The following is a 124684-nucleotide window of genomic DNA, read 5'->3' on the forward strand; positions in this document are numbered from 1 at the left end:
AAGGATTTTTGTCCATGACACTAGACGTCTCTAGGCAATAAAGTAATTTTGGCAGATGCCGATACCTCTCATGTGATCTTGTTGGGAAGGTTCAGATCCTATCACCTGAGATTATTTACTCTTAAAGACCCTCTGCCTCCTTCCTCAGCCTTTCTGTTTGACAACATAAGATCGCTTTTATCTCCTGCAATGAACACTCCTAGACAAGTCATGTCCGGGTCTTGGTATCAGTAAATTTTTACTGCTGAATATTTTGGGAGAGGTTCACAGTTAATCCCATTGAGAAAGACCAAGTTAAAGCTTTATCAGTGAGAAACTAATTACAAAATCCTGCCTTGCAAATATTCGAGCTTTTAACAGTGCTTTACTCTTTGGTATCCACGAGGTGGAGCCTTCCCGGGAAGCAGAAAGCATCTTTTGGTGTCCTGTTTTTTGTTTTTTACCCTCGGCAACGCCACGGCCAGGACTAGTTGACACGCCGCCTCAATTGAAGTCATCCATAATTTATACGTTACGAAATTGAACTTTCAAAAGTGTTCCTAGCGTTAGGAGCAAAGAACGCCGGACAAACGCTCGGGAGGCGGCGAGCCTCGCGGTTCTTCCAACAACGCAATCTGTCAGCGCGGCTAGGTTGGTGCCCTCTCCCCCTGTATCGGGGCAGCCCGGCTTAGGGCCGCAGAACCGAGGCTGGGGAGCCCCGCAGGCTGTGGCTAAGAGTCCAGGGGAGGCACGGACTTACCTTATCTGCCCCTGGAAACCGATTTGCTCTTGGATCTTGCACGAAGAGCCCTGTGCGAAACGAAAAGGGAACTTGTGTGATGGCGGCAGATAACGAACATTAGGGTAGAAACTTAGGTTCTTAAAGGGAAGACAGCTTGAGTTCGGAAATGAAGATATATTCCTTCAGGAAGGCCTGTTAGAAACACCCGCTATTGCGAGGTTCCATGGTGTAATGGTTAGCACTCTGGACTCTGAATCCAGCGATCCGAGTTCAAATCTCGGTGGAACCTGTCCTCCTGCTTCCTCACTATTTTTTTTCTTTCTAAAATAAATTTCCCTCTTAGATATGATTGGCAGGAATCTCCAGTTCATATGAACCCAAAGTATGACGCAGGCTCTGTACGGGGCCCACTGACTCTCTGCTCTATGTTCAGAGCAGGAGACCCTCATACCTCCTTCATTTTACTACCCTCCTCACCACCACCTAACAGATATTCTAATACCCAAAATAATTCGAGTTGAGTTAAACTTTTTATTTGATTTATTGCTTTATGAAATGCAGTTAATTCACTTCAGAGGACAAAAAGGACTCAACAGATTTGAGGGAAAAGAAAGATTCTTGTGTGTATCTTTTTCCCAAGAGAATGAGGCTTTATAATGCCTTTTAGGTGCAATCACTAGAATTTATAGGTGTTTCATTTGCCACTGAGAAACAAGGATTAGTGAAAATAAATCTGTACTTTAAATAAAAATTGCTTAAACTCTCTTAGGTATTTGAACACTATTGGATCCTCACATGGTAACTTCAATCACTGTCAACACGGTAAGTAAATATCCAGATACACCTTCTAAGTGCTCTGTTGGTCATTTCTGTGACATTAACCCGCCACACAGAATTGCTGTCAATGCTGAATACGTCCCATAGAATGATAGAGCTTTAAAATTGTATCCTAGGATGCCTCTGTGATTATTTTGTCTTCATAAAACTAAATGTCTCTTGTTGCAAGTTAGTTTATTTTCTGGTAAATGTTTGGATTTGTCACAACTAAAGGAAAGACAAAGAAGTTACTGGGTCTCTGAAGAATTAAGGCCAAAGTGCTTTCCTTAGTTTGATCTTATCTATTAGTATTTATAAAATTGTGTCTTTTAATTGTGGATACAGGGTATCAGGCTATATGTTATAATCTTTTTTCATTTAATCTTATATTGCTAAAATTAATCATCTCTTTTGTTGTATGTAGCTACCATTCATTCATTGATTTCATGTTAGCTGCTGTGTAATATGAACATGCCACAGCTCATTCATTCATCTTTCCATTAATGGGAAACCTAGAGATGTTTATAATATAAATTTGATTTTGAATTATGGCAATTCTTGGGTCACAAAAATTAAAAATTATTTTACTGCAGAGGAAATTCCTGATTCTGCAACCATACATTTAATGGAGAATTTATAACTTTGAATTGTCATTTTCATTTTCCAAATGCTTCCACACATAATGATTATTCGCCCTTTTATATTGTACTACCCATTCCTTCTGATTCCTCATGCATTTTCTAGTGTTAACTGCTAGCAGCATTATGTTCCCCAGCATGGAATGCCTTTGCTAGGCCTTATGCCACCACTGCCTCTAAAAGCTTAAATATCTACCTGCATTTAGCAGATATCTATTCATTACCCTTACCAAGGCAAATGTTGCAAGAAAATAGATGCTTACCTTTAATTTAGATGGACCTAATTTGCTTCTAAACATTTCTTCATAGACCTTATTATACTTGCATAAAGATGTATCATGATAAAATACATAATTTTGGAGTTTTTCTCCCTTGTTTATATACATGTTTCTTCTGAAAGAAGAAATACATCTGATTGGCAAAACTTAGGGCACATGCGTGCCATCCTAGCTACATAGAAGCCTAAGAAATTGTTTTAGACAGTTTGGACTACTATAACTATATAATGTTTGTTGACTTATACAACAAACATTTATTTCTCACAATTCTGAAGGCTGGGAAACCCAAAATCAAGGTTCCAGCTGATTCAATGTCTGGTGAGCCCTCCCTTCTTGATTTGCAGCCTACTGTCCTCTTGCTCTATCCTCACATACTGGGGGGACAGAGAGAGAGAGAGAGAAACAGAGAGAGAGAAAGAGAGAGAGAAGGAAAGAGAGAGAGAAACAGAGAGAGAGAAAGAGAGAGAGAAGGAAAGAGAGAGAGAGGCTTCCACATATGCATTTGAGTCCATTCAGTCCATAGCAGGAATTTAGTTATCACAGAACCATTGAGGATGCACAGTTCATTGGTAGAGAATTCTCCCTAGTCATATGAAGTCTTAGGCATATTAGACCACTATGTTCATCAATATGATTATCTATAATTTCTTTTCTTCCTAAACTTTTCTTTTTCCATCAATTTTCTCTTTCATTATGATTCAGCCACAGAATCTGTTAAAATAGGCCGGGCACAGTGGTTCATGCCTGTAGTTTCCACAGTTTCAGAGGGTGAGGTGGGTGGATCACTTAAGGCCAGGAGTTGGTGACCAGCCTGAGCAAGATGGTGAGTCCCTGTCTCTACAAAACTAATATTTGTTAAATAATCTGTTAAAATATTAGTTAATAATTACTAAATTTTGAGATGTAGAAACAAAATGGAACTAAAATGATGAATAACAATAATACACAAAATGGGATGTTGTAATAAGGATCAAATTATACTGGAGTCATTTATCATAATAAAAGATAATTTTTAGAACTGTTTACTGAAGTTATAATTCATGCAAATGCTGAACGAATGACTATGAAATTAGTACTTGTCTGAGGGCATGGCCAAAGCTACGCAGTAGTGCCTCTTTGCTGTGAATAAAATGCCAGGATGTAAAAATTTAAGAATTTTATTGAAAAACTAATTATTATTAGCATTATATTTAATGTATTATATTTTATATTAATATATTACTATAAGAACTGTATTATAATCAAAACTTTACTAGTCAAAATTTCAAAGGTTGATATTATTGTGTATTGATATCATTTACTAGATTTTTCTTCAGTCACCCTACAGCACAGCTGGGCCAAAAAATAGATGCCCACTTTTAACTTAGATGGACTTCATTGCTTCTAAACATCTCCTCTTTTCTTCAAAGACTTTGTTATACTTGCATAAACAAAGATTTGTCATGATATAATACAAAATTTTGGAACGTTTCCCCCTTGTGAAAGTTTAATGTGACAAAATAGACATTTTGCTTTTAAGTTATTTTGACAAAATGAAAAAAATTGTCAAATAGAACTTTTGTTTAAAGACTCAAGGCTAATATAGAAAATAGTTTTTGAAGGTATTTTTAAATATTCTAGAAATGAAGAATTAAGATATAATTACAACTTTATTATTCTTCATTTTATTCTAATGTAAATATTTATAATATTTGTTGAGAATAAAAGTATGTGATGTTCTTCCTATACAGCAATCTAAAGAACTCTTATATTTATATTAACTTCCTTATATTAATTTCTATTTTATTAATTCTTAATATTACATAAAATATAAAGTTTTTCACAAATTATTAATTATTGAAGCATTTTATCCCTAAAATAGTAAAAATCCATTCATATTTCAATGATTGACAGTATCTTAACAAAGCTCACAAGATTTTCACTCTATGCTTAATAGCTAAAATTCTTATTCTTGTACTAAACAATAACAGTACTAAAAAATAAATAAATAAAATAAGACAACTATACTATTCAGATACTAAAAGTAAACCTGGCCTTTTCTGCCTGTGGACACTGCTGAGGAAGCACTGTTAAACGTTTTTCTTCCCACTGCCATCATATCTAAGTCAGAGTCTCCTAAAGAGCCCGAACAGCTGCTGAAGCTTTTCATTGTCATTCGAGGGTTGAGTTTTGTTTTTTTTGTTTTTGTTTTTGTTTTTTTTGAGACGAGTCTCCTTCTGTCGCCAAGCTGGAGGAGTGCAGTGGCGCAATCTGGGATCGCTGCAACCTCCGCCTCCTGAGTTCAAGTGATCCTCCTGCCTCAGCCTCCCAAGTAGCTAGGACTACAGGCGGGCACCACCACGCCTGGCTAATTGTGTGTGTGTGTGTGTGTGTGTGTGTAGTACAGACGTGGTTTCACTATGTTGGCCAGGTTGGCCTCCCAGAGTGCTAGGATTACAGGCATGAGCCACTGCACCTGGCCAGGAGGGTTGAGCTTTGAAACAACTGATGAGAGCCTGAGGAGCCATTTTGAGCAATAGGGAACGCTCACGGACTGTGTAGTAAAGAAAGATCCAAACACCAAGCACTCCAGGGGCTTTGGGTTTGTCACATATGCCGCTATGGAAAAGGTGGATGCAGCCATGAATGCAAGGCCGCACAAGGTGGATGGAAGATTTGTGGAACCAAAGACAGCTGTTTCAAGAGAAGATTGTCAAAGACCAGGTGCCCACTTAACTGTGATAAAGATGTTAAAGAAGAACTGAAGAACATAAACTAAGAGATTATATTGAACAGTATGGAAAAATTGAAGTGATTGAAATCATGACTGACCGAGGCAGTGGCAAGAACAGGGGCTTTGCCTTGTAACTTTTGATGACCATGACTCCATGGAAAGGATTGTCATTCAGAAATACCACACTGTGAATGGCCACAACTGTGACTTTAGGAGTGCCCTGTCAAAGCAAAAGATGGTTAGTGCTTCATCCAGCCAAAGAGGTCGAAGTGGTTCTGGAAACTTTGGTGGTGGCGTTGGAGGTGGTTTTGGTGAGAATGACAACTTCGGTCATGGAGGAAACTTCAGTGGTTGTGCTGGCTTTGGTGGCAGAAGTGGTGGTGGTAGATAGGGTGGCAGTGGGAATGGCTATAACGGATTTGATAATGATTGAAGCAATTTTGGAGGTGGTGGAAGCTACAGTGATTTTGGCAATTACAACGATCGGTCTTCAAATTTTGGACCCATAAGGGAGGAAACTTTGGAGGCAGAAGCTCTGGTCCCTATGGTGGTGGAAGCCAATACTTTGCCAAACCATGAAACCAAGGTGGCTATGGCAGTTCCGTAGCAGCAGTAGTTACGGCAGTGGTAGAAGATTTTAATTACTGCCAGGAAACAAAGCTTACCAGGAAAGGAGAGTCAAAGAAGTGACAGGGAAGCTGCAGATTACAACCGATTTGTGAACTCAGCCAAGCCCAGTGGTGGAAGGGCCTAACTGCTACAAAGAAGACATGTATTAGACAAATACTCATGTATATGGGCAAAAAACTTGAGGACTGTATTTATGACTAATTGTATAATAGGTTATTTTAGTTTCTGTTCTGAGGAAAGTATAAATCATTTCAACAAAGGGTTTTAATATAGTGTTGTTTTTTTTTTTTTTGCACCTAGGCTGTTGGATGCCAAATGTAATAGTCTAATCATGACTCTGAATAAATGTGTCTCTTTGAAAAATGTGCTATGTAAAGTTAGTCTACTCTGAAGCCATCTTGGTAAATTTCCCCAACATTGTGAAGGGAATTCCTTCAGGGTGATGCCACATTCTATTTGGAATTTGTATATGACCTGCTTGGGTGGAGAAGCCATTATCTTCAGTAACCTTGGTGTAGTTGAACTGATAGTTACTGTTGTGACTTGAACTTCACCATTAAAAGAGTTCACCCGGCCAGGCGCGGCGGCTCACATTTGTAATTCCAGCACTTTAGAAGGCTGAGGCAGGAGAATTGCTTGAACCCAGAAGGCAGAGGTTACAGTGAGAAGAGATCTTGTCATTGCGCTCCAGCCTGGGCGACAGAGTGAGACTCCAACTCAAAAAAAAAAAAAAAAAAAAAATTAGGCTCAAGGATTCCAGAAATAACATGGAAGTAGATATCTGGCTATTTGACTTTCATTCTGGGCTGGGGGTAGGGGGTTCTTTACAGCCTGGGGCAATGAAAGTCTCAGCTCCCTATTCTGCTTTCTTCGAGAAGTGTGTGTGTGTGTGTGTGTGTGTGTGTGTGTGTGTGTGTGTGTGTTGGAGGTAGAGGGAATGCACCTTGTTACAGCTTGATGGAAGTCTAGATTCCCCACTTTGCCTTTGCTGTTGTGTGTGAAGGTTTGGACGACAGTTTTGTTTTTTTTTTTTTTCCTCTTCCAGCTTCCCAAGAGCAGAAGTCCGTAGAAATGGAGTTTGTAACTCCACTGAACACACAAAATTAGCTAAAAAAAATAACAAGTCACAAAACAAAAATTTTAAAAATGTAAAACTTTTAGAAGTAGAGTCAGGCTTCGGCCGGGCGCGGTGGCTCACGCCTGTAATCCCAGCACTTTGGGAGGCCGAGGTGGGCGGATCACGAGGTCAGGAAATAGAGACCATCCTGGCTAACTCGGCTAACTCGGTGAAACCCCGTCTCTACTAAAAATACAAAAAATTAGCCGGGCGTGTTGGCGGGCGCCTGTAGCCCCGGCTACTCTGGAGGCTGAGGGAGTAGAATGGCGTGAGCCCGGGAGGCGGAGCTTGCAGTGAGCCAAGATCGCGCCACTGCACTCCAACCTGGGCAACAGAGCGAGACAGTGTCTTAAAAAAAAAAAAAAAAAAAAAAGTGGAGTCAGGCTTTGGTCCAAGAACTCATTAAAAGATTATTATTATTATTATTATTATTTTGAGACGGAGTTTCGCTCTTGTTGCTCAGGCTGGAGTGCAATGGCATGATCTCAGCTCACCGCAACCTCCGCCTCCTGGGTTGAAGCGATTCTCCTGCCTCAGCCTCCCGAGTAGCTGGGATTACAGGCATATGCCACCACGCCGGCCTAATTTTGTATTTTTAGTAGAGACAGGGTTTCTTCATGTTGATCAGGTTAGCCTCAAACTCCTGACCTCAGGTGATCCGCCTGCCTCGGCCTCCCAAAGTGCTGGGATTACAGGCGTGAGCCACTGCGCCCGGAAAGACTTACTCTTATTCTTATTCTTATTATTTTGAGATGGAGTCTCGCTCTGTAGCCCAGGCTGGAGTGCAGTGGCGCGATCTCGGCTCACTGCAAGCTCCGCCTCCCGGCTTCACGCCATTCTCCTGCCTCAGCCTCCCAAGTAACTGGACTACAGGCGCCCACCAACACGCTCAGCTAATTTTTTTGTGTTTTTAGTAGAGACGGGATTTCACCGTGCTAGCCAGGATGATCTCGATCTCCTGACCTCGTGATCCGCCCGTCTCGGCCTCTCAAAGTGCTGGGATTACAGGCGTGAGCCACCGCGCCCGGCCTAAAAGATTATTTTATATTAGGGAAGTGTTCTCAGCCTCCTGTTCATTTGCCCTTGCTTATTTTGATTCTGTGTATTATGCAGCACAAACATTCACTGCCTTTTCTTTTCTTTTTTTTTTAGACAGAGACTCGCTCTGTCACCCAGGCTGGAGTGCAGTGGTACGATCTCGGCTCACTGCAACCTCCCCCTCCCAGGTTCAAGTGATTCTCCTGCCTCAGCCTCCTGAGTAGCTGGGATTACAGGCGCAGGACACCACGCCCGGCTAATTTTAGTATTTTTAGTAGAGACAGGGTTTCACCATGTTGGTCAGGCTGGTCTTGAACTCCTGACCTCGTGATCCACCCGCCTCGGCCTCTCATAGTGCTAGGATTACAGGTGTGAGCCACCCTGCCTGGCCTGCCTTTTCTACCCTTAGGGACACTATGCTGTATTAACTATCTTCACAGCTCTGTAGGTTAAGCCCCCTCTGCTTACATAGCCAGATAATCATTATTGTATGGCTTGTCACCCATGTTTTCAACTTAAAAACACATGAATCATCACACAAACATTTTACAACGTCATCCGCACCATAGAGATTTTTAAAACATCTATCTCAAGAACTCATATAAAAACCAGAAATTTTTAGCAATTATATGTCACTTTGTTTCAGAGACTCCTTGAGCACTCATACCACTCAAGCTGGGGTCCTCCTTGCCAGCTTGGCAGTGAGTAATATAGTTGTCAAATCATATTTTACCATCTGCTTTCACAGACCTCTTCTGATACCAGCTGTGAAAGTTTGGGATCTCCGGAAAGCAAACACTAAGATGCATTACAAGTGCAAGAGGTTATTGACAATAATGCCCATAACAATAAACAAAGAGGAGAAGGAAAAAGATGAATGCAGGAAGAGATTTCAGACCATGATGTGGGTCTGGCATGGGCAAAATTAGAGAAGGAAGAAAGTAGGATTGGGTAGAAAAACCCTGAGGTTTTGGCACAGCTCTGAGAAAGTCTCGTCCAGCTTTGGTATAAAAATTGCTCATAGATGAGACCCCAGTCAAGCGGAAATGGCCAGGCTTTAGCGTACACCCACTCTGCTCACCAAGAAGAAAACAACCTCAGTTTGAACACTGTAGAAGACAGTAAAAGTGCTGTAGCTGAAGATGGTAAAAGTGCCTTGGAGGCTGTCAGCTGACAGCATTTCTTGCAACTGAAAACAAGTTCTTCCTTGAAGGAAGATCTGAGCAGCGCACCTCCATGGCCACAGAAATTTTACAATACACATTTAATGATATTTCAGTATAGATAAAGATTATTTAAACAAATCTATTTACCTAAATGACAAATATAGAACACTACACTCAACTAAAAAATATATATTATTTATTTATTAAAAGATATTGTATTGTGTATATTTGATGCTTACAACATGATGCTATGAAATATATGTAGATAGTAAAATGATTGTTCCAATGAGGCAAATTAACATGTATCATCTCACATAGTTACATTTTTTTTGGACAAAAGCATCTAAACTCTACTCATTTAACGAAAATCCCTAATACAGTACAATTCAATTCACTAGAGTCTTCCTGTTGTACATTAGCTCTCTAGACTTGTTCATGCTACATATCTGCTACTTTGTATCCTTTAACCTACATTACCCTATTTCTTTTCTCCTCAGCTACCCCTGGCAACCAATTTTTTATTCTCTCTGTATGTTTGACCTTTTTTTTTTTTTAAATATATATCCACATATAAGTAAGATCTCATAGTATTTTTCTTTCTATGTCTGGCTTATTTCATTGAACATAATATCTTCCAGGGTCATCCATGTTGTGGCAAATGGTAGAATCTCCTTTTTTAAGGCTGAGTAATATTATACACACACACACACACACACACACACACACAGATTCTTTATCCATTAATCTATTGACAGACATAGGTTGTTTCCATATCTTGGCTATTATGAATAGTGCTTCAGTGAATGTGGGAGTGCAGATGTCTTTTACGAGGTAGTAATTGTATCTCCTTTGGGTTTATATCCAGGAGAGGAATTGCTGGGTCATATGGTAGTTCTATGTTTAATTTCTTTAGAAACATCCATGCTGTTTTCCATAATGACTGCACAAATCTACATTCTCACCAACAGTGTACTAGGGTTCTCTTTTCTCCACACCCTTGCCAACATTTGTTGTCTCTTGTCTTTTTGATAATAGCCATCCTAACAGGTGTAAAGTAATATCTTATAGTGTTTTAATATTGCATTTTCCTGATGATTAATGTTGTTGAGCACGTTTTCATATGCATATTGGCCCTTTTATGTCTTCTTTGAAGAAATTGTTCAGATCCTTTGCACATTTTTCATGACACTGTAGTGCTGCCAGCTGTGCTCAGAAGGTAAGTCTCTTTGACCATTTTTTAATCAGGTTATTTGTTTTTCTGCTATGGAGTTATAAGTGTTCTTTATAAATTTTGAATATTAACTCCTTTTCCCCAGTCTGTAAGTTGCCTTTTTATTTTGTTGATTGTTTTCTTTGCTGTGCAGAAACTTTGTAGTTTGGTGTGGTCCCATTTATTTATTTTTGTTGTGTATCCTGGACATTTGGCGTGATATCCAAAAAAATTATTGCCAAGGCCAATGACGAAGAGCTTTCCCCCTGTTTTCTTATGGAAGTTTTGTGTTCAGGTCTTACATTTAGGTGTTTTATCCATTTTGAGTTGATTTTTGTGTATGGTATAAGAGTCTAATTTCATTATTTTGCATGTGGAAATCCAGTTTTCCAAGCATCATTTATTGGAGATTCTTCTTCTTTTTTTTTTTTTTTAATTCTCTATGTCTTTTTTTTTTTTTTTAATAGTATTTATTGATCATTCTTGGGTGTTTCTCGGAGAGGGGGATTTGGCGGGGTCATAGGACAATAGCGGAGGGAAGGTCAGCAGATAAACATGTGAACAAGGGTCTCTGGTTTTCCTAGGCAGAGGACCCTGCGGCCTTCCGCCGTGTTTGTGTCCCTGGGTACTTCAGATTAGGGAGTGGTGATGACTCTTAACGAGCATGCTGCCTTCAAGCATCTGTTTAACAAAGCACATCTTGCACCGCCCTTAATCCATTTAACCCTGAGTGGACACAGCACATGTTTCAGAGAGCACGGGGTTGGGGGTAAGGTTATAGATTAACAGCATCCCAAGGCAGAAGAATTTTTCTTAGTACAGAACAAAATGGAGTCTCCCCTGTTTACTTTTTTCCACACAGACACAGTAACAATCCGATCTCTCTTTCTTTTCCCCACATTTCCCCCTTTTCTATTCGACAAAACCGCCATCGTCATCATGGCCCGTTCTCAATGAGCTGTTGGGTACACCTCCCAGACGGGGTGGTGGCCGGGCAGAGGGGCTCCTCACTTCCCAGACGGGGCGGCCGGGCAGAGGCGCCTCCCATCTGCCAGACGGGGCGGTGGCCGGGCGGAGGCCCCCCCCACCTCCCGGACGGGGCGGTTAGCCGGGCGGGGGCTGCGCCCCACCTCCCTCCCGGACGGGGCGGCTTCAGATTATTCTTTCCCCCATTGTGTCCTGTTGATGCCCTTGTCAAAAATTAGTTGGCAGTATATGTTTGAGTTTTTTTCTGGGCTGTCTATTCTGTTGCATTGGTCTGTTTCTGTTTCTATTCAGGAATGATTATGCTGCTATCAGAACAATATGTCTTGATTATTTTAGCTTTATAATATAATTTTAAAGCAACAAGTGTGATGCCTCCAACTTTGTTTTTCTTTCTCAGTATTGCTATGGCTATTTGGTGCATGTGTGTGTGTGTGTGTGTGTGTGTGTGATTCCATATGAATTTTAGGATTATTTTTTCTACCTCTGTGAAGAATGTCCCTTTGGAATTTTGATAAGGACTGTACTGAATTTGTATATTGCTTTGGATGGCATGGACATTTTAACATTATTAATTATTCTAATTCATGAACATTGGATATCTTTCCATTTATTTATGTTGTCATTAATTTCTTTCAACATTTTATAGTTTTCAGTGTAAAAATCTTTCATCTCCTTGGTCAAATTTATTCCTAAGTATTTTATTTTTTGATGCTATCATAAGTGAGATTGTTTTCTTGATTTGTTTTTCAGTTAGGTCATTATGTTTATATAGAAATGCTACCGATTTTTTTATGTTGATTTACATATTATTTTTAAATACCCTTGGTGGGCCCTAATGCAAGTCTTTAAAAATGTACAAGGATTGAAATGACACAGAATATATTCTGTGAGCCCAGCATAATAAAAATAAAATCAATATCAGAAATAAAATGGAAAACCCCAAAATGTTACTAAATGAAAAAACACTCATCCAAAGCCATAGCTTAAAGAAATCACATTTAGTTAAAATGAATGATAAAATAAGATATATAAAAATTTGTGTAATGCAGCTAAACTGTGCCCAAAGTCTAATTTATAGTTCTACTTGCATATATTAGAATAAAGATGTTTCAATATTTGATGTTAAAGCTTTTTTCTCAATAATTTAGAGGAAAAGAGCAAATTAAAATGTTAGAAGCAAGATTACAAAAAGATAGAACACACACACAAACAAACAGAGAATATCAACAAAGCCATAAACAGGCATTTAGGGATGATTGACAAAATTATTGTTCTAAATCAAGGATTGTTCAACAAAACGAAGAGAAAACAGAAAATACTAATACCAGGAATAAATATAGGATAACATTACATTTTAGTATATGGACATCAAGAATATACTAAGAATACAGTATGAACAATGTTTTGTAAATAGATTTGACAATTTAGGACAGATTTCCTTCAAGAGATGATTTACCAAAACTGACAGAATAAGGAATTAAGACCTTGAGTTTACTCCTCATCTCTCTTTCTTCTACCTGGAAACCACACTGAGTGAGTAAATCTACTTTTTGTTTCCCAGAATCGTTAGTGAAGCTCAGATAAGCATTCAAGGGGCATTTAAATAAGTGAGAACTTAAAAAAGAAAAAAAAAGGCAGTAAAAACCTACCTTTGATTTGAGATGCAGGGGGAGTCCTTTACTGGAGGTCAAAGCGGGAGTTGTCAAGGGGAAAAGATGAAGTTTCTTAGAGGCAATACCAGGCTCTCAAACTGACAATAAGTGGATTTCTAGTGTATCCTCTTACTAAGTGTAGCCTCTTACTGGGCTACCACTGAAATACTAGTGCATTTCCTTTCAGTAAATAGAAGTGCATCTCATTCCTTTTATCAATTGCAGAATCTTCCATTATATGGATCTTCCAAAATTTATTTTAAAAGTCAAACATCGATGGCCATTTGAGGTTGTTCAAATCATTGCTATAACTCAAAATTCTGCAGCAAATGTTAGAGCTTGTCGCAATTGTTGTGGGTGTTTCCTGGAACACCATCAGAAGCGGATGGAGCAGGAAGCTTGGTCTCTGGGAATGCCTCCCGCGTAGTCTCCTTCCATCAAAACATCAGAATAAGGGGTCCTCCTAGGTCCGAGGATAAAGTGTTACTTGTCAGTTTACCACAACAGCATGATAGTCATCTAACTGATGTCAAAAAATAAGAAACATTGACAGTGAATACTGACAGCGAATACACTTTTTGGCAGAAAATTTGACCTTTCCAAGGGAGCTGAAGTTCAGTACAGTGACTTATGCTAATGGGGAAAGCGTCCTTCACGTAGTCGTGGCCGAGTGGTTAAGGCGATGGACTAGAAATCCATTGGGGTTTCCCCGCGCAGGTTCGAATCCTGCCGACTACGGTCCCTTTCTTGTTGGAAAGGGAGTCTACTGACACCTTGCCAGATTGGAAGTCTGGTGTCTTGCCAGGTTGAAAGTCTGTTATTGTCTCTCAGGAAGAAGCTTGCTTGTTCCAACCTGTAGGCTTTTCCTCTTTATGGACCCACTAATAATACTCCATGTCTCTGAAACAATGAGGAAAAGTCATACCAAAAAAAAGTACTTCTATCACAGTCGTATTATTGATGTTTTCCTTTGCCCTAAGAAGAGCTCAGGGTGATGTTTTTCTGTTTCCTGAAACAGATGCCCCATTTTGAAGACAGCTTTCCTTAGAGAAAAAAATTGCTAGGAGTGTTTGTGTCTCACAGAATTGTCCCCTTATTAGGGATCTTCTCCAGTCAAGCAAATGCCCTGGTTTAACGTAGAAAAGGAAATTCCAGGAAATCCATGATCAAATACAAGAGAAAGTGGCACACAGGCATGGTCACCAAGATGAGAATCTATATTGGGCATTTATAAGCAAACCACTACTTAATAAAAGATAATTGAGTAAAGCAATTTTTTACATAAACCAATTAAAAAAAAAATCAACCATGTCAAGTGGAGTGGCCTGTCCTGGGGTCCAGGACAGTGGTGAAGCAAGAGTGACTAAAACCGAGGTGAGGTTGCGATTATATCCTGAGCACAGAAAGAGCCCCAGCTCAGATGCAGAATCTCATTGTGATGAACAATTATGGGTTAACGCATTGACCAAAAGAATGTTGACCACAGCTGAGTACCTTCCTAGGAATTCCTAGGGGAATTCATGCATCACTGCCTTGGCAGCTTAAGTGGAGCTTGTCCTCACCACTCTTCTGCAAATCTTCAAAGAGTTGTGATTTATTTTACCTCATCCAAGAATGATTCTAATATTTTTTCATAAACAGAGTGCCGGCCCTGTTCATTGATAAAATACCAGATCCTTTCGTCTTTTATGTGTCTCTTTAGAGCACTGCATTTCAAAATTAGTGGGGCAGTGACAGTAAACTGCCACAAATCCTCTACTGAGCAGTGCAGGCAGGAGGAACAAGACTTGTCTCAGTGTACGGAGATTCAGGTTTCCAGAGGAGGAGCCTGATCAGTTCTCCTACCCTCTCCCACATCCAGCATGCAGGTTCCTTTGATTCGGAAAAACAATCTAATAGAATTCTAGAATGTGAAAGCTAATGAAATGCTAAAGCCCTTTTGAGGAAATAATTCCTAATAGTGGAGTTAAGTATTCCATCTGACATATATGATCAGAAATTGAAAATATAAATTTGTTCAAAAAGATATCTTAAATGGGTGGGCGCAGTGGCTGACGCCTGTAATCTCAGCACTTTGGGACACCGAGGCAGGCGGATCACCTGCAGTCAGGAGTTCAAGACCAGCCTGACCAACACGGAGAAACCTCGTCTCTACTAAAAACACAAAAATTAGCCGGGCATAGTGGCGTGTGCCTGTGATCTCAGCTACGTGGGAGGGTGAGGCAGGAGAATCGCTTGAACCCCAGAGATGGAGGTTGCAGTGAGCCGAGATCGCGCTGCTGCACTCCAGCCTGGGGGACAAAGCAAGACTCCGTCTTAACAATGATAACAACAGAAACATATCTTAGAGAGGAGTGTTGGTAGCATAAATAGGAGCTTCTCTCCTTCTGGATGCTTTTTTCTGGACAAGCCCATGCAGACTCAAGTTCAGGTTCTGGGGCTGGAGCAGAGATCTTGAGCAAGGATTGATCTCACAGAATTTTGCCTTGTAGAAGAACAGCATTTGATCTAGTTTCTGAATAATGCCATCGAGTTCTAGAAGGGTTTTGTTTTGTTTTGTTTCTCTTCCTACTACTAAGGAAGAGAAAAGATGTCTTATAGACAAGAACGTAACATGGAAAACGAGACACACTGATGGACAGTGTCATGAAAACCAGTGTTACAGTCAGTGCAGAAAAATAAGGAAACACAGTATGGTGCCCATAGTAAATAATACTGTAGTGTATATCTCTTTAAAAAAATTTCTTAATTGAAATAGAGATGAGGTCTCCCTGTGTTGCCCAGGCTGGTCTCAAACTTCTGGCCTCAAGTGATCCTCTCACCTTGGCCTCCCAAAATGCTGTGATTACAGGCATGAGGCACCTTGCCCAGCCACATAGTGTATATTACAAAATAAACAGACAAGAATGTTCTCACCACAAAGAAATGATAAGTGTTTGAGATGTATATGCTAAATACCATGATTTGATCATTATACAATGTATAAATGTAACAAATCATCACACTGTACTCTGTAAATATGTATAATTATTATGTGTCAATTAAAAACAAGATTAAAAAATAAAAAATAAAGTGAAACCACTGTTCCCTTCTGTGAATTCTTGGCTACTAAAAAATTGTCAATAAATCATGAACATGTAAAATTAATACAAAAATAAATAAAACAGGTGCATGTTTACCTAAAGCAAATAACTTTCAAGGCCTTGCCTGCCCCATGCTGCTAAGGGTATTGTCAAACTTATTTTTATTTTTTTCTTTCATATTTTTTATATTTTGAGAACAAACAGCACCACTTTAGGGATCTAGTTCTATAAGCTGACTTTTCATTGCTCCATCTTCAAAGCTCACAGAATAATGGAAGACACTCTCCGGTTTTATTTGTCTTCCACCTCAACTGTGGACTCCCTCACTGCTTGCTTGATTTTCACTAGAGGGGCTCATGAATCAGACCATGGCTTCATATGTCATTTCCTCAACTGCCTGGTTGTTCCTGCCTTTTTTTCTTTTCTGTTCTTTTCTTTTTTTTTTTTTTTTGAGATGGAGTGTTGCTCTGTTGCCAGGCTGGAGTGCAGTGGCGCAATCTCAGCTCACTGCAACCTCGGCCTCCCAGGTAAGCGATTCTCCTGCATCAGGCTCCCTAGTAGCTGGGACTACAGGCGCGCACCACCATGCCCAGCTAATTTTTGTATTTTTAGTAGAGACAGGGATTCACCATGTTGGCCACGATGGTCTCAATCTCTTGACCTCATGATCCTCCTGCCTTGGCCTCCCAAAGCGCTGGGATTACAGTGTTCCTGCTTTTGAGTGTGATGATGTCAAGATAAAAGGACATCACCCTTAAAGGGAAAGCATTAGAGAAAGAGCCATGGAAAACACAAGAGTTTAAAATACTATTCTCATATTTCAGGTTTTATGGAGAGTTCTTTTCTAAAATAGTTTGAAACTTACTTGGGAACAGTGTTCTGTGATCCGAACTGCTAGGCAGCTCCTACAGGGTCCTTCCAAGCTCTGCTGCTGCAAAAAAAAATATTTCCTTGGTACCAAGAAGAATAGAAGATATACCAAGAACTGATCATTATTGTACCATCAATGGCAAAGGAAAGGTAGGAGAGAGTAGCCATCCCAGACTGTTACCCTAAAGGGCAGTGGGGAGAAGCAAATGGCTTTTACTAGAGTAAAGAATCACAGGTCTCAGAATTTGACCCTACCCAGCTGGACTCCAGTGTATGCCATAGCCATGATGCAAAGACGATTTTATTGCATTGTAAATTTTCAACTGTTAAAGGAGGCATTTGCAAGTGTTCTACTGTCTGTGACTGTTTGGAAAAAAACCTATGCTGCAAAAAGAAATTTGTATTCTGTGATTCGATGGATAGTGGTCACTGGTTTAACAGAAGAAAATGTCACTGTCTTCCCTCCCCTACCCCACTTCTTGACCTTCACCCCCACACCCCAGGGAGAGTCCATACATCCCTTCAGAGCACCTTGGCCCACTTGCCCACTTGGAGGGAGACAGTAGAAAGAAGACGTTCTGGTAAGTGGGATTTTTTAAAAAGCTGATATTAAACAAAGGAGTTTAATCATTCTTACCCACAGACTCAAAGAGAAAAACATATAAAGATCAATTTTAACATTAGTTTTAGGTTACAGTGAATTTTAAATTTAATTCTGACATGCTTACAACCATCACCTTCTACACAGGATAGGCTCTGGACTCTCTGCAATCAATATATAAATAGGTTTGATCTAGCAAATCAAGGAAACATTATTCTACATAAATACAGACCAAGAATGTAGAGAAGGAAAAGAATTTCTCCAATAGAAATTTAAAAACTAGAGAAATTTAAAATTGCAACATGAGGAATACAATTTTCTCTCCTTCAGTAATTGAACTGCCTCCTCAGACCTAGTAATAGCTAGTGGCCCTGTGGGCAGCCACTTGACTGGCTTAGAGCTGTTCTAACAGAGAATATAACTTAGAAGGAGGACAAAGAATGAGATGAGTAAGAATTTGGACTAAAACAATCAGCAGATTCAAGTAAGGCAATATACTAAACTAGGTTCTTACTGTGAACTAAACATTCAATTAGGAGCTCTGAGAAGGTCATTCTTTCTATAAATAGTAGAAAACAGGCGGGACGCAGTGGCTCATGCATGTAATCCCAGCACTTTGGGAGGCCGAGATGGGTGGATCACCTGAGGTCAGAAGTTCAAGAGCAGCCTGGCCGACATGGTGAAACTCCCGTCTCTACTAAAAATATAAAAAATTAGCCAGGCGTGTTGGCGGGCGCCTGTAATCCCAGCTACTTGGGAAGCTGAGGCAGGAGAATTGCTTGAACCCAGGAGACGGAGGTTGCAGTGAGCCCAGATCGCGCTGTTGCACTCCAGTCTGGGCGACAAGGTGAAACTCTGTCACACACACACACACACACATACACACACACAGTAGAAAATATTAAATTTTTGTGGTGGGCCAGGTGTTGTGCTTAGTTCTATAGACACAAAGGTAAACAAAACACAAGCACAGTTGCTGACCTTATGGTGATTGGTGTCTATTAGGAGGAATATTCTACAAATATAAACAAGCCCACACAGGGAGAGTTTAAGGAAACTGCTTGTGGCCAGCAGCATAATGGCACAAAGAGGGTGGAATACACAAATAAAAATGAAAACTGCAATTTCCAGGTGGATGAGCATTAGAAAGTTTGATTGGGGAAAAGTGTGAGTCTACCATTTCTCGGGTACAAGATTTATGCTTGTGGGCCTTGATCATTAAAGGAGAATGATTAATTCTGGAGGGCAACAACATGAAAGAAAAGGGAAAGATTAAGTTTAGCAACGAGATTAGCAGCATGGCTCAGATAAAGCCTGGAAAGTCATGTGCTTTAGGTATGCATGTGCCTGCATTGGTCTGTGAATATCAGAAATATACTTGGACCATGGCACTGAGCACAGCAATTTCCAATAACCCTTTTCACCTTGGTATAGTAGTGAGTATAGCTTTGCCACTGGGGAAACAGATGCTTGGCCTGTCTCAGAGAATTTTGTAACAATTAGAGACATCTCTCATATATGTATTTTATGCATTTCCCAAAACAACAAAAAGCAGTTGGCAATTCTCTCTTCCACTTCATGGTCATGAAGTTATTGGGAAAGAGATTTTTAAATTCTTAAAAATTCCAAGGCACAGCCAGATAAGGTACTACATGTCTCTATAGTTCCAGCTTCTTGGGAGGCTGAGGCAAGAAGATCACTTGAGCTCAGGAGTTGGAGGCCAGCCTGGGCAAAATAGAGAGACTCCCGTCTCTTTAAAAAGAAAAATAAAAAGTCCAAGCCAAATAGAAAAAAAGGTATGAACTCTCTCACTTTACATGCCCCCTGATACAAAACAATTGGAGAAATCATTATCAAGGAGTTCGCAAAAACTGTGGAAGACCATGGATGCTGAGCAGGGAATCACCTGCCTTTTGAATTTCCTTCCATGTCAAATAATTGAATTTAACTAAAAGGTTCAAAATCACCAAACATGATCTTAAGCATGAAGCTGCTTTAAAAATACTACCTTTGAGGCTGGGTGCAGTGGTTCACCCCTATAATCCCAGCACTTTGGTTAGGCGGAGGCAGGTGGATCACATGAGGTCAGGAGTTCAAGACCAGCCTGGCCAACATGGCGAAACTCCGTCTCTACTAAAAATACAAAAATTAGCCAGGCGTGGTGGCACACATCTGTAATCCCAGCTACGTGGGAGGCTGACGCAGGAGAATCACTTGAACCCAAGAGGCTGGAGGCTGGAGGTTGCAGTGAGCAGAGATTGTGCCACTGCACTCCAGCCTGGGCGACAGAGCAAGACTCCATCTCAAAAAAAAAAAAAAAAAAATTGAATTAAAAAAATAACCTTTGAATTGTGGCCATATGATTCATTAATCTCAGCCTTGTAAATTAGGAGGCCAAAATTACACACCCAAAGCTGAGATCCTAGTCAAACCAGTTCTTTGAGTTTCTCTCTCCTTTCTGAGGGAGCTTATGAGTGCTGGTTCCTCGCATTACCCTTTGGGACATTAGAATGACACATATATAGGTCCAGCAGAAGGGAATAAAATAAAACCTGGCTGGTTAAGGGATGATTAAATTCCTTTTCAACCCTTACTGTGAGACCTCCACTCAGAGGAAGCCCTCAATTTAGGATATTTTTCCTTTCTTGTTGAGAAAAGAAGCAAGAGGGAGACAAAAGCAAAGTAATGCTCTTTTTCTTAACACTTTATGAGTATTCTGAATTCTGTGTAATTTAAGCCCAGATTTTTTCACTGAGTGTTATCTTGTTTGTTGTGCCACTTGAAGGTGATACTTGCCATTGCCGATTTATAAATATTTCATAAGCAGCATTTTATTTAGAATTTCTTGTTGCTTTGGAAAACAAAAAGATACAGGGAAAAAATAAGCTCCTAAACTGTACGAGGTAAAATTTAGGAACTCCTAAAATATATAAGGTAAAAATTAAAAAAAAAAAAAAAAAGGCCGGGTTCGGTGGCTCACGCCTGTAATCCCAACACTTTGGAAGGCCGAGGCGGGCGGATCACGAGGTCAGGAGATCGAGACCATCCTAACACGGTGGGCTAACACGGTGAAACCCCGTCTCTACTAAAAATACAAAAAATTAGCCAGGCGTGCTGGCGGGCGCCTGTAGTCCCAGCTACTCGGGAGGTTGAGGCAGGAGAATGGCCAGAACCCGGGAGGCGGAGCTTGCAGCGAGCCGAGATCGCGTCACTGCCCTCCAGCCTGGGCGACAGAGCCGGAATGTCTAAAAAAAAAAAAGAAAGAAAGAAAGAATCAGATAAAGCCGCAATCATACTTAGAAATTTTAACACAATATATATCCCTCAGAAACTAATTAAAAAGCAGAAGAGGGAAGGAAAACAGTAAAGATGTAAAAGTTTTAAACAAAACTATTCCTGAATTTTACCTAACTTACATATGAAGAACACTACACACTTCAATTTTTTTTTCTTTTTTTTAACTCTGTTGCCCGGGCTGGAGTGTAGTGGTGGGATCACTGCTCACTGCAGCCTCGACCTCCCCGGGCTCAGTGATCCTCCCACCTCAGCCTCCGGAGTAGCTGGGAACACAGGTGCCTGCCACTATACCCGGCTAATTTTTTTGTAGAGACGAGTTTTCACTATGTTGCCCAAGCTGATCTGGAACTCCTGGGCTCCAGTGATCCGCCCACTCCAGCCTCCCAAAGTGTTGGAATTATAGGGATGAGCCACCGCGCCCAGTGGCATCTCAACTTCCGAAGACAAGTTTCTTTTTGAAGTATACATGGAACTAAAAACAAAACAAAACAAAACAAAACAAAACAAAAAAAACTTTTGCCTTGCCGATTTTAAAATAAGTTTCCAAAATTCGAACAGTCTGAGAGATAAATACTAGGGTCTAGCCACAGTACATTTTGCTAGACATCAATTAGAAATCAAAAATTGTGTTATGTTTAGAAGTTAAAAAGTTTGCGTATGCCGAGGCAGACGGATCACTTGAGGTCAGGAGTTCGAGACCAGCCTGACCAACATGGAGAAACCCCGTCTCTACTAAAAATACAAAATTAGCAGGGTGTGCTGGCGCACGCCTGTAATCCTAGCTACTTGGAAGTCTGAGGCAGGAGAATCGCTTGAACTCGGAGGCAGAGGTTGCAGTGAGCCGAGATTGTGCCATTGCACTCCAGCCTGGGCAAGAAGAGCAAAAGAGCGAAACTCCGTTTCAAAAAAAACAAGAAAGAAAGAAAGAAAGAAAGAAAGAAAGAAAATGTGCGTATGGTTCCAAGAAGATATCTAAATGGTAATAAAAATTATATTCAAAAGAATGACATTGAAAATAATACTTATGAAATATGTTTCATGCAGTCCAAAATGCACTTGGATGCTTAAACTCTTAAATACATAATTAATAATAAAATAATATCTGAACATCAATAATCTGAGATCCATTGAAAGAAATTAGAAATTAGCAAATTTTATCCAAAGAAATCTTAGGGAAGGAAATGAAGAAGAAAATGGCTGATTTAATGCAATAAAATTGAAACATAAGATGGAGATAAGAAAAAAAAAAAAAGCCAAAATTTAGTTTGGAAAAAAATAACTAATAAAGTTGCAAAATGCTTGGCTAAACTGATTGAGTTTATCCAAGAAGGCACAAATAACTGATCTCTGATATAGAAAATGGAGAATGGGAGGTCTAACAAATAAAAAAGAAGATGCAGCAAGGCAAGAAGTGAGGATGAGCTCCACCAAGCTTCCAAGGCAGTGATAGAATTCCCCTAGGAATTCCTTAAAAAGCACTCAACTGTGGCTAGCATTCCTTTGCATTATTTAACCATAATTAATTATAATGCATAATTCCAATGCATTATTTAACCATAGTTGTTAATCACACAACGTGATTCTGCACCTGAGCTGATTATCTTTCCGTGCTCTGAATATAGTAACACCCTCACTTTCTTTTCAGTCCCTCTTGCCTCATCATCGTCCTGGACACCTGACAAGCCAGTCTGGCTTGACGTCGTCAGTTCCTTTTTATATGATTTCAAGGAAAATTGCCTTACTTAATATATTTAATTGCTTAGTTGTTTGCTTAATAATGCCCAAGTTATTCCCATCTTGGCGACCATATCTGAGTCTTTGCTTTCACTTGTATTTGATCCTGGATTTCCTGGAATTTCCTTTTCTGTATGAATGAGGATGTTTACTTTACTGAAGTAGATCCCTAACAAGGGAACAATTCTGTGAGACACAAACACTCCTAGCAACAATTTTTAAGGAAAGCTGCCTTCAAAACAGGGCATCGATTGCAGGAAACATGATAACATCACCTTGGCTTTTCTTGGGGGTAAAACACCAGTAAGACTCTGGTGGAATTACCTTTTTTTTTTTTTCAAATAAGTACACATTTTCCTCATTGTTTCAGGAAGGTGGTGGAGTATTTTTAGTGGGCATTTAAAGAGAAAAAGTCTGATCAGGTTGGAACAACCAGGCTTCTTCCTGGAAGACAAAGTCAGGATATCTCATCTGATAAGGTGTTACATCCCTTTTGCAAAGGGAAACGTTATCGTAGTCGGCAGGATTCAAACCTGCACGGGGAAACCCCAGTGGATTTCTAGTCCATCGCCTTAACCACTCGGCCACGACTACACAAAGAATGCTTTGCCCATTAGTATAAGTCACTGTACTGAACTTTAGCTCTCTTGGAAAGGTCAAATTTTCTGCCAGAAATTGTATTTGCTGTCAATGTTTCTTATTCTTTGGCATTAGTTAGATGATTATCATGCTGTTGTTTCAAACTGACAAGTAACACTTTATCCTCAGACCTGGGAGGACCCCTTATTCTGACGTTCTGACAGAAGGAGACTAAGCAGGATGCATTCCCAGAGATCAAGCTTCCTGCTCCTTCAGGGGATGGGGATGCAGGAGACACCCGCAACAACTGGGACACGCTCTAACATTCGCTGCAAATTTTTGAGTTATAGCGACAATTTGAACAACTTCAAATGGCCATTGATGTTTGACTTTTAAAATAAATTTTGGAAGATCCATAGAATGGAAGATTCTGCAACTGATAAAAGGAATGAGGTGCACTTCTATAATGCTTATGTGAAATGTACTCCAGGATATACTTTTAGCAAAATAATGTTAGTCACTAACATGTATATAAGACCTCACATTTTGCAAAATACCCTCATTTATATATTTGGCCTCATTTAGTCTTTACATCATAAATAAGGAAATGAGGGGCTAAGATGAGAATGCAAACCTACACAGCACCTGAGAATTCGATTTAGATCAGTAACCTACACCTCTTAGATGATGTTCACTGCTCTTTGCTCATGGACTCTATTTGTGCCTTCAGCATTATTTCTAAGTGCTCTACAGAAGCAAAATCAACAAGATTTTAAACATGTTTCTCAGGTATCCATTTATGAAACTAAACCGGTAAGCAGTGTATGCCAACAGTAAGCCTTAAAAGGGCGAGGCAATTGTCATCATCCAATATTTGTCAGTAAGCCAAACTGTCATTTCTCTATGTACCAGGATGTTACCTTTTAAGGAGGAGTACTCCACAAATATGAAATATGCAACTGGGGGAAAATTAGCTGATCCTAACCATTTTGTAGTATCTGAAGCAAGAATCAACCTTATTAATTTACCTAGATTTATCCTGACATTTATGTGTTTTCGTCTTTTTGCATTTTTCTGTGCTGGACTCTCCTTAAGATTTTTGGAAACCTGTGTTCTGAATTCCTCCCTTTCCCTGGGCTAGAGTGGCTGGAGGCTTTGGCTCTTGGGAATTGTCTCGCGTCCTTCACCAGAACTTACGGGAATCATGTTTGGCTGAAGAGTCGGAGACCTCTCCAGAGTCATCTTTTCCAGTTAGGATAGAAACGAGCCCCCCTCCTCACCTCGCAAGCCCGCGCCAGTCCAGTTTTAGCCGTTCCTTTGGAAGAGCAAGTCAGTTGAACGCCATCGAAGAGGCTCCTGATTTAGATATAAATTGTGCTTAAACGCAGATGACTCCCCACTCTCATGCCTTCCCTTATTTCCCGTTGCTTCTCCCATTGGCATTTACAGACTTGAGGTTGCTTGGACTCTCAATTCAATACTCCTTTTCTGCGGGTTCGTGAGAATTAGGTGTGAACGTGGTGTCCGCGGATATCAGTGGCTAGTGGGCAAGCTCCAGCGCCCAGGAACTTGGAGTCGCTTGTCTAGGAGTCCTGTATTGAATTGCAACACTAAGTGCAATATTCTGGTTCTTGTTGTGTTCTGAAAGAGCTCTTTCACTCATGAGGAGAGACCTGCACGAGACTGTGAAGACCAACTGCTTCTCAGCGCTCCACGCATCCATTATGAGTTCACCGCAGGATTTTACCTGCAAAAATTTTGCGTAAATTAAGTCACGCTTATTGCCTCCTACTTTTGTCAGTGAACATTATGTCACAAGCATTTTCCCCCCAGAACTATTACAGTCTTCCAGCATGTCGTTTCTAGTGGCTTGGTAATGATCTATTAGGCAGATGGAGCAATAATAATAATAAACAACTCTCATTTTAATATCTATTTTTCACTATCACAATTAGAAATAAAAATAAAGATTCCTGCATAGTATATGTCTTCCTTTGGTTAAGCTTATTTCCTGGCTGGGTGCAGTGGCTCACACCTGTAATCCCAGAACTTTGGGAGGCGGAGATGGAAGAATGGCTTGAGACCAGGGGTTTGAACAAGGAGTTTAAGACCAGGCTGGTCAACATAGTGAGGCGCTGCATTTCTATTTATAAAATATAAAACAAACAAACAAATAAAAAGATTATTTCTCTAGGAGAGCGGTTCTGAAACTTCAGTGGGCATCAGAACCAGCAGGATGACTTGTTTTTTGTTTGTTTGTTTGTTTGTTTTTTGAGATGGAGTCTCGCTCTGTCTCCCAGGCTAGAGTGCAGTGGCGCGATCTTGGCTCACTGCAACCTCCGCCTCCCAGGTTCAAGAGATTCTCCTACCTCAGCCTCCCTAGTAGCTGGGACTACAGGCGCGTGCCGCCACGCCCGGCTAATTTTTTTGTATTTTTATTAGAGACAGGGTTCCATCATGTTAGCCAGGATGGTCTCGATCTCCTGACCTCATGATCCACCCGCCTTAGCCTCCCAAAGTGCTGGGATTACAGGCGTGAGCCTCCGCGACCGGAAGGATGGCTTGTTAAAACAGACTGCTAGACACCCTCCTCCTCCCCCGCGCCCCGCCCGCCCCCCACACGAACCACACCAGTCCAGTTTCTGATTCTGAGATCTGAGTTCAAGCCCAAGAATTTGCATTTCTCCTAAGTTCCCAGGTGGTGCACAAGCTGCTGTGCCAGGACAACACTTTGCGAAGACTGCCCAGGGACAAAGAACTTGAAAATAAATTTACTGTTTCAAAGGTTACAAACCGTTTCTAACCTAAATTGAAGATATAGCAAATGCCCCAGTAATAAGACCAAATAATATTTGCAAGAGTCCAACGAAGGGAACACATTTCTTACTATTTTAGAGGGAAAAACAAATGTGGGCGCGCTTTCACTGTCAGAGACATTGCCGGCCTCGGTCATGGAGGTCACTTTCCCTTTGTATCTGCGGGGCCGACTCACTTCCATTCCCAGAATTCCGAGACTTTCCCCCTAACTTTTGTCTAAAAAGGAATCTGATTCAAGTCTACCCCTTATTTTTCCACTCTGACAATACTGTAGTATCTGAAGCAAGAATCAACCTTATTAATTTAGCTAGATTTATCCTGACATTTACTTGTTTCCATCTTTTTGCGTTTTTCTGTGCTGGACTCTCCCTAAGATATTTGGAAACCTGTGTTCTGAGTTCTTCCTTTTCCCCGGGCTCGGGTGGCTGAAGGCTTTGGCTCTTGGGAATGGTCTCGCGTCCTTCACCAGAACTGACGGGAATTATATTTACCTGAAGAGTCAGAGACCTCTTCAGAGTCATCTTTTCCAGTTAGGACAGAAACAAGCTCCCTCCTCAGCTCGCACGCCCGCTCCAGTCCGGTTTTAGCCGTTCCTTCGGAAGAGTAAGTCAGTTGAATGTCATCGAAGAAGCTCCTGATTTAGATTTTAACTGTACGTAAACGCAGATGACCCCCCACTCTCGTGCCTTCATTTAATTCCCGTTGCTTCTCCCATTGGTATTCAGAGGCTTGAGGTTGCTTGGACTCTCAATTCAATACTCCCTTTCTGCGGGTTCGTGAGAATTAGGTGTGAACGTGGTGTCCGCGGATTTCAGCAGCTAGCGGGCAAGCTCCAGCGCCCAGAAACTTTGAGTCGCTTGTCTAGGAGTCCTGTGTTGAATTGCAACACTATGCACTATGTTCTGGTTATTGATGTGCTCTGAATGAGCTCTTTCGTTCGTGAGCAGAGGCCCTGACGAGACTGAAGACCAACTACTTCCGAGCGCTCCACTCACCCATTATAAGTTCACCCCAGCCGTCAGCAGTACCGTAGGTAGGTAGTCGTGGCCGAGTGGTTAAGGCGATGGACTTGAAATCCATTGGGGTTTCCCCGCGCAGGTTCGAATCCTGCCGACTACGGTTTTACCGGGTACGGTTCCTGCCTTTCCTCAAAACTTACCCAAATTCTTGTACTCCATTTGCTGCTCTCCTACACAATCCTCCCACTGCATATTCAGATAATATCCTCTTTACTCAGTGAATGGAGACTACCTTATGTTGCCGTTACTTCAAAACTGGTATATATCCCTGTGATCACAGCCAGCAAGACTTCAGCCTCTCCTGCACTAAATAGCGCCTTGGTATCCTCATAACTACTGTCAACTCAAAAGAAGTCAGGATTCACAAAAAGCTTTACCACTAACAGGTAATTTTCATTAAATACTTAGTACGTTCCAAGATATGAGTTAAGCACCAACAGCATATTTTTATCTGCATTTTACAGATGAAGAAACTACCCAATGCTGCACAATGAAATGATATTTTAACTGAGGACTTCCAGATGGGGTCGTGAATTCAAGTTTTGTAAATTCCACTGGGGGCACCCCCCAAATTATCAAGTTGTTAGCAGATTCAGGGTTAGATTTATTAGTACCCAAAACGGATAAATAGCAGGTCATATTTTTCAAGTACTTACTACACATCACCATCAAGGTCTTTACATGGCTTATAATTTGTAAATCCTCACAACATAGTCATTATACAGACTGGAAGGTCCACAGGCATATACATATGGCCAAGGTCTCACAGCGAGAGGGCAGTAAGTTGTAACTTGAATTCATCTCTTGATTTTGGCTCCAAGACCCCGGCACCCAACAGGCGTCTCAGTCTTCTACCTGTACTGGGAATTAACACCACCTACCTCCTATCATTCAGAGTTGGTTCACTATTCTGACTTTATCCTGTCTCTACTGGTAATGAGTCCACAAAGTGGTATGATTTAAGCCGCTGAGTTTAGCCTGGGGTGGAATATTGCTGCCCATGGGGTGTTTGACGCTTGAGTTATCTATCTATCTATCTATCTATCGTAAATAAACTTTATTTATCTGTTTCTCAGAGATGACACTGCCAACAATCACAGATTTGCATACGATACTTTGATGCAGGGCGTACCGCTCATCAGTCTACGGGAGTTTGTCTGTTTTTGAGTAGGGTGTTTCTTAACAGTTTATAAAGAGCTTGCCAACACATTAGACCATTTAAGCTACTGAACACTAAAGCCTGATAGCAAAAAATACTTTTTCAGCCAACAGCATTTGGATGCACAGTACAAGACTGGTTTGACAGAAAGGTAAAATACTATCTTCGCCCCAGAGATGGAGAGAAATTGTACTTATGCTGCATATATTAGAAGTAAGTGAGGTAAAAACAACAACGACAAAAAAAAAAAAAAAAAAAGAAAGAAAGAAAAGAAAAACAACTCTACAAAGGAAAGAATTACAAAGTTGCCCAGATTTTGCATTCGTAGTAATTAAAATCTCTGCTCTCCTGCATAAAGACCCAAAGAGCAGATTCTGTTTATCAGCACTTCCTACCTCCTCCATCATGTTCAGGGGACAAAAATGTTTCCGTGGACTTCACAAATTATTGAAAGAAACAATCCCTTCAGGACGGGCCCGATGGCTCACTCCTGTAATCCCAGTACTTTGGGAGATAGAAGCGGAAGGATAGCCTGAGCCCAGGAGTTCGAGACCATCCTGGGCATAACAGCGAAAACCCTGTCTCCCTCCAAAAAACAAACAAACAAAAATTTCGCTGCTGTGGTGGGGCGCACCTGTCGTCCTAGCTACCTGAGATCACCTGAGCCTGGGGAGGTCGAGGCTGTAGTGAGCTGTGATCCCGGAAAGTGGATTCTATTCCGCCTCCTCACCCAGAGGCAGATATATTGGGACTTGCATAGCTTCTAGGCCGTTTGACTAAGATCAAGTGTGCTATCGGGAGTTGTAGGAATTCATGGAATATATCAGGCCGAAAATTGATTTTGGTAATTTATGTAGAGAGCGTTTTCCCTGGGGAAAACAAAAGGTCCAGAAAAAGGGTACATACATATATCCTCGAGTAGGTTCCACCGAGACTTGAACTCGGATCGCTGGATTCAGAGTCCAGAGTGCTAACCATTACACCATGGAACCCCTCTTGGTACGTTTCACCCAAAAATTGCTCATGCTGGGTTATAGGCATTCTACCAAACGCATTTAATTTATCAAAGCAAAAATCCTTAGTTTATGCCCACTCAGAACACCCTTTCAAAGAAAACCCTGGGGGATCTATTTATTTATTTTTGCCGATTACATTGATCCATAAAGTCTCCCTTTCCCCTAACCCTCAATTAACTCAGAAACTTGGTGGTCCTGAGCCTTGCTTTCTTCATTAAGAAAAATTGAGCGACTTTTATACGTACCTGAACTGGACCGAACTTCTTCTATTCTTTCTGCAATTTAATGCTTAAAAGCTAGATTAAGTGGACGCTTCTAGTCCCCCATAAAAACGGGGAAATTAAGTCTTGGAGAACTCATGTCTTATCTGCAACTCTACTCAATTTCAGACACGGGATATTTTTCTCCACATAGGTGAGTTATCAGGTGTATTGCCTCTAGGAAAACAACCTTTAATATCTTGATTCCAGGGAATTCACAAAATAATTGAAGGTTCCGTGCGATCGACTGAGAATTATTTAAATTTGGCCTTCTCTCTATCAGGTAAACTAGTTGTAACAATTAAGAAAAAAAATTACTCAAGTGAAATTAAGCATAAAGCTGCTAAAAAAAAAAACTCTTTAAATTGAGGCTGCGTGATTCACTAACCTCAATATTGTAAATTGGAGGCAAATCTGCACCCACGCATGAAGCTATAATTCTGGTCAAACCGGTTGCCTGTGTCTCCCTGATCTCGGAGAGGTTATGATGATACAATTTTGGGAGACTATAGACAGCCATTTCTAGGTCAGGTGGAGTCAGCTAGGTTAAGAACGAGGCTCTTAGCCGGGCGTGTTGGTGGGAGCCTGTAGTCCCAGCTACTCGGAAGGCTGAGGCAGGGGAATGGCGTGAATCCAGGAGGCGGAGCTTGCAGTGAGCTGAGATCGCGCCACTGCACTCCAGCCTGGGCGACAGAGCGAGACTCAGTCTCAAAAAAAAAAAAAAAAAAAAAAAAAAAAAAAAGAACGAGGCTCATTTTAAAGCAGGGGTTGATTGGAACCTTTACTGCAACTTCTACTCAGCATCATCCGGAGTTTCTCATAAGATAAATTGTATTTGAATTATATTTTCATCATTTCTTTTGAGGAAGGAAACATGTAAAAGTATGTCTAAGTAACAGTATTTATTTAAAGTCCCAGTGGATATTCTAAAGCCTGTATAAATTGAACTCAGGTTTTTTTTCTCCTAAGCTTTTCTTATTGCAGTTGTTCATTTGGAGGTAGTGTCTGGGATTTCCAAATTATAGCTGTTACATAAGTCATTCTCCATCCAGAATTTCTGGCTTCTAGGACATAAAGAGATGAAGAGGCCGGGCACGGTGGCTCACGCCTGTAATCCCAATACTTTGGGAGGCCGAGGCGGGAGGATCACGAGGTCAGGAATTCGAGACTAGCCTGACCAAAATGGTGAAACCCCGTCTCTACTAAAAACACAAAAATTAGCCGGGCGTGCTGGCGCACGCCTGTAATCCCAGCTACTCAGGAGGCTGAGACAGGAGAATCCCTTGAATCCAGGAGGCGGAGGTTGCAGTGAGCCGAGATAGTGTCACTGCACTCCAACCTGGGCAAAATCGCGCCGCTGCACTCCAGCCTGGGCAACAGAGCGAGACTCAATCTCAAAAAAAAAAAAAAAAAAAAAAAAAGAGATGGAGAAAAAAAAAATCCAGGAGTTCATGGAAGTAAAAGGAGGAGCAGATAAAACCACAATTTTAGTGTAATATTTTAGTGTAATATGCCTCTCTGAAAAACTAATAAAAACATAAATGGAAAAGTAACTGTAAAGCAAAATAATGCAGTCCATATAACATACATATATAGAGAACAGTGCATATATCGACTTCAGGATTCAAACTTTTTTCAAACATACATCGAATTATCTCAAATTTGACATTTTACCAGACCATAAAGCAATGCTCCAAAAACATAACAGGGTTAGATACATGCTATTATTTCACAGCAATAAAACTGTGTCAGAAATCAAAATATAAAAATTAAAAATTGTATTTATTTGCAAAATGATAAAAACACTTCTAAATAATTCATGGTTTAAAGAAAAAATATCCATCAAAATTAGGACCTATTTTGAAATAAATGATAATAAAAATAGTACATATCAAAATATGTAGTATGCAGCTGGAAATGCACTAAGAAATCCTTAAGTACTATAGTATATAAATAAAATAAGATTAGTGATCTAAGCATGTATTACATGAAATTAGTGACCAATCAATAATTTACTCCCAAGAGAATTTTAGAGAAAGAAATAATGAGGCAAAGAGCAGATATTAATTCATTATTAATGCAAACAGCAGACATTAATACGAAATAGAGATGATCAACAAAGTCAATAAAGTGGCCATCTTTTTATCTTTTTTGATTTTTATTGTGATAAAATACACAAAACATAAAAGTTATAACTTTAACCGTTTATCAGTGTACAGTTAAGTGGCATTAAGTATGTTGCATTATTGTGCAACCATCCCCACCATCTATCTCCAGAAATTTTTACATCTTCCCTATACTTGTTAACCAATAAGTCCCCATTTCCCCTGCATTTTTAGTAACAATAATATCAGGTTTTTGGAAAGAGATTGATAAACTCATTAAAAAATAATATGGAAGTGAAAACGACTAAAGTAGCCTAACTCATCTTGAAAAAGGAAAGCAAAGTTAGCGGACTTACTTTACCAAACAGAAAGATAGAAAGGTAACATAATTTTTAAAAACATGACATTGCCCAAAGATAGACAATACCACGACGTAGAATCCAGTCTTTGAATAAATGGTGAATATCTAAAAGGAAAAAAAAAGTGATCAGATAATTATCTACAAGGAAAAAATTAAATTTACCTCTTTCACATTATCCACTAAGCCATTTCCAGATTGACTGTAGATCTGAATATAAAAGTAAGCAAACAAAGCTTGTAGAATACAACATCGGGCAATATCTTTATGACTTTGACCCAAGGAAATATTTTCTAGACCTGATGCTAAAAGCGTTAGTCATAAAGGGCAATCCTTCCTGTCTAGATCTTCAAGTCCTTCAGTTCTGAGAATTTTTCTTATATTTCTTGGTAAAATTATCCTCCATTTTTCCTTTGTCTTGCTGGAACTCCCAGTAATCAGATGATATTGAATCTCTGGAATGGGTTGTTCAATTTTCTTTCCACTACTATTTTCCATCTTTGATGTTTTCCTACTGTTTTTGAGGTAGTTCTAAACTGTAACTTCCAAATTTTTCATTAAATGTTTTTCTTTTCCCCTGCTACTTTATTCTTTATTTCTAGGAGATCTTGTTTCATTATCATAAAAAGATAGTACCCCAAGTTACTATTTCCTGGTGAGATGAAGTGTGTTTTACATTTTTTCTCCTATCAAACACAACTATAAGTTATGGGCAGAATGCATGAAATAACTATTTGAAGACTCTGATAATAAAAGAGTAAACAAAAGAGTGTAAGGATGGAAAAAGAACACCAGAATTATCCTATGTTTTCTCCCCAAATTGAGTATAGATGTAATGCAATTGCTATCAAAATTCCAGTAGAATTTTTTGGAGATAGAGAAAAGCTGATTCTAAACTTTATATGGACAGATGAAAGAATTAGAATAGCTAAATCAATTTTGAAAAAATGCAGTGAATATTCACATTACCTGATTTTCAGATTTAATACCAACTTCAGTAATCAAGATAGTAAGGTATTGGCAGAAATATAAACATGTAGATCAATTGATCAGAACAGAGATTCCAGAAATAAATTCACACAAATATGGCGAATTGATTTTTGACAAAGGTGCAAATAAAATAAATGAAGAAATTGAAATTGTTCGACAAATAATATTGGGACAATGGGCTATCCATATGCAAAGGAAAGAAAGAAAGGAGAGAAAAGGAGAGAAAGAAAGGAAGGAAAAAAAGTAAGGAAGGCGTGGAAGAAAGAAGTGGAAGGAAAAGTGGAAGGAAGAAAGAAAAGATATCCTAACATAAATCTAACAATTTATACAAAAATTAACTAAAAAATTGATCATATATGCAAATGTAAACATAAAACTATAAAACTGTTAAAAGAAAACATAACAGAATATCCACATGACCTTGAGTTGGGTGATGAGTTCTTAGATATGGCACTTTCCAAAAAAGAAAAAAAAAATACATTGGACTTAATCAACTTTTAACACATTTGCTCTGCAAAAGAAACTGTTAAGACATTGAAAAAAATAAAGACTGGCAGAAAATATTTGTAAGTCATGTATCTGATGGAGAAATTTTATCTAGAATATATAAAGAATCCTTAAAACTCAGCAATAAGAAAACAACCCAATAAAAATTGGGTAAAGGCATAAACACTTTACCAAACAGAGTATAAGGATGGCAAATAAGCACACAAAAAATGTTTGACATCATTAGCCATTATGAAATGCAACTTTTTTTTCACAATTGCCCCAAACTGGAAACAAATGTCACACAACACAAATGTCCTTCAATGAGTGGATAAACTGTGGTACATCCGTGCAATGGAATTCTATTCAAGAGCAAAAAGGAATGAAATTTTGATATTTGTAACAACTTGGGAAAATCTTCATTTATTTCTTTTTTTTGAGACGGTGTCTTCCTCTGTAGCCCAGGCTGGAGTGCAGCAGCGCGATTTAGGCTCACTGCAAGCTCCGCCTCCCGGGTTCGCGCCATTTTCCTGGCTCAGCCTTCCGAGTAGCTGGGACTACAGGCGCCCGCCACCACGCCCGGCTAATTTTTTGTATTTTTAGTAGAGACAGGGTTTCATCGTGTTAGCCAGGATGGTCTCGATCTCCTGACCTCGTGATCCGTCCTCCTCGGCCTCCCAAAGTGCTGGGATTACAGGCGTGAGCCACCGCTCCCAGCCAACTTGGGTAAATCTTAAGGCATTATGCTAAGCAAAAGAAGCTGATCTCAAAAAGTTACATATTGTATGATTCCATTTATATGACATTTTCCAAAAGGCCAAAATATACAAATGGAAAGAGTATTTATGATTGTCAGCTGCTATGTGTGGGATTAGGATGAGACTATAAAGGAACAGTGCTAGGGAGGCTTATGGACTGATAGAACTGGTGTGTATCCTGATATGGTAATGGGTGTGTGTATATACATGTAAGTGCTTTTTAAAAGTCAATTTTACTTAATACTTTTTAAAAATACAGATAGCTCCCATTTGTGGCATAGACTGTACATTCTCCATGGTTTCTGTGAGAAACACTTTCACCGAGCTCTTGAAAGAGTTTATTTTGAGCAGGGTTTGGAGGAGAGAAAACCCGGTGAGACCCTGGAGCACTGCACGTTGCCAGTGAAGGAGGATTACTGTGGTTACTAGCTTATTTACTTCGGGCAGCTCAGCGACATTTTGACAGCAAACACATACACCGCCAGGGTAGGATTAGAGAGGGGCTAACGATGATATAAGTGCTCCTGTTGGTTCCGCTTTACATTAACCAGAGGGGTGAAAGATGATACAAGTTTTCCTGTATTTTCCGTATTATATTAACCTGACCCCATTTTAGGGTAAAATTTCTAGCGTAGTCGGCAGGATTCGAACCTGCGCGGGGAGACCCCAATGGATTTCTAGTCCATCGCCTTAACCACTCGGCCACGACTACAGACATGACAGCACAACTACAGACATGACAGAATTTCGGAAGCACTAAGATAAGTGTATCCACCACACGAGCATCTTTATTTTGAACAAACCGGGTCAATTCAGAAACCAGCTCCCCTGGGGGCAAGTTTGGCTCTGTGCTGGTTGCTGGAGTCCTCGAAACTGAAAACAAATTTACTCACCACGGAGGTGGAGTCCGGCCTTAATCCTAGTTTTAAACCTGGGACCTTTTGCTAGACGATGGGACCTTCTGCTAGAACTTCCAGGAGACCAACCTCTTCTCACTGAATGACACTGTTGCTTAATGGATTTCAGAAAAGGAAATGCTCCCTCAGCTAAGCTGAGGGAGAGAAAAACGATACAGAAAACCTCTGGATCTTCTCACTTGGTGTCCCTAAGCCCCTAAATGTAAACCTAAAATATTTATCTCATTGTGTTTGGGAAATTGTTTTGCAAATGGCAATGCGCTCTCACTTTCCAGACGGGTTAAGAAGAAATTTGCAAGTAAAGCCGGCCCGTGAGTTCTTTTCCTGGAAAATCCTAGATCCTAACAGATCCTAGTTACTTTCTAAAAAATTGACCACTTGGTTTAATTTTGTGAACAATGCAATGGTTGATCAAACCAATTTAACCAATAAAGCACATGTCCAGTTCTCCTTTTTACGTTTGTAACTCGCCAGTTCCTTTAGCAGAATGTCCAGATGCTCTATAGAGATGAAATGAAATGAAAAAAACAAAAACAAAAAACCAAAAAAACAAAAAACTCTAAATGTGGATGCCAGATCCCAAGATGCATAGATGTACAGATCCCACTTTATGGTCAGAAAAATGTTAATCGGCAAAATGAATTTGATGCATCTTGAGAAAGCTAATTGTTTGGTTTTAATATATTATATTTAACCGGAAGTAACAAAGTGCCTTTTACATAGCATTCTATTTAATTCATATATCACGGAGAAAATTTTTTTCCAGAAAACTGAATCTTTTTCAAAATCAAATAATTTCCTTTTATCTGTACCTAGAGAAGGTTAATTATGTCATGACTGATAAACAGAATAAATGTGGTCATGGAAAGTAAGAATGCATCACACTTACTTTCTATATATAGATCTTTATATCGAACAAGAGCATTACTAATGTGTTTTTCTATTGGCCATCTTTGGAAAACGTGCAGTCATTTGCTTTAAAAGATTGTATAATGTATTTTAAATCTTTATTTTCAGCTGGGCGCGGTGGCTCACACCTGTAATCCCAGCACTCTGGGAGGCCGAGGCGGATAGATCACCTGAGGTTAGGAGTTCCAGACCAGCCTGACCAATATGATGAAACCCTGTCTCTACTAAAAATACAAAAATTAGCTGGGCGTGGTGGCATATGCCTGTAATCCCAGCTACTCCGGAGGCTGAGACAGGAGGATTACTTGAACTCGGGAGGCGGAGATTGCAGTGAGCCGAGACTGAGCCATTGCACTCCAGCCACTCCAGCCTGGGCAACTAGAGTAAAATTCCTTCTCAAAAATAAATACATAAATAAATATTTATTTATTTTCTGCCTGTCCCTTTAGGACTATTTTTGGAGCAGGCCTCTGTCATGAGGGTTTCTGAAAAATTATTTGAAAGTCGCAAACTTTTGTTATGAATAAAAAGTTTATAAGAATTTTTAATCAAAATATATATGCAAAATAATGTTTAAAGTTCTATTAAATATTCTCAGGTGAGAAGGACAAAGAAGGCTTCATGAATTCTACAAACCTCTAAATGCTCATTAGAGGTAACATGCTCATTAGAGGAATTATTTCAGTAACTAACAAATTCAAAAAGCATATGATTGTGAAAGTTACTGAACAAGACAGTTGATCAAACCAAGGACTACTTAAGGAAAACATTCAACGACATCAAAGTCCTTGGATCTACATTTCGAGGGTTCATCTTTCTTGTGTCAATATGTGAAATAAATGTCTCTCTTTCTTTCTCTCTCTTTTTCTTTTCTTTCTTTTTTGAGACGGAATTTAGCTCTTGTTGCCCAGGCTGGAGTGCAATGGCATGATCTCGGCTCACCGCAACCTCCGTCTCCCGGGTTTAAGCGATTCTCCTGCCTCAGACTCAGCTACTGCCGAGTAGCTGAGATTACAGCCATGCGCCACCACGCCCCGCTAATTTTGTATTTTTAGTAGAGACAGGGTTTCTCTATGTTGATCAGGCTGGTCGCGAACTCCCAACTTCAGGTGATCCGCCCGCCTGGGCCTCCCAAAGTGTTCGGATTAGAGGCGTGAGCCACCGCGCCCGGTCTTAATCTTAATTAATTAGAAAAATTTGCCGGGCGCGGTGGCTCACGCCTGTAATCCCACCATTGTGGGAGGCTGAGGTGGGCGAATCACCTGAGGACGGGAGTTCGAGAACAGCCTGACCAACAAGGAGAAACCCCATTTCTACTAAAAATACAAAAAAAATTACCTGGGCGTGGTAGCGCACGCCTGTAATCCCAGCTACTCGGGAGACTGAGGGAGGAGAATCGTTTAAACCCGCGAGGCGGACGGAGGTTGCGGTGAGCCAAGATCGTGCCACTGCACTCCAGCCTGGGCAACAAGAGCGAAACTGCTTCTAAAAAAAAAAAAAAGAAAGAAAGAAAGAAAAAGAAATCTTGCGTAATGATAGCTAACTCACACTTAGGGGTGTGGAGGGGAGGAGAAAGAACACTCATAATCCCACCTCCCCGAAACCAGCAATAGTAGCACATTGGTCTCTTTTCCTCCTCTCCCCATATTTTGAAGTCATATAGAATATAAAGTGTGCCAACATCCTCCAGCCAAAAATATTCAGAAATACACCTGTAGTTGAATAAATTAGGTTAATTATTCCTTACAGCAAGCAAGAACACACACCATAAGGAAGCGTAGGGCACCTCGGTAAGATTATTATAAAGTATTAATACTTACAGGATCTACACATCTTGTGTTAGGTGATTTTAGGGGAAGCTTTAAAGAAGCAGAGATTGTTCTTGATTAGATGCTGTCTGAAAGCAGTGGGGAATTCTGTAATTAGATAGCTTAACAGATCTTATCTAGAAGGAGTAAAAACAGAGCTAGACTAGCTTCTTGGAAAACCTGTTCTCTGGGACTGTGCGTTTTCTTTTGGCTCCTATGTCCTCCCTCCCTTGGAAAGAGACTTCTTTGGAACACCCATCCCTCCTTCACTAAGGAGCAGAGCGTGAACTTTTTCTGAAGGAGAGACAGTCACAGAATCCTCCTTTTTCAGTTAGGCTCCTCTGGTCAGCTCTTCACAGACTCTGCCGGCTTTCCTGTTCAAATGCACTTTTGTTTTGGGGTTTTTTGGTCTGTTTGTTTTTTGAGACGAAGTCTCACTCTGTCGCCCAGTCTGGAGTGTGCAGTAGCGCGATCTCGGCTCACTGCAACTTCCGTCTCCCGGGTTCAAGTGATTCTCGTGCCTCAGCCTCCTGAGTAGCTGGAATCACAGGCGCGCACCACCACGCCGAGCTAATGTTTTTGTATTTTTAGTGGAGATGGGGTTTCACCATGTTGGCCAGACTGGTCTCAAACTCCTGACCTCAAGTTATCCGCCCCCCTCGGCCTCCCACAGAGCTTTGATTACAGGCGTGAGCCACCACGCCCCGCCTCAACTACACTTTTGAATACATAGTAATCCTTTGAGCTAGGGAAGAAGCAGCCCAGGTTAATGCCATCAGAGTCATAGTCCCAAAGTTGATGAGAAATGAGAGTCGAACCACACTTAATTGGAAAGAAATTGGATTTTTAAAAATCTACAAGCAAAAGTGAATCCACTAAAAATTAGATAGCTCTAATTTATTTTCCTTTTTTTTTTTGAAACGGAGTCTCGCGAGTCTCGCTCTGTTGCCAGGTTGGAGTGCACTGGCGATCTCGGCTCACTGAACCTCCGCCTCCTGGGTTCAAGCGATTCTTGTGCCTCAGCCTCCCTATTAGTGCCGGCCACCAAGCCCGGCTAATTTTTGTATTTTCAATAGAGACTGGGTTTCACCATGTTGGCCAGGATGGTCTCGATCTCCTGACCTCGTGATCCTCCCTCCTCGGCCTCCCAAAATGTTGAGATTACAGGCGTGAGCCACCACGCCTGGCCTCAAATTTCATGTTAGTAAGAATTATGTCAAATGCCTCCCTTATGCAGCGTAGAGACCACAGAGGGAAATTCTTTGACGTAATCTGTACCCTCCCTACCTCTTCCATCACTTCAGAGAATGAGAGCCTTTCTGTGGGCTTCATAAAAGACTCAGTAAAAAGAAAAAGAGATTCGGAGGCTTATTGGCTGGTTTTCAATTCTGAAGAAGGAAGGGTGGTTCCTCTCCAAGGAACTAAGGTCTCCATGGGCAGTGTGGTCCGTGGAAGAAACCAAGGTCTGAGAAAGCGATGCCGGCCGGGAGGGGAGAGGGGAGTGGGAAGCGAGTGTGCCCCGAAACCCGTGATAAGTAACCTGGGCTTCGAGGCTCTAGGGATGCAAGAACTTTTCCCCCCAGCTCAATCTTCAGCTCCGGTTTAAAACTCCTTTCTGCGATGCGTTTTTGCAAACAGTTCAGAGCTCGCATTTTGCTTTGTTTTGCTTCCTGCAAATTTCAGAATTAATTACAGTATTTTCTTTTCTGGATGCGATATAAAGTTGAGATGTCATCGGGCCAGAGAAGTTCCTCACTGTCTATAGTTAACTAGCGTATAGGGACGAATGAATGACCTTAAAGCTCTTAACCATTGGATTCGATCTCGCCGTGGAGGCATGGATTCCAACCCTCCAGTGACAGTCGTATTTGTTTCTGTCACATTGCACCAAGCCATCTTTGGGTCGCAGATCACCTGAGATTTCTTCTCTTCCCTCCACAATTCTCCTCCCGTTTCTCAGACCACAAATGGTCGCCAGTTTCACTTCGCCAAACTTGGATTCTCCCGCGCTTGAGCGTCACTTTCAACGACTTCATTCCTTTCTGTCCAGGACGACAAGAAGCCACTTAATTGACCGCCCCTAACGGAGCAAGTACCGCTGGGCCACACCGTCTCACTGAAAGGCGGAAAAGCAAAGAAAATGGCGTTTTTACATCTCAGTCCAAACAGCCGCTAAAAGAAAATTCCCAAGTTAGAAAACCTGGGAGAGTTCTAAAGCCACCTGGACGCAGTAAATTTGTGCCACAATGTCATCGTTTGCTCTGTGAGCTTGTTGACAAAACTCACGAAACTCCTTCTTAAACACAAACAAAAACACAGATCTGAAAAAGAACGAACAAGAAGGGCCTATCTTTCGAGAGAAAACTCTGGACTGGAGCTAGAGGAAAGGGACTTACGGTGCTCGGCTATGTATTAAAAATACCATCCATTGTCAAATGTTGGAAATTCCTCAGATTCCATTCTGTGAAATCAACTGTCCCAAGCATGGAGTTGGAGAGACCAGATTAAATGAGATATGGATTTTGATCCTTGGTCAAACTATTCCTTTTCTCCCCCCATGTATACATTTAATAACATGAAAGCTATGAAAGATGCAAAAACACAAAATGAACGTAGTATCCCTTTTACACCTTAATATTAGTGGGGGCAATGAACACACAACTAAAGCAATAAAATGTCTTTGGAAAACAGGAAGGGAAGGGCCCAAGCTTGATCTGAGAAACCCAGCAATTGCTAAAATAGCAGTGCAGCATTTAGTGAAGTCTCTTCTGCCAGTGGCTCCCATATGTCCATACCTTGGAATGCTTTTGGCTGGTGCTTCAAGAACAGACCATGGACCTAGCCTCCTAGCTTCCCCCAAAGGAATTCCTGCAGAAGACTATGGGAAAAGCTTCTTTGTGATCTGCTTTGTTTGGAATGATGGAAAACATGAGAAGTGAAAGGTATCCTCTCATCCCCAGAACATCACCATAATAGCGAGGATAATGACTCAATAGAGTTTCTTTTTTTAATTGTATTTTTATGTTTTTCTAATAACCTTAACATGTACATGTTTTTTTCCTAATAAACTTAAGATGGAAGTTTCAACTTTGCATAATGCTTCATACTTTTTCAAAGCATTTTCATGTTATTTTATTTTTTATTTATTTGTTTGAGATGGAGTCTGGCTCTGTCACCCAAGATGGAGTGCAGTGGCGCCATCTCCGCTCACTGCAACCTCCGCCTCCCAGGTTCAAGCGATTCTCCTGCCTCAGCCTCCCAAGTAGCTGGAACTATAGGCATGCGCCACCATGCCCAGCTTATTTTAGTATTTTTAAGTAGAGATTGGGTTTCGCCATGTTGGCCAGGCTGATCTCAAACTCCTGACCTCAGGTGATCCGCTCGCCTCAGCCTCCCAAAGTGCTGGGATTACACGCATGAGCCACAGCGCCTGGCCTCATGTATGGTATTTTAATCAGCCCATGCAATAGCCTTTTGACTTACAACAAAGAAAGCAGAAACCATAAGGAACTTGCCTTAGATCATACAGCCAGTTAGTGGGGCGAGCATCCACAGTGCATGGTTGGCCCAGCATTTCCAGCCCATCACTAAATACCTCTCTATCCTGTTGTCACCTTCTCGGACTTCTCACTCTCCATATCCAGGCTGCTTGTCAGTTCACAACGCAATCTAACTATATAGTTTTCAAAAGGAGAAAAATACAAATCCTTCTTTGACAAGTACATAAAGATGCAAAAATAATTGTGGCACTCTTCTTTATTGCTTGTTTATGGATGTCTTTCCCAGATGAAAACACCCTGCTGGGGAATAATCCTGCTGGAATAATTCCCCAGTCCTGCTGGGGAATAATCCATTGAACTGTTATTTCTTTGTACACAGAATATTCCTTAGTAATAGCAGGACCCTCACACCAGGAAATTATTTGCTAAATATTTCCCACTGTCTCACAGCTTGATCTGTCAATTTTTCCCAGACATAAAACATCTGGGCTGGTATGATAAAACACAGTACATTAAAAAAGATGTTCCCCAGATGTAGAAGAGGACAGCTGTCCTCAGGATCTGTCACGGGGCCAGCTGGGGGCTTTCATATTTCCCCAAGACCCTTTTCCAGCTGCATCTCAGCATAGCTTTTATATGACTGGATAGCTGCATAAATCGCTAAAAAGATAGCCATGGAGAAATAGTGGTGACTCCAAGCTATATGGTCATGTGATGATTTTCAAGGCCTGCTCATAGAAAAATGGGGTGGGATGATCCACTTCCCAGTGTTTTCACTCAGATGAAGGACTTCACAGGACTTCACACTTCTTCAGTGTAGAACTCATTCTCTTCTCCAGTGTGACAGACACACCACTGAGTCCTCAGCTTTAGGAAAAAAAATCTGTAGAAATCCTACTTATACAAGTTCTGTCTTGCAAAGAGTTACTGGCCCCAAATGTTTATTCGGGGAGGTAACTGGGAGAAAAGCTCATTCCATGCCAGGTTTAGAAAAATCTGAGTAAATACTCCGTAGTCATGCAAACTTACAAGTGAAAATGATGAGTGTTAAGTAGAAAACAACCAGCGACAACAACAGCAAAATCCCAACTCTGCGTTTCTTTTTCTTTTTTCTTTCTTTCTTTTCTTTTTTCTTTTTTTTTTTTGAGACAGAGTCTCGCTCTATCACCCAGGTTGGGGGTGCAGTGGTGCAGTCTCGGCTCACTGAAACCTCTGCCTCCCTGGTTCAAGCGAATCTCCTGCCTCAGCCTCCGGAGTAGCTGGGTCTGCAGGCGCGCACCACCATGCCCGGCTAATTTTTGTATTTTCAGTAGAGATGGAGTTTCACCATGTTGGGCAGGCTGGTCTCGAACCCCTGACCTAGTGATCCGCCCACGTCGGCCTCCCAAAGTGCTGGGATTACAGGCGTGAGCCACCGTGCCCGGCTCCAGCTTTGTATTTCTTAAAATTCTCTACGGTGTTTAGGGCATCCTGTCACTCTCAGGATCACCTTGCCACTTAGGTTTCTCTGCCCTTCCGGTGCCTGCAGAGTGCACTTGTATGTCCACGGGTTGCAGCTGGTAGTGTTTCGGATCTTCAGGGAATAGGGTCTTTCACTGGGACCCCAGAAGAGCCATTTTGGCCCTTCTGATGATAGCGCTGTCCTCTGAGGCGCAGATCTTCCTGGGGTGCCTGCACCCTCTCTTCACCACCCTCCAATAGCTTGACCCAGGAGACCATGTAGGGCACCTGCGGTTCCGAGGGGACGGTGCAGGGCAAGTCCACATCCTCAGAGCAAGCCACCTGCACCTCCCATGTTGCGGGCGCCAGGCTATAGGGTTTACTGGTTTATTATAAAGGATATCGCAAAGGATACAAATGAAGAGGCACGCAGTGCAAGGTATGGGAGAAGGGGCGCCGAGCTTCCAAGCACTCTCTGGGCGTGCCACCCTCCAGAAACCTCCACGTGTTCAGCTGTCCGGAAGCTCTCCAATTATTCTGGAGACGGAGTCTCGCTTTTTTTTTTTTTTTTTTTTTTGAGACGGAATCTCGCTAAATTATTCTTTATTTCTTGGCACAAGTGAAAATAGTTATTGAAAGGCTCAGTAACTCCTCCGTGTCAGGGATTGCGTATCCCTTGTGTTGTCTCATTTTTGTGTTTATTGAACTTTCACGGTGACTGAAGCAGAATGTTTTCAGGAGACTTATTACATGAATAGTCAAATTAATTAGCAACCTCAGGACAAAACGGGGGGAGCTCAAGCAGGCTCTGTGGCGCAATGGATAGCGCATTGGACTTCTAGCCTAAATCAAGAGATTCAAAGGTTGCGGGTTCGAGTCCCGCCAGAGTCGCATGTTGTATTTTGTGATCTGAGTGGATACCTGTACCAGTAATTTCTCCTTATATTAATTAATTGGACGTTTTTCCCAGTCAGCGAATCCCATTTTCCTGTAATTTATTTTCTGCTTGTAGTGTTAACATCTGAGGAGCTTCTTCAGAAACGTTGCCACATATAGACGTCTGCAGTCACTAGATGACCAAATCAAAGGGAAAATAATAAAAGTTGGATATTAAAATGAATACCAGTAACTGTTTCTTCCTTATGAAAAACAACTTTCTGGGGCAGATAAACTTATTGTTATCCCAGCCTCTGCTTGAGAATTGCTGGCAGATGTTCTAAACTGTGCCTGTAAGAATTCTGCAGCTTCCATTTGGAAACACGCCTGCTTTCTAGCTGGTGAAAACTCAAAACTCAAGTCTGCTCTTCATCTCATCCTGAACCTCAATAAGTGATCGTTGGTAGTGCAAATATTTCAGCTCTAAGAAATTAATTAAAATTAAATTCGCTTTTAAATGAAATATTATGGATGAGGATGTCCATCACCGATTTTGATCCAAAACAAAGATCGGTAAAAGTCCTCCCCCACCCAATTGTACAAATAGAGCTGGAAAATGTCTCCTTTTCATCCTAGAACACTACTTCCTTAATTTCCTCCACTGGTGCCTAGTTTCAAGTATCCTGTGCATCTTCCCAGAAATTTTATATGTATGTTAACATTAATAATATGTAATATATTTCTGGGAAGATGCATATATATGCATATATGTATACACACATATATACATATATAGATGTTTATCTCCACTCATCTTTGACTGTAGTGATATCATTTAACATATGTAGTGTTATTTCATTCTTTATATGAATTACATAATATGCCATAGCATGGATTGTATCATTATATTACAAACACGTCGCACCTTAAATCCAGATTGCCTGCCATCAGGTGGTCTGGCCCACTGTCACTGACAGTTCTTGGAAAAGGCTCTTCTGTTTGTGGAGGGTGAGAAATAGAGGAAAGATGCCTTCTTGTCGACCACAGACCTGCTGTATTTCCAGCAATGCCTGTGCCTGGCATGCTCCCATGTGGAATAAAGAGAGGATTGATCAATCTGTGCCTTTGCTTGCTTAACAAAATAAATCCCCCAATAAAGCCCTTTTAAAAACCATGCCAAGCCGGGCGTGGTGGCTCACGCCTGTAATCCCAGCACTTTGAGAGGCCAAGGCGGGTGGATGACGAGGTCAGGAGATCGAGACCATCCTGGCTAACACGGTGAAACCCCGTCTCTACCAAAAATACATTAAAAAAAAAAATTAGCCTGGCCTGGTAGCAGGCGCCTGTGGTCCCAGCTACTCGGGAGGCTGAGGCAGGAGAATGGCGTGCACCCGGGAGGCGGAGCTTGCAGTGAGCCGAGTTTGCGCCACTACACTCCAGCCTGGGCGACAGAGCGAGACTCCGTCTCAAAAACAAACAAACAAACAAAACAAACAAAGAAAGAAACATGCCATTTGACATGGTGGATTTTCCCCCCACCTTGCACAACAATTTGGAAAGGATGTACCCTTTCACTAAGATCAGCTAATGTCATGACTCACCATATGTAGAATATTTATTATCCACTACATACTCCTCTTCTTATGATATAAATTACATCTAGTCAGGTCAGGCAATGAAAGGGGTTGTGATAGATTCGCAGCTTCTTACCCCTATTTATTCCTGTATAGATTTCTCAGTAAATATACTCTCTTACTCCAGCTGCAATGCCAACTTTATCATGTATTAAATTTACACATATGTGCAGATGATTTCTGAGCTCTCTGTTCTATGACATTTTGTTTATCCTTGCACCAACAATGCATGCTCTGAATGTCTTGAGACTTCTAATAAGTCATGATACTTAGTGTGGTAAATGCCACTATCTTTTCCTTCTTCAAAATTCTCTTGACTGATGTAATCACCCGGCTCACATTTTCTGTTTCTCTTCTCTCAAGTATTACAAGCTGGCATTGTCTGTTTCCAAAACACTGGTATCTAAGAGCTGTATTATATATTTTTTCTATTTTTCTAATTTTTTTATAGCTGGGTGACAATTCTCCTAGCAATTCATTTTTCACGAGTGGAAGCAGAATTTTCATTTTCAAAAAATGCACCACGGGCCAGGCGAGGTTGCTCATGCTTGTAATCCCAGCACTTCGGGAGGCTGAGGCTATTGGATCACTTGAGCTCAGGAGACTAGCCTGGGCAACATGGTGAAACCATGTCTCCACTAAAAATTCAAAAATTAGTTGGGCATGATGGCACATGCCTATAATTCCAGTTACTTGGGAGGTTGAGGCATGAGAATTGCTTGAACCTGGGAAGCAGAGGTTGCAGTGAGCTGAGATTGTGCCACTGCACCACTCCAGCCTAGGCAACAAAGCAAGACTGTCACAAAGAAAAAAAAAAAAAAAAAGCACCACAGAGATCACCAATTATTTTGAATATCTCATAGTATTTTGTTAAATTTTTTGATTACTTAATCTAAGACTATCTTAATCAATTGATTAATTTATTTTTATCTATATAGCCTATTCCCTATATAATTCTTTTTTATACAAAACCATTCTAATGAATTGTTTACATTTTATGATAATGTTTTCTAGAAGAATATGTAATGATATTTTGTGCATGTCTTTTTATATTCTATAAATTATATTTTATGTACATATCATTCAATTTCTGACTTTTCCCACAATCATCATTATTTTATTTATCTAACATTTAAATGCCAAAATCAGTACCTCATAGTATATATCTGTGATGGTTAATTTTATGTGACACCTTGCATGGACCACAGGATACCCAGATTAAGCATTATTTCTGGGTACGTCTGTGAGGAGATTTCTGGATGAGATTAGCACTTTTCCCTCACCCTCTCTCAGATCTCTGCCAGTTAGGCCTAAATTGTCTAAATCAATTAATTGTCTAAATCAATTAATAATGTCAGTTACGCATATTATTTAGGAAATTACAAGTCTGTAAATCCAAGAAGAAAAACAAATGTTAATTTCATTGGCATCTACCTAGGGTGACGTAAGAAATCAGGGGACAGTGAGGCTTATGTATTTCACAGCAAACCTTCTAGTAATACTGTACATTTTAAACTACTACAGGGATACTAAAGGAACTTCTAGTGAGACATACAGAATGCATTAGTTTTTATTTTTAATGTTGGGAGTACTTATAAAGATGTTACAAGGTAGGAAAAAACCCTCAGGGATAGTTCTCCAGGACAAGTAACAGTAGGGGTATTGCCCCTGTATAAGAAAAGGCATGGGGATAGTTTAATTACTTGAACCCAGGAGGATAGAGTCTTGAGGGCTACCTTAAAAGGAGGTGTGACCTCCAGTGAAGGAGTGTGCCCATCTGTTACCAATAAATACCAGTTTACAGTGACTCTCGGAAAGGTTGTTACTGTGCTTTGTTAATGACCACTAAGGCAAGTCTTACCCAGAATATGCAGGATAATATGAACAATTGTTGTTCAAAAACAATTGTTTTTCTGGTCGAGTTACATTTATCTCTTGTCAGAATTTTAATGCGAAAACGAAGAACAAAGTTTTACATTCTTAAAATGTGATTTCTTTCCGTTGTTGATTGCATTACACGCTGCATTCCATACATGGCCACTAGAAGGCAAAGGTCTTGAAGGTGGAGTTAGAAGAGCGGTCCTATTCATGCAAGGAATGTCTGCCCTTGTCTAGAATGATGTCATCACATTGGCGTCAAGAGGGGACATCAGTCATATGGGCCTGTTGGCGCTGTGAGGCAACGGTCTCAAGAGTCCTCGAGAGAAAGAGAGGTGTTGCCCCTCCCTGGGGACAACCTGACACTAGGTGTGGAGCCAGTCGCGGGGATGGGCGACCGCCATGGGGCCAGGGGCGGAAGTGGGGATAGAGCACAGGGTATAAAAGACTCCTGCTACAGCTCCCCCTCTGCTGTCGGGTGCAGACACGAGGTAGCCTCCAGGTGACAACACGGGTGGTGAGAGCCGCCGCATGAATCCACACTGCGGCTGAAGGTCAAGAATTGGCGGTAGCCCATCGGTAGCCCAGAGACCCAAACTGTGTCCGATGTGAGTGAAGGTCACCCCAGATCAGTGCGTCAGTTCCGTTTTGGCGGCCAAATTTCTGACGATCCCATGTAAGAAATGCCACACCTGTCAATAGGAGCGACCCACGCGCTGGGTCTCTTTCTAGGATCGGGTCGCCGCCCCAGTGCCGGGGCTGTGCTAAAGACTAGAGTCTCAGACTTGGAATTTCGAGGAAGGTGTTCCAAAACGCTGCGCTCCCTCCGGCGAGGGACAAGAGCAGGAGCCTGGTTTGCCTGGGTCCAAGGACAGTAGCTGGGAGGGGTGTGGCAGCCGCTTAGCTTGAAATCTTTCAGATACCCCACCGAAATATCATAAAGAGCACAAAGAACTTTTACGTAGGAACAAAATAGTGAATCTACAACACCTTAAACGCCTGATAACTTCACCATGCATGCCTAGGAAACCAAATAGCAGTCAAATGGAGTTAGTCCCCAGAGAAGAGGAAACGCAGAGGAATCTGATAGGGAGCAGGCTTCAGAAATATTGAGCTGCCTCTCTCTTCTAGAAGGAGAGAACCAAACCTGAGCTGAAATTTCTGCAACTACAACTGAGATTATACCAGACAATGTCATGGCTGAAGGAGGGTAGGAAAGTTTAGAAAGTGCTTGTGTTGCTGGGCACAGTGGCTCACACCTGTAACCCCAGCACTTTGGGAGGTTGAGGCGGATGGATCACCTGAGGTCAAGAGTTCGAGACCACTCTGGCTAGCATGGTGAAACCCCGTTTCTACTAAAAACACAAAAATTAGCCGGCCGTGGTGGTACGAGCCTGTAGTCCCAGGTATTGGGAGCCCGAGGCAGGGGAATTGCTTGAACCCAGGAGGTGGAGGTTGCAGTAAACTGAGATCATGCCACTGCACTCCAGCTTGGGCAACAGAAGGAGACTCCACTCCGTCTCATTAAAAAAAAAAAAAAAAAAATGCTTGTGTTTGAATTGGTACTTCGTCTTCAAACATCAAGGCAAATACCATTCATTACTTTTGTCCGTAAAAAGAAGTCTAAGTATTTCAGAGCTGTGGGCAAAAACCCTCCAGACCTGGGCTAGGTTTTGAAAGCCAAGAGAAGCATGATTGCAGAGGTGCCAACCTCAGGCTTTTATTGAAACAACACAATAGAGAATCTTTGACATCTGAAGTCTACACAGTTACCCTGCCTTCTCTGCTCTCACAGGGGCCTATGCTACCAGTTCAGGAAAATGTGTCTCACTTATATCTGAACAGAAAATGAAGTATGCTGGGCCGGGCACAGTGGCTCACTCCTGTAATCTCAGCATTTTGGGAAGTTGAGGCAAGAGGATCACCTGAGGTCAGGAGTTCAAGACCAGCCTGGCCAACATGGTGAAACCTGATTTCTACTAAAAATACAAAAGCTAGCCAGGTGTGGTGACGCACACCTGTAACCCCAGCTACTCAGAGGCTGAGGCAAGAGAATCACTTGAACCCAGGAGGTGGGGGTGGCCGTGAGCCAAGATGGTGCCATTGCACTCCAGCCTGGGCAACAGAGTGAGACTCCATCACACGCACACACAAAAGAAGTATGCTGGTATCCACAGATAGCTGCAATAAAAATAAATACAAAAATTGCAATCTGATCTTTCTATATACAAGTTTGCCCAAAAATATGGCTACAAAGAAGAATATAAAATAACATAATTCATGATTAATTTATAAAAAATTATAAGAAGGTATGAAAGGAAAATAAATATCAGGACCCCAAAAATCACTAAACCAAGGGAAAAGTCAAGCTGGGAACTATGTCAGGGAAACCTGCCTCCCGTTTTATTCCTGAATAAGATAGGTACAAAGATAAGAAGGTACATACCTCCCTCACAATTTGCCCACAAGGAAATTCCTTGTGGACAAAGAACAGAGAGAACTCAAAGTCTCCCTCTGAGGCTCACCTGAGACACGTGTAACTGATTGCTTCATCTGCCCTATTGTTTACGTAAAAATGCAGATTCACTGAGCCAGACTAAATTGTGTTTTCAGCGGAAGGCTTATCAAGGACTCAGAATAATGCAACCTTTTGTCTCTTACCGAATTTTAACCCCCTACTTTTAGTTGTCCTGCCTTATCAGACCGAACCAATGTACATCTTACACATACTGATTGATGGCTCATTGTCAGAGGCATTGGAACCAGAGCCACTCCCTCTTGAATACCGGCTGGGTGAAATAAGGCTGAGACCTACTGGGCTGCATTCCCAGGAGGTTCAGGCATTCTTAGTTACAGGATGAGAGAGGAGGTCGCCACAAGTTACAGATCACAAAGACCTCACAGATAAAAGGATGCGGTAAAGAAGCCGGCCAAAACCTACCAAAACCAACATGGCGAGGAGAGTGACCTCTGGCCGTTCTCACTGCTCATTATAGGCTAATTATAACTCATTAGCATTCAAAAAGATACTCCCACCACCATCATGAGTTTACAGACACCATGGCAACCTCCGGAGGTTACCCTATGAGGTCTGTATGATCTGAGGAACCCTCAGTTCCGGGAATTGCCCACCCCTTTCCAGCAAAAGTCATGGAATAATCCACCCCTTGTTTAGCATATGATCAAGAAATTACTATAAGAATAAGCTGCAGAGCAGCCTATGCTGCTGCTCTGCCTATAGAGTGGCCATTATTCCTTTACTTTCTTTAAAAACTTGCTTTTTACTCTATGGACTCGCCCAGAATTCTTTCCTGCACGAGATCCAAGAACACTCTCTTGGGTCTGGATTGGGACTCCTCTCCGGTAACATCATGTCTCCCTAAAATGTATAAAAGCAAGCTGTACGGCCGGGCACAGTAGCTCACGCCTGTAATCCCAGCACTTTGGGAGGCTGAGGCGGGCAGATCACCTGAGATTGGGAGTTCGAGACCAGCCTGACGAATATGGAGAAATCCCGTCTCTACTAAAAATACAAAAAATAAAAAATTAGCCGGGCATGGTGGTGCATGCCTGTCATCCCAGCTACTTGGGAGGCTGAGGCAGGAGAATCACTTGAACTCAGGAGGCAGAGGTTGTGGTGAGCCGAGATCGCGCCATTGCACTCCAGCCTGGGCAACAAAAGTGAAACTCCTTCTCAAAAGAAAAAAAAAAGCAAGCTGTACTTCGACTACTTTGAGCACATGTCGTCAGGATCTCCTGAGGCTGGGTCACGGGTGTGTCCTTAATCTTGTCAAAATAAACTTTATAAATTGATCGAGACCTGTCTCAGATACTTTTGGGTTAAACAGAAGCAATAATGGTTATAAAGAAAAAAACACAAAGCAGAAACACAAGAATTCAGGAACTACATTGCCAGAAATAAATATTTCATGACAAGAAAAATAAAGACTGTGAAACAGAAAATTACAGAACTCATAGAGACAAAGGAAAAAAATATTCAGGATTGAAGACTAAAATTACAAAAAGCACAAGGCGGGTACCACTGATAACATGTAAGTGGATAGTGAGAATAGATATGAAAAATAGAAGAACCACAAAAATGTAATCAAATTAATTATAAAAATAATTATAGATATAGAGCAGGTGTTGATGATCTACAGCTCTGGACCAAATCAAGCCTACCGCCTATTCTTGTGTGGCCTTGAGCTAAGAATGTTTTTTCTATTTTTAAATGGCTCAAAAAATGAAAAGAATTTTATAACGTATAAAAATGATATAAAATTTTATTTTCAGTTTAAAATTCAAATTAAGCTTTATTTAAATAAAGGTTTTTGGAACACAGTCGTACTCATTCATGTGCTATTATATTATATGTTGCTGCTTTCATGCTACCCTTCTCAGTGCCAGAGTTGAGTAGCTGCAGACCATATGGCCTGCAAAGCCTAAAATATTTACTATCTGATCTTTTACAGAAAAATTTTGCCAACTACTAATGCAGAATATAGGCAAGGGAGATTTTAAAAATACACGGATGTGTGGAGGAACTTGGTGGCTCACCTCTGTAATCCTAGCACTTTGAGAGGCCAAGGCAGGCAAATCACATGAGGCCAGGAGTTTGAGACCAGCCTGGCCATAATGGTGAAACTCCTTCTCTACTAAAAATACAAAAATCAGCTGGGCATGATGGTGTACGCCAGTAATCCCAGCTATTTGGGAGGCTGAGGCAGGAGCATCGCTTGAACCCGGGAGGTGGAGGTTGCATGAGCCAAGATCTCGCCACTGCACTCCAGCCTGGGCGACAGAGCGAGGCTCTGTCTCGAACAACAACAACAACAAACCCACATAAGTGGAATTCCCCCCTCCAAGATAAGAATTATTGAAACAGAGCAGAATTTGCATTACATGATAAAATATTTATAATCTAAAAGAAAATTTGAATATATCTATTGAAAGATCACAAAGCATACCAGAGAAAATTGATCTCAAATAGGATAATTTCTAGTATTGTTATTTGACTTTGAAGATAAAAAAATATTTGGGTAGCAGCTACAAATGTCAAGTCAACACCAGGGGAAAGAAAATCGTATTGGCATCTGATTTCTCTACAACAGCATCAAATGCCTAAAGACAGTAGAGCAACACCTACTATACACTTAAGGAAATATAGGGTGAATAAGGGGTTGTATATATTCAGATAAGCTGCATTTTTAAGTCAAATATTCAGGATAAACCACTTAAAAATGCAAGAGGTCAGGATATATTGATCACGTAGACTTTCCTTCAATAAACAACTACACAAAGTATTCTAGGCAAACAAACAAACAAATAAAATGACTGGGGAAATTACAACAAAAGAATTAACATGGGGCACTGAATATATTAAACTGCAGATTACCAAAACACTGAGAAAGATAACAGTAACTAGAGAAAATGTAAATGGTATATGCTATGACAATATAGAGATGATATAACTAAAAATTTGAAGGAGTATGGAGCAATACTGCAGAATTTAAGTTCACTGTACAATCTCTAATAACTAAGATAAAAAGTATTATTTAAGAGTGACAAACATTCTGTGCCTATGATTATTTAACTGAACCAAAGCAAAGAGTGAGAGACACTAAAATTTGGTTGGAAATAAGATGGAAAGAAGGAAAGAAGAGAAAGCAATCCTATCCTATGAGTTAGTTCCAATAGAAACCTGAACAGCCAACCTTTAGAACAGAGCTCTGCTAAGAGCTGAAAACATTGTGAGTAATGTTAGTAGTCAATTGCAACAAAGGCAAATGCCTTTGAATGATTTCCCCTGGCACTTGATGTGTGGATAGATGGATAGATGTTACCAATACTGCTTAGTTTACTTGATAATAGGGAGTGCTAACTTTGAATTTCAAGTAACTGAAACATTATTCCCTCCAAAAGAATCTCATTCTTTTTCATTAGTAGGCCTATACTAGAAAAAATGTTGCTCAATTCTATAGTTATATTTTAAATTTTGTTAACAGTGTTGTTTTCTCAGCTGAGCGTGGTGGCTCATACCTATAATCCCAGCACTGCGGGAGGACAAGTCGGGTGGATCACCTGAGGTCAGGAGTTCAAGACCAGCTTGGCCAACATAGTGAAACCCTGTCTTTACAAAATACAAAAATAGAAAAATTAGCCTGGCTTGATGGTGGGTGCCTGTAATCTCAGCTACTCAGGAGGCTGAGGCAGGAGAATCACTTGAATCTGGGAGGTGGATGTTGCAGTGAGCTGAGATTGCGCCATTGTACTCCAGCCTGGCCGACAGAGTGAGACTCCATCTCAAAACAAACAAACAAACAAATGTTGTTTTTTCTCTTACAATATAAAACTTACAGAATACCGTTGAGTTTTCCTCTTGACCCATCTGATCTTTTTACAGAAAACATTGGCTGACTCATAACATAGATCATGTTGGACTAGGGTAATATGAAGTAGGGCAGGAATAGTTGAAATTGTCAGCTACTGGAATTTGATGACATTTCTAGGAACAAGAAAATTTTACCTTTTAGAGGAGTTCGTTTGGGGGACTTGAATTCAAACTCCTGATATTTGACTCAAAGTTCTCATGGTATTACTTCTCTACATTGTTTCAAAGTAATATTCTGGGTATTCTATCTGAGAAACAAACAAATTTAATTAAGCAGGCAAAACTAAGCAAACAAAACACCACCAGATCACCAACCACACCCAAAATAGGTAAAATTAGATACCCGACTGCCAATTGTTGCTTATAATATTTATATTGTCTTTCATGGGAAATGAAAGCCTCTGAAAGCTAATAAATACTAGTATGAAAAGTGACCAGTGCATGAACTTCTTTCACCTTAAGTCAGGAAACCATTTGTGATAGGCTGAATAGTGGCCCCTCACGGATGTCCACATGCTAATCCCAGAAACCTGTGAATACGTTACCTTACATGGCAAAAGAGATTTTGCAAAGTAATTAAGTTTAGGATCTTGAGATGAGAAAAGTATCCTGGATGATCCAGTTGGGCCCAATATAATAAAAGGGAAGTCAAGAGTGAGAGAGAGAGAAAAAGAATATGTGACGATGCAACCAGAGGATAGAGTGATGTATGGGCTTTGAAAATGGAGGACTAGCCTGGCACAGTGGCTCACACCTGTAATCCCAGCACTTTGGGAAGGCATGGCAGGCAGATTACGAGGTCAGGAGTTTGAGACCAGCCTGGCCAACATGGTGAAACCCCATCTCTACTAAAAATACAAAAAAATTAGCTGGGCGTGGTGGCAGGCACCTGTAATCCCAGCTACTTGGGAGGCTGAGGCAAGGAGAATCACTTGAACCTGGGAGGCGGAGGTTGCAATGAGCCGAGATCACACCATTGCACTCCAGCCTGGGCGGCAGTGTGAGACTCTGTCTCAAAAAAAAAAAAAAAGAAAGAAAGAAAGAAAGAAAGAAAAAAGAAAATGGAGGACTGGGCCTTGAATCAAGGGATACAGGTGGCCGCTAAGAGCTGGAAAAGGCAAGGAAACAGATTCTCTTTTGAAGCCTCCGGGAGGAACAAAATCCTGCTTGATCTTGGACTTCTGACTGTATGAGAATAAATTTGTGTTAAGTTACCAAGTTTGTGGTAATTTGTTGCAATAGCAAAAGGAAACAAATAAATGACTTATTACTCAATAGTGATTATAAAACAAAGAGAGAGGTTCTTCCTAATCCAGAGTTTCCCAGTCTCAGCACTATTGACATTTTAGGCTAGATAACTCTTAGTTGGTTGCAGATGCTGTCCCATGCACTGTAGAATGTTTAGCAGCATCCCTGATAACTAATCATTAGATGCAAGTAGCACCCTTCCTCAGTGTGACAACTGGAAATGTCTCTAGACTTTGGCAAAATCACTCCTAGTTGAGAACCACTGTTCTTGTTCTTCTGCCTCTCACATCTCTCTTATCTTAGAATATATCACATCGATCTCTTTACTTCACCCACCATACCACTAGGCCGGTAGAGTAAAGTGACGGGGAGAAGGTATGTGAGGAAGGAAAGAAAAAGGCCAGCAGGTGAAGAAAAAGAAGAAGGTCTGGTGAGGACAATGGAGACGGTAAGACATGCAGAATTATGGAAGAATGCTCAAAATGCCTGCCACTTACTCTCACAGAGAAGCTAAAGGACTGAAAATAGGAACTTACAGTCCTCTCCTTATCTATATTTTAAAACCTAGATTTTAAGACTGAGCTATTACTATTATTCCATGTAGAAATTTGTAAATACGTAATTTTTATTGAAAGGACAGAGGAAAGAAGAAAGAGGGAAAGGATTTCTAAACCACACTGGTCCAAAAAGAGCTGAAAGAAGGGCAATGTTCTCATGATAGCCTGCTTTATTCCAGCTGCGCTAACCCAACCTTTCTGGAAGCCAGGCATATGGCAAGATTTGCTGCTTTCTTGGCCTGCCCTGCTCAGGAATGTAGCCTTTTGCTTTCCTGTGGGCAAAGCTGACTTTATTCATTTGTTCATTCATTCATTCATTCTTTCATTTCACAAATATTTGTTGAATGCATAGCCAGGTTCTGATTCTGTAATTGGTACCAAAGATACAGAAGCAGAGCAGTGGAGGGAGACAGACAAATACATCAAACTGATTGGTGCCAACGCACTCTCATCAAAGGCCTCCAGGGATACACCTGGAGTTGAACAAGTTGGGTTTATTACATGTTGCAGTGAGGGAGAACACACACCGTGGAAACCACGGGTGTCTCACTAATAGGGTGTTAGAAAAAAAATTATAAAATTTAGACTTTGGCGGGGTGATTTGGGAGAGGGTTTAAGAAAGTAGGGCTTTGCCATGCTTTGGATACTGTCAGGAAGTGGGGTAATTTTTTTTTGTTGTTATTGAGATGGAGTCTTGTTCTCTCGCCCAGGCTGGAGTGCAGTGGCGTGATCTCGGCTCACTGCAAGCTCTGCCTCCCGGGCTCACGCCATTCTCCTACCTCAGCCTCCCCTTCTGCCCACTACTTCAAAAAATACAAAAAATTATCCGGGAGTGGTGGCGGGCGCCTGTAGTTTCAGCTACTTGGGAGGGCGAGGCAGGAGAATGGCCTGAACCCAGGAGGCCAGGAAGCGGAGCTTGCAATGAGCTGAGATCGCGCTACTGCACTCTGGCCCAGGCGACAGAGCAAGACTCCGTCTCAAAAAAAAAAAAAAAAAAAAAAAGAAAAGAAAAGAAAAGAGAAAAGAAAAGCTTATTTATTTGTTTATTGAGATGGAGTCTCGCTCTGTCGCCCAGGCTGGAGGGCAATGGTGCGATCTTGGCTCACTACAACCTCTGCCTCCTGGGTTCAAGCGATTCTCCTGCGTCACCCTCCCGAGTAACTGAGATTACAGGTGCCCACCACCAAGCCCAGCTAATTTTTTTTTTTTTTTTAAATTAGAAACCGGGTTTCGCCATGTTGGCCAGGCTGGTTTCAAACTCCTGACTTCAAGTGATCCACCCATCTCAGCCTCCCAAAGTGCTGGGGTTACAGGTGTGAGCCACTGAGCCCGGCCTAATGTTTTAAATAATAGAATTACTCAAAAATAAATAGTCCTGGGTTAGGCAGTCCCAGGTCTGGCACAGCTCCTCATGGAACAACTCTCTTCCTGTCTTCCTCTTCTGCCACATTTGCTGTGGGGTTTCTGTCCCCATGGTCCCTCTTTACAGGTGCTCAAAGTGTCTCACGAATTAATGAATACTGAACGAACCATGAGTACTATTTCCTGAACTCTCAGGCCATTCTTGTCTTTGAATGAGTTGGGGCTCCAGACAAAATGCGAAGAGAAAATTAGAGGAGGACTTGTATTTTTATTTCCTCCTAGCTCTGAAGAACCTAGACATTCCATTTCTGAAAGTGTGGGAAAAATACCAAATGGGGCAACAGAGAACCTTCATCTTCTTTCCACATTTTTTAATTCTCTCGAGCATTCTCCTCAATTAGGCCAATCGTTCCTTAAAACGGTCTCCTCCTCCTGGTTCCTCTCTCCAATATGGCGAGGGAGCCTGCAAATTCGGTCTCCAAGGATCCCTCTACCCAGAGCAACGAACTCCCTTTGGCAATATAGGAATAATCTTCATTCTCCCTGCAATTGTGCACATTAATAGGCTGTTTAATGAAAGTACAGTGTGGAGGTTAAATTATCTGCTTGGTGCTAAAATGGCTTAGGTGATTGAGCCACAACCCTGGTAGTTTCTGAAACCATGGATTTCCTGCAGCTTTTCTTGGCGATCCTATTACTGATGGGATTACATTATTTAAAGAATGAACAAAGTTTTCGTAAAAGAACCTGGGTAGCTCAGTCGGTAGAGCATCAGACTTTTAATCTGAGGGTCTAGGGTTCAAGTTCTTGTCCAGGCGTTGAGTGTAGTTTTGACTTCTGCCACATAGAGAAGTCAAAACAGAAAACTTCTGCCACATGAGGCAAAACAGTCGTACACTTTACTAGCTTTACTTACTTATACCCTCCAGAGACTAACTAAATCACATATTTGTAAGCAAATCTAGGATTATGGTAAAGATATTATAACAAGTAACTTGCACTGGAGTTATTGGACAGCCACTTTCAAATTCCCTTACCTGGTGGGGGATAACAACTTCATTCTAGAGGGTGTTGCAGTTTGGGAGGACCCTAGTAGCATGTAGACTCTGAGAGTTGGTAGTACAGAAAACCCTGCAAGAAACACTTATAATCTAAAATCCAGACAGACTTCGAAATTGTTAGTCATCCATTTTGCGCTTTCGTTACAAAACTACTGTCCTCACTTTAAGATATAATCTATTAAACAAACAAACAAAAAACCAGAAATGGGCTTTTGTGCATTTTTTCTGTGTACAGCTCTATAGATTTTTATAAGACTTGAAATGGGTTTTGGACAAAAAGTCAAGGTTTTTACCCGGTTTATACTGTGAGCACAGTAAGTGCATATTCTTTATGACTGGTTCCTTCATTTTCACTAAGTCATATGTACCCTGGAGAAGAGGAGTAGAGCTAGCGAGATTTCTATCAGAGAAACCCTGTATTTGAAAACTTGTGGAAGTTTTCCCGCCTTCAAAGTGGACCTCAGAAATCCTTCAGCAGGCAGGGCAGCAGGAATCGTCAGTCCCTGGATGCACCTGACATAAAAATAAAGTATTCTTGGCTGGGTGCGGTGGCTCACGCCTGTAATCCCAGCACTTTGGGAGGCCGAGGCGGGCGGATCACGAGGTCAGGAGATCGAGACCATCCTGGCGAACACTGTGAAACCCCGTCTCTACTAAAAATACAAAAAGTTAGCTGGGCATGGTGGCGGGTGCCTGTAGTCCCAGCTACTTGGGAGACTGAGGCAGGAGAATGGCATGAACCCAGGAAGCGGAGCTTGCAGTGAGTGGAGATCGCACCACTGCACTCCAGCCTGGGCAAGAGAGCGAGACTCTGCCTCAAAAAAAAAAAAAATAAATAAATAAAAATAAAAAAAAATAAAGTATTATTTTAGCAGAAACAGGTATTGAAAGGTCAAAAGTCTGCTGTTCCCCAGACTGAACCTCCAGCTCTCTCTTAGGTCCTAATTCAGCTGGTCAAAGGATGAGATCTATAAGAAGAGTGAGAGCGGCCGGGCGCGGTGGCTCACGCCTGTAATCCCAGCACTTTGGGAGGCCGAGGTGGGCGGATCACGAGGTCAGGAGATCGAGACCATCCTGGCTAACACGGTGAAACCCCGTCTCTAATAAAAATACAAAAAAAAAAAAAAAAAAAATTAGCCGAGCGTGGTGGCGCGCGCTTGCAGTCCCAGCTACTTGGGAAGCTGAGCCAGGAGAATGGCGTGAACCCGGGAGGCGGAGCTTGCAGTGAGCCGAGATCGCGCCACTGCACTCCAGCCTGGGTGACAGAGCGAGACTCCGTCTCAAAAAAAAAAAAAAAAAAGAAAGAAAGAAAAAAGAAAAAGAAGAGTGAGAGGAATTCATGCTTTCAAAGACTTTCAGGGTCTCCCAAAACGTGTCTCAATCACCTGGGGACTCATGTTTCTTCCTGAACTTGAGGAGATGTGTCCAATTTAGTAATGACTGGAGTGAACAAGGTTTCCTCTTCAGAGGAATTAAAAGATACAGAAAGAGGCCGGGTGCGGTGGTTCACCCCTGTAATCCCAGCACTTTGGGAGCCCGAGGTGGGCGGATCACTTGGGGTCAGGAGTTCAAGACCAGCCTGGCCAACACGGTGAAGCCCCATCTCTACTAAAAATGCAAAAATTAGCTGGGCGTCGTGGCACGCGCCTGTAGTCCTAGCTACTCAGGAGGCTGAGGCAGGAGAATTGCTTGAACCTGGGAGGTGGAGGTTGCAGTCAGCCAAGATCACGCCACTGGACTCCAACCTAGGTGACAGAGTGAGACTCAGTCTCAAATAAATAAATAAATAAAAATAAAAGATAGGGAAAGAAGAATGAAAGTTATAACTTACAATACAAGACAGAGGATTTAAATCTGTTGTCCCCTTCGACATTTTTTCTGCACTTTCACAGTTGGGATTTCCTGGGTTATTTAGGGTTGGGTGGGGGTGGGAAGTGGAATGACTGCCCACTTCCAAGGGTTTTGCAGGTGTAGAAGACCACCTCCCATGTCTCTTGTGCTTCTCCCTTTTTAGCACACCCATCCTAGTGCTAACTTTTCCTTTCTCCTCTCCTTCACCTTTCCCTAGGCCCTTCTTCTTTTCCCTCTTGTCTTCTCTTTTCTTCTACCTTTCATTCTCTGTTACCTCTCATTTGCTACTTAAGTGTTTCCTTTCCCATCCATAAGGGCAAAGTTGAATGAATCACTTGGTAATGCACCACCTTGAACATCAGAGATTCCATATTAATACATGTCCTCTTCTAATACATTTCATCACATCTTAAGTTCCATCTCATTCAAAGACAAGAATGACCTAGACGTTGAAAAAGTAATATTTGCTGCCACAGTCATATTCAGCCTTCAGTCATGCATGAGACATGGTTGAGCACCTTTGCAGAAGAAGAAAGGAAGCAATGAGGTAAGAACCAAGACAACAAGAGACTTCACAATGTTTCCCGCAATAATGTCAGTTTCTAAATAAATAAATAAATAAATAAATAAATAAAAACCATGCTAGATTTTGTCAAGTATGGGACAGGGCAGGAAACAGAAAGCAGTGGCTGTGATTTACCTAAACTGCATTGTTCTTCTCTCCTGGAGGACTCAGAGTTGGGGAAAACAGAATAATTTTGGAGTCCACAAGTGCCGTATTGAAAATGTTAGTATGGTTTCACCCATCGAGGTCTGTGTTGTAGGTCCAGCATGCATCTGCTGTGCAATCTGACTTTGCATAAGTTGCCAGGAAAACAGTCCTATGGATTCACATAAATTGGTTCAGCTCAACACAGAAGTACAATTTTATTCTTCATTCTTGATTTATTTTCCTTCTGTTTTCATCCATTTCCTCCATTCCCCTCCCTTTCATCCCACGAGTCTCCTGCATTTCTTTCTTCTCTGAATATTATGTACTAGCAACCTCTGGCCAAAGAATGAGATGGATGTGAGGGTGAGTATAGGCATAGCTCTGAGCATGTAAGGGTGAAAGCTATACAAAGGGAGATGGAACCCAAGTTAATTTTAAGATTTCATGAGTTTTCTGTAGCCTGGGAACACTAGATTCAGGTTTTTCTTCCTTCCCAAATTTTACATTCTCTGGCTTTTTCTACTCAGGTAAGCATTTGCCTTGTCAAAGTGAGTATTGTGGAAATTGCTTTATCAGTATTAACAGATGGTAGAAAAGAGATTTTAAAAATGCTACATGTAATGGGATATTTGACTGTTCAGGTGATTAATCTGTTAGTAGAATTTGAAAACTTAGGTTTAAATTCTGTGTTGTCAAAAATTTTATTTATATTATGCCACGTGGCATTATTGGGGGAGGCACAAATGTTTGGGTAAAAGAGACTTCTTGCAGTCTTTGTTTCACCTTGCCTTCTTTAGGAAACACTGCATTTCCCTCATCCTGTATTCATTCTTACCCAGTGCTCCTCTTAAATTACTTACTACAGCTGTAGTATATTGCTCAAATTACAGTTATGCCACTAACTGAAAACAAGGTACCCCATATCTGAGAATCCCATTAAATTTAAACAAGTTGCCTTATACTCTTAGGGGAGTTACTAAACGTAAAATAGCAGACAAACAGGTATGCCTCACTTTAACCATCAGAACTATTGCTTTGCTTACATTCTCTATGCTTATAGCACACATTGCCTTGAAATAGTCCATGGTAGGCATGCACACTCCTTGCCAATGAGTAATAATTAAGATAAGATAATTAAGACTTTGTCACAATTAACTTGACAAAATGGGACCCCGTGGACCTCCCCTTTACCCCTGTCAATTAAAATAGTTAATACGGTATAATATAAATTAAAACAGGACTTTCAAGTATTGAGCCCATTGTATAAGCTCTGTTTAGAGAAGGGGTGATTATCCCTACAGTTTCTTATTGAACAGCCCAGGTTAGCTTGTTATTAAACTTGGAAAGCATGAATGCCTCCTAATGGAAGATTATTGCAACCTTAATTCCATGGTCCCACCCATTAAGGTCCTTATACCAAATATTATTGTAATTACTGACTCCATCTAATTGCTAACTGGTATATACTCTGTAGTCATAGACTTGCCTACTATGTTTTGTTTAGTGGCTATTTCAATGCCTCAAAACTTCTCAGTTTGCCTGCATCTGAGGGAACTGTGTTAGGGAACACAGGACACCTTTACCTCCCTACCATGGGTTATCTCATGTGGCTTGCCATAGCACATAATCTTTGCTGGCAAGATCTTAACTGCATCCAATTTTCTCCAGAAATACAGGTGTGATATTACATTGATGACATTCTTCTCTGCGAAGACTTATTTGACACACACACTCATTCAAGACATACAAACATTTGGCCAAGTGCGGTGGGTCACACCTGTAATCCCAGCACTTTGCGAGGCGGAGGCAGGTGGGTCACCTGAGGTCAGGAGTTGTAGACCAGCCTGGCCAACATGGTGAAACCCCGTCTCTACTAAAAATAAAAAAATTTGCTGCGCATGGTGGTGGACACCCATGATCCCAGCTACTCAGGAGGCTGAGGCAGGAGAATCACTTGAACCCAGGAGGAGGGGTTTGCAGTGAGCCGAGATTGCACCATTGCACTCCAGCCTGGGTGACAAGAGTGAAACTCTGTCTCAAAAAAAAAAAGGCATACAAACATTCACAAAGGACCTCACAATAAAGGGATGGGCCATTGCCCCTCATGTGCAAAAGTAAAATTGTATAATTATCTCCTTTATTATTAGATGTTGAACTTTGACAAAATTATTACCACTTTCTAAGACACTCTTAAGAATAGTTGGATAGTGCTTTAGCATTATAAAATACAGACACCTCAAGCCACAGGCCAATCAACGTCTTGCTTTCTTACTCATCCTTCAACCTAGCACTTGCACTTTGAAATATTTATAGTTAAAATACATTTCCAACAATATGAAACTATCTACACACATTAACTGCAAGACTATTTGAAACTGCAAAATACTGGAAACTACCTAAACTACCAAACATAGGATATTTATTGAATGAACTATTTTTTCACACATAATGGTGTAATATGAAGCTATAAAAAGTAATGAGGGCCAAGTGCAGTGGCTCATGCCTGCAATCGCAGCATTTTGGAAGGCCGTGGCAGGAGGACTGTTTGAGCACGGGAGTTTGAGACTAGCCTGGGTAAAATAGTGAGACCCTGTCTCTACAAAAAATAACAATAATAAATTAGCTAGGTATGGTGACGTATGACTGTGGTCCCAGCCACTAGGGAGGCTCAGGTGGGAGGATTGCTTGAGCCCAAGCGGTCGAGGCTGCAGTGTAAGTTCCTTCAGTCACTTGGATTGCTGAGCCTTAGATTGGCTATATCTCTGTACTGGCAGATTTTGACTGTCTCAGTTGACTCAGTGGACTTTTTGTTAGACCTGGGCAACAGAAGCAACATGCATCCTGAAATATTAATGGCATCTACTGATGCCTGCTGAAGTCTCTTCATACCACAAACAACAGATCTTCTAAATGAGGGAGAGCAAGTAGGGAGTGATGGAAGAAAGATCTTGTAGAACTGCCAGAGAATGCATTTATTTTCACTCATCTTTGTTCATATGAAGAATCCTTAAGAAACAGTATAAGGAAAGAGTAAGACCTTAAAATATCCCATCCAACTGTGGTATTAAAGTTAAAAACATACACTGACCAGATTTACAACTGGGTAAACAGAGGGACAGAACTAAGTGACCTGGTTAAAGGTGTCTCTGTCTCTGCTAACACCTCATTAACTCGATTTGAAACAGTGCATAACAACTTAAAGTTTCATGTGTTACAAAAAATTGTCAGAATCTTGGATACGGGCAATGGAAATGATTGGGTGTCTTTTCAGTGAAGTGTTGGGCATTGTCTAATGGACCTCCGGAAATTACTTGATTCTGAGTGTGTACTTTTGACCAAATTTTTATTTGTTAAACTGTTCGAGGACGCCACAGGAGAAAAGTTGACTTGTAGATAACTGATAGTAATGCAAATGACGTTAGACCATACCAACTCAAATAAATTTTGTCTAATAGAAATATAATTAATTTCCAGTAGAAAAGATAACCCCAGATATTACATTTTACTCTCCTGTACCCCAGATATTACATTTTACTGTCCTGTATAGATTATTATTATTTTATTATTATTATTATTTTTGAGACAGAGTTTCGCTCTGTCGCCCAAGCTGGAGTGCAGTGAGGCCATCTTGGCTCACTGCAACCTCTGCCTCCCAGATTCAAGCCATTCTCCTCCCTCAGCCTCTCGAGTAGCTGGGATGATTCAAACCATTCTCCTGCCTCAGCCTCCTGAGTAGCTGGGATTACCAGCGCGCGCCACCACGCCCGGCTAATTTTTGTGTTTTTAGTAGAGACGGTATTTCACCAGTTGGTCAAGCTGGTTTCGAACTCCTGACCTCGTGATCTGCCCACCTCGGCCTTCCAAAGTGCTGGGATTACAGGCGTGAGCCACCACGCCCGGCCTGTCCTGTATAGATTATTAATCAGTTTTCTATATATCATTTACCTATTAATTTCCCCAAGAATCCTAAAATACAAATTATCTTAAATTCACAGATGAAAGGAGAGGACAAAATAACCCAAGACATCGCCCAATTTGCAAGTGATGCAGCCTAAATGTAAACTTCACTACCCGCCCCAAAAGTTCAGCCCTTTCTGCCTCAAAGTCACTCCCGTGGGAGCCAGGCTTCAAACGATTCTCAACAACTAGCACGCTTGGAACACACTAAGGCAAAGAAAAACGCATTTCTTGCTCCCAACCAAACAATCGAGGAATGAAAATTCCCAGTAAGAGATTCTGGCGTGTTTCTAGAGCCAGCTGAAAACACTTTGAATCCTGGCGCGTTCGGTGATCTCTCTTCCCAGAGAGAAAGTGGCAGTGGACTTCCATCAGATGATCGCTTGCTGCGTGAACCCATTGATAAACCAATACGCGGGAATCCGACTTAAAATGACAAAACCAGGGCCAGGCGCGGTAGCTCACGCCTGTAATCCCAGCACTTTGGGAGGCAGAGGTGTGCGGATCCTCTGAGGTTGGGAGTTCGAGACCAGCCTGACCAACAGGGAGAAACCCCATCAATACTAAAAATACAAAATTAGCCGGGTGTGGTGGCGCATAGCTGTAATCCCAGCTACTCCGGAGCCTGAGGCAGGAGAATCGCTTGAACCCGGGAGGCGGGAGGGGGAGGTTGCAGTGAGCCGAGATCGCGCCATTGCGCTCCAGCCTGGGCAACAAGAGTGAAACTCCGTCTCAAAAATAATAATAATAATAATAAATAAATAATAAAAACAAAACCAGGAAGAGCTGCTTTCTAAGACTGGCCTTATTAAGGCCTGAGTCCCTCAATAAGATTGGTATTGTTTAGGTTGTAATCAAAAGCAACTACTTCGTCTCCCCGTCGGGGAATCGAACCCCGGTCTCCCGCGTGACAGGCGGGGATACTCACCACTATACTAACGAGGAGGACTTAAAAAAAAAATTGTGAAAAGAAACTCAATTGAAATGGCATTCATACATTGGCTACTGAATTTGTTCTTGGCAGAGAATTCCTAAAAATATGCTAATCTTCATATTAAAAAGTTGTTATAAGATTCTATGAAACAGATTTCCCATGTTGCTTCGAAAATCTGAAAACGGCAGTTCTGCAAAAGATTATGACTGCTGAAAATAGTTCTAGGTCATGAATAGCAAAGAAATGTTCATTAATAGTAAGGAGTACAGTAAACTTAAAAAGCTTCCTCTGCTCGAAATACCCTCCTTTCTTCTTCAACTCAAGTTTATTCGTTACAGGTTTACCTCAAGGTCACCGTCCCCCAGGATTTTTTCTCGGACCAATGTGAGTTAGATGCCCTTCCTCTGCTTCTGTTTACCATGATAAAAATCGTACGTATATAAATTTCTACATTTTCTTTCATAAAGGAAAGATCTTAAAGTCTAGGTTTTAGATTTTGCAGCGGTGACATTAAATGCGTGTTTATTTTTGCATAGCCGTTTAGTAGTAGAAATCCCATTCCCAGGAATGTGCCTCAGTGAAATTCCAGCTGAGCTCAATAAGTGGCTTCACAGAAATAAGATATTCATTGTACCAATTTGATGTAACAGGGAATTAAAGGCAACCTGATGTGCATCAGAAATCTGAGTGCGTACTGAGAGAAAATCAGCAAGTTTTCTAGCAGTGCCATAACATGTCGCAGACTGTGTGGCTTAAAACAATAAAAATTTGCTCTCAGTTCTGTTGTCTAGGAGTCTGAAATCAAAGTGTCTGCAGTCACCCTCTCTGAAGGCTCTAGGGTAGAATATTTCCTTTCCTCTTCCTAGCTTCTGGTGGCTCCTGGAAACCTCTAGTGTACCTTGGGTTGTAGCTGCGTAATTCCAATCTCTGTCTATGTTGTTATGTGGCCTTCTTTTCTCTGGGTCTCTGTATGCCTTTTCTTCTTATAAAGACACGAGTCATTGGATTTAAGCCTCACCCTAATCCAGTATGACCTCATCTTAACTAATTACATCAGCAAAGACCCTATTTTCAAATAAAGTCACATTTTGAGGTTCTGGATGGACACAAACTTGGGGGCAACATTATTTAATCCACTACAACTAAGAATGAAGAAGCGTTATATGCATGAGCTTAATTAACTACACCAAAGTAAACATTAAGAGCTGCAAAATTACTGACTAAAATTAGCTGTAGGTGAGAGTGAAGCGAGGTGGGGAGGAAGAATATGCAATCTTGCATTGTTATTGTTCAAAGTAAGGAAACAAAGAGATTGTCCAAAGAAACACAATAACCAAACCCTTAAATAATAATGTAATGATGAAGATAACTAATAGATTAAAAACTATAAACTTTCTAAAAATATCAGAAGAGGTAGAATGACAAAATAGCTTGTTTTCAAAATAGAAACTGAAAACCTAAATAAGTGGAAAAATATATCATGTTTACAGAAAAGAAGACTTAATATCTCAACTATATCATTTCTTCCCAAACTAATCTATTGATTCAGTGTAATTTCAACATAAATTCCAAAAGTGTTTTTCCAAGGACTTGATAAACTGGTTGTAAAATTATATGGAAGTGCATAGGAACTATAATAGCAAGAACACTTACTAACAATAAGGAGAGAATTGCCAACAAACTTGCAGGACTTATTAGACATTCCAGAAATTCGTATATTAAAACAGGTATTGATATAAAATCTTGAGTTGACAAAATATGAAAAGAGTTCATTTAAAAAGCCCATACATATATAAACTCTGGTATATCGACAGAGGGTTATGCCAGATCAGAAGAGAGTTGGGGGTATTTAATAAATGAAGCCAGGAATATAATATTCCTATAGAGGGGAAACATGAAATTGAGTAAAGATTAACATCGTGAGCCGGGCGCAGTGGTTCACGCCTGTAATCCCAGCACTCTGGAAGGCCGAGGAGGGTGGATCGCCTGAGGTCAGGAGTTCGAGACCAACTTGACCAACATAGTGAAATCCCATCTGTACTAAAAATACAAAAAATTAGCTGGGCGTGGTGGCTGGTGCCTGTAACCCCAGCTACTCAGGAGGCTGAGGCAGGAGAATCGCTTGAACCCAGGATGTGGAGGTTGCAGTGAGCCAAGATAATGTCGTTTCACTCCAGCCTGGGCAACAGGAGAGAAACTCCGTCTAAGAAAGAAAAAAAGATTAACACCATGAAGATCAAGGACATAAATGTCAAAAACAAAATTTACAATTTCTTAGTAGTATTTATACAAATCAATCAGGACCTTGTATACACTAGTTAGGTAGTAAGATTGGGACATTTAATACAATAAATTCGCTACACTAGTGATAGAGAAACTGATATGACAAATGGTACAGAGATTAGCAAGAACGGGAAATCACTAAAGGCCAAAAGCCTCCGCCACCTGGAAGAACCTGAAGCCACAGCAGCCTTACCCGTCAGGCACTTGACACATTAAGATGTAGCAGAAACCCAGGAGGGATGAGCAATACCCTGTTTCCACTTTTCCTTTTTCCCTTTCATCTCCATTCAGTGCCTAACATTGGTTAAGTCCAGCCAGAAGTCAGTTGACAAGGGAGTCTGGGAAACGCAGTTTACAACAACGTCATTGCAGTGTAGAGCACGAAAGAGCATGGGTGATGAATAAGTCTGAGCAAAAACAGCTAAGTGAAGTCTACCTCTTTTGCTACTCAACATCAATCTCAGCATTTTACCAATATGTAACTCACATTTAAAAACTAATGCTTTCTGCACATGAAGAGATCCTTAAACTCCCCCAGAAAAGAGAAGCAAGTACCATCACACTTTCTGGAAGAGACAGCATTATTAGAGCCTAGGAATTGAAATTATCTGGCTTAAGGTTTAATCGTACTAGTCCTCTCCAGTGAGAGCTAAAGTGAAGGAGAACATGCAGCTGTTCCCATAGAGGGTGCCCAAAGCAGGCAGACAGTGGTGGAAATTATCTGACTTCTTTATTTCTTTTACTCTCCTATCACCCACCACTGCATTTTGTTGACTAAACTGAGCTGCAGATAAATGTGAAGTAGGCTTGGGAAATACAGTCTGAGTTCAGCCCCCTTTGATGTGGGAAAAAGGTGCAGGAGAAGGGTGAAGAAAGAATTTGAGAAGCAAGAGGCAGTGGTTACCACATATATGAGAATATGTATTGGAAGAAGTAAAGATTGGAAACACTGGTTAAACAAGACACAAAAATGCTCCAGGTTTAAGAAAACCTTGATATTTATGAAAGTAATTACAGATTAAATTGAAAACACAAGTTACACTGAGAAAGATTGAACTGCATTCAAATAATTGAATTGCAAGGAATGATTAGATAAGGAGGAAGATAAAAAAAGTAGCAAGACTTCCACATGTAAATAAATCAAATATATACACGAAATAATCAAATAGATAAATAAACTGACATTTAGAAGAAAATTCAAATGTACAAATCCAAACATATGTAGATATGTTCAACCTCATTGTGATAAAGAAATACAAACCATCACTACAATAAGATACTATTAACCTCCACTTGATCAAATTAAAATGAAATGTGCAAAAATAACAGCAGTTGACTATTTGGATATGTAGTAGTATCCCTAATACGTTGCCAAGAGAGGCATCCGTTTTTACAACCCTGGAAAATGGTTTGTCATTATCTCAAAAAGTTAAACATTTACAAAATGTAACAAATTAACAATTTGTCTTCTAGGAACACACACACACACACACACTCAAAGTACTTATAACTCTGTACCATGCCACATGTGCATAATTGCTCATAGAACTGTTGACAATATTAAATATACCTGGAAACAACTCAGATGCTCATTGGTTGATGTGTGAAAGGCCTGATGCAAAGATTTTTGAAGTCTGCTCTCTGAAATGAGAAAATTTCCCATGGGGTATGCATAATATATGCATGACAATTATTCATGTATTAGCTGCTCTAGTCCCACAAAAAATCCTCAATATTTTCTAAAATGTAGAAATAGTAGAAATCAACATTTTCTGACCCTTGAAAATTATAAAACTTTCTTTATAAACTAGAGCCGGCCGGACACGGTGGCTCATGCCTGTAATCCCAGCACTTTGGGAGGCCGAGGCAGGTGGATTACCTGAGGTCAGGAATTCGAGACAAGCCTGACCAAAATGGAGAAACCCTGTCTCTACTAAAAAATACAAAAATTGGCCGGGCATGGTGGCTGGTGCCTGTAATCCCAGATACTCGGGAAGCTGAGGCAGGAGAATCGCTTGAACCCGGGAGGTGGAGGTTGCAGTGAACCGAGATCACGCCATTGCACTCCAGCCTGGGCAATAGAGCAAAACTCCATCTCCAAACAAAAAAACAACAACAAAAAACTAGGGCCAAGGGGAAAATATAAACAAAAAGCATAAAATTTCTATACAACAAAGGCAATGAAAATCTTACTTAGCGGACTCCATACGATAACACTAAAGCAATAATCAAAGGAAAACTTGTAGACTTAATAAAAAGGAAACGGCCGGGCGCGGTGGCTCACGCCTGTAATCCCAGCACTTTGGGAGGCCGAGGCGGGCGGATCACAAGGTCAGGAGATCGAGACCATCCTGGCTAAAACGGTGAAACCCCGTCTCTACTAAAAAAATACAAAAAACTAGGCGGGCGTGGTGGCGGGTGCCTGTAATCCCACCTACTCGGGAGGCTGAGGAAGGAGAATGGCGTGAACCGGGGAGGCGGAGCTTGCAGTGAGCCAAGATAGCGCCACCGCACTCCAGCCTGGGCGACAGAGCGAGACTCAGTCTCAAAAAAATAAATAAATAAAAATAAAAAGGAAACAATACTTCTACCAATAAAAAGGAAATAATATTAAAGCCAAGACTCTGTCTCAGAGAGTGACTTAGTTTGGGTTCCCAAGAAACAGATTATCTGAGACAGAGATTATGTGCACAAAATTTATTAGAGTACACAGAAGAAAATGTAGAAGAATGAGAGAAAAGCAGAATTGGAGAGATGAAAAAGTAAAACTGCAAAGCAGTTACAGCAGAGGCTTCAGCCAAGCCACAGGAGCTCTGGTAGGATGCCCTTCAGAACTGTCCCAAATTGAAGCAAAAATGTGGTCATTGGATACTGTTTGCCCCAGAGAGAGCGTCTAGTCCTGAGAGAGTGCAATCTTTGGCAGGGGCGCTGTTCCTTGAGGCGAAATGACACTTTAGCAGTCAACACTCCTTGAAGCTATGAGAATGGAGCTTTGATACTGTGGAGAGGGGTAGCCCTATCAGATATTAAAATATACTCTTCATGCATCTATAATTAAAGCACTATAGCATTCACAAATGAATAGAAAAACAGTCTAGTAATGCAATACAAAGTCCAGAAGTAAACAAAATCACATATGGGTATTTAATATTTGATAAAGCATATATTTCAAGCCATAGGTGCAAAGATGGACTTTTTGACAAGTAGTTCAGGAACAATTTGTTAGCCAATTAGAGCTAAAATGAAATTCAGCCCTCACTCTTTATGCAAGAATAAATTCCAAATGAATCAGTGATCTAAGTGCAAACACTGAAACCTACAAGTATTAAAAAGAGTCACGTGTGAATTCCCTTGTAGCCTGGATATAGAAAGTTTCCTAATTATAACTTAAACTGTAGATATAATAAAAGAAAATTTAGTATCTTAAAGTACCTACAAATATGGTACAAAAAAATATGATAAACAGACTCTAAACAGAGTTAACAAATGGTGGGAATGGGTGCCGGGAGACTATTTGCAATGTGTATCACAGATAAAGAGTTAATATCCTTAATACAGAAACATTTTTTAACAATTGAAGAAAAAGGCCAAAACTTTATAGTCAAATGGGCAAAAAAACATTAACAGATAATTAATATATATATTTGCACATATGAAAATATGTTTAAATTCTGTAATAAAAAATTGCAAATTGAAACTATATGAAGATACTGTTTCTCTGCTATCAGCTTGGTAAAAATTTAAAAAGTATGTCAGTGCATACAGGAACAGGTAGTGTCATTGATTTCTGGTAAGGAAGCACATTGTTATCAATATAATCTTTATGAAGGGGAATTTGACTATGTCTAACAAAATTATATATACATTAATCATTTCACCCAAAAATCCCAAGTCTAACAATTTACCCTGAAAATCTACATCCAACAAAATGAAAATATACATCAGCATATTTATTCATTGCAGCATTGCTTGCAATTGCAAAATTTTTTAAACAACCTGAATGCTTAAGCATAAAAGAATGGTTAGATTGTTACTTCCACACAATGGAGTACTTATGCAGCTGTACAAAAGATCTCTGTGAACTGACATGGAGAGATTTCAAAGATATATTGCTAAACAAAAAAAGTAAAGCAAATCAGTATCTATATACAGTAAATCAATACATATACTATATATACAATATGTACATATCTATATATACTATATATAGATATATATATCTATATACTATATATAGATATGTATACATCTATATATAATATATAGTATATATCTATATATACTATATATAGATATATGTATCTATATATACTATATATATATACTATATATAGTATATATAGATACATATATCTATATATAGTATATATAGATATGTACATATCTATAGACACTATATATAGATATGTACATATCTATAGATACTATATATACAATATGTATATATCTATAGATACTATATATACAATATGTATATATCTATAGATACCATATATACAATATGTATATATCTATAGATACTGTATAGATATCTATATATACAATATATAAAGCAAAGCAATATCTATATACTGTAAATCAATATATATACAATATAGTATAATATCTTTCGTCTGAGAAAGAAGAGGACATTTTAAAAAGTATGTATCACCGGGCGTGGTGGCTCACACCTGTAATCCCAGCACTTTGGGAGGCCGAGGTGGGTGGATTGCGAGGTCAGGAGTTTGAGACCAGCCTCACCAACATGGTGAAACCCTGTCTCTACTAAAAATAGAAAAATTAGCCAGGGCTGGTGGCGCGCGCCTGTAGTCCCAGCTACTCGGGAGGCTGAGACAGGAGAATCGTTTGAACCCGGGCGGCAGAAGTTGCAGGAGCTGAGATCGCGCCATTGCACCCCAGCCTGGTCTAAAAATAAACAAATAAACAAATAAATAAATAAATAAGTATGTGTCTGCCTGCTTATTCAAAAGGAGGTGCAGGAAGGATTAAAAAAGAAACTGGTAAGATGGATTACCTATAGGGGGTAGATGAGAATTAGTTGAAAAAGCTGGAGAAGGAAAGAAAAAGAAGCAATGAAGGGAAGTGATATTTCTTCGAGTATGTCTCTTTTGCACAGTTCTAACTTTTAAAATGATGTTATGTTTTAAGTATGTACAAAAAATAAAATAGGCCGAACACAGTGGCTCATGCCTGTAATCCCAGCAATTTGGGAGGCCTAGGCGAGCGGATCTCCTGAGGTCAGGAGTTCAAAATTAGCATGGTCACCATGGTGAAACCCCGTCTCTATTAAAAATACAAAAATTAGCCTGGCATAGTGGCGCTCCTGTAATCCCAGCTACTTGGGAGGCTGAGACAGGAGAACCACTTGAACCTGGGAGGTGGATGTTGCAGGGAGCCAAGATCACGCCATTGCACTCTAGCCTGGGCTACAAGAGTGAAACTCCGTCTCAAAAAACTAAAATAAAATAAAATAATAAACAGGGTCAGGGGAAAGAGTCAAAATGGACCTGATTACTTCAAATGAATCACATAACTGAAAAAGAAAGGGCGAGACCTTACAAAATGGATCCAAATGCAGTGTTTGGACTGAATATTGTCAGGCTCAAGACAAAAGGGACATGACAAAAAAAACTATCAACAACGTTGAACTCTTGGTACCTTTGTTTCATAGTGGCGTTGTTTAGCGTGCTGCCCACAGAAGCCATGCACTAGAAGCCCATGATCAGGGTCATTAACCATAATCCAAATCCCAGGATAATGACAGAAATAATGTAAACACAGAAAATACTATTTCAAAAAGTGTTTGGAAATGAGTTTTTCAACTGGGAACTGTTGCAAAGTGGTCAAATTTTCTGTGAAAGAAGAGCTGGTCTAAACTCCAAGGAACCACAGAGACAGGTTATGCAAAGGTCACTGCTCTTAAAGATTTTGGATTTTAATCAAGACTGCCCAAAGTGCTCCCCCATGCCTGGATTAATGAGCCATTTCAAGGGAGTTTTAAAATGGTCCATTTCCCAGTCATTCCATCACCAGTTTATTATTTTTATATCATGTCCTTTTCCTCTTCTCTTGAAATCTTGGGGATACGTTTCAAATAATATTGGGAAAGCATAATTTAGTGAAGAAATCGATGCATTTGTCTGTTTCGGCCTTTGTGATATTTCCTTCTCCTCACAAAATGTTCCCAAATGGGATGGGATTTAGACGTAACTGAAGTAAAACTTCTGAACTTCGCCTGAACAGGGACTTGAACCCTGGACCCTCAGATTAAAAGTCTGATGCTCTACCGACTGAGCTATCCAGGCTCCGTACGCTGGGTTCTAACTCACTAAGAAGTGCTAATAAGGCTCATGATTTCAGTAATTATTAGGTTCTTCCAAGCGTTCTGGTCATATACCTGTGCCTCAGCACAGCAGCCGAGCTTTATTATATTGAACATTCATTTAAACCTCAAACTGTTTATTCTTTAAATATAAAATTATTGTGTAGTATTTATTACAGGGGAAATGACGAAGAAAATCGAGCTCAGAATAGAGTGGGACCCCTTCGGTAATGAATAATCCCCCAGGTCATTATTGCGAACAGCAGCCCTTAGAGATCGTAGCTGGCTGGTAAAGGCGGCTTTAGAGCGGACGCCCAGGCTTCTTCATCAGCTTACCAGAAGGTTGGAGGCAGAAGGTACGCATTTCAACAATGACTTCGATAAGTGGGAAGAAACTTCAGAAGTATCAAACATTTGGGTAAAGAAAGATTGTTATGTCACAAGGGAAGCAGTTCAATTCCCGTTGTTTCCTCCGGTGTTTTCCTAGCTCTTTAAGAGATGAAGTTTCCTGGAATCGTAATGCCAGAGCAACACACAAGTGACACCCGCTTCTGTCTGGGGAATTACCTTCTTCAAAACACACGTCAAAATTTTATAATATCTTTTTCCCGGTCGCCCAACCTAGTCTTCATCTTTCGCTCTCTTTTTCTTCACCTCTTCCTCAGTCTTTCCCTTCTTCACACCGGTCTCTGCTCCTCTACCGCCTTATTTTTCAGACCTCCCATTTGCAGATTCACTCATTTCTCCGTTTATGCTTCCGGTCTTTGAAAGTGAACCACTAGGTTTCAGAAAGCACCAGGCAGTTAAAACAAAGTTTACTCCCTCGGTCACTGTAGGTCTTCAGTCATTCATGAGAAGTGTTAAAGCACCTCTAACAAGTGCAAGATCCAGTGTTTTGGAGGAAAAAAACACGCACCTAGCAGAGGATGGTTTCGATCCATCGACCTCTGGGTTATGGGCCCAGCACGCTTCCGCTGCGCCACTCTGCTGTTCCCTTAAGCTATTGTGCCTTATCTCCAAGTAACTAAACATCTCCTAACACCGCTGTCCAGCTGCGTCAATATTTTTTTCTTCCTTATCCATTTATCTTCTCTAGTCTCTGTCTTTCATCCTCGAGTTGTCTCACGTTTCCTTCTCAACATAGTCACCTACAACTTGTTTGCTCCTTTGCAACTTAAGAAAACCGATTGAAATCCTTTCTCAGGAACTTGATTTTCAAACCGTTAGGCTCTCATACACCGACTTCTAGGGTTGGATTTAGAATTCAGGGCTTTTTCGTTTGTTTGTTTGCTTCTTTGTTTGCTTGCTTGCTTGCTTTCCGCGCCTTCCATAGTGCACTCACTGTCTGCATTTGGAACACCTTGACTCCTCCGTGTCCCTGGTAAGACAAGGGCACTGTGTGGTCCTGTGGCCCTGTCCTCGGCCAGGTTGGAGGGACTAAGGAGAAACTGAAGATGCAGCGAACGGAAGAGAAGGAAATGCATGTACTTCTGAAAATCGTTGCTCGCGGAATTGAGGGAGACGTGGAGACGACATGCCTACTCAAAGAAGATTCAGTTTTCTGTGTCCCCACCACAATGAAACTTCTTTCACAAAGATCATAATGGGTATTCCTAACTACAAGGAGAGCGTGTGTGTGTTGTCCACTTGGCCTTTGGACACTGGGTCGGAAAACTGAGGCTCAGATCGCTTTCTAGGTGCGTCTGTGGACCCGTTTTTGTCAGTCTTGGTTCTTCCAGCCAAGGAATTGCGCAAAGCTGTTTTAAAGATTCTGTGTATAATTTAAGCTCCCCAATGGGGTGAGCTTCATGGGCCTGAGATCTATGCAGTCGCACAATTTACCACCATCCCCCGAGCACCCCTACACACACACACCCAGTCCTACTCTTGGGGTTTAATGTTTTGTAATGACTCTCTTGAAGTTCTCAATAGTTTTATCCTTAAACTTATGTTTTGTAAGCTATAGCCAACATGACAATGTAGCATGTTTAGGCATGGGGTTCTGTTGGCTCCCAAGAGTTCTGCCCAAGAGTTGACTCCCAAGAGCTCTGCCTCCCCTGGATGGGTTTTCAGCAACGAATTTGCCCTGCTAACTGACATCCTTCCCCACTCTCTTTCCCGACCCCTCTTCCCCACCTGCCTCCAGCAGTAAAGCCCCCTAGGGGGTCTATAGAAGAGGGATTAAGTTCCTGCAGCCTAATCCCGGGATTTCTGGGGTGTGGCATAATGGCTGTCATTCCCGACACTGGCTGGCAGACTGGCAGAGCCCAGGTGAGTTAGGAGGGTGTCTTGGTGGGAGTGAGCCTGCAGCTCACACCCATATCAGTATATATTCATAATTATAACAGCATTGTCTTCCTGCTTTTTGAACAAGGGCTCCCTCATTTTAATTTTTCACTGGGCCCTGCAAAATATATAGCTGGTTCTGCTCCCCAAATTTCAGTGGTGTTTGGTTCTCTTTGCTGGGCTCCCCTCAGGCTTCTTTACTATCTTGTTCTCATACTTGAAAAATCAGACCCTGAGGCCGGGCGCGGTGGCTCACGTCTGTAATCCCAGCACTTTGGGAGAACGAGGCGGATGGAACGCGAGGTCAGGAGTTCGAGACCAGCCTGACCAATACGGTGAATCTCCGTCTCTACTAAAAATACAAAAAAGTTAGCCAGGCATGGCTGAGATTGCGCATGGCTGTAATCTCAGCTACTAGGGAGGCTGAGGCAGGAGAATTGCTTGAAACCAGGAGGCGGAGTTTGCAGTGAGCCAAGTCACGCCGCTTCACTCCAGCCTGAGCGACAGAGCAAGACTCTGTCTCAAAAAAAAAAAAAAAAAAAAAAGAAAGAAACATCAGACCCTGGATTCTTAAAGATGGAGCTTGGAGTCCTCAAGGGAAGAATTTGGAGGCTTCATTTTGAAACCCCAATGCTTAATACTGCTATAAGTTTCTATTTTTACATTATCTAAATATTATAAAATTCAAGTCAGAAAAGGTGCCAAACCATTTAAATTACTAACACATTTAGATAATATATCAACTAATCTCTAATAATTTAATTACTTATCAGACATTTTTTGAACAGTGACAAAGATTCTCTTCATGACCAAACTCTAGTCAGGTTCTTCTGAAGGCTCTTCTCAACAAAAGCCCTGACTTTTGGACTTAAATGTTTGTAGCTCTGCATTGCGCACTTTTAACAATAATCGTGTTAAGTCAGTTTAGCCAGAATCCCTCATCCTCTATTATCTGATCACCCTTCATATCTGATCAGGTTCCTCATCCTCCACCATGCTCCAGTGATGTAATCACCCTGGCCTGCCTTCAAGAATCCTATCAGGCCAGGTTAGCCAGAAACCCCCTTACCTGTGATGTTTCCTTTCAGTAATTTTCCATCCAGTGACCTCATCTCCCCACTCTGATCCTTGGCTATAAATTCCCGCTTTTCCTTGTTGTATGCAAAGTTGAGCCCGGTATCTCTCACCTACTGCAAAATCCCTCTCTAATAAAGTTTTCCTTACTGTCTTTAACAATTGCCATGAATAATGTTTTCCTTAACACCAACACCATGTGTTTTGCTTTTTATATATAAATAACACATAATTTAATAAATTTGAGCTAAGAAAGATGCCAATGAAAATATTCATATTTTTATAAGTATTTTTTGTTTTTGTTTGTTTGTTTGTTTTTGAGACAGAGTTTTGCTCTTGTTGCCCAGGCTGGAGTGCAGTGGCACAATCTCGGCTCACTTCAACCTCCTCCTCCAAGGTTCAAGCGATTCTCCTGCCTCAGCTTCCTGAGTAGCTGGGATTACAGGCGCCCATGACCACGCCTAGCTAATTTTTGCAGTTTTGATAGAGATGGGGTTTCACCATATTGGCCAGGCTGGTCTCGAACTCCTGACCTCAGGTGATCTGCCTGCCTCGGCTTCTCAAAATGCTGGGATTGCAGGCATGAGCCACCACGCCTGGGCGAGATTTAAAACACTATCTTCGCTGTACATTTTGGTATTCCTTTTTTTTTTCTTTTCTTTTTATTTTTATTTTGAGACAGAGTCTGGCTCTGTCACCCAGGCTGGAGTGCAATGGCGTGATCTCAGCTCACTGCAACCTTCGCCTCCCGGGTTCATGCGATTCTCCTGCCTCAGCCTCCTGAGTAGCTGGGATCACAGGCACCAGCCACCAAGCGCGGCTAATTTTTTTTTTTATATTTTTGGTAGAGATGGGGTTTCACCTTGTTGGCCAGGCTGGTCTCAAACTCCTGACCTCAGGTGATCCGCCCTTCTAGGCCTCCCAAAGTGCTGGGATTACAGGCGTGAACCACTGCACCTGTCCCATTTTGGCATTCTTGATGTGAAGGAGAAACACAGTTACTTTAATCGTTGTTAGAGGGTAGAGTTAAATATGATTTATACTATATGGTAAGGGATTTTCTTTACACTATAAAAATTGGCTTTGATTGTTTATATATAAAATGAAAAACTATATATATACAAGCAGCAATTAGGATTGTGTTCACTTCGGCAGCACATATACACAAATTGGAACTATACAGAGAAGGTTAGCATGGCCCCTGTGCAGGATGACATGCAAATTTGAGAAGCATTCCACATTTTTTTAAAAAAAATAGGGTAACCAATGATACAGAAATAGCCTAGAACAGTGGTTCTCAAACTTTACACATTAGAATCACACTTCAGGATCTTTAAAAATAGAGTCGTACCTTGGTATCAGTAGGAGATTGGTTTAGGATCTCCTACGGATACCAAAATCCATGCAAGCTCAAGTTCCTTATGTAAAAGGAGGTAGTATTTGCTTATTGAAGGGGTGGCCTGCCCCTCCACACCTGTGGGTATATCTCAACAGGCGGGACGAGAGACTGAGAAAAGAAATAAGACACAGAGACAAAGTATAGAGAAACAACAGCGGGCCCAGGAGACCGGCACTCAGCATACGGAGGACCTGCACTGGTACCGGTATCTGAGCTCCCTCAGTTTTTATTGATTATTATTTTCATTATCTCAGCAAAAGGAATGAGGTAGGAGAGCAGGGTAATAATAAGGAGAAGATCAGCAAGAAAACATGTGAGCAAAAGAATCTATGTCATAATTAAGTTCAAGGGGAGTTTACTATGCCTGGATGTGCACGAAGGCCAGATTTATGTTTCTCTCCACCCAAACATCTCAGTGGAGTAAAGAATAACAAGGCAGCACTGCTGCCAACATGTGTCACCTCCCGCCATAGGGCGATTTTTCTCCCATCTCAGAATTGAACAAATGTACAGTCGGGTTTTATACCGAGACATTCAGTTCCCAGAGGCAGGCAGGAGACAGTGGACTTCCTCTATCTCAACTGCAAGAGGCTTTCCTCTTTTACTAATCCACCTCAGCACAGACCCTTTACGGGTGTCGGGCTGGGGGACGGTCAGATCTTTCTCATCACATGAAGCCATATTTCAAACTATCACATGGGGAGAAACCTTGCACAATACCCGGCTTTCCAGGGCAGAGGTCCCTGTGGCTTTCCGCAGTGCATTGTGCCCCTGGTTTATCGAGACTAGAGAATGGTGATGACTTTTACCAAGCATACTGCTTGTAAACATTTTGTTAACAAGGCACGTCCTGCACAGCTCTAGATCCCTTAAACCTTGATTCCATATAACACATGTTTTTGTGAGCTCAAGGTTGGGGCAAAGCATCTCAGGGCAAAGCAATTGTTCAGGGTACAGGTCAAAATGGAGTTTCTTATGTCTTCCTTTTCTAGTTAGACACAGTAACAGTCTGATCTCTCTTTTCCCTACACTTATGACCTATGCACATCCTCCTGTATACATTAAATTATCTCTAGATTACTTATAATACCTAAAATACAATGTCCATGCTATGTGAATAATTGTTATACTGTATCGATTAGGGAATAATGACAAGAATATAAGAATCTGTAATGTTCAGTATAGATGCAATCATCCTTTTTTTTAAAAAAATATTTTTTTGATCCACAATTGGTTTAATCAACAGATGTAAAACCCACAGACATGGAGGGCTAACTGTACTAATTTTTGTAGGCTTCTACCCCCCTCCCCCCAGACAAACTGATTTCATAGGATTTGGTTGCCGGTGGGCATCAGAGTTTTTATTCCATTGACCCCTAGCTTACAAGACAATTATGTGTCTTTTGCACAGACAGCTGCCATCACAAACTACCTTTTTTATGGTATAAAGGGTCTCTTCAGCTCTTAAAATGACTTCTTTCAAGTGCATTGATAGAGTTTGTAGAAAATATATTGCTACTGCTGTCTATCCTAAAAGACATCTTTACAAGTGAAAGCTTCAAAAATTTCCCCGAAAAGATTAATATGGAGTTAGTTACTTGAATCAAATTCTGGGCTCTTTAATAACCTTGAGAATATCTCTGGTCTGCTAGATTTTGACCGTCTCAACTGACTGGCACATTGTATTGAGCCTAAGAAATACCTTATTTGGACTTTGCGGATTTTGGAGTCCCTTTACACTACATAATACAGCTGACATTTTAAATAAAAATAATCAAGTAGGGAGATATAGAAGAAAGATTTAGAACAAAAGTAAAATAATACATTCATTTTTATTCATGTTGGAAATATAAAGAGTCCATTAGAAAGAATGTAAACCAAGGAAAGCATAAAAGATTTTTAAATGTTCCGCCTGACGTCAAATATTAAAATTAAATATCTACACACCTAGTTGTATAAACTGGCAAACTGAAGACCAAGGTCAGAACTAAATAACCTCCAAACAAAGAAACAAACAACAAGACTCCATCACCTTTAACAATCTCCCATGTTTACTTCAAAGCAACTTTTATAACGTGTCATATGTGTCAGAAAGAATTGTCAGACTTAAAAATCGACAACAGAAATTACTGGGTCCTTCCTTTCAGTGATGTGGTTGGCATTGTCTGGCAGACCCTCTAGCAAGTGTCTGATTTTTTTAGAGCTATGCATCTTCGACTTTCTATTCACTAGGCTAAGCTCTGTGATGGTAGAAGTTAAGTTATAGAAAAGTGATAATAACGCAAGTGATTCATGTTTACATTAACCCTAAGATTTTACTCAGTTGAGATACAATTTTCAGCCTTTCTATTGTGTGTTGTTTGTTCTTCAAATTCATCTTTGAAGGGGTTTTCTCAGTTGACTTAGTAATTAGTGAGATATATGGAATCTTAAACACTACATTCATGTTATATTTGTATGAAAGTCAGGTTTTCGGCTTTTCATGTGACTGACAACACCAGTACATTTTGGGAGTTCAAAAGAGGACGAAAGAATTCCTGACAGGGAAGTCAAATGCTGGATGACGAGCACATGATGGGGTGTGAGGTGTAAGTTTGAAAGATTTTAATTGTCAGAGAAAAAGGGACTCCGAGCACATTTTCTGAAGTGTTTGGAAGGTAGGACACCTTGGTCCAGAAATGGTGATGGAGCAGAGAATTTGAGTTGTTGCAAATCGGTAAAAATGCCAGAGGCAGTAAATAGAAATATGAAGCTGAATGGTCTCTTGAGTAACTGCTCAAATTCTTTTTAATCCCCAAAAGATTTTTTAACTTTTTTTTTTTTTTTTTGAGACGTAGTCTTGCCCTGTGGCCCAGGCTGGAGTGCAATGGCGCGATCTCGGCTCACTGTAGCCTCTGCCTCCCGGGTTCCTGTGATTCTCCTGCCTCAGCCTCCCGAGTAGACTAGCTGGAATTACAGGCGCACGCCACCACACTTGGCTAATTTTTGTAATTTTGTAGAGACAGGGTTTCACCATGTTAACTAGGCTGATCTCGAACTCCTGACCTCAGGTGATTCGCCAGCCTTAGCCCCCCAAAGTGCTGGGATTACAGGCGTGAGCCACCGCCCCCGGCCAATACCCAAAGAATTTTGAAGAATTTTCCCTACATTTGCAGATGAAGAAAAGTTTCACAAATGATCTAAATAATATAAAACACCACACATTTTACTTTCGGAAGTGATGGAGCTTGAATTTAAACACATATATCTGATTCAAGAGGCTTATGTTTGCTACTATTGCACATTGCCTTTAAAACAATGCTGTGTTTGGCCGGGCGCGGCGGCTCACGCCTGTAATCCCAGCGCTTTGGATCCAGACGCGACGGGATCACTGGAGACCAGGCTGCTCAAGGTGGTGAATCCCCGTCGGGTTTTAGCTGGGCGTGGTGGTGGCACCCTGTAATCTCAGCTACTCGAGAGGTTGAGACAAGAGAATCACTTGAACCCTGGAGGCGGAGGTTGCAGTGAGCCGAGATCGCACCACTACCCTACAGCCTGAACGACAGAGCGACACTGTCTCAAAATAATAATAATAAACAACAGTTAAATATGAACAGGGAGGTGGGCTCCAGGCTGGCCTCCATCTCTGGCACACCCAGGAAAGGGGCCATGACTGTTGTAACACATCAGCCGCATCTGAGACTTCGAGAGCCCTTGGACCCTTCTTGCAGTTGAACTTATCTGGCTCAAGCAGGAACTAACACCACAAGGGACTTTCCACCCCAGGAAGGCAAGCGGAGTATAGTTTGCTCCAGTTTTGCTTGCCCCAAAAGTAACCTTTTGCTCATTATAATAGTAAAAAACATACCCCTGGGTGGAGATTTAAGATGTTAATGAGACATGCAATGTACCAGCATGTACAGCCACAGCGCATGTGCACACAGAGGATCACCCAAAACATGCTTACTAGTCACACCTCCTCCTGCTTGCCACTTTTTGAATAAACATATAAGACTCCCGGCCGGGTGCGGTGGCTCACGCCTGTAATCCCAGCACTTTGGGAGGCCGAGGCGGGCGGATCACAAGGCCAGGAATTGGAGACTAGCCTGGCCAACATGGTGAAACCCCGTCTCTATTACAAATACAAAAATTAGCCGTGTGTGGTGGCGCTTTCCAGTAGTCCCAGCTATTCGGGAGGCTGAGGCAGGAGAATTGCTTGAGCCTGGCAGGCGGAGGTTACAGGGAGCCGAGATTGCACCACTGCACTCCAAATAAATAAATAAATAAATAAATAAAATAAAAATAAAATTAAAAAAGAATCCTGAAAAGGGGGTATCCCCAGTGCCAGCTGGCGCTGTCTCATCTTCAAGAAGCCTGCTCTGACTCAGCTTTCAATGTACTTTCGTTTTTGCAATAAACTGCCTTAAGGTGTTATCTTCGTTGTTGTTTGTCTCTTGCTTAAATTCTTTTAACCAAAAAACAAGAACGGAGGACTTTGCACTTCCCGGTAACATTTGAAGTTCTCCATTTGAAGACCAAAAACAAAAACAACAGCAACAAAAAACAATTCACCCCTGATCGTTGGGTACATAAAATAGGATCTTGCAATAGCTGTTTGCCAGTACATTCGAGTATGTTTGGATTGTCTTCTGCGTGTATGTTCGTTGTTTCATTTCTGTAGGAAATGAAGTTTCTGAAAGCTGCTAATTTGGGGCAGTAATTGAAAACATTACTACGGAACAGAATGGAAAGTAAATATTGGATGTATGTCTCCTACCTTAACAAAACGAGGGATTTGTAAAATATATATATATATATATATATATATATATATATATATATATATATATATAACTCGGTAGAGTTTTAAATCAAGACGAAGATCTCTCTGTTCATCCATCATGGTCTTATATTTCTCTTACATGCGCCCCGTAATAACCTACATCCTGTCCCTTCACTTCACATCCCTTCTCCCATCACCAAAGAAAGAATCAAAGGGGGTCTAGATAAGCGAGGGAGAGGAAGAACGGGGAAACATGGAAAGAAGAAAGGCGGGAGGGGGTGGGGGGAAGTGGTGGTGGTGGTTTGACCTTGAGGAAGGAAACCAGACGATTGTACAATAATATTCCAGCCTATCGCATACCCTCGCAGAAACCATTAAGATGCTGAAAATAATTATACAGGGAATACGTAAGTCCCACTCACGGGCTTGTTAAGTTAAAATGTGGTCGGAAGCATTGGGGAAAGCTCCTGAAAGGTGGTAGTTGCAAAATGGTTTTGGTAAAATCTACATCTCAAGCCCTTTTCTCCTGTTTTTGTTTGTTTTAGACACGATGTCGCGCTGTCGCCCTGGCTGGAGTGCAGTTGCGCGATCATACAGCTCACTGAAGCTTCGCGCTCCTGGGCTCAGGTGATCAAGCCATTCTCCTACCCAGGTAGCTGGGACTACAGGCGCGCGCCACCACGCACAGCTCATTTTTTGTATAGACGGGGTGGAACTCCTGGGCTCAAACAATCCTCCCCGCTTAGTCCCCTAATCCTAGTGGTTTTTTGCCTTTTTTTTTTTTTTTTTCCTCTTGGCTTTTTGAGAGGGAGTCTTGCTTGGTTGCCTGGGCTGGAGTGCAACGGCATGATCTCGGCTCACTGCAACCTCCGCCTCCCGGGTTTAAGCGATTCTCCTGCCTCAGCCTCTCAAGTAACTGGGATTACGAGCACCCACAACTACTCCCAGGTAATTCTTGTATTTTTAGTAGAAATGGGGTTTCGCCATGTTGGCCAGGCTGGTCTCGAACTCCTTACCTCAGGTGATCCACCTGTCTTGGCCTCCCAAAGTGCTGAGATTACAGGTGTAAACCACGGCACCCAGTCCCCCAATCCTAGGATTAAAGGGGCAAAAGAGCTGTGTCAGAAGTGGGATTCGAACCCACGCCTCCATGCGGAGACCAGAAGCCCCAAACCTGGGAAGTAGCAACTTGAGTCTGGCGCCTTGGACCACTCGGCCATCCTGACACGTACTGTTGCTCCTTCAGTTTCATTATGTAACTCGTAGTCAGCAGACGCTGACTCCGACAAGGGAGGAAAAGACCTCGGATGGGTGGCGTACGCTCCTGGTTTACACAACGGTATTTATTATTTTGCCCGGTGCTATTCTAAATGATGCTAAACATAGCATCATCAAAATACCTTATGTTGCTATCTTTCGGGTTAATTCAGAAATGAAACGATAGGGAAAGTGGCAAATACTCAGAACAGTGCTTCCTAAGTTACCATCTGGCTCCGTAACAGTTTCCTGGCTAGAGGGACCCTCAAAGCTCAGTATTCAGCGTCCTAAGCAGGTGCTTTGTAGAGAGAAACAAAAGTCATGCAATATTTTTATTTTTACTTTTCCGGTTCCCCCACCTAGCCCAAAATACACTGTGAATACTTTGAAGCAGAAATAAAATCAGTAACAGAAAAATGAACTGCCCCAATTCAAAAGAATGGTTGGAAAAGATGAAGGTGGAGAATGGAGAAAAATAATTAATAATTTTATCATTTTAAGAGGTTCCTGGAGCAAGAAAGGGTGGTAGGTGCTTGTGAATGTGCAGAGGTGAGAAGAGTGAAAAAGTGGAATTAATCATGGAGGCGGGTAAGAAAGGAAGAAGAGGCGTCAGGTTTGGAGAGGTAAATTAATCAAACTGTCCATGGCTCATTTTTGTTATCGGTCAATGAAATCTTTCTCTTTCTCTCTCTCTTTTTCCTTTACTGTTTTGTTGTTTTTCTTTGTCATGCCCACCATACAGCCCTTTCCTCTCTCCCAACATACAGGCACCCTCTCTAAAATATTTAAAATTATTATTTTTGAGACAGAGTCTCACTCTGTCACCCAGGCTGGAGTGCAGTGGCGCGATCTCGGCTCGTTGCAGCCTCCACCTCTTGGGTTCAAGCGATTCTTGTGCCTCAGCCTCCCGAGTAGCTGGGACTACAGGCGCGCGCTACCATGCCTGGCTGATTTTTTTTTTGTATTTTTAGAAGAGACAGGGTTTCACCATGTTGGCCAGGCTGGTCTCGAACTCCTGACCTCAAGTGATCCGCCCGTCTAGGCCTCCCAAAGGGGCGGGACTACAGGCGTGAGCCACCGCGCCCGGCCTATTATTATTATTATTATTGTTTGAGATGGAGTTTTACTCTGTCTCCTATGCTGGAGCGCAGTGGCGCCATCTTGGCTCACTGCAACTTCTACCTCCCAGGTTCAAGCGATTCTCCTGCCTCAGCCTTCAAGTAGTTGGGATTACAGGCGCGTGCCACCACGCCCAGCTAATTTTTGTATTTTTGGTAGAGATGGGGTTTCGCTATATTGGCCAGGCTGGTCTCGAACTCCAGACCTCAAGTGATTCTCCCACCTCGGCCTCCCAAAGTGCTGGGATTACAGTCGTGAGCCACCGCGCCCGGACAAAATTATAATAAACTATCCTTGAAAAATACGTTGTTGATTTGCGTGATTTAAATCCTAACTTCTGGCCGGGCGTGGTGGCTCACGCCTGTAATCCCAGCACTTTGGGAGGCCAAGGCGGGCGGATCACGAGGTCAGGAGATCAAGACCATCCTGGCTAACACGGTGAAACCTGTCTCTACTAAAAATACAAAAAAATTAGCCGGGCGTGATGGTGGGTGCCTGTAGTCCCAGCTACTCCGGAGGCTGAGGCAGGAGAATGGCGTGAACTTGTGAGGTGGAGGTTGCAGTGAGCCGAGATTGCGCCATGGGACTCCAGCCTGGGCGAGGGAGCAAGACTCCATCTCAAAAAAAAAAATAAAAAATAAATCCTAACTTCTTTTCTTTCACTCAACACGGTTTGAAAAATCTACTCATCCTGCTACATGTACACCTGTTTGGTCACTTGTGGCTGCTGCATAGTATGAAAACCATAGGCAGTATACCTGATGGACATCTAGGTTGCCTCTAACAATCTGCTACCTCAAAATGCTAGAAGGACTGTACTTGACAAGGTCAATCATGGAGCTGAGCTGGAATTTCACTGAGGTGGATTCCTAGAAGTGGAATTGCTGGGTAATAATTTAAAAGTTATACAGGAGGAAAACCCAGGTAATGTTAATATTGCAAAAAAAACCTAAGACCCTAATTTTCAGCCCAAGATTTCAATCTATGTAGTACTTCATATAATGCAACTTTTATCTTCAAAAACAAGAGACAGAAAGGATATCCAAATCAGATAATTCTGAGAAGCAATCTCAGAAGAAGCTTTAAACTTAGTTTCTTTTTAACAGGATGATTATTTCTTTTGTTATTGATGACCCAAACTTGTCTTCAGCAGTGTCATAATCTTGAGGGTTCTTTCCTCTTAGGTTTTAGAGGTAACCTAGGAAATCTTTTGGTAGAAGTTTGTAACAGATTATTTTACGTGTGCAGAAAAGCAGTGAAGATTTTAGTCACTGATCAGTTGACTGATCAGTTGAACGGCTAAGGAAAAGAACTGGGTGTTACCGTCGTTGCTAGAGCGGTGTGAGTTTACGACAGTTGCTGGTCAGATCAATGTCCGATTCCCCTTTCAGAGAGACAGACGATATACAGGAATCTGGAACATTCCTACAGAGCTCTCTGAGAACGGAGACCTTTTTCTCGTGCCTTTTTTCTTTTCTTTTCTTTTCTTTTTTTGTTTGTTTAATTTTTATGTTAGCGGATTCACAGACCAATAGATGGAAATCCGCTGCTTACTTTCTCGCAGGAGAAAATGATCTCCAACAGTGCTGCGGGACTGCGTCCAAATGGCACTGAAAATATCCCAGGATTCTGTAAATGTGGGGTTTTCCTTTGTCGATTGGTTTGATGTAAGAGAGATGCCTCTCTCTTTGCGAGACCCTGTTTGGCGAACATCGGCTGGGGAGGGAAATCTTGGAGGTAGAAACGGCTGAACTATTGTGGCATTCCTTGGCGAAACTTTCGGTACAAATCTGGTAGGGAAAAACAAAATATCAGGTTGTGTCAGAAGTGGGATTCGAACCCACGCCTCCATACGGAGACCAGAAGACCCGAACACAGGAAGCAGTAAGCTTGAGTCTGGCGCCTTAGACCACTCGGCCATCCTGACACCGTGACGAAAACCTTTGGAACTATACATGATGAGTAATCACGGCTTACGGCTCGCCTTCTGGCTGAATCCCAGCCGCAAAAGTTATCTCTGGAATTTGCCCGACTAAACAGGAGCTCCGAATTCACTAATTACAGAATGGAAAGGTAGAAGAATACAACTGTTAGTGCGGAACTGAATAATTCTTACAGTACCGGAGACCAAGATGGGAATTGGGGAACAAGATATGAAGGAGACGTTTCCACGTCACCTCTCCCCTTCCTCCAGTAACTCCCCGCTCTCGGCCCTGCCCTCTCCCTCTGACCCAGGCCTCCTGACTCGCATAGACCTCTGCTTACGGCCCTGACCCTGTGGGGTCACTTTGCTCTTTGTGACTTAAGTCCTGATGCAGCAGCTCCAACTTGATGCTGCCCCAGGGCCAGTGGGAACTTTTCTGGACAAGAGGAGGCCATAGCAACAGAGTGGGGCTGTTCTGTACATGGATTTCTAGGCATTCCCCCTTCTCCTCAGCCTATCCGAACTGTGATTTCACCACCGGAAGTCATCCTTACATGTTTCATGTCGTTACACAGTTCAGTAAACATCACTGTCTTCTGCCCTGTAGGGTCGCATATGCTCTATAGTGATAATCCTGTCTCTCCTCTCTCTAGAGCTCTCAGATGCTTTTCTGCAAATATTACCCACTGTGGGAGGCAACAGCTATTTCTTTTTTGAGACGAAGTCTCGCTCTCGTCCCCCAGTCTGGAGTGCAATGGCGCGATCTCGGCTCACTGCAACCTCCGCCTCCTGGGTTCAAGCGATTCTCCTGCCTCAGCCTCCCGAGTAGCTGGGATTACAGGTGCGTACCACCACGCCCAGCTAATTTTTTGTATTTTAAGTAGAGACGGGGTTTAAACATGTTGGCCAGGCTGGTCTCGAACTCCTGACCTCAGGTGATCCGCCGGCCTCGGCCTTCCAAAGTGCTGGGATTACAGGGGTAAGCCGCCGCGCCCGGCCGGCAACAGTTATTTCTAAAGATAAGAGTGTACATTTTATGACTGAAAAATACGTTTCTAGGACTGTGAAAATGAAATCATCAAAAAAAAAAAAAGAAAAGAAAGAAAAAGAAAAAGAACATTGTTGCAATGGTTTTTCTAGGATTGAACTGTGAAAGAGAGAAACAATGTAAAATTCTAGTAGCGAGGAGTGCCACTGAGTTTCTATAATTAAACTATAAGGGCCTAAACGGAAGGTACACAAATTTGAAGAATCTCGCTCTATTGCCCAGGCTGGAGTGCAGCGGCGCAACCTCGGCTCACCGCAACTTCCGCCTCCCAGGTTCAAGCAATTACCTTGCCTCAGCCTCCCGAGTAGCTGGGATTACAGGCGCCTGCCACCATGCCCTGCTAATTTTTGTATTTTTAGTAGAGATGGGGCTTCACCATGTTGGCCAGGCTGGTCTCAAGAGATCCGCCCACCTCGGCCTCCCAAAGTGCTGGGATTACAGGCGTGAGCCACCGCGCCTGGCCTGGAGAGTTATCATTTTTAAATTTGTAATTTCCTCATCTGTTACTCTAAAATTAAACGGGAAACATCTCTTTTTAAAATTGGATTACTGTTTGTAGATTTTAATCTTTTCAATGCAACTATACTTTTCCTATATACTAAGTGCAATTCAATCATATGCAAAATTGGCAGTATATATTTTAATATATGCACATGTTGAATATTTGCACTAGTAGTTCCCTATTCCTGTTGAAGTCTATGTATACATTTTCTGTGGAAATGAAAACCTCTAAATGTAGGTTAAAAATATTTGAGATAGACCAGGTGGGGTGGCTCACGCCTGTAATCCCAGCACTTTGGGAGGCCGAGGTGGGTGGATCACCTGAGGTCAGGAGTTCAAGACCAGCCTGGCCAACATGGTGAATCCCCATCTCTACTTAAAAAATACAAAAAATTAGCTGGGCATGGTGGTACGCACCTGTAATCCCAGCTACTCGGGAGGCTGAGACAGGAGAATCGCTTGAACCCAGGAGGCGGAGGTTGCAGTGAGCCAAGATCATGCCATTGCACTCCAGACTGGGGAGCAAGAGCGAGACTTCGTGTCAAAAAAAAAAAAAAAAAAAAATTGGGATACCTGACAGTGAATAATATAAAAATGTAATGTGAATCTGAAATTGCAACTGAAATATGTCTTAATCCAATTGTCTTTTATACACTGCTTCTTGTGAGGCACAGTATAGTCAATGTTTCATGAACTTCTGGGCAGTATATTTTCTAAAAACCTCCTTAATATTTATTTTATTTTCTCTAATCTTTCTTTACAAGTTAGGAATAAATTGAATCTGAAGTGATAGGGGCTTCTGAGTGGTTAGGGTTCAGCCATAAAAAAATACTTGAGACAGACGGTATTTTCCAAAGATGGCCACACCAACATATCTCATCACACGTTGTCTTATTTTAATACAATTTTGACACATTTCCTTGAGGGGTGGGGGTCTACATTCCCTTCCCTTGAATCTGGATAGGCCTGTAACCATGATGGAAGTGATACACCAAGACTTCCAATGTTAGGTCATAAAACGTGGTAGAGGCTTCCACCAGCTTTTTCTCAAGACATCTGCCCTCAGAACTCAGTCATGGTGCTCTGAGAAGGCCTAAACTAGGCCATAGGAGCAGAACACATGGAGAAAAATTAAGGCCTCCGGTCTATAGCCAGCAGCAACTGCCAGGCATGTGAGTGAATGATTCTTCAGATTATTTCTAGCCACCAGCTTCCCTCCATTTTTTGGGACAGGGTCTTGCTCTGTCACCGAGGCTGGAATGCAATGGTATGCACATGGCTCAGTGCAGCCTCACCCTCCTGGGCTCAAGCAGTTCTCCCACCTTAGTCTCCTGAGTAGCTGGAACTACGGGCATGTACTACCATGCCCAGCTAATTTTTAAAAAATTTTTGAAGAGATGGGGTTTTGCCATGTTGGCCAGGCTGGTCTTGAATTCTGGGCTTAAAGGATCCTTCCACCTTGGCCTCCCAAAGTGCTGGGATTACAAGTGTGAGCCACCATGCCCAGCCTTCAGCAACCAGCCTTATAGTCTTCCAGTTGAGTCCTAAGAAATCATGCAGCAGAGACAAGCTGTCCCCACTGTTTTCTGCTCAAATTCCTGACCAACACATCTGTGAGAGAGAATAAATGATAATTGTTGTTTAAGTTAAGCCATTGCATTTTAGTATGATTTGTTATGTAACAATAGTTAGGTATGTATCAGTCTTGGTGCAATCAGGAGAGAGAAATTACACAGTTATTTGAACATAGAAGTGACCTCACCTGGGGCTGAAACAAAGCACTAAAAGAAGTGCCCTCTACCTCTCACCCCACCCCTGGCTAAGATCCAGACCTTGTTGGGGAGAGCATGGCTGTGACTCACGGAATAGCAGAGAAATGCTCATGGTGCTATGCCAGCAGAATTTGCTTGAAATCTGTCCTCTGGAATTTTTTGGAAATTAATCTTCAAGGGTTTCTTGAAAAGCTCTTCGTGGAGAGGTCTCTCACTGAGGGCACTCTACTACAAAACACTCAAAGAAGATGCCAGGGAAAATTAGTGGTTGCTGGGTGCTGCAGGAGACTGATGCAGGGGAAAGGCATGCATGATATAGGAGCTAGGCACTGGGGAAGCAGCAGGCCAAGTAATACATGGGAAGCAAGAAGCAAAACTCACTTTCTTCCGCAATGTCTCTCCACTGCCCTCTACTGACAAAGCTTCAATGCCAATTGGCAAAAGAAAACTAAGGACTCAAGATTCATTTCCACGAAGCAGGCAAAAAGGGTGAATTTGGAGCTGAGAGGCAATAAATCCTGAATGGGTACAAGCAAATGCAGATTTTCTTACTTAAAAATGGGATACTGCCATAATTAATAAATTCTGAACCATGTGACTTTGGGACTTGGCAGCAAGTGGAAACTGAAAAGACCTTGAGGAGAATATGAGTAAAAACACCTGAAGACAATTGCTGCCTGTCACTAAGTCCCAAAGTCAGTGATGCTTAATGGAGAGTGTGGAAAATGTTACTAGAAGCTGGAAGAAACCGGACTTTTGTTATCTAGAGACAGAAAGTTTAGCAACACTGTTGTGAAAATGTGGAAAGTAGGCCGGACGCGGTGGCTCACACCTGTAATCCCAGCACTTTTGGAGGCCTAGGTGGGTGGATCACCTAAGGTCAGGAGTTTGAGACCAGCCTGGTTAACATGGTGAAACCCTATCTCTACTAAAAATACAAAATTAGCTGGGTGTGGTGTCACATGCCTGTAATCCCAGCTACTCAGGAGGCTGAGGCAGGAGAATCGCTTGAACCTGATGGGGGTGAGGGGTGAGGTTGCAGTGAGCCAAGATCACACCATTGCACTGCAGCCTGGGCAACAAGAGTGAAACTCTGTCTCAAAAAAAGAAAAGAAAAGAAAGAAAATGTGGAAAGTAGAAAATATACCTAATGAATTTGAAAGAAAGAAAGAGTGGAAAGTAGAAAATATACCTAATGAATTAAAGAAAGAAAGAAAGAAAGAAAGAAGGAAAAAAGAAAAGAAAGAAAGAAAGAAAGAAAGAAAGAAAGAAAGAAAGAAAGAAAGAAAGAAAGAAAGAAAGAAAAAAGAAAGAGGCTGGGAGTGGTGGCTCACGCCTGTAATCCCAGCACTTTGGGAGGTCAAAGTGGGCAGATCACAAGGTCAGGAGATCGAGACCATCCTGGCTAACATGGTGAAACCCCGTCTCTACTAAAAATACAAAAACAAATTAGCCGGGCATGGTGGCGGGCACCTGTAGTCCCCGCTACTTGGGAGGCTGAGGCAGGAGAATGGCATGAACCCGGGAGGTGAAGCTTGCAGTGAGCCGAGATCGAGCCACTGCACTCCAGCCTAGGCGACAGAGTAAGACTCCATATCAGAAAAAAAAAAAAAAAAAAAAAAAGAAAGAAAGAAAGAAAGAAAGAAAATGTGGAAAGTAGAAAATATACCTAATGATTTTGCTTATTTAGCTAAGGTTATTTCCAGGCAATATATTGAAGATGCCACCTGGCTTTTTCTAGCTGCCTATAGTAAAATAAGAGAGCAGGGAGATAAACTAAAGAAAGAATACTTTAGGACTTGTTGGATATTCAAAAATAAAACTGCTTCTCATTACCAGCCTCTCAAGATGACAGATAATGCTGTAATTAAGAAAAGGCTTTGATTCTGCTGAGAGAAAGAGAGAAGAAAAGAAAAGGCTTCTGCCACGGCACATTAGCTGGAAAAAAAAAAAAGTCTTCTAGGAAAACATCAGACCCAAGGCATTGTCAGCAAAACATGGTCTAAAGATGAAGCCAAGGGCATGACTTTGTTGCTCTATTCTTTTGTTCTGTACCTTTCATTCTGTATGCACTGATAACTTTGAGTTCTTTGTTGTTCTTCTGGAGGATGATTAGAACTTCCATGTCTTTCCATATGTTTGTTGTTTATGTGATATAAGTGTGAGGAGTCGGAACCAACTCCAGACTGCTTGGGCTAACAATTTTTCTCTATTCCGTACAAGTTGCCCCTTACATGCAAGCATGGCCTGGAGTGGGGTGGGATATAAATTTGGGGTTTAGATATCTACAGAAAGCAGAGAGCTAGGCATACTTTCCTCCACCATAATCATGTGCTGGAGGCTCCATCAGCCTCCTCTTTGGACGGTAAAGTACTTATTTCTCTTTATTTACCTAAGCAGGTTATAAAGACAGTCTCTTTCCCATACAAGTGAGCTTCATGGCCCAATTGCTCTTCTGTTCTGACTTTTCTTGGAACTGAGATAAAATGCCTCATTTATAGAATCCCTGACATTCTTGCCAATGAACTTCCCTAACCACTTTACTTTCCAAGCTCTTTGAACCCAGTTTCAGTTATTTTATTTATTTATTTATTTATTTATTTATTTATTTATTTAGAGACAGGGTCTCACTCTGTCGCCCAGGCTGGAGTACAGTGGCACAATCTCCACTCACTGCAACCTCTGCCTCCCGGGTTCAAGCAATTGTCCAGCCTCAACCTCTCGAGTAGCTGGGAGTACAGGCTTGTGCCACCATGCTTGGCTAACTTTTGTATTTTTGTATTTTTTTGAGACGGAGTTTCACTCTTGTTGCCCAGGCTAGAGTGCAATGGCGCGATCTTGGCTCACTGCAACCTCTGCCTCCCGGGTTCAAGCGATTCTCCTTACAGGTGCCTGCCACTAAGCCTGGCTAATTTTTTGTATTTTTAGTAGAGACAGAGTTTCACCATAGTGGCCAGGCTGGTCTTGAACTCCTTGCCTCAAGTGATCCTCCCGCCTGGATCTCCCAAAGTGCTTCAGTTACAGGTGTGAGCCACCACGCCTCACCCTAGTTTCAGTTAGTTATGCCTGGCTAGAAATGCATCTATGTCTCCTCGGCTCCTGCGGCCCCCTTTTCATCCTACAAAGAAGGAGGCAAAAGTACTTGTTCCACAAAATTTTACCTATTAGGTATTTCAAAGGTCAACACAGTTAGTATTACAATAGCCTCATCAGGCATTAGCTGTAAGGACAAATGCTACGAATTTTAGTTGAGTCTTGTTTATCAGGCACTGGCCACCAAAAGTTTACAAAATCAGAATCTTCTTTTTGCTTTTTAAGTAAACTCTTAGTCCAACAGAACCAGTTAGCTATCTACTGATCCAAGGTAGTACTAATGTATGTAGATATTGTCAGTGAATACATTCTGTTTTGGCATAAATAACTATGAGGCATAAGACTGTAAAGCACAGCCACTCAAAGCGTGGTCTGCAACCCAGTGCTAATTTATAAATGTTAGTTAATAGTCTGGTCTGTTTCAAGATATGGAGCTTATGCCAGAAGGCAAATAACTATATCACTAAGCATCTTTATTTCCATTGACTGATTATAGTAGGAATAGTTTCTTAGTGAAGGCAGCAGTGCATTTAATTATACTTTGGTGCAAGCTTGTCTTTTTGTAGACCAGTAACTTGTGTTCCCTGCACAGTTTTGCACACCACTAGTATTAGAGGGATATTCCAACACTTGTATGGAAGTCAACATTTTTTTTTTTTTTTTAGGATGGAGTCTCGCTCAGTTGCCAGGCTGAAGTACAGTGGCGAGATCTTGGCTTACTGCAGCCTCTGCCTCCCGGGTTCAAGCAATTCTCCTCCCTCAGCCTCCCGAGTGGCTAGGACTACAGGTGCATGCCACCACGCCCAGCTAATTTTTGTATTTTTAGTAGAGACAGGGTTTCACCATGTTGGCCAGGATGGTCTCCATCTCTTGACCTCGTGATCCACCCTCCTTGGCCTCCCAAAGTGCTGGGATTACAAGCGTGAGTCACTGTGCCTGTCCCAGCATATGTATTTTTAAAAGAGAATTCATTCTATTGGTATAATTAGAAAAATATTTATGAAATATTATTTATATAGTTCATGAAGTCTCCAAGAAAAACAAACTGGGATAACAAAGTCAGAAAATAACACTGCAGCCTTATCAGGCTATTTAGAATGAACCAAGCTATTGCTTAAAGCCAGAAGCTGCATCGCATTCTTCCCCAGGCCAGATGCCTCCTCACCCTTTTTTGACAGAAGGTGAGCCTTCTATATACTAGTCTCACTGAGCCGCATCTATTGGGAGGAACCTAGACTTCCTCCGTCATAGCAGTTTATGGCAAACCTATTCATACTCTTCCTTGCAGTGGCGGTGCTCCCAATGTGAGAAAATAAAAAATATCTTGAGGTAAATATTATTTTTTATCAGCTACTCAGGCTTCAACTTATCCTATCATTCAAAGTTTATGAAGCATCGGTCGGGTGCGGTGGTTTACGCCTGTAATCCCAGCAATTTGGGAGGCTGAGGCGGGTAGATCACCTGACGTCAGGAGCTCGAGACAGCCTGGCCAACATGACGAAACCCTGTCTCTACTAAAAATACAAAAATTAGCTGGGCATGGTGGTGGGCACCTGTAATCCCAGCTACACTGGAGGCTGAGGCAAGAGAACCGCTTGAATCCGGGAGGCAAAGGTTGCAGTGAGCAGAGATCGCCCCACTGCATTCCAGCCTGGGCAACAGAGCAAGATTCTGTCTCAAAAAAAAAAAAAAAAAAAAAAAAAAAGTACAGAAATTCATCACCCAACAAACTCCTGGAAGATATCACTATAATTATAAGAACAATCAGATAATGCAGATTATTCTGCATTTGCACTTCCAGATCCATTATCTGCCTTTCTTCTCCCTGGAAAGAAATCACTTGGCCCCTGGCTCCCGTTTGGATTCAGCCAATGGAAGACAGCAGCAGGAGATAAGAGGGCACAAAGAAAGAGAGGCAGATGCATGTACAGTATTTCTCCTACTTGCTCCCTGACAGCCTGTGTTCCTCCCATGGGCACAGCTCCCAGTGGGTGGTTCCTCTCCCGTTGCTGGAACTCTTGCCAAATTCTGGCAATTCTGCCCCTTCCCTTTTCCCTTAATGCCTAGGAATAGTGAAGATTCCCACTGTTCTGATCCCTGAAGATTTCCTCACATCTTCTTGGTTCCCTTAATTCTATAAAGAAGCCCTCCAATAATCTTTCCTCAATCCACCTGATGAATATAACCAGATTTACCCAAGCCCACTTCTGATCCTTACTCTCCTGACCGCAGTGTGGGGAGGCGCTTCAAAGATGGAGCCTAGGCCGGGCGCGGTGGCTCACGCCTGTAATCCCAGCACTTCGGGAGGCCGAGGCGGGCGGATCACGAGATCAGGAGATCGAGATCATCCTGGCTAACACAGTGAAACCCTGTCTCTACTAAAAAATACAAAAAATTAGAGGGGCGTGGTGGCGAGCTCCTATAGTCCCAGCTACTCGGGAGGCTGAGGCAGGGGAATGGCGTGAACCCGGGAGGCGGAGCTTGCAGTGAGCTGAGATCGCGCCACTGTACTCCAGCCTGGACGACAAAGCGAGACTCCCTCTCAAAAAAAAAAAAAAAAAAAAGATGGAGTCTATAAGAGCATCAGGGTCCACGGCCTGAATAGTAACTTCCCTGCATTTGTGATTTTCCCTCTTAAAGATAACTCTGAAATTAGAAATCAATATAACGGGTGCTCTGAAAACACTCATTAAAACATTCTAATTAGGCAAAGGTATATACTACAATAGAAGGAAGTAGAATTTTTTTTTTTTTTTTTTTAAGGTGGAGTTTCACTCTTGTCACCCAGACTGGAGTGCAATGGCGTAATCTCAGCTCACTGCAACCTCTGCCTCCCAGGTTCAAGCAATTCTCCTGTCACAGCCTGCTGAGTAGCTAGGATTACAGGCGCACGCCACCGCGTCCGGCTAATTTTTTGTATTTTCTTTTTTTTTTTTTTTGAGACGGAGTCTCGCTCTGTCGCCAGGCTGGAGTGCAGTGGCAATCTCAGCTCACTGCAACCTCCGCCTCCCGAGTTCAAGCGATTCTCCTGCCTCAGTCTCCCGAGTAGCCGGGATTACAGGCACGCGCCACCATACCCAGCTAATTTTTGTATTTTAGTAGAGACGAGGTTTCACCATGTTGGCCAGGATGGTCTCCATCTCTTGACCTCGTGATCCGCTCGCCTTGGCCTCCCAAAGTGCTAGGATTACAGGCATGAGCCACCACCCGGCCATTTTTTGTATTTTCAGTAGAGACAGGGTTTCACCATGTTGGCCAGGCTGGTCTCGAACTCCTGACCTCAGGTGATCCTCCCGCCTTGGCCTCCCAAAGTGTTGGGGTTACAAGCGTGAGCCACTGCTTCCTACCGGAAGTAGAAATTAATAACAATAAAAACAATAAAGTTAATTGTTTAATTTAGTGTCACAGAGTCAAAGGGACAGATCCTACATTTACTAAATCCTGAATTATTCAGCTCCTCAAATCACATTTATTTGAAGGTTAAACCAAATACAAAGAAATATTACTTTTGCATTTTTTTTATAATTTAGAAAGTGTTGCAATATAATCATTTGACTTATAGATAAATTCAAAAGTCAACCAATAGCCATCAGTATGCTGATTTATTTCCTTCTAAGATTTTGCTATGCAAATACACTGAGAATGAAATTGTGACCATTCATAAAGTTTTGTCCTCTGCTTTGTTCACTCAATGGTAGTTCATGAACTTTCTCTGTATTATTAAATGCTGGTTTCTTCTAAAAACCTGTAAGAGCTGCATGATATTCCATATGGATATGGTATGGTAAGATAAGCTTGCACCAAAGTATAATTAAATGCACTGCTGCCTTTACTGAGGAACTCTTCCTACAGTCAGTGAGTCAATGGAACTAAAGATGATTAGTGATATAGTTGATTTGCCTTCTGGCACAAGCTCCATATACAATGTATACCTATACACATACACATATATGTACCTACATATACCTATATATAGTATATAGTATATAATGTGGTGTTCATAAGTTGAAAGGTGGATCATTACCTATTTTCTAAAATCCAGATTCACAACCAGAGACTTGAGCCTGGGAGATGGCAGTGGAGTCAGGGCATCTTTGGGAATGTGGCTAACAAATTTGGTAGAGGAAATGTGTATAGGAACAGGCTATCTATCCACTCCTAATTCCCGCCCCTTCAGCATTCTCTCTTTCATCTTTATTATTTTTCCTTTATGTCTCTGTTTTCTCACCACTGTCCCCTTCCCTCCACCCCCTAACTTATGAGTCTTCTCTAATTCTGAAGGAGCCCAGGTTGAGAAAATCTCTGTAAAAGAGGCCATACCTAATTTTATCAAGAACTGAAGGTCTGTTTTATCTTTTGGCTCCAGACACCCTCCATGTAAGTTCCCTGGTGCAAGCCTCTGCTGACTTGTGGAAAATGAAGTGAGAATTAAGAGATATTAAGGCTGGTACTTTTCCAGAATTTCAGTCCTTGCAGGCCCTCGCGTAGCTGCCAAAACACTTGCGATATCATAGTGTGTTTGCAGGTTAAGTATTGTGTCACAAGTGCTTTATGTGGTAGAGATTTGAATGCATGCCCTGCCTACTCTTAACTACTGTGTACTCCTTGAGATAAAGAAGTGACATCCATAGTACCTTTCCCATGATTGCTCATGCTTTACTGAATACTGTATTAAATGAATACCTTTAAGAATCAGAAGTCTTAATCTCAGCAGACAAGGAAAGAAAGAGAGCCTACTGAGATACCTTAAGAGCATTAAAAAAACACACCAAAAAAAAAAAATTAGGTTCAAGTGATTCCTCTGAACATAATAGAGCTGTGTTTCACTGAGATTATACTTTTCTTTAGGCACTAGAAATCAGGAGGCGAACACTGTACCTAAACATAAAACGACATTCTCAAAAACTGCCCTGCACAGGCTTGTTGGGACTTCACGATCCTTCTTGGACCTGCATCCCCCTCTTCTCTGGTACTCGGGTGATGACAAGGAGCTTCAGGAGAAAGGGTCCCTTCTACCCAGGCAAGTTTAGGATTTTGGAAAATAGAAACAAACAACTGGCTCCTCTGGGAGGCGAACCATTGATTCTAAGAAGTTCAGGATGGAGAACAGTGATAAAATTGACCTTGCATTCTCTCCGCTCTCACTCTCTGCCGCGTTAATATGCCCTTCCATTTCTTGTTTTGTTTTCCTATTGTTTGCGTTTATACCACTTCTGGTCACACGGGCATTATTTTGCCGGTATGACTTTGGGGGAGGAAGGTGGGGATGCGGAATGTGTGATTGTTTTACCCTTTAAGACCTTTGGGAGAGCTGGCTGGATTGCTCTTAAACAGCAGATTTCACAGCCTGTCTTCTGGAAGGGAGAGCTGCGCCCTCGGGATAAGACAGGCGCATAGAGCCTGGATTCCCCGCTTCCCAACCAGTGGCTCTCATTTTTTTCTGAGTTGTTTTAATGTTACTTGTATTTGTCAGTAGTCGAGGACTTTTTAAGTTTTTATTTATTTTATTTTTTTAAGGGATATTGTTTCTTTATGAGCACAGGGCCCCCGACTTGGGACAGGAGACTTCAGATTTATGGTTTAGTTTACTATTTTTACCCCGGTCTGCTTGTCCGAGCCGAATCTCAAATAGCTTTTCTCATGCCCCTCCCAGCCTCTTTCCCCTTGTGGAAGAGAACAAATTTCTGGTTTCTTTGCTACAGCGCCGTTGGATGGAGCTCTTTTATTTGGATTTCGGTGTCGCTCAGTGGAGAAGTAGAAACATGGCAAGGATTTACTCCCTGGGTGGAGGATCCAAAATGATACAATCTTAAAGACGACTCGAGCAGTCGGAGCCTCTCTTGGGCTTCTGTCCCCGGGAGGTGCTTCACTGCCCCCTTCTTTACTGTCTCACCCTTACCCTCACCTGTCAGTGTGGCTCTTTTGATTTATGATTTGGGGGAATTTGAGACAGATGAAGGCACTTTTCCCCCAAGGCGCTAAGAACTGAAGTCCAGGATACCTGGGCGTTAAGCAGAGTGAAAAGTACTGCAGACAGTGGGGCGTGGCTAACAATGGCCGAAAGCTAATTGGAGGGGAGGCTAAAATTATTAGAGAATGCAGGGATCTGTGTTGTTTGACCATAAGCCAGAAAATCGGAAGAGGGAGAAAAGTGAAAAATCAGCAACAAAACTGAGTCGAGAGTGAAAATAGCTTTAGTAAGAAGAAGTAAGTTCGGTTCTCCCGTGGCCCTGTAGCTCAGGGGTTGGAGCGCTGGTCTCGTAATCCAGGGGTCGTAAGTTCAAATCTCACCAGGGCCTAACAGACTGCTCTTTGGGTTTTGGTGTTTACCTACACTTCTTGTGTCTTATTTTTATGTTTTTTTGAGACAAAGTCTCGCTCACGTCACCCAGGCTGGAGTGCAGTGGCGCCATCTCGGCTCTATACAACCTCCGCCTTCCGGGTTCAAGCGATTTTTTCCCGCCTCAGCCTCCCGAGTAGATGGGACTACAGGCCTGCACCACCAAGCCCGGCTGATTTTTGTGTTTTAGGGTAGAGACAAGGTTTCGCCATGTTGGCCAGACTGGTTTGGAACTCCTGATCTCAAGTGATCTGCCCGCCTCGCCCTCCCAAAGTGCAGGGACTACAGGCGTCAACCACCGCGCCCTGCCGAAGGGTGCGTTTATTAGATGCCAAAACCTAAAACTGGAAATTATTCAAATCGATAAGCACCCATTTTAGCCCACCTTCTCAGAATGCAGGAATGTACTGGTAGCAAAAGTAGGAAATGCTAGAAATACACTCTGGTTCCAAAATGGCAGAAGCAAGCTGGCTTCACTGCTTCCTACTGAAAACCAAAACTAAATACACAGCACCAAAATTATCACCAAACGTAAGGAATTCTAAAATTAAAATTCCTCATAACAGATGGAAATGAAACTGCTGTGCTATCTGAACTGTTGATGATACACGAAATTCAGCTGTGGGAATCTTTGAAGATCTACCAATACAAGAATTAGTGGCAATATAAACCAGCTAATAAATGTCTCTTTCTGATAAACTAATTTGTATCAAATCTCAGTCACCTGCAACCTAAGGAGTCCCCACTAATTTAGTCATTGTAGGCCTAAAGAAACCATATTATAATTATCGATTTTATGATGCTTATTTAATGGACTGTAAGCTCCCTGATAGCAGGCATCATATCTTATTTAATATTGTATCTCAGAGCCTTGCAGAGTATGAACCCTGGTCTCTGCTAAGTAACAGTTTCTTGAATGAAGCACAGCTAAAGAAATACAACCAGGCTGGGCACGGTGGCTCAAGCCTGTAATTTCAGGCCAAGGTAGAATCATTTTAGTCTAGAAGTTTAAGGTTGCAGTGAGCTATGGTCACGCCCCTGGGTGACAGAGCTGAGACCCTGTTGAAAGAAAGAAAAAAAAAGAAAGAAAGAGACAACCAGAATGTAATGAGTTTGTAAATACCGCAGGAGGTAGAAAATTTACCTGAAGCCTGAGAAATCAAAGTCAGCAAATATAGAACAAAGAAAACAACACAGCAAGCCCTGATAAAGATTCTACCTAAATGTAAAGTGACCAATCCTCCTGGTCTCAATTTATGCGTTAGAATTGGAATTGAGCTGCCTGCAAAATTGAACACCCAAAGATAACATCTGAGTGGCTCACATAAATTGTTAAAATCAGTAATCTATATCAGAGACTAAAATGATGGAGTTTCTCTCCACCACATTTGTTCTAAATACTGAATAACATAATAATGTCCACAAGCCACAAATACACTCCTCAAAATGGTAATTTGGATTCTTGAAATAATCCAACACTTTTTGTTGTACTAAGTTTGGAAAATCTACTTTAAATTGCTTAAGAATCAGGACAGGCACAGATTATTCATTTCCACTAAAATCTGCCAGAGCAGCTTTTAGTTGCTTGCACATTAGGACTATCATTCCTTTCTGAAAGCCCTCAGGGTACTTTATGTTTCCATGACTTCATAGATACTGCTTTCTCTGCATGCAATAATAATTTCATCCCTTCTTCTAGCTAAGTCCTACTAATTCAGAATTCAAATAATGTATCACCTTGCCCTCAATCTAGGTGAGAGATGCTTTTTCATAGCACCATTTGCACTCCTTTATTATATTTGAATAATATCTAGTAAATAATAATGTATTTTTTCTTTTCTTTTTTTAGAGGAAGTCTCACTCTTGTCACCCAGGCTGGAGTGCAGTGGCGCGATCTTGGCTCACTGCAGCCTCCGCCCCCCGGGTTCAAGCTATTCTCCTGCCTCAGCCTCCCAAGTAGCAGGGATTACAGGTGCCCGCCACTATGCCTGGCTATTTTTTGTATTTTTAGTAGAGATGGGCTTTCAGCATTTTGACCAGGCTGGTCTCGAACTCCTAACCTCAGGTGATCTGCCCGCCTCTCCTTCCCAAAGTGCTGAGATTACAGCGCCTGGCCTCTTTCTGTATTTTTGAAACCACTTTTGCAAAGATTATAACAGTGGGAAAAGTATGACCATAAAAGAGATCTGACCTGACTCCATCTTGGCCTTTGCCTCCAAGCTGCCCTTATTATTCCTGGGTGTAGGTGGAACTAACTTTGGGAGGAATTTAATTTTTAACTATCATTTAAAAGCCCTAGCTTCTGAATTTTCAGGGGGCCTGATTTGAGTAACAGTAAAACTCCAATCTCCCATTTAGCTGGCTTTATGTGTATTAAACTCTTTCTCCATTGCCCTTCCCTGTCTTGATAAATCAGCTCCACCTGGGCAGCTGGCAGGACGAACCTTTTGGGCAATTACATTTAGAAGTTTGGTAACCATGAGGATGTGTCTCCATTTTGTTTATCTATTTGTTTTTTCTAAATTCTGGGGTGACCTAAAAGGTATCTCAGTTTTGTTTTTGTTTGTTTGTTTGTTTGTCTGAGACAGAGTCTCACTGTGTCACACAGGCTGGAATGTCGTGGGGGAATCTCAGCTCACCGCAGCCACCACCTCCCCTGTTCAAGAGGTTCTTGTGCCTCAGCCTCCTGAGTAGCTGGACTACAGGCGTGTGCCACCACATCCAGCTAATTTCTGTATTTTTAGTAGAGACTGGGTTTCGCCATGTTGGCCAGACTGGTCTTGAACTCCTGGCGTCAAGCGATCTGCCTACCTCATCCTCTCAAAGTGCTAGGATTACAGGCGTGAGCCAGAGAGCCCAGCCAAGGTATCGGTTTTGATGGATTGAAAGTACTTGTTTTTCATGGAACATGGCTTTCTTTATAAATATTTACAAATATTTCTATTGAAGTTTTATTTCCTTTTCCACTGAAGTTATTCTCAACTTCAGACACACGTTACCTGATTTTGCTTAGTTCTCCATTATCTTTCAATAAAATTTATAACTTTTTATATGTTTGTCTTTTTTCTTTGAATTATTTGAAATTTTCACTAACCTTTTCTTGCCACTCAGTTTTTTGGGGAAGGACCACAAACTCCTTTACTTGCTGTTTCTAATTTGTTAATTCTGTTACTGTTATAGCACACTCTTTTCTTTGCTCTTCAATCTCTGCTTTCACTCAATTCTGTTATCTTCTATAGGGGGAAATAAAACTTTTTCCTTGACTTTCTTAGGTTTAGTGAGTGGAGTCTTGGAAATTAAACTGACAAAAAACAATAATAGGAGAAAAGGCATACAAACTTTGTTTGATGCTATTATTTTAATTTTAATGTGTACACAGGGGTCTCACAGAAAAGAAAGTAAAAACCCAAAGAAGTGTTTAGGCTTGAGAACTTATGCACTATTTAACAAAGGGTGATAAATTCTGGAGAACTGACAAGACAAATGAAAAGCATTTAGGCTTTTAGGTAAGGTAAGGTAAATATACAGATGGGGGGAAGATGTTAATGGAAGTAAGGTTTGTTTAAGCAGATTGTAGATGATGCATTTCCAATGATAAGAGTTGTCTCCTCTTCCCAGTATGTGAGAGGGGAGAGGGAAGACCTTCACAAAAGTAAATTTATGCTCTGCTCTTAGACAGAAAGGGGGAAGGTAGAGAGCATTTCTGGCATCTGGTGTTTCACTCAGTTGCCTTCAGCTAAAAATAATTCTTATGCTATAGTAGCATATTTTGAGATGCCATATTTTGATCCCCTTCACTTGTCTTTTTTTTTTTTTTTTCTTTTCTTAAGACAAGGTCTCCCTGTCACCCAGGCTGGAGTGCAATGGTGTGATGATAGCTCACTGGAGCCTCGAACTCCTGGACTCAAGCCATCCTCTCACCTCAGCTTCCCCAGTAGCTGAAACTATAGGTGCATGACACCACCCCTGGGTAATTTTTAAAATTTTTTGTAGAGACGGGGTCTCAGTAGGATGCCCATGCTGATCCCAAACTCCTGTCCTCAAGTGATCCTTCCTCCTCAGCCTCCCAAAGTGTTGGGATTACAGGCGTGAGCCACAGCACAAAGCCCCCTTCATTTGTCTTTGAACTCATTTTCTTTGCATCCAGAGCATAAGCATATGACAAAGAATTCACCAACCAAGTTCATCCACAACAGGTTTTGATTCAGAAATTGTGGACATAGGCCAGACGCAGTGGCTCATGCCTGTAATCCCAGCCACCAAGGCAGGTGGATCACCTGAGGTTTGGAATTTGAGACCAGCCTGGCCAACATAGTGAAACCCCATCTCTACTAAAAATACAAAATTAGCTGGGTGTAGTGGCTCACGCCTGTAGTCCCAGCTACTCGGGAGGCTGAGACAGGAGAATCTCTCTTGAACCCGCGAGGTGGAGGTTGCAGTGAGCTGAGACTGCGCCTCCAGCCTGGGGCAACAGAGTGAGACTCCATCTAAAAAAAAAAGAAAAGAAAAGAAAGGAAAGAAGGAAGGAAACGAAAGAAGGGAGGAAAGGAAAGAAAGGAAGGAAGAAAGAAAAGAAATGAAATTGTGGACATAAAGAAGCAGACAGTACAAGGCATCCATTCTGGTGGTGGTAGTAGCCAATATGTTCATTTTCCTATAAAAGCCATGAACTACTGCCTTGTAGTGGCAACAGTGTGAGCAGTCCTGTAGTGTGATTTTGGGTGTTGTTTCTAGCTGTATAGTCTACAAGCCTGGTGTTCTGGCTTACTCAGGTGTTCTATGAACTACTTTATAATCTTTAGTGAATGCCTTATGTACTAGTAGAGCTGGTTTAGCCATTTCAAAGTGACTGTCATACCGGAAGAACTCTAACTTGCCAGTTTTAAATTGTTCTTCTAGCTTAGGTGAAATTGTTGGTCTGAGTGTTTGGAGTGGTGATTCCATACAGGTCTGCAGTAACTTAGTTATTGCCTCCAAGCAGGAAATAATTTGTCCGAGGGGCATAAGGTAGAGTAAGAGACCAAGGCAAGTTTTAGAGCTTGGAAGAAGGCCAAGCATGCAAGTTGAGAGATCCGTGTGCTCTTTGGCCCTTGACTTGGGGTTTTATACATTGGCATGGTTCCGGGGTTTCTGTTTCTCCTCTTTTGATTTTTCCCTTAAGGTGGGCTATCTGCATGCTCAGTGGCCTGCCAGCCCTTGGGAGGGGCCACGTGCATTGTGTGTTTACTGAAGTTGTGCACATGCTCATTTGAGGTGTTTTCTCTTAGCAGTCTAGTGTTTCTAGTGTTCCTAGAGGAAGGTCAGACACTGCTTAAACGCCATCATTTTGCCTCTTAGTGCACATGCTTGACCCCCTCGCCCAGCTCCCGAGACCTTACTGGGAAGCTGCTGATCACCAACACCAAATGTTTTCTATCTATTGGGAGACTGCCTCTACTGGGAGACTGCCTTTCCCTGGTGCTGGCTATGACTAATTATTATTTTATTTATTATTTGTTTATTTATTTATTTTTTTGAGACAGAGTCTCGCTCTGTCGCCCAGGCTGGAGTGCAGTGGCGTGATCTCGGCTCACTGCAAGCTCTGCCTCCCGGGTTCAGGCCATTCTCTTGCCTCAGCCTCCCAAGTAGCTGGGACTACAGGCACCCGCCACCACACCCTGCTAATTTAGTTTTTGTATTTTTAGTAGAGACGGGGTTTCACCGTGTTAGCCAGGATGGTGTCGATCTCCTGACCTGGTGATCTGTCTGCCTCGGCCTCCCAAAGTGCTGGGATTACAGGCGTGAGCCACTGCGCCCAGCTGACCAATTATTATTCCAGAGAGACAGTTTAACAACTCCCTGATCATCACCTGCTGGTGACCTGACATTCTTGGGGCAGGGGATTGGGGCAGCTAGGCAGACATGCCATGCTCATGTCTGCCTAGTGCCTACTCTAACATGAGGTTGTCAGAAATAATTAGCCTTAGAACCATATCCTTCCACTAACCCTATCTTTTCCGATCACCAGCCTCACCTTCCTTCTGGAGAGAGAAAGGTGTAGTGGATTTAGTGTTCTTACGGTCTGTGATGGCAAATTATGTGTGTTAACTTGATTGGGGTAAGGAACACCGAAAAAAGCTGATAAAATGTCATTTCTGGATGTCTGTGAGAGTGTTTTTGAAAGAGATTAGCATTTCAATCAGCAGACTGAGTAAAGCAGATCCACCCTCACCAGTGTGCATGGACATCATTCAATCCATTAAAGGCCTGAAAAGAACAAAAAGTGAAGGAAGGGATAATGCTCTGTCTTCTTGAGTTGGGACATGCATGTTCTCCTGTCATTGGAGCTCCTGGCTTTGGGATCTTCAGACTGTAGGATTACACTAGAGCCTCCCTTCTTGTCCTAGGACATTGGACTCAGACTGAATTACACCACTGGTTTTACAGGCTCTCCAGCTTGCAGACAGCAGATCATGGGACTTCTTGACCTTTGTAACCTCACAAGCTAATTTTCAGAATAAATCTACTCTCATATATCTAGTATCTATCTATCTATCTACCTGTCTATCTATTTGCTATTCGTCTGGTTTCTCGGAGAATCCTGACTAATACTTGGCTTTCTATATGACGCTAATTACTCCACAGTGATGAGAGGGAGCTTTAGTGTGACTTTCTGGGCATCTTTGTGGCAACTGACCCCTATTTCCACATTATTTTATTTTTTTCTTTGTGTCTTGCCAAGCCTTGATTATTTCTTGGAGATCACTCATTCTGGGTAGTCTCCAAAATCACTCCCAGAGACTCTCCTAACTGTATCCTACAGAGAGGAGATGCCAAAATAGTGAAGTTTGACAGCTCTATCTTGTGACAAGTACCCCTTTTTAGTGTAGCAGGAGAGGGGTTTCTAGTATAGAGGGATACTGTGCAACTTTTTCCTGGTATGCATTCCACCACTCCTCCCCCTACCCCCTCACCCCCTGCCCTACACAGTGTACATACCACCTGTGAACCTGAAATATCTGAGACAGGTCTCAATCAACTTAGAAAGCTTATTTTGCCAAGGTTCAGAAAATGCCTGTGACACAGCCTCAGAAGGTCCTGATGACATGTGCCCAAAGTGGTCAGGGTACAGCTTGCTTTTATACATTTTAGGTAGACATGAGACATTAATCAATATGTGTAAGATGTACATTGGTTTGGTCTGGAAAGGGACAACTTGAAGGAGTTGAGCGGAGGGGGTTTCCAGGTCATAGGTAGATAAGAGACAAACAGTTGCAGTCTTTTGAGTCCTTGATCAAGGACTCAATTCACTGAATACACAATTTACCTGGGGGCAGCAAATTGTCATTTATGCCTTAGTCTCACTCAGGGAAACTGCATTTTTACATAAACAATAGGGCAGAGGAAGCAATCAGATATGCATTTGTCCCAGGTGAGCAGAGGGATGACTTTCTGTCTCACATCTGTGAAGATAAGCTATCAATTTACATTGCCAGGATAAAATTCAACAGAACTGTTTTAGGGTAAAGATCTTGAGGCCCACAAGGAATTTTTTTGTGGGAAAACTGTGAGGGAGGTATGTAGCTTTTTCATCTTTGTAGTTATCTTATTTGGGATTAAAATAGGAGGCAGGTTTGCCTGACGCATTTCCCAGCTTGACTTTTCCCTTTGTCTTAGTGGTTCTGGGGTCCTGAGATTTATTTTCATTCCAAGCACCAAATTGGAGAATTTTTTTATTTTTTATTTTTCATTTTTTTGAGACAGAGTTTCACTCTTGTTGCCCAGGCTGGAGTGCAATGGCGCAATCTCAGCTCACTGTAACCTCTGCCTCCTAGCTTCAAGCAATTCTGCTGCCTCAACCTCCAAAGTAGCTGGGATTACAGGCATGTGCCACCATGCCCCACTATTTTTTTGTACTTTTTGTACAGATAGCGTTTCACCATGTTGGCCAGGCCGGTCTCGAACTCCTGACCTCGGGTGATCCACCCGCCTCGGCCTCCCAAAGTGCTGAGTTTATAGGCGTGAGCCACCGTGCCTGGCCATGGTGACTTTTAATCTCCTCTTCTCTCAGTGATTAATTTTCTCTGGTTGTTTGATGAGATTCCTAGGAAAAAAGTTCAAGACAATTGCATTCCTTTTGGAAGAACTTCCTTCAGTCATGTATGGGGAACTTCAGATACAGCCCCTCCCTGCGCTTGCTCTTGGAGGGGAGAAACAAGGGAAGGCCAGAGAGACCTTAATTTTGAGGCAGCTTCTAAGAGCCTTCCAGTTTCCTTTAAGTCTAAGAACTCAGCATGCCCAAGCACCATACTTTGGGGTATCCTTTTCTAATCCCCAACATATACATAAAATTTGAAAGAATCACCCAAAGAATGAACTATTAAGGGCAACAATCTAGAATAAAAATTCTGAGAATTGGCCGGGTGCAGTGGCTCATGCCTGTAATCCCAGCACTTTGGGAGGCCGAGGCAGGCAGATCACGAGGTCAGGAGATCGAGACCAGCCTGGCTAACACAGTGAAACCCCATCTCTACTAAAAATACAAAAATTAGCCGGGTGTGGTGGCACACGCCTGTAGTCCCAGCTACTTGGGAGGCTGAGGCAAGAGAATCGCTTGAACCTGGGAGGTGGAAGTTGCAGTGAGCCGAGATCGCGCCACTGCACTCCAGCCTGGGTGACAGAGTGAGACTTTGTCTCAAAAAAAAAAAAAAAGTTCTGAAGAATTGACATATATTTCAAGGTTCTCAGGTGATACATTGACTCCATAAATGAATGCATTTAAGCATTCATTAGACAAAAAAACTGAAAACAAGCACTAATATCCTCCAATTTGGGCTGGGCACTGTGGCTCATGCCTCTAATCCCAGCACTTTGGGAAGCTGAGGTGGGTGGATCACCAGAAGTCGGGAGTTCGACACCAGCCTGACCAACATGGTGAAACCTCGTCTCTACTAGAAATAGAAAAATTAGCCAGGCGTAGTGGCCAGTGCCTGTAATCCCAGCTATTCGAGAGGCTGAGGCAGGAGAATCGCTTGAACCTGGGAGGCGGAAATTGCAGTGAGCCGAGATTGCGCCATTGTACTCCAGCCTGGGTGACAGAGTGTGAAAAACAAAAAACAAAAACAAAAAAAACCTTGTTCACCCTGAAATGTTTAAAATACTATTTCAACATTTTCACTTTATTAATATATCCTTAAATATTTGTGATGAGGAATACACCAAAAGGTAAACACCATTTTTCTCAGGTTGTAAAAAGGTTTATCATTTTTCTCAAATGGCAAAGGAGGCACCGCCATGTCTGATTCTGGAACAAAATGATTAGAGCACTGAGTCTTGGACCCTTGAGAATCATCTTTTTTTAAATAATTTTTTTTTAAAAAATTCCCTGCCATTGTTGCACAGAGCATAATATTTTTGAGAGGGAATTTGAGTATATTACCTATGGTTGCTGTTTGAGATGAGTTTAAATAGGACATATCAGTTGCTACCAGATCTTTTTATCTCCTTGAAAAGTAAAGACTTTGTAATTTTTCTATATTTGTATAACTATTGCAAAAACAGCATGTTTACCTTCATGTTTTTGTTCCCCCTACTTAAAACATATATATACATATTTTTTGACAAGATCTTATTCTGTGGCCCAGGCTGGAAGCCTGGAGTGCAGTGGCACAATTACAGCGCACAACAGCCTCGACCTCCCAGGCTCATGTGATCCTCCCACCTTAGTCTCCTGAGTAGCTAGGACCACAGGTGACTGCCACCACACCCGGCTAATTAAAACTTTTTTTTTTTTTTTTTTGCAGAGATGGGGTCTCACCATACCAGGCTAGTCTTGAACTCCTGGCCTCAAACAATCCTCCTGCCTCAGCCTCCTAAAGTGTTGGGATTACAGGCTGAGCCACCCCGCCCGGCCTCCCAAAACTGGCCAAAACGTAATATTAACCACTACTCCCAAAACTACTTTTTTTTTTTTTTTTTTGAGGTGGAGATCGGCTCTTGTTGCCCAGGCTGGAGTGCAATGGCACAATCTCGGCTCACCGCAATCTCTGCCTTCCAGGTTCAAGCGATTCTTCTGCCTTAGCCTCCCGAGTAGCTGGGATTATAGGCATGCGCCACCATGCCCAGCTAATTTTGTAGTTTTAGTAGGGATGGGGTTTCTCCACGTTGGTCAGGCTGGTCTTGAACTCCCGACCTCAGGTGATCCGCCCACCTCGGCCTCCCAAAGTGCTGGGATTACAGGCGTGAGCCACCCCCTCCTTGGCCTCCCCAAACTACTTCTAATCACTCATAATGACATTATCAATAGTATCATGATTTCTATCAGTCAGGATCTCAAGAGAATACAGATGTCTTATTCTAATTGCAATAATTTTAGAAGGATTTAATAAAGGGACTGTTTAATAAAGGTGTCTAGTAAAGGTATGGGCAGGCTGGGGGAAGCAGAAAGAAGAGGGCAGTACTCTAGGGTTACTGATAGCAGAGTGGTCTACACCCCTAGACCTGAAGGAGAGAGGAAAAAACCATTACTGAAATTTGGAGGAAAGGTCCACTTTGATGAACTAGCCAGAGTTGACCCACAGAGATTCAGATAAATACTCTAGCCTCTTTCTCCAATCTCATTCTGATCTTATGCTGTGCTCCCACTAATGAAATTCAACTTGAGGCCTGGCGTGGTAGCTCATACCTATTATCCCAGCACTTTGGGAGGCCGAGGCGGGTGGATCACAAGTCAGGAGTTTGAGACCAGCCTGGTCAACACAGTGAAACCCCGTCTGTGCTAAAAATACAAAAATTAGCCGGGCATAGTGGCACGTGCCTGTAGTCCCAGCTACTTGGGAGGTTGAGGCAGGAGAATCACTTGAACCTGGAAGGCAGAGGTTGCAGGGAGCTGAGATTGCCACTGCACTCCAGCCTGGACAATGGAGCGAGACTCCGTCTCAAAAAAAAAAAAAAAAAAATTCAACTTGAAGCCAGAGGCCTGGGGTGTCTATTGGTGTAGATCGTAACAGGTCAGTTTTCTATGGCACAGTGGGTAGAGAACTGAAGACAGTCACTTTTTTAACATCAACAATTCAAAACATTCAGCTTTCCATCCACCTTTTTCTCCGATCATAATTTTATGCTTATAAATCCTATATTATGTCACTGACTGGCCTCCTGATAAGAGTTGTTTAATATCCAGTGACATACTGTGAGTCCTATAAGTTTTCATCCCTTAAGAACAATAATTCCCCAAATGCTGGTTCTTCATATCTAGATCTGGTTTTGGAATATAAAATCATTAGTATTGTTATGAGGTTTATAGAACTCACTGAGAACAGTGCCTGACCCTTGTGTCTTAGTACTTTAGGGCTATATTAACAAAATACCTTTGACTGGATAATTTGTAAAGAATATAATTTTTTTTTTATAGTTCTGGAGACAGGGAAGTCCAAGATCAAGGCTCCAGTTGATACGGTATCTGGTGAGGGATGCTCTCTCTGCTTCAAAGGTGATGCCTTTTGCTGCATCCTCACAGGGCAGAAGATATCAGAGGGCCAGGCAGCCCTCTGAAGCCTCTTTTACGTAGGCAGTAATCCCATTCAGGAGGCCAGAACCCTCAGGACTTAATTACTTTCCAAAAGGCCCCACCTCCTAATATCACAATGGAGGTTAAGTTTCAATATAATTTTGGAGAAACACAAACACTCAAACCGTAGCACTATGGTAAGCTCTACTGTTATGAGCTACTGTTATTTAGATGGAGCAATCTCTAGAGGTTCAGGCAGAGCTTTGTTGCTCCCTCTGGGACTGTGTAGTGAGAATGTAGGAGCTTCTCTGGTGAGGTGGTCATCTACCAAGGAGCCTGTGTTGCTTCTCCCTGCTCCTCACCTTAAGGTGTTATTTTAAACACATGAAATGATCTCAAAACAGCTATATAATAGACATCAAGATATGGAAGCATCCCCTTTTTAAAAAAAGTATGGAGAAACTTAGTCGCTGGTCCGTTACTCTCAGTCCTATTTGTTAAGTGTTCCGTGGTCAGGAATAGGCACGCTATTCCTTTTACACAATTCTTCTGGTTGACAGAAATTATTCTATAAAAGCCAACAGACTTCATATCTTGTGTGTATGTGTACTTTGGCAGCTGCCTTTTCCCCCAGACCAAAATCGAACAATCAAGCAACAAACAAAGTTGGCCTTAAAATTGAGGCCCCAGAGATGAGGTTACTGAGCGGGTATATGTCACAGAGGCAAACTTTCTGCAATGAATTGGAAAAGAACATCAAGACAGAGGGCGGAGCGCTGGGGGTGAACACCGCCTTGACCTTTGTAACCTGCTGCACAAATAAGGAGTGGTTGCTGTGCCAGTTTTCCCTGAAGAGGTGCCTGACCAGCTGGCTCTGTGAATTCGAATACAGTTTTCAGGCAGGCTCTGGGAGAGTTTTGGGGAATCCCGAAAGACAGCCCAGAGATGCTGGACTGCGAATGCAGGCGCGCTGCAGGCGAGGCTGGGAGGGCCGCCAGGAGCGCTGCGGGTATCGGGAGACGCGCAGAGGGAGGGGCAGGCAGCGGGCTCCGCTTCTTCGCGTCCTGGCTCTGAAAGCATCCACAGGCCAGCGGGGCGGTGCTAGGTGAAGCTACGAAGAAGCCAAATAGCTCGCGTCTTCTACAAAAACCGTGTTCTTGCTAGAACGTTGGCAAGGAGAAGACGGAGTCTCTCCTTTTTCTCCTCGGCTTTTCTCGGGCTTTCTGAAAAGAGCACCTGCATATTCCCAGGAAATTTTGGCTCCTGATGGCATGGGGGAGGATCACATTCATCTTCTAGGAGAGATGGAGATATCTTGATCAAATTGTGTTTTATGCAAGAGGCGAGGGGCTGCGAAGGGAGGATCCCGGGCAGCTCAGCGCGCTCCCGCTCCGGCGCGAGGCCGGGGTCGAGCGCTTCAGTAGCTCATGGCTCTGTAGAGTGCGCATGGCCAAGCAAAGGAAAGCATGCTCCAGTGGCGCAATCGGTTAGCGCGCGGTACTTATACAACAGTATATGTGCGGGTGATGCCGAGGTTGTGAGTTCGAGCCTCACCTGGAGCATGTTTTCTTCCAATTGCGATTTCAGACATTTCACGATAATGCATTTTTCCCTTATCTTTAAAGTAAAAAGCTAAAATGGATAAATTTTCCGTGGTGAGCCCATAAAGATTCCTTTGATCAAGGAGGGATATTTGGCAGATTTCAGAGAAGGGAAGAAATCCAGCAAGACCCAAATTGAACTCATCCAGCAAACTCATTTCTCCTCAGTCAGAAGGCCTCACAGCCAGGCTGTACAGCTTCAATGAAGCTTCCTCCCTCCCTTGCTCCTCCACTTAAAAACTATTCTTCAGCTCTTTGGGGACTGAGCAAGGAGGTGGAAAAACTGGGTTTTATTCTCTATGATTTGTGTAGCTGTCACCGGGGTTCATCAATGTGCAGAAAGTGCTCCCAGGTACCTTAGCTTTGATATCTACAAGGTTGGCAGTGAAGTTGTTGAACTCCACCTGTGAAACCTAAATGTGTTCTGTGTAGAGCTCCACTGTCTACTTTACAAAAACCTGACTAGAAAACAAGAAATGCTAATTTTCCCCCAGCAGTGAAACATCAGACATAAGTGGCTGGGTATGTATTTCTTCCTAATTTCATCAAAAAGTAAACAAACTGCCTTGTTTGGAAAAACACATTCATCTTGATGCTGGTGTCTGAAATACATGATTCCAGGTGGTTGTGCTTTTATCCAGTCTTTCCCGGATTTCATTTGGTCTTGTAGAATCTTCCTCCTGTTCCTTAAATATGGATATTCCCCCAGTTCTGTCCTCAGCTTTCCACACATGTAGTGATATACACATTCTGTGTTAGTCATGATTCTCCAGAGAAACAGAACCACTAGGATATATAAAGGTAAATAAGAGGAATTATGAGAATTGGTTCACAGGATTGTGGAGGCGAGAAATCTCACAATATGCTGCCTGCAAGCTAGAGAATAAGGAAAAACAGTGGTGTGATTTAGGCCTGCGTCCCAAAGCCTGAGGAAGCAGTGGGCCAGGGAGAAGGGAGACTCCTCTGGAGTCCCAGATTCTGAAGGCCTGAGAACCTGGAGGGAGCTCTGATGTGGGAAAGCAAAAATATCACCCCTGCATCTTTTAAGTCCTTGATGGTGGCACTAATCTCTACAATCCCTTCAGAAATGTAGTATTGCTTTTGATTTACTATTTTCCTAGGTAGAGGTAGTTCTAATGCCTTCCAGTTGTTCTTTCCCACTTTAATAGCCCTCATTCCATAGGTCAGGGAACTAATGTGAGGATTCTGCCAGATGCCAAGTATGTCCATTCCAATTATGCTTTCTGAAACTGAGGAAATAACCACAGGATGGGTTCAGGGACTTACTGGACCCACTGTGAGTCAGACCTGAGCTAAAACTTCACTGGTCACCTGACTTCTATAAGCCCCTACTCTGACTGGAGTACCACAGTGATCTTGGGGTCTCCTGGAATCAATGTCAGCTCAGAACTATAGTCCCTAAAGAGTCTGATTATTTCCTTGCTCCCAGTGCTCAGTTACTCTGTTAAAAGATGGTAGATCCCTTTGAGGAAGGCTGGGAAAAAGATTAATAGTATAAATTTTTGGTAGCGTACCAGGTCCTTCCTCAAGAAGACCCCACTGCCACTCCATTCAAAGGGTTCTGAGTCTATAAACTGGCTCAAGTCTGGTGTAGCAAGCTGAAAGAGTGAGGGTCGTGATCAACTCAGTATACCACTGGAGGCTATATGAGCAAACAGCAAACTGTTCTCATAAATGCAGAATGTTGGCAAGCTGACAGCTGTGTCTGCCACCCAGAAGGAATGCTGAGGGCAGTCACACCCCAAGCACAGTGTTTCTTGTGATTAGGCACATCTGAAGCCTGTTAGCAATAATGTGAACCTGTGACTCATCAAGCAGCTGACCAATCGTTACCTCCTCCTCCCTGCTCTTTCTACCCAATAAATACGAAGGGCTGTAGAAGCTCAGGGCTGCCTTTGCTCACTAGAAGCAAGGAGCTCTCTTCTTCTTCCCTGGATCCCTTCTTTACAACAGTTTCTTTTGTTTTAAGTTTTCATTTCTGTGTTCATCCTCCTTTGTTCAGTCCCGTAGTAACCGTGCAAACTGTGGCAGTCTGGGAACTGAGAAGCCTTGACTCTCTGTTTTTATTAAGTTAGACTTTTTTTCACTTGATCTGGTAGTTTTCTGTTTATACAGATCAAGTAGTTGATTGTCTTACTTGATAATTTGCCCTAGTAACAACTTAATAACTGACGTGTCTCATTCCTAAATTGCATAAATATTGTGAAATTGCTCTGACAAATTAGAAGTGCATCATTGGCATATTTATCTTCCCTTTTATGCATGATGGTAAAATAAAAACATCATTCTGCTAGGAAAAAAAAAAGAATTTAGTGTCCTTCCTATCTATTTCACTTCTGAGAACACCATGATCAACTAGCCAAAGCCATAGGTCTATGAGAGTCAGACTATTCTAATTGCTGCTTTGACTCCTCAGTTTGTCAGGGTCACTACACTCACCTTTCCTTTGATGACTGAGTGTTTTAGATTTACTATTTTTCTAGATAGAGGCAGCTCTAATGGCTTCCATTTGGTCTTTCCCACCATAGCAGCCCTCACCCTACCAGTCATGGAGCCAGTGTGAGGGTTCTGCCAGCTGCTAAGTGTGTCTATGCCAATTATGCATTCTGGCACTGGGGAAATGACCATAAGATGAGTCCAGGGACCCACTGTAAGTCGGATCTGAGCTAAAACTCCATTAATTACCTGGTCTCCGTATGCCCCTACTTTAACTGGAGGACCACAATGACGATTTGGGTCCCCTGGAATCAACATCAGCTCAGAGCCAATGTCCAGTAGCCCCCAAAATGTCTGATCATTTTCCTTTCCCCAATGCACAGTTGCCCTGGTAAAAGGCGGGGGGTCTTCTTGAGGAAGGATGGGAGAAAGATTCACTGCATAATTTGTCAGTAATGTAGTGGGGTCCTTCCTCGAGGGGACCTTCATTCAAAAGGTTCTGGGTCTGTAAACTGGCTCAAGTCTGGAAATTGATTGAGGGGCCATGATTCTGGTTTTTATAATTCAAATTAATCTTTTGTCCATTCGACTTAGAAGTTTTCTGCTTGTATAAATTAAATAGGAATGCAGTAGGCTTCCTATCAATTTCACTTCTAGGAACACTGATTAATTAGCCAATGCCAGAGCTCTACACAAGTCAGACTATTCTGATTGCTGCTTTGACTCTGCTGTCCATTATGGTAGCAATGTCCACCTTGCCTTTGATAGTTGAGTGCTGCCACTTGGCCCCTGCCACCTCAGGATCCAATTATTCCCATTATATTTAAGTTTTGTAGTCGAGTGACTGTGGTTCCCACTGTTAGATCCGACATACAGAGAAGAGCAATTATAGGGCTCTTCAAAGATGCAGGTGCTACCCTCACAAATCTATTTTGCAAAGCATGGTCAAGGGTGGATCTTCTGGACCTTCCCAGCTGGGATGAGTAGGTCTAAAGTGACTAATTCACTCCACCATCCCAATCTCCCTAAGCCTTTGGATCCCTTTCTCTACATTAAATCAAGAGAGATCAGGCATTTCCAGCTTGCTCACAGTGGGCCATCTTTGAACCCATATTTCAGCTAACCAAGCAGATAAACTATTAGAACCTTTTTTTTTTTTAGCCCCCTGAGCTGCAACATTAAATGCAGAGTCCCTACTTAGTGGACCCAAGTCAATCAATTCCACCTGATCCAACTCTATGTTCCTTCCACCATCATCCTATACCTTTAAATATCCATTCCCATGCCTGTTCTCCAGATTTCTGTTTATATAAATTAGATAACTCAAACAGTTCTTTACAAGTGTAGTGCACCTCCTCATGGGTCACACTCTCAACCTCACCTCCAGGGGCCTACCAGGACTTTAGTCTAGTTATAGGTCTAGAAGCAAACAGGGGTGTTGGGGGTTCTCCTGAGGAGAATCAACATTATTTTGCCTGGCAACTGCTTCAGGGGAGGCCACCTATTGCCTCAGGCAGCTCAGGGTTTATTTCCTCAGACAAAAGTGGAAAGGCTGATGGCAGCATGGGTCGGGGAGGGGATGTTGCCACTACTGGGGCTGGGGAAGCTGTTCTTTCTGGCAAAATAGGTTCATCAGAGTTTACAAACTCAGTGCCCCCAGCTTCATCAGAGTTTACAAACTCAGTGCCACCAGCTTCATCAGGGTCTTCTTACACATCCCCAATTTCAGGGTCCCATTCTTTTCCAGTCAATGCTGTCACTTTAATAGTAGACACCTGGTGAGGCTACGCATGCATCTTTCATTGCAGGTCAGCCACTTGCATGGTAAGAGCTTGTGTCTGTTTTTCCACAATGTCAGCTCTTTCTCTACAGGAGATAAGACTCTCACTCAGGGCAATCTTAGCAGATTTGAGGCTCAGTATCTGCTTCTGAAGCCGGGAGATAGAATCCTTGAGTTCATCATTTTCTTTCATCACTTTGTCCACTGAACTTAGAAGCAACCAACCAGCCTCATTATGTTCCTTGGTTCTCCACATATGGTCAAAGGTATTACGTATAAAGTCACTAAACTTGCTTCTCAGGAGTGGTGAATCAGGAGTGTCAAATGTATTTATTTTGCATAACTGTCTAAACAGTTCATGCCAAGGACTACCAGTGTTCGCCATACTATCAGAAGTAGAGTCCTTAGCATTTCTGGGCTGAACCATATTAAGCAGCCAACTCCAGAAACTCCAAAACCAATGAAAGAACTCTATCCTTAATATTCTGTTCCTCTAGAACCACTCCTGGTACAAAAATCTGTATTAGTCAGGGTTCTCCAGAGGGACAGAACTTTTTGTTTTCCCCTTTTCTTCTCTTTGTTTGCCTCCATTTCTTCCAGTGGTGATCACTTGCTTATCCTTCAGGTTATGGTGGGAACTTCACATCCAACAGTTTGGATCAGACACACTCCTGTGAGCTTCATCTGTTGTGCTAGGTACTTGATATGTTATTTCAGTCTTCTTTTTACTTCACTCTCACATCTATTGGATCATGAGCTCTTTGGTGGGGAAGAGAAAGATTATATCTTAATTGTGTTTGTTTCTTAAGTACCAAGCTCAATTTCTGACTCTGAATAGATTGTAACTCTCAGAATTCTCTCTACCTGTGATATCAGGAAGTGTTTGCACCCTTTATACCAGGTGTCCCAACCCCGGGCGGCAGAGTGGTGCTGGTCCATGGCCTGTTACACAGCAGGAGATGAATGGCGGTTGAGCATTACTGCCTGAGCTCTGCCTCCTGTCAGGTCAGCCGGGGCATTAGATTCTCATAGAAGTGCCAACTCAATTGTGAACTGCGCATGCAAGGGATCTAGGTTGCAGGCTCCTTATGCGAATCTAATGCCTGATGATCTGAGGTGGAACAGTTTCATCCCAGAACCATACCCCACCCCCGCCCCCTACAGGCTGTGAAAACATTGTCTTCCACTAAACTGGTCCTTGATGCCAAAAAGGTTGGGGACCACTGCTTTACATCTTTTGTCTCCCCCATTTGCACCTCTTAGGATGAACATTAATTTTATTTATTTTTATTTTTTTATTTTTTGAGACGGAGTCTTGCTCTGTCGCCCAGGCTGGAGTACAGTGGCATGACCTCGGCTCACTGCAAGCTCCACTTCCCGGGTTCACACCATTCTTCTGTCTCAGCCTCCCAAGTAGCTGGGACTGCAGGCGCTCGCCACCATGCCCGGATAATTTTTTTGTATTTTTAGTAGAGACAAGGTTTCACCGTGTTAGCCAGGATGGTCTCGATCTCCTGACCTTGTGATCCGCCCACCTCGGCCTCTCAAAGTGCTGGGATTACAGGCGTGAGTCACCACACCTGGCCAATTTTATTTATTTTTAGCAAACTAAAGGTTAAGCATAGGTACTGAGAAATAAATATTAAAGGAGAGTGTTGTCTATCGTGTAGGTTCTCACTGAAGACTGTGAAGGTCAAAGGTCAGAGAAGGGGCTTCCTCCTGCAGATAATAAAGTAGCAGTAGCCACACTGTCTCCAGTTCTTCTCTGCACCTAGAATGCTCTTCATCTTGTCTACACAACAGATTTCTACTCATTTTTCATAGTCTGGGGGGAAAAAATCAATGAATTCTTGTTTTTTACTATAAGATACTTCAGGTGGCTCACACTTGTAATCCCAGTGCTTTGGGAGGCCTAGATTGGAGGATCCCTTGAGCCCAGGAGTTTGAGACCAGCCTGAGCAACACAGGGAGACCCCATCTCTACAAAAACTAAATTAATTAATTGGGCATGTCTCAGCTAATCAGGAGGCTGAGGTGGGAGGATCCCTCGAGCCCAGAAGGTCAAGGCTGCAGTGAGCTATGATCACTCTCACTGCACTCCAGCCTGAACAACAAAGTGAGACTCTGTCTCAAAGAAAAAAACAACAACAACTTCATTACACTGAATTCACATTTATCTCACTGTAAAAAAAGATATATTTATATATAGAACTGCCTTTCCTACTAGTTTGCTTATCAAGAAGAATGTAACCATATCAGATTCGTTACCCAGTGCATGGCAAATCAATACACTGAGACATGAGATTGCAGCAGAGGAATAGGTTTAATCATGGACAGCCCAACAAGGAGATGGAGGGAAACCTCAAATCTGCCTCCCTGAGGAGTTTGAAGTAGGGATTTTAAGGGATTTGGAGTGGATCAAGGAGTGGGGATCGTTGATTGGCCCCAGAGTGTTGGGTGGGACAGGCGTGGTGGTTCAGGCCTGTAATCCTAGTGCTCTGGGAGGCTGAGGCAGAAGGATCATTTGAGGTCAGGAGTTCGAAACAAGCCTGGCCAACATGGTAAAACCCCTTCTCTACTAAAAAAAAAAATACAAAAAAATTAGCTGGGCGTGGTGGCGGGTGCCTGTAATCCTAGCTACCCAGCAGGCTGAGGCAAGAGAATTGCTTGACCCCAGGAGGCAGAGGTTGCAGTAAACCAAGACTGCGCCATTGCGCTCCAGCCTGGGCGACAGAGCAAGACTCTGTCTCCAAAAAAAAAAAAAAAAAAAAAACCGTGTAGGGTAAAGTAGTCATGGGATGAGGAGATGAAAAAACTGCATTTTCTTTTTTTTTATTTTTTTTATTTTAGAAGGAGTCTCACTCTGTTGTCCAGGCTGGAGTGCAGCGGCACCATCTTGGCTCACTGCAACCTCTGCTTCCCAGGTTCAAGTGATTCTTCTGCTTCAGCCTCCTGAGTAGCTAGAATTATGGGCATGTGGCACCATGGCCACCACGCCTAGCTAATTTTTGTATTTTTAGTACAGACGGGGTTTCACCATGTTGCCCAGGCTGGTCTCAAACTCCTGACCGTGAGTGATCCATCCACTTTGGCCTCCCAAAGTGCTGGGATTACAAGCATGAGCCACCGCACCTGGCCCTTTTTTGTAAAATTAAAAAAATTGTTGCTGTCATTGTTAGAGAGAGAGTCTCCCTATGTTGCCCAGGCTGATCTTGAACTCCTGGCCTCAAGTGATCCTCCAATTTTGGCCTCCCAAAGTGCTGGGATTACAGGTGTGCACCACTGTGCTCTGCCTGAAACTGCATTTTCACACTGATTCAGTTCCTTTATGAATGTCAGCGCTAGTTGGTGTTGGCCTTTCTGCTGGAATTCAGGATCTGAAAAGCATCTTAAAAACGCTTATGATTTTCTGAGTGCAGTGGCTCACATCTGTAATCCCAGCACTTTGGGAGGCTGAGGCGGGTGGATCACAAGGTCAAGAGATCAAGACCATCCTGGCCAACATGGTGAAACCCCATCTCTACTAAAAAAAAAATAATAATACAAAAATTAGCTGGGCATGGTGGCGTGTGCCTGTAGTCCAAGCTACTCGGGACGCTGAGGCAGGAGAATCGCTTGAAGCCGGCAGCCAGAGGTTGCAGTGAGCTGAGAGCGGGCCACTGCACCCCAGCCTGGGTGACAGAGTGAGACTCTGTCTCAAAACAAAAACAAAAACGAAACAAAACAAAAAAAGCCTTTCAAATAATTAGTCCAATGTAATGATACTTAGTAGATGCTCAAAAATATTCTTAGAAGGTCAAAACAGTACAGTGGAGTAAAGTCAGAACTATGGGGAGAGATAAGAAGAATAGAAAGGAAAGGAGGAAAAAATAAGGTGATTTGGATGTGGATGATGAGAAGGGGAAAAAAATGTAAAATGTATTTCTTTTTGGTTATTCCAGATGAGAAAATTGGAAATTTTAAGCATTAAAAACTCCAAGGTTCTCCTAGATTTGGCATATACTCCTGCCAAATGAAAGATTGATATATATGCCTGGCTAACAACTAGAATTTGAAATGAGTTTGTTTTAGTCCCCATGTTGGGTAACATCTACTGTGAGATATCACACCACCACCAAAAGGGGCTAAGTATTCTACTTTTAAAATTTTTATCTTCATGTGAAAATGAATCCAATAATTTTTTTTTTTTTTTTTTTTTGAGACAGAGTGTCTCTCTGTCACCCAGGCTGGAGTGCAGTGGTGCGATCTCGGCTCACTGCAAGCTCTGCCCACCGGGTTTACACCATTCTCCTGCCTCAGCCTCCCGAGTAGCTGGGACTACAGGTGTCCACCACCACGCCCGGATAATTTTTTGTATTTTTAGTAGAGACGGGGTTTCACCATGTTAGTCAGGATGGTCTCGATCTCCTGACCTTGTGATCCGCCCGTCTCGGCCTCCCAAAGTGCTGGGATTACAGGTGTGAGCCACCTTGCCCGGCCAGAGTCCAATAATTTTTTAGATTATTTATGGAATATAATTTCAATAGTAGAAAAATTTTCTTTCTCCCTCTTTTTTTTTCCATTTTGATCTTCTGGATTTCTTTATTGTTTGTTTACTTTCGTTCACCCCTATTTCCATTTCTATTTCTGGTATAAACTGAGAAGATCCGTATCCTTAAAATGCTCCCCTAAGTGATTTTATCCAGAGCATAAATATAGTCTTTTCCATCTCTTGTCATTTCTAAACTGTATTTCATGTAATAGTTTGTTAATTCTTTAAAATTTTGCATAGATAATATGCATGGTTTAAAATATTTTTTGTGTAAAGCTTACCATTTTTCTTATATCCTAGCCACCCAGTTCTCCTCAGACCAGGCTATTGGTTTCTGTTATTAGTTTCCTAGAAAAGCAGAATTATTTATGTTCTGTTCTTTGTCAGATGTCATTCTAGATTAGTTTCTGAGGACGAGCCCATCTCTTCCTGTGTAATGAAAAGCTGGACCACCTAACAGTAGTGTTTTGTTTGTTTTAAGAGATAGCATTTCACTATGTTGCCCAGGCTGGATTCAAGCTCCTAGGCTGAAGGGATCCTCCTGCCTCCGCTTCTCAAGTAGCTAGGACTATAAGTGCCCACCACCCTGCTTGGGTATAGTGTATTTTTTTAAGATGAGGCTGGCCACACCCCATAACCTCGTCAGAAATACCAATCATGTGATTTGAATCATGCATTATCAGTCAACCTGAAGACTGAGTTCAAGCAAGACCCTGTCTCAACATAAGAAAAAAACAACACCATCAAAAGCATCCAAATTGGAAAGGAAGAAGTAAAATTGGGCCTGTTTGAAGATAACATGACTTTTTATAGAGACACTCCTAAAGACTCCATTAAAAATAAGTGTTAATACTAATGAACAAATTCAATATATTTGCAGAATATAAAATCAACATTCAGAAATCACTTGCATTACTATACAGTAACAATAAACTACATGAAATAATAAACAATAAACTACATAAAAAGAAAAATTAAAGGACAATCCCATTTATAGTAGCACCCCTCCCCCTTAAAAAAGAATTAAACTTAATCATGAAGGTGAAATGTTGTTAATGTTTGTTAAAATTTTCAGTGATGTACAATTAATGCAATCCGTATCCAAATCTATCTGGCAGTTTTTACGAAACAGAAAAAAAGACCATAAAATTCATATAAAACTCATATGAAACTACAAAGAACCCAAAGTCACCAAGTCAATCTTGAGAAAGAACAACAAAGCTGAAGACATCATACTTCCTGATTTCAGCATATACTACAGAGCTACGGTTATTAAAACAGTCTGGTACTAGCATAAAGACAGGTATATAAACCAAAATAACAGAATAGAGAGTCCAGAGATTAATCCATAAATATATGGCCAACTGATCTTTAACAAAGTTGCCAAGAACACACAATGGGAAAAAAACAATCTCTTCAACAAATGATGTTGAGAAAACTAGATATTCACATGAAAAAGAATGAAATTAGACCCTTGTTTACACCATTCACAAAAATTAACTAAAATGGATTAATGACTTAAATCTAAGATCTGCAAATATAAAACTCTGGGAGGAAAGCTTTAGGACATTGGTCTTGGCAATGATTTAATTACTATGACATCAAAATCATAGCCCAAAAGAGCAAAAATAGAAAAATGGGATTACATCAAACAAAAGAGTTTCTTTTTCTTTGTTTGTTTGTTTTTTTTTGAGATGGAGTTTCGTTCTTGTTGCCCTGGCAGGAGTGCAATGGTGCAATCTTGGCTCACCGCAACCTCCACCTCACGGGTTCAAGTGATTCTCCTGCCTCAGACATGTGCCACCATACCCAGCTAATTTTGTATTTTTAGTAGATACAGAGTTTCTCCATGTTGGTCAGGTTGGTCTCAAACTCCCGACCTCAGATGATCCACCTACCTCGGCCTCCCGAAGTGCTGGTATTATAGGCCTTCTGCACAGCAAAAAAAAAAAAAAAAAAAAAGCAACCTATTAAATGGGAAAACAAATTTGCAAACCATATATCTGATAAGGGGTTAATTTCCAAGATACATAACTCTTACAATTCAGTAGTTAATCAAAACAAATAAAAACAAAAACCTGGTTAAAAATAAAAATGGGCCTGGTGTGGTGTCTCACACCTGTAATCCTAGCACTTTGGGAGGCTGAGGCGGGCAGATCACCTGAGATCGGGAGTTTGAGACCAGCCTGACCAACATGGAGAAAACCCGTCTCTACTAAAAATACAAAATTAGCTGGGCGTGGTGGCGCATGCCTGTAATCCCAGCTACTCTGGAGGCTGAGGCAGGAGAATCACTTCAACCCCGGAGGCAGAGGTTGCAGTGAGCCAAGATTGCGCCATTGCACTCCAGCCTGGGAAACAAGAGCAAAATTCCGTCTCAAAAAACAATAATAGTAATAAAAATGTACTAAGGACTTGTATAGACATTTCTCCAAAGACGATATACAAATAGCCAACAACCATATGAAAAGACGCTCAATGTCACTAATCATCGAGGGAATGCAAATCAAACCA

At 41.8% G+C, this 124684-nt stretch overlaps 16 non-coding genes and 1 pseudogene across 16 annotated transcripts; 9 read left to right on the forward strand and 8 right to left on the reverse strand.

The window, feature by feature from the left end:
* Positions 1 to 938: 938 nt before the first annotated feature.
* TRNAQ-CUG (transfer RNA glutamine (anticodon CUG)) lies at positions 939 to 1010 on the forward strand. The gene has a single exon. It is a non-coding gene; the product is annotated as a tRNA-Gln (tRNA).
* A 3412-nt stretch (positions 1011 to 4422) lies between these two features.
* Positions 4423 to 8507, forward strand: LOC117980553 (heterogeneous nuclear ribonucleoprotein A1-like; annotated as a pseudogene).
* Positions 8508 to 13622: 5115 nt separating this feature from the next.
* On the forward strand, positions 13623 to 13704 carry TRNAS-AGA (transfer RNA serine (anticodon AGA)). Its single transcript has one exon. It is a non-coding gene; the product is annotated as a tRNA-Ser (tRNA).
* Positions 13705 to 23063: 9359 nt separating this feature from the next.
* On the reverse strand, positions 23064 to 23145 carry TRNAS-AGA (transfer RNA serine (anticodon AGA)). Its single transcript has one exon. It is a non-coding gene; the product is annotated as a tRNA-Ser (tRNA).
* Positions 23146 to 26984: 3839 nt separating this feature from the next.
* On the forward strand, positions 26985 to 27066 carry TRNAS-UGA (transfer RNA serine (anticodon UGA)). The gene has a single exon. It is a non-coding gene; the product is annotated as a tRNA-Ser (tRNA).
* A 1979-nt stretch (positions 27067 to 29045) lies between these two features.
* TRNAQ-CUG (transfer RNA glutamine (anticodon CUG)) lies at positions 29046 to 29117 on the reverse strand. The gene has a single exon. It is a non-coding gene; the product is annotated as a tRNA-Gln (tRNA).
* Positions 29118 to 34728: 5611 nt separating this feature from the next.
* TRNAS-AGA (transfer RNA serine (anticodon AGA)) lies at positions 34729 to 34810 on the reverse strand. Its single transcript has one exon. It is a non-coding gene; the product is annotated as a tRNA-Ser (tRNA).
* An 8666-nt stretch (positions 34811 to 43476) lies between these two features.
* TRNAR-UCU (transfer RNA arginine (anticodon UCU)) lies at positions 43477 to 43563 on the forward strand. The gene is given in 2 exon segments: positions 43477 to 43513; positions 43528 to 43563. It is a non-coding gene; the product is annotated as a tRNA-Arg (tRNA).
* A 13800-nt stretch (positions 43564 to 57363) lies between these two features.
* Positions 57364 to 57436, forward strand: TRNAK-UUU (transfer RNA lysine (anticodon UUU)). Its single transcript has one exon. It is a non-coding gene; the product is annotated as a tRNA-Lys (tRNA).
* Positions 57437 to 65072: 7636 nt separating this feature from the next.
* Positions 65073 to 65144, reverse strand: TRNAD-GUC (transfer RNA aspartic acid (anticodon GUC)). Its single transcript has one exon. It is a non-coding gene; the product is annotated as a tRNA-Asp (tRNA).
* Positions 65145 to 73648: 8504 nt separating this feature from the next.
* On the reverse strand, positions 73649 to 73721 carry TRNAK-UUU (transfer RNA lysine (anticodon UUU)). Its single transcript has one exon. It is a non-coding gene; the product is annotated as a tRNA-Lys (tRNA).
* A 934-nt stretch (positions 73722 to 74655) lies between these two features.
* Positions 74656 to 74727, reverse strand: TRNAM-CAU (transfer RNA methionine (anticodon CAU)). The gene has a single exon. It is a non-coding gene; the product is annotated as a tRNA-Met (tRNA).
* Positions 74728 to 78237: 3510 nt separating this feature from the next.
* Positions 78238 to 78343, forward strand: LOC112440161 (U6 spliceosomal RNA). Its single transcript, XR_003028349.1, has one exon. It is a non-coding gene; the product is annotated as a U6 spliceosomal RNA (small nuclear RNA).
* Positions 78344 to 84378: 6035 nt separating this feature from the next.
* TRNAL-CAA (transfer RNA leucine (anticodon CAA)) lies at positions 84379 to 84485 on the reverse strand. Its single transcript has 2 exons — positions 84448 to 84485; positions 84379 to 84424 (listed from the first exon to the last, which is right to left on the reverse strand). It is a non-coding gene; the product is annotated as a tRNA-Leu (tRNA).
* A 2969-nt stretch (positions 84486 to 87454) lies between these two features.
* TRNAL-CAA (transfer RNA leucine (anticodon CAA)) lies at positions 87455 to 87562 on the reverse strand. The gene is made up of 2 exons: positions 87525 to 87562; positions 87455 to 87500 (listed from the first exon to the last, which is right to left on the reverse strand). It is a non-coding gene; the product is annotated as a tRNA-Leu (tRNA).
* A 12637-nt stretch (positions 87563 to 100199) lies between these two features.
* Positions 100200 to 100272, forward strand: TRNAM-CAU (transfer RNA methionine (anticodon CAU)). The gene has a single exon. It is a non-coding gene; the product is annotated as a tRNA-Thr (tRNA).
* Positions 100273 to 113269: 12997 nt separating this feature from the next.
* On the forward strand, positions 113270 to 113363 carry TRNAI-UAU (transfer RNA isoleucine (anticodon UAU)). The gene is made up of 2 exons: positions 113270 to 113307; positions 113328 to 113363. It is a non-coding gene; the product is annotated as a tRNA-Ile (tRNA).
* Positions 113364 to 124684: the final 11321 nt, after the last annotated feature.

Source organism: Pan paniscus, chromosome 5 (genome assembly GCF_029289425.2).
Source record: "Pan paniscus chromosome 5, NHGRI_mPanPan1-v2.0_pri, whole genome shotgun sequence".
Lineage (NCBI taxonomy): Eukaryota > Metazoa > Chordata > Mammalia > Primates > Hominidae > Pan > Pan paniscus.